Source organism: Ischnura elegans, chromosome 1, assembly GCF_921293095.1.
Source record: "Ischnura elegans chromosome 1, ioIscEleg1.1, whole genome shotgun sequence".
Classification (NCBI taxonomy): Eukaryota; Metazoa; Arthropoda; class Insecta; order Odonata; family Coenagrionidae; genus Ischnura; species Ischnura elegans.
In genome coordinates, this window is record NC_060246.1 from 25,162,710 (window position 1) to 25,306,888 (window position 144,179).

The following is a 144,179-nucleotide window of genomic DNA, read 5'->3' on the forward strand; positions in this document are numbered from 1 at the left end:
AGTCATTCATGCATAGGGGAGAAAACAAAATTTCATCTTAAAAAATTGAGTTTTGAGAAGAAATCTTTGCGGTGTACCATGTTGTTCAATGTAGAAGTTTGATTTATAGGCGCAGTTAGGAATTAAGGCTAGGGGGGGTTTTAGACACAACTGATATTGGTAGGTGCTGGGGTGTGGTATACCCGCCAGGGTAAGATGGGATGTGCAGGGGCCCTCCCCAAAAAAAAATTAAGATAACTGGTTCAAAATGGTGAGTTTTTCGGACATGTGAGGGGCGTTTTATTAATCTTCACACTGTTCTGTAAGTAATATTAATCCAATTAAGTAAAATGGATTTAACTCAAAAATTTCTCTAAGCTCTCCCAGTGAGAAATGGGTGGTGGAATCCACGTGGAGATGTAACGTGGATACCACGTGTTTTTGGTCATGGAATCAACGTGGAACCCACGTGGAAATTTGGTGGAAAAATTAAAACAGCAGTGGGTGCTGTCCTAAAACCATTAAAACCTCAACCACTCTATATCTAAACCTTTTATATATGTGTCTACGATTTTTCATGTGCTCTCATGGCTGCCTTTCCACGAATTATATAAAAATAGAATGTGCGATACATTTTCACATAACTAGCGTGGTTTCAGGATGATAAATGACGCAATGTCACCAGAGGGTTAAGTTCCACAAATTAGAAATTCTGTTTAACATTTTATGCTAATCACCATAAATCCACTTGAAATCAACGTGGATTCCTCGTGGGTCCAACCACTCAATATCCACCACCACCATATATCCACGAGTCAACGTGGATTCCGCGTGGGTTCCACGTGTATTCCACCACCCATTCCCCACTGGGCTGGGGGGGGGGGGGTTTATCCTCCAAAACCCCCCCTTGCTGTGCCACTGTTTAATAATACTCATAGGTGATGATCATTCAAGCATACTTTAGAAGTATGTCATGAAATTGTCCAGGTTGGTGCAATCTATGGCCACATTATTCTTTCGTGACACGTCTATGGTTACTTGAATGTTGGAGAAAAGAATTCGCTCATCCTTAAGTAAATCAGCCAACCATTTTTGTGGCAGATAAAGTAAGAGTATTTCTTCAATCATACATTTAGGTCAATTTTTAGTTATTCACGTTTCTTTTGTAGTTATTAACTTATTTTGTTACAAAATCTTATTGTATACTTTTCATGTAGTTAATATAGTATCCCAATTGTCCTCTTTGCTAAATACACTTTTTTAATTTCCTCATTTTTTTAGCAATTTACTTTCTAGTTTGGTATTTTTAAGGTCAGGTTTATTCCTCCTCTTTTCTAATTTTGCTTTTTTTGAGAATTGTGCTATGACAATATGCCCACATGAAGCATGTACGCTTATACTGTCATCATGCAACTCTATCCATATAACAATTGAGGTAGAAATAATTCGGGATAAGGACAAATGGTGCTCGATTTGCATTTGGACTCTGTTATTTGTCTTTATGGATAAGACTGAGTGTTCATACAGTTTTCAAGAACATGGATGCAGGTCATCAGCAAGCTAGCCACACCATCAACAGCAAATCGCTCCACTACTGACGAGCCACAGAATCAGCCATCTCTCCACTACACCAACAGCAGACCGTTCCACCATTGACAAGCCGCAGCTTCAGCTAGTAATCTGCGCCACCTTCCGCAGACCACTCGACCACTGACAACCAGCAGCATCAGCCAGCAATCCACTCTACCAATTGCAGACCGCTCCACCAACAACAAGCCACAATATGAATAACTCTCCCACTACCGTCACTGACACCTCATCCTCCACCTCCTTGGAGTAAATATTTTTGCTTGATACCATCCGTTTTATGTACAAAAGATATTTGGTTGAGAATCATCTTATTTTCATAACACACTCCAGAATATCCATTGCCATCAAAAAGTTACACTTGCTCGCCACCATTCCTCAGGCTTCTTATCCATGTTCTACTGGGTACAATCTAAAAGCTATCCAGGAGGGCATTATTCTGAAGAGGGTTCAGGGTCTACTTAGGACAGAACTCTCTGTTGAGATCTCAAAAGGTCTTTTAGGAAGACCTGCTTCTCGTTCTAGGCTATCGGCTGAGTTTGGGATCAAGGTCAGGGAAGGTGTGATTGATGCAGATTTTAGAGGAGAAATAAGGTTTTGCTCTCTAATCACAGTGATATGGATTTTTTAGTTTCTCAGGGTGATTGAATCTGTCAATTAATATTTGAAAATATCACCCTAGATATTACTTTTTTCTGTGGTTGGTGAGAGAAAGTCAGTTTTGTTTGTGCATAGAAAGCCTTCACAAAATACGGGGCAGGGGGACAGGGCGTTTCATTTTCAAAATAGCGAGCTGAATTTCCTTATCGCTCTCTCTCTCACAGCTGGCAGCGAAGACAGGGTGGGGCCGCCAACTTCATGGGTGGGGTGGGTGGTGATGGCTGTCCATTCTCGCAGTTGGCAGCAGAGATGGGGCAAGTGCAGTGGATGTGACCAAATTGCTTTCTTGACTTGGAAAATTATTTTCGTTAGTTGGCATGCGCCAGACTAGAATACTATGTAATAATGTAGCTTCCTTTCCAATATTCCTTCACTGGGGGAGGTTACATTTATTCGTGGCACCTGGGTGGGTGCAATTGAAGCACGGAGGATGAGGGTTGGGTGTAAGGGATGAATGCAGGATTTGCAATATCTGTGGAGGAATTTGTTGACGTGCTTGGACTGCCTATGGTAAGTAATAAATTACTCAAGTGACCATAATGTGTCATAATAGAATAACTCAGCCAAAAAATTGCACCATCCTGAACAATTTCATTGCTATTTACCTTTGCTAATATTTATTGGCAAATGTCATGCTACTGGGAGCCATAATCCAACGAAATGATCAATGGATTCTTCTCATAATAGAATAATCCTCCAGTTTCGATGGCATATTAACGGTTGTACCAGGTTTCGCTATTAGTGTGCCCCGTCATCCTTCATGGCAGCACGGGTTTTTCCCTTCCACCCCATCCTTTCCCAGGAGGCGTCGATGGGCTCCTATCGTGGTAGCGCCTCCTTCCTTTTTCCTCCCCACAAGACGGGGCAAATCAGTTCTTGGTACTGGGTCCTGCGCCCGTTAAGTTGCATCCTTGTCCCCCTAGGACTCTCATTTGTTGTCCAACATTCCTTCTACGGAAGAATTGAAAGATTTTCCTTCTCCATAGGAAAATCTGCCTCTTCCGTAGATACATGAAATTATGGTTTCCCTTTCAGTGGCCCACGTCACAATAATGACAGCATGGGATTTCCCTATCTGCTCCCTTACAAACTTATCTTCACCCCGGAGGCATCAGCAAGCTCCCTATCGTAACATCGCTTCCTTCCTCTCCACACCCCTCCTGAGGATGACTAGGCGAATAAGTCTCGGGCTTGGTTCCTGGCCCTTGTGCCTTAAATCCCCCTAAAGACCCACCCTGGGTCTTCATCCACTGTCCAACATTCCCTATATTTAAAGATAATCTGTGAATGGTCTATTGATAGGGTAATATGTGCATTTCTAGGAATTTTGACTTTAGGTACTAGAGAAAAATCTCTAGACTATCACTTTTATTAACCCACTATAACCCAATGTTGCTTCTGAGCATCATAAAAAAATGAATAAATTTTCAGCTTTATTCAGGAAATATTAAAACTACGTGTTCTTTTGTGCTGAAAAGATTACTGGCGAAATATGTAGCTGCCACAATAATTAACATCGAGCATAAAATTTTCGCATTTTTAAAATGAAAAGCCTCGAAATTTAACTTCTCCCAGAAGCAGCTCTGGGTTATAAAGGGCTAATTGATCTTCTTTTTTTCAAGGATCATCAAATCTGGTTTTATTATTGGTAGTAGCTCACATGGCCTTAATCCCAATGTGAGATTTTTCCATCCCTCTTCTGCAATCCAAACCCTGTAAGGATCGTCATTATTGAGACATTGCAAGTTATGTCCAGACAGGTTCCATTTGCACTTATACTAAGCCATACAACCAGAAAGCAAACACCATTACCTGTGGGAGGAGACCACATCAGCCATGGAAAGTGGTTACACTCGCCTTAATGGGAGGACCTGATCAGGATGTCACCATGTAAAACCAACCACCTAGTGGTGACCTACCAAATCACTGGATGGGTGGAAGCAAATGCCATTCCAGAGGGAAAAACAGGATCTCAATGTTACTACAGATTGAAGTTTTCAGAAGTTACTGTTATCCACATTGCTTGCACTCAGGAAATGACACTTAGCGAAAATCATGGTTATGGCAACCGATGCTGTCAAATGCAGATCCTTAAGATTCCATTACTGGAAAAAATGTAAAAATTGGGACCAACAGCTACCTGCCATTCTTTGCTTTGTATCCAAGGGTGTATTGCATCATGGGTAATTCATGGAATGTTGCCAATCTCTTCCTTGCCAGTCCTCTCAAAAGGCCTGATGACTAGTATGCCATTCCATCTGTAGGAGAAAGTCACGCTGCTCATCCAGGAGAATGGCGAGAGGAACAAAAGGATGTTGATGAGCTATGTAAAACTACAAGAAGACAGGCAATCGAACTGCCAGAAGCAATCGACATGTAGGAAGAGGCCATGGACAGAGTATTTTTGTACTTGGAGAGTAAGCGTTGATGCACAATCATAGTCTGAGTGAAAAGAGGGAGTTCCACACAGGTCTATAGCACAACAGTTGACTGGACTCTTTCAAGTGAAATAACCAAGTGGTTCATTTCCTAAGAACTATGTACATATTTAAGTGATCCTTTGCTAACCTTGCTTTCTATTGCTAACCAGTCTTTGGTCTGGACACACAACGCTTTCAGCAAGGATGAAGCAAGCCACCAGAATTTTTATTGCCATGTATTGACATGTAACAAATCTGAATAGGGTGAGGCAGACCACCAACGTGTGAACGGAGCAACTGAGGATCTGAGGGAAATTCCTCAGACATCAGCTTGTCCTATGTAGAGGAGATACCACTGCACTGTTACCACTGCAGACCAAGACTTGGAATGAGATAGGCTAGTTGTTATAAGGGAGAAAATTGATTATTAAGTGTTTTTTTTTCATATTATTCCTATTATTTGATTACTTTTTTTGGTCAGAATTTTCAAGTTAAATTAAGTTTTAGAAGGAATATTGGGATAATTCATGATACACAATGAAAATCGCCTGTTGATAGAATCGTAAGATAAATATTGTGATGAAATTTGGATAAAAAATGTGTTTATGGACTTTTGGAAATCATTTATAGAAAAAGATAATGAAGAAGTTCAAATTGATAGGGGGGGCGAGTTCAATCTCTACTGTTAATCACCCTGTTTTTTCATAAAAATATGTATTAAAGAATATGTAGGTGAAGGAAGTTGGACAACTGGGTTAAAATGTACAAAAATATTTATACATATATATTTAATACATACAGCTTGGCATAAATTAATAGGTGTCTGGAAGTTTATTCTTCCGGTTGGCGTTCAAATTTGATTACCTACAGCAATGTACACCAATAATTCACATCGCTCAAAGGCGATGTTTACAAAGAGGGCACTCCCCAAAGCGCTGAATACATGGACGCAGGCATCGGCCATGGAAAGTGTGTAGGCAGGGCGTGACTCTAGCCTTACCCACCATGTCATCCAGGCAAATTGCACACGTGGGGAGAGACTCTCCAGGTGCAACTTTTATGTTTTTGACAGGGAAATTCGAGAGTAGATTCATGTCTCGGGCCAAAGGTACCCAAGCCTCACGTTTTGCTCGTAATCCATCAGCCATGAGATTGATATAAGCAGCCAGTATAAGAACAGAGAGATTTCCTGTCAAAGTTGTATTCCTGCCAAGATTAAATACGATGCGTATCAAAGCTAGTCCTAACATAGCTGCTGACATTAAGTTAGGAGTGCAACGCAAGAGGAATGCAGCCCATCGCTCCTCCAGACCCTCCATATGCTCTTGAGGACATAGCCAACGGAGAACGATGGCGAGGAAGGTGATTGCGTAACCAGCTGGGCGAACACTTCCTTCCTCGTCTCCCCACGCTGGTTCAACAGAGGTGCAGCATTGCGTAACCAAGAAGTGGATCCCGGTGACAGCCACGTACGGAAAGGAAGGCTCAAGGTGCTTGAAATTCACTCGCAGCATCACGAGAACAAGACTGACGACCACTGCTTTACCAAGGCGAATTGCCACAAAAGCTGTGGTGAGGCGAAGGAAGTCACCGCGGGAAGACTGGGAACCTGGAATCCGAGTCCAGTTATGCAGCTAAATGATACAAAGAAAAAAAATTACAAATGTGAGACAAGTCACAAATTGGTCATAAACACCCCAAACTCAAGAAGAAGATAAGAATTACGCTCATATGTATATGAAGCCAAAACAAGAAAACTCCATCAAACCATGAAAAGTTTTAAACTAATGAATTCATTCCAAAATATCATATTTTGAATTGGAGCAAATGTCAAGAAATAAGTGGCCAATGTGTCAGAAATTAACAGGCCCATAAATAAGAGAAAATTCTAAATACCTTTAGTGATCTCTGCAAGTATGCCATTACAGTGTAGAAGAGCAGCATGTACAAGCAAACAAGTCTTTGGTCAGGACACATAACCTTTTCAGCGAGCATGAAGAAAGCCACCTGTGAATTAGAATTTTTATTGCCAGGACACATCGCAAAAATCATTAAAGTAATGAAATGTCACTTAAAGCCTCACATTTTGAAGATGTAATTGGTGGCATGGATTGGATTCCAGCTCCCCAAACGGAGATTAGCTCAAAATCAAACAGCTAGTTACCAACTAGCAACTAGCCAGTTTTTATACTGCACATTAAATTAAGTAGGTGATTACCATAAACAAAGATATTTATGTTTTGCAACAGAAATAATATTAGAATTATAATCAATTTCAAGAAATAAATTCCATATGATGTATTTGGTTTCAATGACATTTTTTTCATGCAGCACATTTTTAGAACCCGAGAGTTTGTTTGCTTTTCAAGCAAACAAACTCTCGGGTCAATACATAGCAAAGTGATAATTAAGAGTCCTTAGCAATTAAGGCTACATATTTTTAACTTGGGTCTGGGTATTTTGTAGGCAATTAAAATAATTAACCATGCAAAATCTTTAAAGATCGATAATATTGCATTATTCAAAAGAGGTCTGAAAAAGCCTTAGCCCTATTTCTCTCTCTGCAACCTACTTCAGCAGGAGCATATGAGGGAAAGTAAGTGACTACTAGACTCACCTCTTCAGATTTTTGTCATCCCTCCTTCAAATTTACTTTTCATTAATCAATTTTTTCCGTGATACGATGGGGTCTTTAAAATAAGGAAAAGTGAAAGTTGCTGCCCACATCTTATGAGTTCAGGTCATCAGAGTTTTGGTTCATTTACTCATTCGGGTAGAACTTTCATTGAGAGAAGGAATTGCTCACAAGAGTGTAAACAGCTATGAACCATGTGAGGTCAATGCAAAAGGGCTGTCTATTAACTAGAGAGAAGTAATCCATTTGGCATGAGCTCATAATGTCATCAACTTATCATTGAAAGGGTCAAGCCTTTACATTGTGAATATAAAATGAACTTTATTACGAAGTTCCACAGGTAAGCAATGGCATTTAGGTTGATATACACTCTGGTGCATCATAAGCATTGCCCTATGTTCAAGTTCTCCTAGTGCACAGTGCCAAAGACCGGCAATTGTGGTTCTTGCTTCAGGAGGGTAACAGTATCCACGCAGCATCATATAATAAGCTTCAATTCTTTGGAATCATGGTGACCCACTCATTACCGATTGTAAATAGGCCATGCAGTGAGTCCTTTCCTTGCGAAAATTTGATTAATGAACTTTTACAGACACGAATTTTCGAAAAATCAACAGGTGCCTGAATTTTCAAATTTGGAGTTGGCCAATGCCATGCGGTGTGGCGTAAAGGAGCTCGCACTTTCAGTACAGTCTGAACAAAGTATCACTTATCCCGTTGTGAGGTCAGGAACTGTTCAACGTTTCGCCTGTTCTTCCATCTCGCGGACAGCAAATTTATCTCTGCTCCAGCCACGTCGCCCGTGCACGTAAAACAATTTGTCACAATCATGAGTGAACGCATAGTAATGCAGTGTTGCATTCTGCAGGATACCACACTCTTTGATGCCTTGCATAGGTTTATCAACTTACGAACAATGTCTCAGAACACATCTTTGTGTATAGAGAATTTACTGCATTTGTTCATAATTTAATCGCTTATATCATACACATGATTCTTTAGCTATACCGTAGCATAAATATCAGTACGGGAGATTGAAGAGACAAGGAATTTTGACTGTTTGTTTTTTGCAGTGATTCCTAAAAGAAACGCTCTTACGACATTCGTTATTACGAACCTCCGGTTTTTCGGTTTGTAAACTTCGTAATAACGAAAGTTTACTGTATATACCCAACTGACGCAGTGTTTTTCATGATATTTTTCCACAGTACACCATAGACACTACACCTACATTTAATCCTATTAAGAAGCCATGAAATGCTTGTTAATGGGATGGTATTATAAATGCTATTTAAAGAGTACAAATGAACACTATAAAATTTCAGAAAAATTACATCATTTGCATACAACTTCTTTTGATTGGCTCAAAATAAGGATGTTTGATGTATAAGGCGGCTCTTACTGCTCATAATAACATATTATTCAGGGGACCTTGGGGGTTCTGTGTTGTGCTATGTCTCCCCTAAGCAGAGTGGTAAACCCAGGTCATGTCATTTCTTTTAACCCTCAGGCTGCGGGAGTTCACAATTGCAGCTGCCAGCCATTGCAGAAAAGACCCCCGGTACAGGAGGCACTCACTGCCATGAGGACTGTTGTAGTAGTGTTAAGCTCCTTAGTGATCCTTATGGTGAGGGAAAGTGTCCAAGTGCAGGATGTACAGGTAGCGATAAAAATTTTGGATTTATGCCGCTATCAGCGTCCAAAAGGTATAAAAACGTTCCTGCACTCTAAGAGTTAATTCACAGATATTTTACTAAAGGAAGATATGACCAAAGGATGATAATGAGGCAATTTAAAGACAGCAAAAAATCTGAACCATTTACAATGTACATTTGCTGTCTACATCCACTCATCATAGGTGTATGATTTAATGCCTGAGATCATACATTGAAAGCTTTGCTCTCACATATTTGACGCAATCAGGTCAGTAGATGAGTTCCTGGTCCACAGCCACCTTGCTCAGCAATAATTTTTTTGTTATCCACTAGTATCACCAGGAAACCTAGGACCCCTTGGTCACTAGCCACACACTCTATGCCTGTGGCCAGAACACTTCCTAATTACATAAAAGCTACCATCAGTTGCACTCCTCATCGGATTAGAACGGCAACTCATGCGTTTGATTGAACCTGCCATTTTTTGATCCTTTTCTCAGAATATTTATTACTATAAGGTGGTTTCCTATTTTTTTAAATTGCCTGAATCGAAAGAATATTACTCCTGGAGTACGTATTTCATGCTTTTAGATTTTTAAATGACGATATCTATTTTTTGCCATTAAATGAAAAGTGAAAATTTTCAGGCACGCGAAAATGCTACGGCTAAGTATGAATGCTGGGAAAAGCCAGTGTGACATCATTCTGGTTCCGGCTGCCACCGTGTGAGGCCACATTGGTGAGAGGCTATGAGCACCGCTACGATGCAGGCTGCTAGCAGGTAGTGCTTGGCTTAAATAAGGATTATTAATACCATATCAAACGAAGGAAACTTTCCAACCATAGGCAATTTTGATAGGTGATTATTGAGAGATGTTTCCCTGAGCTCTGTGCCTCATGCATGCATTGGTTATCTCAGACGATGCAAAAATCCTGACTACTGGTATAGCATCTATGGTCCCTGTGATGTCACGTGGAGTGGCTTTGCATGGGTGCCAATCTGGCCTTTTTCAAATGAGGTTAAAAGTGACCATTACAATTCTTCTAAACAGGGATTTCTAAAATCAAATAATTTTTATATTGTGAATACAGTAATGGTGGGTAACGAAACGCAATCAATGCCTTTCGTTTACTTTGTTGAAGGAAACAATGGTAGTCAAGGGTACATTAAGATGGCTAAAACTCCCCCCTTGGGTGTTTGATTAAGGTCTCATTGAGATTTGATGAAGGAAAACATCAAGATTCTTTATATAATCATTGTAAAATTACTCACTCTCTTTAAATTCATTTGTATGTATCGTATGATTTTTTGTAAAGAAATGCACCCAAGGAAGTGTAGGAATCATGATAAATCATGATTCAAAAACGTCTCAGAGTCATTTTTTGGTTACACTTGTGCATTATGCCTAGCCAAGAAAACTAATCATTTTGAAAACTTGAACTGAAAATTTTCTCTAGGTCTCAATCTCTCTCTAACTTTTTTTGGTATCATTCGTATGAGGATTTATTCCTCACGACTACAATAGTCAAGATGATTTCCATAATTGCCTTAAAATTCAGTTAAAGAAATGTTTCACCTAGTATTATCATATACATGATAACTTAGATGAAATATATCTGTTCGATTTGTAATAAATTCACTATAAAATACCTTTCCCAAAAGAATTACCACGAGACATGTCGCAAAGCATGGTAGAATCTGGTTCAGCAATTAGCCAACAATAAAAATCGGATGTTGGCTATGAATCATTGTATCATCCATTTCCAGCAGCATTTTTCTCCCTTTACTTGATTAGTTGTTGTGTGGATTACATCCAGCCTCATGTAGGATTGGTGGAACAGGCGTAACAGCATCCATATTCTGCTCAGAACTCCAACATCGCTAAGGGTAGCCACAGAACACCTGTTAAGAAGAGAGTTTCTGAGGTTAGAAAATGTTACTTCTTATAAAATAACTTAAAAAAAATAAATAAACAATTGATGCAAAATGAAAATTCTCTCAAATCTTGGGATGAAGAAAACGAGAAACAGATTTTTTAAAGCAATCGGTCTATGGAGGCTTATCTACACAACCTCTTCCTAAAAGACAATGCTGCCTCTTATAAAAGTTTCACAGGTTTCCAGCTGGGTTCTCTCAACGTTTATTATCACCACACACAGGAAAACTACTGATTTTTCAATAATGCTTCTATTTATATACCATACCAAGAGTAAAAACCATGTTATCTTCACCATACAAAAAGGCAGAATATAATATCAACTTCTCATCAAAAGTAACATCCAAAGTCAGCGAGGAATACAGAGGAGAAGTCAGTTGGGGGGACGAGAGGTTTGCTAGGGTGGTTTTCGGCGCAACTAATACTTTGGGGTGCGGAGGTACTGCATACCCACCAGGGTAAGCAGGAGTTGTGGGGGACCTCCTCCAGAATATTTTAAGATTAATGGTTCAAAATGACTAGTTTCACCGATATATGAGAGATATTTGATTTATCTTAACACTATTCTATAAGTAATACTAATCCATTACGTAAATGGATTAAACTTAAAAATTTCTTTGGGCTCTGGGGGGGGGGGGGGGGGGGGTTTATCCCCCAAAACCCCCCCTCGCTGCGCCACTGGTCTCCAAAGCCTAGACGTAGCCGAATGCCGCAATGTGCAAAATCGATCCACCCTCATGTTTATTGGTCTTTCCCTCTTCCTGTTGCATAAACAAGACCTCATTAGCAAGATAATTATTGGCACAGTACCAATTTGCGATTGGCATCCCAATTGCTGCTCCCACCAAGTGTGAGCTGCGATTTGTCATTAAGTTTTTGCATGCGAAGAAGGTTGCTCCGATTGAAATTCATCACCAATTGGAAGAAGTGTGTTATCCAAAGTGCATAGGCTAGAAAAATGTACGGAAGTGGTGTAGAAAATTTACTGCTTCGGAGGGGCAGGGTGGCACGTGCCCCCCCCAGACCATTGAAAATTTGCAAGATTTTTAATACGGTCCCATTGTCATTGCGTTCATTTTGTACTACAGGATATCCTTGTGCCCCCCCCAGAACAAAATCCGGGATACAGTCTTGTCTTGCTTGTGCCCCCCCCCCCCCCAGAAAGAAATCCTGGATCCGCCCCTGGCGAGGCACTATGAGACCCTAAGTAAACTTTGAAGGGCTATCCAGAACAAAAGATGCAGCATATTGAATGAAAATTAAACTATGTTTTTTCACAAAAAATATTTATTAGATCACTACCATGGTTTTGACGCTCTCCATCATCCTCAGGTATTGTCGCCTCATCGCCATCATCCAGTTTAATTTTCATTCAATATGAATAGATTCCATAAAGTACAACACATCAAACCATCAACTTCATCAGTAGCGCAGTGAGGGGGGAGTTTTGGGGGATAAAATCCCCCCCAGAGCTCAGAATTTTTAAAAAGTTTAATCCATTTTACTTAATTGGATTAATATTACTTACTGAATAGCGTAAATATTAATAAAATATCCCTCCGAAAGCCGTAAAACTCACCATTATGAACCATTTATCTTGAAATTTTTCTAAAGGAGTGCCCCCGCACCTCCCACTTATCCTGGCGGGTATTCTATACCCCCAGACACCCCAGGATTAGTTGTGCCTAAAACCCCCCCCTTGCCTTAATTCCTAGCTGCGCCCCTGAACTTCATAAAGATGCAGCAGGTTGACATAGGCGTTCGATTGCACCAGGACCAGCCGTGATGCCCACAAGGGACAAGGATGTGGCCCACAAAACAACGTGACTCATCGAGCAATTTAGATGGATGGTGACTGATCACCCACCTTACAGTCGCTCCCTGTGAATATCATCTCTTTCCGACCATAAAAAAAAGATTTGGGAGGGCGAAAATTTGCGAACGACAATGAAGTTAAAGAAGTGATCCTTTTAATTAAGACACACTAAAGCAGCAAAAAGGTTAAGACTATAAAATATTTAAAAAATGAGTAAGTGATATTCTAAAGCACCTTGCCTTAAAGAATAATTGTAGAACAAACTTGAAATACGATAGCATATCATGGGGCAGTCTCATGAGGCTGACTTCTGCCACATAGCCATTCATATAACAGAAGCTGATTTCACAATGTTAATCAATTTGGAATGATTATTATGATTTTCTCACCTCATCCATCGCACAATCGTCTGAGTTGACATCATTCCTGTGGCTAATGGGACAATAACTGCAACATACACTAGAGCAGCAGTGAGAAGTGGAGCCAGTGAGTACACCCTTGCAGCAAAAGGAACGACAAACAGCAAGCCCAGTAAGCATCCTATAGGAAAGAGCATGATTCGTCAGCAACTAATAAATCATGGCTTGAAGGTCACCCATGCTGTATAGTCACACATGTCAAGTGTTAGGCTAACTATATTAATTTTCAGAAACAGTAAGAGTAGAAATAACAAATTAAGGAGTTTAGTTATGTATCATTAAACTCATAATTAGATCAGCCACTTAAATGATGATCTCTGAAATGTTTAAACTGCCATATGATGACAGAAATTGATATACTCAGGTAAGAGATTAAATATATAAAGCTACTTAATTTCCCCAAAATTATTTTTCTACATATTTCTAAATATTTAATTTCATAATTGTTGGTAGTTTTTACATGAGTTAATAAGGCCTCAAAACATAACCATACCTAGGAAAAAAATTGAGCATATTTCCAACAACATTAAAAATTGTTTAACCTTTTTTAAATAAGACACTCAAGGTGCCAATATATTAAATTTCATCTTTCACCTTAAAATGCTCAAGGTGCCAATTTCATCTTTCACCTTAAAATGCTCAAGGTGCCAATTTCATCTTTCACCTTAAAATGCTCAAGGTGCCAATTTATCGGCACTTTGTTTAATGACATGTAAAAATATTTTTAAGTAGTAACATTTTGAATTTGTTTCACTTTTATACTGGAGATTACGTAAATGTCTATCCCTCCCGATGAAATGGTATATCTTCTACAGCATTTACTGTTCTATATATAAAAAAAAGAATTTTTTTACATAAAACACTAAATTCAACAATAGCTGACATGTTCTTGAATTGGGATTGAGCTTTCTGGGAGTGAAAACCAAAATTGCTGCAAGTGCAACAGGGTTAAAAACTGCAAACTTGTATGAATCCTGAAAATTCCCATTTGCACTCTCAAGGAACTTATGGGCTCTCCGTGAACTGAAAAGATAGGGAAATTCTTACCCTGTAATTTCTCAAGCGACATATTCTCATTTTTTCCCCTCCATTCATGCAAGGAATACCTGCTCTGCTGCCTGGGAGTAGGTTTGAGAAATAATGATGTAGCTCATATAGTTTTTAACCCTTTCCTGCTGGCACCTAAGAGAGGAAAACATTCTTCCATGCTACGAGTAGCATAAGAGTATTTTGAACGTCTCTTTGCGGAGCTCTTTTTTGAGATGGAGTTACCCTGGTACATATATTCTCGTTCCTCGGATTTCGGACCCAACTCAACCAGGCCGGCCCCTTACCCCAGTCACTGGACTAGACCCTTTTACCCTATCTAAGCACGAGTACACAACTTATTGCATTACCAGTATTTTTTTTAATCAAATATGTATTGCATTTATTTTTCAATAATTTTCTCTTCTATAAGAATTACTTACATTTATTCAAGCAATATGTGGAATTTAAAATGGATTTCTAGCGTTGATAGCAACAAAATTAGAGAACACAAGGTACTAAGACTATAAGTCCAGAAGTTAGTTTTTTGTAATGCTAAAATTTTGTTTAACAATTGCTTATACATACAAAACAAAACGAAGAATTCATTTTAGATTATTAAAAAAATGTAGTATGGAATACAATGTATCTTTGCAAAAACCATTGATAATATACCCACTTCACAATCGATTCCTGTGGCAAGGATGATATTAAATGAGTGGGAGGGTTGGGCTTAATTACCAAGGAGTAGTCCTGAAGTCTTGCTGAGTTGGGTCTCAGGCTGGGCCTGAATGCATCCGATAATTGCTACCTCAGCACTCAATTCCATTACCCCACGTCGGCTATAGATGGCATCTGGTCGTTTGCATTGAAAAATCCACGATGGCTATACCTGATGTTAGGTCTTCTTCATATGAAAATGCTCATCGGATATACCCAACATTTGGTGTGAAAGGGTTGAAAATCTTGAAAAGTGTAGTGATAATTATAACTTCCCAACTTAAGAAAAATTTCTCGGCAAACCCTGTTCTCTGGGCCTGGTCACTCAAGTCTGAATACCTGCGGTAAGTTATATTAACGTCAAAAGCGTCAATCATCTATCAGGGAACTTATAGGTCTCATAGCCAACTGTCAATTTATTTGATGGTTGGATTGTTACAACAATAGATTTGACGCCTTTGAAATTTAAATAATTTATCTGCTGGGAATTTGGTCTACTGTGCCCTCCCCTCTCAGCAGGCATGTAAATTAATCAATTGGTTAATCATGTAAATTATCAGTGAGTGAAAATGGAATCTTGCATGAAAATTTCAAATTATCGACATTGAATCTAACTTTCAATCCCGCTTATCTCCCTATGGTTAAATAATGCATGAAAGCAACAATTGATCTATCATGAAAACCAAAGTGCACTGTAGTGAAAACCAAATCACTGCATCATGGAGAGCAAACGTGGGAAAGGAAAAAGGACTTCCATTGAAAAGTTGTAACATAATTGAAAAGAGAAGGGATATATTTTCCTTCACTGTAACTATAAAAAAAATTCTGAGGATTTTACAATAGGGGTTTTAATTTCTTAGGGAAGGCTAGGGTTCATTTGAAAGGGATACACTAAGGGCTCATCTCCCTAAAATTTCGAAGGGGATTCAAGACCCTCCCCGTTCGCTACGGTCTATGAAAATTGGGAAGAGCTCCATGAACGGATTCTCTCTTACATATATTCACGTCTATCTCAATATCGCTAACATCATTGGTGATGTAAAAAATACAACTCAATGGCGTAATTTCCTCATGATTACGTAACGGCCGTAAAAATGATCAAAGCTTCGTGAACGGAGAATTCACAAGCCGCGGCTCAAATTGCGACAAGAAAATTCATATGTGATCCATTTTCCCTGATAACCATGACAGATGTCGGCGCACTAGCACCTATTAACGTTAGGGGATTAGATTTTGACATTAGGCGTATTAATAATACGCGTAGGCATAAAAAATATCCGAAATTTCAATTCCCGATTCCTGACCGCATAATCCACTCAGTAATCTAAAGATCAATTTTTCTCTACTACTTTGACCTTGATCGTCGAAATTTTCGTCTCGGGGAGATCAGTATACGAGTAGGGAAATTAGTACAGTGCTTAAATTTCACACTGACCTGCCGTTGCGTGGCGGTTTTCCATTTGATGAAGGACTGCCTGATAACGTTGCGGATTACCCGCCATTTCGCGATCAATATTGTTAATAATCCATGTACATTCGGCGTTGTCCGCCTAAGGACGCGCTAACGTTTCCGCTTATTCTGAATTAATTTATCCCAAAATACCCGTTCCCTTGGCATCAGTCCGACCACTCGTCGGTATAGGACTTTCCCTACCGGGCTGGAGGGCAGCCGTAATTAGAACAAACTCGTTGGCAACGTTACGCCCGCAGCATCACTGTAGCCGAGGACGCTCAGGCGATAAGTTTGGGATTAGCACTTCACTGCGCAGCGTTTTAACCACACGCGTAATGAATTTCGACGAAAATTGCATGCGAATCACTAGAACCCGCATATGCATGCATAAAAACTCCATTTCCCAACGAAAATCTCCGTTCTTCCCACGTATTATGATCATGACTTAATAAACGTGTCCGGCCATGCTCATTGCAGCCTACTTTCAGACACCCCTTTAGGGTAAAATATCGCAAGTTGCTTCACTTGTATGCACTGGTCCGATTTCTTGCGTCGCACTTCTGAATTTTTGTATGCATGCACCACAAGATATTATCATCTGAAAACACAAGAGGATCTCGTCATCGCAGCCGGTCTCCCCTTAATTAAAGGCCTAATGCAACCCATCATCCTTGAGACAACCCTAAAAACAACTACCACAGCGCTACCCAGCCAACTGAAGTATAATGGCTCAAGCTTCCCCCTCATTAACCTGATTAGTCATTACAATTACAACTAAAATATCATTAAATTTAGATTACCCTGCAAATAAATACTCCCTTTTTTCTACCACTAGCTCTTTTGGGATTTTAAAGCTATAATGTATGCAATTTTTCCACTCAACAAGTTATTTACTTTGATTTTTCATCAGTTTTTTCAACATTTGACAGATTATATGACATGCCATAAAATATACACACACAAAAAACCACATGCTCAAACAGACCATAGCACAAATAATTAATAAAACATACATGGTTCAATTTTTAAAGAGTTCATATTGATACAATGATTTCTTAACACCTGAAGGAGGGATTTTGCATATCTGTAATACCTACTTAAAAATAAAATCTGAAGATCCAAGCATGGTGAAATTTGATTGAAAATTTTCCAAATTGAAATAAACGCTTGCAATTTTCCACGATTATAAATTTTATTCCAACTTAGGTTTTGATGTCAATGCATCATCTCCAAGGTACAAATGTTGTGTAGTGCATTCAATTTAAACGTTCTGAAACTGGAGTGGGGGAAATAAAAGGGGGGGGAAGAAGATGGGAAAATCTGAAGAAGAAAGTGAACGGAATAGTGAGGAGGGTATAAGACGGGAAGGAGATGGAAAAACCTGCCCTCTTCCCTTACTTTCACCCATTCGTTAAAAATTATACATTGAATGCACTACACACCAATTCTACCTTAAAGATGATGATGTGGTAACATCGAAACATAAATCGGAATAAATTTTATGATCATGGAAAATTGTGTTTATTTCAATATGGAAAAATTCCACTCCATTACGCTTTGGATCTTAGGATTTTATTCGTATGTCTAGCATGGCAGTACAAGTGAAACTATATCTCTAAGTGAGTTTGAAGTGTCGAATTTGAAGTTCCGCTAACCTGAAATTCCCTGCGTTTCCCATGTCTCCTGCCTTACCAACCCCCACCACCTCTTTCTCCAGTTTTTCCAGGCATCATCTCTCCCTCTTTTACTCTCGTCTCTATTCCGTTCACTTCCTTCTTCAGGTTTTCCAATCTCCTCCCCCTCACTTCAGTTAAAAATTGTATAATTGAATACACTAAACATCATATGTGCCTTGAAGATGATACAGTAACATTGAAACCAAGGTCGAAATAAATGATATAATTATGGAAAATTGCACGTGTTTACTACAATACCTAATAAAAAAATCAGGGTGGAACACATCAATGGATCATGCAAGCAAGGAGACAAGAACAGGAATGCCTAAGTAAATACCATCATGCTACTTCAGCTGACAAATGCATTACATATTTTAGCGGAAAGGACCATCAACATAGGTGGATCTAAGGGGGGCACGTGCCCCCCCCCAGACCCTTAAAAACTATGTAAGATTTTTAATATGGTCCCGTTATCATTGCGTTCGTTTTGTATTACGGGGTATCCTTGTGCCCCCCCCAGAACAAAATCCTGGATACAGCCTTGCTTGTGCCCCCCCCCAGAAAGAAATCCTGGATCCTCCCCTGACCATCAATCTTTCAAGAGAGCAAACCACAGTAAATAGCTGCACACTCGCATAATATGAATCAAAAACTTAATGAATGGATTAAAAACTACTAAAAAGCCAAGCACTGGCCATAAAACTCAGTCGGTGAAGGAAATGAGGAAACACTTATTTGTCAAAGTTCAATGAACTTTCACTGAGGTTGATAATGGTAATGATCATACCATGAGGATCAGCTCCAACTCCCATTACGAAAAGAGAATCAATATCAAGTACAGTTGAAGATGAGACACAATAAATCTAAAATTGAAAATGATTTTTTGCTATGGATGGCCAAAATGAGAATGAAATAAAGGAAAAAATAACTCACAATCGTCTGTGACCAACTCTAGATATTTTAGTTAGTACGGAAAACAATATTTAAGTCATTATCACACAAACCAATGAAGCATGTAGGTTAATTTTGTGTGGTCTCAAAGTCAGCTGATATTAAGTCGTTGTAAATGCTTCATCACATTTTGACCAGACTCGAGGAAAATGCACCAAAAGGCTGCATTATTCAATACAGTCATACCACCTTCTAGTATACTTTTCTCAAGTATTTTTTTAAAAGGACATAGTTCTCAACTATAAATTCCATACAGTGGTTGACTAAACAATTCAAAACATATCTAACATAGACTTTTGATTTACCATAAATTCTCAAGCATAACACTTGGATTTAAATGTTTTACAAAATTTTATATTTCATTTGATGCACATTATACATAAGGAGCAAGTGTGAGATATGCATACGATTAATTACTTACAAGGTACCTACTTTAGGTAAATATCTTAGAGCATTCAAATTTAAAAAATCAATACATAATACGAAGATATGGCTTATGAATATCAATGGTTCCAAGAATATGAATGTCAAGAGGCCAGGAACTGATGGTGCCATGCACATTATTTATGAATGCAGGTTAAAAAGTTTTGGAGACATGATGATAATAGCCAAGGTCGACCTGGGCACTATGCATGAGTATGTGTTATACTTGAGAATTTAGGTTAACCTTGTAGGACATGCTACAGTATTTATGTACCAACATACAGAAAAACATAAGTGGATTTAAATGTATAATACAATCCAAGGCACAACTACACAGGCGCAACAGGATAAAAAATTTGAGAGAATGTAAATACCTTGATGAAATGAACAAAGACGACATTCTTCAGCACGTTGAAATCGATGGCCCACTCAAGCAGAATTTCATAGTACTGAACCCACAAAGAGAAATGATCCTTTTCACTTTAAGTAACAAAGTTTGAAAGATGGTTATTATTCAGAAATTCAGGGGTGACATAAAAATCAATTTGTACTTGGTTCAAATAAAATCTGATTAAGTTCATACACAAGTATTTTTATTAATTTGCACATAGAAAATTCATAATCCAAAAAATTTACATTAAACACATCATAAGCTGCTGCTGTACATTCACAAAAAACGTCCACTTATCCACAATAGTAAAATATGTAAACTTAAAAGAACTAATCTGGAATATCTCTGGTAACACAGTCTTCTCCTATGTTACTCGGTGAGGTTTCAAGCTCCCCGACTTCATTTGATTCACTGTAAAAATAAGAATAATCATTATTTGTGACAATTTCACCAGCAACAATAGCAGGAGATAAAATTTTTCAAATATTAAACACAGTCAACTTTGGGTCAATATTCCATTATTTCTAAAAACCTGGACTTCGACGGTTATTTTTATACCGCCTCCAAACTGGGCTAAGTTTTGAAGAGTAACTTTTTGTGAAAATACAATCACAATTCGACCAAATGTTTAAACCCTTTAAAGATCCTTCTTCAAATTGACAGGAGAGAATTGACATGAACACTGTCGTTGATCCTGTGGGTGATGTGCCCCCCCAATATTTGATATAGAGGATATGTTTACCAGAGAATTTAACGATGTTATTATGAATAAATGTAAATGGGGTAAAAAAAGATTTAAAATCATTATCATTTCCATGATATTTTATATTTCCCCGGAGGGCTCCCAGACTCCCCTTCCAAAGGGAGGTATTCAATACCCCCCACAAAGTTTCACAACAATGGATGCCAATGGACATGAAGTTCCCACAAAGTATTCTTGGGGATAAATCTGACCAACTCACAAAGTTGCAAGTGACTTCATATTTTAAATATAAACTTTGCAGTTTATTTATTCAATATTAATACATATATACAAGGATAATTTTTAGGGAAAGTCACGGAAATTTCCAAGTTCTGTAGGAAATACCCAATGAATAAATGCAAGTGAATACACTATGGAGACACTCTTGAGTGCTCACAAAGTCCGAAAATTCCCCAGGGGATAATTCGTTTACCCTGAATTTGATCAGTTTGGGGGATGGAGGTTCATATCCTTGGCAAGGCAAATTATTTTCCTCCTTCAGAATTTTTGAGGCTACTATTTTAAGAATGAAAAATTAATTATTTTCACAACAGATAAATGTGGAGCAAACATTGAATAGCATAAGAATCAATAAAATTAATATGATATAGGTCAAATTAGAACAATCGTCCTCAGACGGCAAAAATAACCATTATTACTGATCTTTTATGAGGGTGAAACCTAAATAACCCTCAACTATTACAGCTGAACTTCATAAGAAACCAACCCAAATAATGCGTATGCATCACACCGATATCAACCACAAAAAAGATGAAAAAATTCAGGAAGACATATTTACCTGTCAAGGGAAGGTTCATTACTAAACATCTCCGTTGGTACAGTAGGAGGTGCTTTTTCAGGTACCAATTCCAAATAACTCTGACACTGCCGAGACTCCAGGTGCCTCTCCACTTCCTCAGGTGTCATATGACCGTCAGCTAGCAAACATGATGCAGAAACAGAAGACCCAACTCCACCTGAATGTATTCTAGGCATGATGACCTGAGCAGGGAAAGAAATGCTCACATGTATCGACATTAACTGAAGTAGAAACACCATTCGCCCTCACCATTTGAACTCATCTGATCTATTTGGTTAACCAATCATCTGATGAGAATTTTTCAGCTAGTCCAGCAATTTCTATCAAGCGAGTTACAATCAGTAACAACTTAAAACCCCTGGCTGTCTCTGCCCAACTAAATAGCAATACTCACTATGATCATTTATTCACATAAGGTTGTTCACTGAGACCCAAAGCCACGTTTCATTATAACAATTCACTAAATGCAAGAGATAGACAATTTACAACAAAAAAATACTTCCTCATAAAGCCATCTCCCGCAAATTTAACATAAAAAAAGTTACAGTCATATTTCATGAATTGGTGATGTCATTTAAGTTCCTGTTCATTTACTTGTTCAGGGTGAACTTTTCATTGAGGGAAGAAATCACTCACTACAATGAAAGATATGAAGAAGTAGCTGAGAAGTAATGACCTCTTGGGCATGAGGTTGGGACATTATCAACTTATCTGTTAACCTTTTCCCTACTAAAGTTAAAAATATGCGTCTCGATGCTTCTTGACCCAGGAGACGAAAGCAGCATATTTTCATCGGAGATTTTCCCACACAGGTGAATGAATGCTAAATTATATGTTTCCTAGATCTCCCCCTTTTATGATGGTCGCGGGTGTGCAATATCTTCGTTTCGGGACCCAACACAGCGGGGCTTAGGCTTCACCCTTGAAATCCGGGAGCAGGTACCCCCCTCGCCTTATATTACCCCTCTTAGCGGAAGGGACCGCAGTCATACAACTGTTTATCCAGTCATTTAGTGAAATAAATATTTGTTCCTTTCTCAAAAAATATAAACTAAGAATTGAATTCTTTGTCTTTTGAGCAGCATTTACAATTTTTAAATGAAATTCTACAATAAATATTAACTTATATTTCGATTTCAGGATAAAAATCAACATGGAAATTATTGGTGCATTAAATGCGCTAATATTGACAGTAGAGCGTTATTATTATCAGCCATGAATTGCAAAAGCCTCAAAGAGAAAAATAAAATTGGTTAACAAAGCCATATTCCACATGCTGAATTTGTGCTTAACTCAAGTTCTTATTGATACGTAATATTCACTGCTGATACATATTTCATAGAAGCTTCACTTCATTGTGGTCTAACATATTTTACACTAAGGCCCTTCCTCTGCTGTGATTAAATTTATCCTACCAACCAACCAAACAAACAGCAGACATTTTTCAACACAACTGCCTATTCTTTGAACATGTCCTGCTTGTTCACTATCACATTCATTTTTACAATTTAATTTAGAACACCAGGAGCTCATCAATTTATACAAAACACTATGCATACAGTTGCCTTCATCTCAGGGATTGCCCTTCTCCCTATCATGCTTCAGCAGAAATATAGGGTAAAAAATATGATACATATATGGCTTACTTTCTTCCCAACACCTCAGAGATTCCAAGGTTCAACATAATATATGTAATGAAATATGAATAGAAGATTTATTCATTACATAATTTCTTTGGCAGCTTTGCCATTTGTTTGTGACAGGAGCAATTAAAAAATAGCAAGATTCAATAAATTGGTAAAAATTACTACATAGTGAAGAATGAAAAAAAAACAATTATGTAAATGATACATAAACTTTCCATAATTATCACTCACATGGAATTATTCAAAACAACTAATACTTTAATCAATAAAAATGCTTGAACATCCATACTTTTCATTTAATGTATTCTTGGAAAAGAAGGTAATATCAATGTCATAATGTAATTTGACAATTTTTTAGCCAAGTAATTCTCGGGCTTTCCAAATAAATTTCTGTTCAACAATTAATTGTGAAAAATGAAATTTAAAAATTACATGAAAAAGAAGATAATCAAAGTACAAATACAAATATTCTAAGAGTAGTTAACAGAAGCAAGCACAAAATTATTTTCATAATCATTTAAACAATAATAGAACAAAAGAGAATGATACTGAGGAAAGCCAACAGCTGCACAAAACAAAATGCATTGGTGAAAGGATATATCCACAAATAAAATTTAGAAACTCGTATTAACACACCACCACCAACTAATATTTACTGATAGGTACCTGATGCATATTGCCCACAGATGAATTAGAAGCTCCAGTGGGATTACTAATGGAATTAGAACTACTACTATGTTTTGGCACCCTTGAAGCAGGAGTAGGTCGCTTTCTTTTGGATGTGGAGGTGAGTGGTCTTGATGATGAACTGTGGGTGACATTATGTGATGATGTGTTCCCATGACTATTACTGCCATCAACTTTTTTCCTGCATTGGAACAAAAAATACAGTAATTTATAAACAAAAAATGTGAAGTATGTTTCATAAACACATTTTTGGTTCTACTTGGTGAACAAAAATGTACACAATGGCTTTGTATCTAATGAGCAATTTAATCAAGTTTTCCAAAACTTCATTATGCATTTCAATACATCAAGCAAAACATAATCCTAATTTATTTCCAGTAATTAAGCGACAGGAATCTTAAAAGCTGGTCACACACTTAAGGCCTTTTCAAATTAAAAACTGCAGTACAAGAGCATGTACACGATTGCCAGAGACGGAATCGATACATATTTTAAGGTCATGTCGCCCAAGTCCTCGAACTGAAATGATGACTACTTAACATACTTTCGTGAAGTGTTGCACAAATGCGTAAGTATTTTATTCTGCCAGAAAAATTAATTCGGGTAATAAAACATTAGTCTGAAAACGACTATTTAACACAAAAAATCCTAACTTATGAACGTCAGCTAACATACACTATAAAATGAATGCCACCTCCTAGCGCTCTAGCTCAAAATCAGTGAATCAAATGGTAATGAAATATTATAAATTCTTCTAATACAACCGGATGTATTGAAATGCAGAATGAAAGATTCATAAGATTACATAGAAACTATAAGAAAATGTGTACTAGGAAATATTAGAGACACAGCAAGCATGTACACAATGAGAGCTGAGTGGGCAGGATTGAGCTTAATATACCAGTCACTTAAATCATGAGGGAAAGTAAATCATTCAGGGATGTATAGAAACTTGCCTTTTCCCTGATGACTCAAAACGCACGGAATCAACACAGCTAACAGCTCCACTAGTGGTATTGCTGCCACCTCCATCGTCTGAAGACTCAGTTTCCTCACTATCGCTGGATGACAAATCTACTTTCTCATATTGTAGCAACCGATCCAATAAAAAACTACAGTCACGTCCAGCTTTTAGCAACCTTTGCTGGGCAGACCGCAATTCTTCCCTAAAACATTCATTTTCCTAAAGTAAATTGAGTAAAGGAAAGAAACAGAATGAATTGAGGAGATTGTGCCCAATAACTCATTGCAGACATCCCATCAAGCGATTTATCGCTAAAATAACGCTAGAAGTGAGATAAACTGTACTTACGTAGATAAGAAATTTAAGTTTTCGTTTCAAATTTCTATATTGAAGTTTATAATTAGAACATTCTCCAAGAACTTCATCTGTATTGGCAACCATATCGCCGGTGAACCAAAGTCAGGAACAATCCACACTGCTGTCCCTAAATTGACGTGATGGTATCCAACAAAACCCAATTTTTCCAAAAACTGAGATCTGATATTTATTTAATCCACAGCACATAAAAATATCACTGGAGTGTTGTTTCGAGGCGGCCTTCGACAAGTAAACATTCATAACATTCAACAACGCAAAAGCGGCTGGCGCAACCGCAACTACGCTTGTGGCGGTAAATTCAGTTTTAAGTCACGAGTTGAATCACTTCGTATGGTATCGATAGAAATGGAATATTAAAGTCCGTTATCCTGGTTTGATCAAAAATTACTTTTATAAAACTTTAATGGCAGAAGTCTACTTATAGTCTTTTTTTATAGAGATTTTTTTTCTGTTATATAGATAATCGAGGCTGCTGAATAGAGCTGGTTTGTTGGTTAGGTAGGAATTAGCTATGGATCGATTCATTTAAGCAAGTATACCTAACTCATTACTTTTTTATTTGAAAGGACTAGAATACAAACTGTCCCTACAAAATGCTTGGCTTAATTTATGTTCATACATCTGGGTAGGTGCATAGGATTTGCATAATCCTCCACTTTTCCTATGGTGCAGGCCTATATAGCCAGGAGGGGAAGTGAATGTCAGGGTATAAAAACCTCTGCGAACCAGTGGTAGCAGTCCGAAACCAGAGGTGGGGTCCGGACCCCTCCCCCCCAAAATATAATAAAAGCACAATTATTTTCCTTCATAAAAGATAACAAAATATTATAAAATCATGAATTTACAAAATGTTTCTTTAACAAATTAAGTTTTTTCAATTATGAAAAGTGTTAAAATTTGTTTAACCACAAATGAAATTCCTGGCTATGCCATTGAATCAGGGCCTTATAATGTCAACCGGTTCGGTTTGCCTGTGTCACCGTTACCCAGGGCAGACCGACAACCGACTGATAAGACCAAGTATCCCCTCGGGATCCGCTCGCCTGTGTCACTGCAACCCTGAGCAGACCGATGGCCGACCTGACTGACCCAGTCCTCAGGGCTAGCATTGCAATAGTGTGCCGGAATCTTGTGCAACATTTCCTGTACATACTTACACTTACTGTTTTATCAATTAATTAAAAGTAGCTCCAAAGGCTTCTTGTTCATTGAACCCTCCTATGCTCCGTGCAACACCCCACCCATCCAAAATGTTTTGCTATGTGGCAACTACCTCCAATACATCTGCTGACAAGCAGTGGCGCCGACTCCATGGGGCCTGAGCCCCCTCAAAAATTTGTTATGGGTGTGAGGAAAAAATGTGTCAGGCTTTTCAATTTTCCCCGGAGTGTCCAGATATCTAGATTCGAGTTATCAGGGTTGTATTGTTGATCATATGACTCTTCCATAATGCTTGAAAAAAACTTAAAACTCACTACTTATAAAATTTCCTGGGGCAAGATTCCTGGTTTGGGCCCCCCAATATTTTTTGTAAGTCGGCATCCCTGCTGACAAGAATACCTAGTCCAGGAGCATCCATTTACTTTGACACTCCATTCCTTATATATTTCTATTTCATATATCTTTCCTCTCTCACTCAATTTAGATACATTACATGTCCACCAATAACCAATCATGAATTTAAATTTCAGCACTAACCAAATAAAATATTTAGTTGATTTAATGAAATGCTTGGTTTCCCGATGCAATTGAATTTGGAATGAATGTCAGTATAGTCAACCTACATATCACCCAATCTTCCTCCAAAGCAATTTTCTGGCTACATGCTTGCTATGCTGTCACATTTGCCAGAGAGCTCAGGGTATAAGTACAGTAATAATTAAAACAAGTCTTTGATGTGTTGAAATTACAAGGAGGAATAATCATTTGCCTTGACCACGATTCAAACCAGGACCTCCTTACTTCTTGCCAGGTGTTCTACCACTCAAGCCACCAGGGCATCTTCTTCCTCTGTAGTTCCGACGATTTTCGCTCGATGGAATTTTCACAATTTCATTGCACTTGGGGTGTGACTCCATTAAAGGACTCTGCTGACTTGTTCATGGTCATTACCTCGATAAAGGTTTTGGTGAAAAAAAAAACAAAATGTGTGCCATTATTATTCCTTCAGAAAGGAACTTCTTAGAATTATTTTATTCTGCAATTGCAAAATCGAGCATTATATCAATAATTACTGTTCTGCTTTGTCATATCAAAAGAATTCAGAGTCAATAAAAACATGAATTGAGTACATGATGGCATTATTTACGTTATTGTATTAAAGATTCTACAAAACCTCTCTCAATTTACAGGATACACTTAAAAACAACCTTAAAATGTTTTGTATAAATATGAGACTGAAAATTATAAAAGCAGTTCAGAATTACCTTTAATGAAACAAATATTTTTTTTTATTAAAAAGCTTGCTATACTGAAATTTTCTCCAGAAATCAACCAAATTCTACCTTACGAAAACCAAGACCAAAACAGCGTTTACCACACAGGATGAGTGATTGGTGATCTATCGGTGCATGTACTGGGTGTAAATAATGGATTTACGATGACCAAATTGGAAAAAATTGTTATCAACATCATCAGTTCCATTTAACCTCATAGTGTTCACTATGAATCCTTCCACAAAGAACTGTAATGATATAATTGGTCGTTGGGACACAATAGCCAGTGCATGTGTTCAAAGTCATCCAACAGTCTTAAGTCTTAAATTACAAGATTTTTTTGTACTTGCCTAAGAATTTAGTATAATCTATAAAATGAAATTATCTAAGGCATAAAAAATTATACATAATTAGGTAGATTGAACCAACGTAAAATATTTTTTCACAAATTTATGTCAAAATTATTTTTATGTGAATTATAAAAAAAGTTCCACTCAGAATTCAATCTTTTGAAAGAAATTCTAATACTTGATATTAAAAATCAAATTTCAGGCCAGTTCTTGCCACTTTTAATCGAAGAGGTGTGTTGTTTACAGGTAGTCATGGTCATTCCGCTCTGAAATAAATACCCAGGTAAACATTTTTGGTCTGTCACTGAGCTGGAACAGGTGTGGAACCCCTCCACCTCTGACCCTTGTCCAGACCTCCACCTCCTTCTCCCTCCTTGTCTGGACAAGGAGGGAGGTGAAGGGTAAACTGGTCTGGAACCAAGAGTAGCTTTGTTCATAACTTTGTTTATAAGTCTGTACTGCTCGCCACCCTGCTCTGGAATTGGTCTGTACTCAGGGGGTCTATGTGGTCTGGAACTAATATGTTCTAGTGATTAGTTGGTTTTTACCACTTAGCCTGAGACTCAAGATAACTCAAATATCAGTCAATCTCATTGATCTGACTGGTTCAATTCAGCTAGTAAGGAAAAGGGAAAGCTGAAGCAAATCTGAGAAGCATACTGAAGGCTTTTCCCAGCCAGCCAAATATGACAGATAGGTAGAAAGGCAGGATGGATAGCAGTATTCTTCAATTGTTTACTCTTAGATAAAATATACTCTTCAAGACTATAGTCTTAGATAAATGAAATCTCATTGTTTTAAACACTGAAAAATTTTGCATCACCTCCTCATTGCATTTTCCTAAGCATTGATTCCTATCAACATTGGGTGAGTTTTAAGCCAGCGAGATCCTGAAGTATTGCTAAAAAATAGTGCAGATGGTAGTGAAAGCGTTTGTTACAAAGCTACAATGAACAAGTAACAAAGTTGTCAAATCATGAGAGATTGTTTTATCGACATGCAATGGAATAATTTGGCAGAGAATGTCTTTCCCATGAAAATGAAATCGTTAGAAACAAAATTGAAAGAGAAGTGATAGTTAAAATTTTCAAAGATTTTGAGTGACCAGCTCTATAGAAAACCATTTTTACATTTTTGGTATTATTAATCCACTACATATTTGTGCTTATATGTGGAGTAGGTGTGTACAGCATATACATCAAACAACAACAGAGCAACAGAGATTATTCATGATTAAGTTATCCTTCTGTTTTAGATATACATATTTCAGCAGTGGCTGAGAAACAAAACATGCTAGAAGATGACATCGCTCAAAGCATGAAAAAGTTTAAGCCACATTTATCTGATTAGATAACATATTAATAGAAAATCTGTCATTAATAATGTTATGAGAGATACTATTAATGATACAACATGATTTTTTTCAATATTTCACTGAAATTTAGTTTCTCATGTAAATATTTGCGAGTCTTAAAGTGTCACGTTTTAGAGGTATGCCATTGATCTCTTATCCAGCTTACAACTTGAATATCCATATCATACATTGAATGTGCTGCTGCACCCTATACATATTTCCAGTGAATTATTTGTGAGAGGGCAAAGTGCATTTATGTCTCTATTTTTCTGAACGTAATTTTTATTCTAGTCAACCCTTTCAATGCGGCAACGTGAGATGATAATTTTGCCGGTAGCGGAAAGTTTTTTTTTGTACAATACAGTTATTTCTGCATTTTTCAGGCTTAATATGATAATTTTATTCTTATTGTACACTTTTTTGCTGAAAAATAAGAATTTTTTATTTTGACATTTATGGATGTCACCCGCGTCGTAGGATGACTTCTGTGGTATGCAACCTGCATTGCCAAACCCGCTTTTCTATCTCTTGATGGAATTTTTTGTGTAAATTCAAGTCGTTCGACACATTCATCTGCATTATTTATTCGGAATCAAAAGATATTGGGTCCATTTATTTCAAGAGCTTTAAAGCCAAGTAACTTTGTTGGTTTTTATCCACAAATCAATTATTTGAGTGCTTTTATAAGGAATGCTCTACCTACTATGTACTTATGTTTATGAATATTTTTTTCGTATTTGATAAGCAATAATACAAAAGGAATTAAAAACGTAGTATTAGTCATCGTAATGGAAAAATTTGCTCACTTACTATAATATTTTGGCGCTTTGGGTATAAATAATGGTTTGGTTCAAGAAATTTTGAAATCTAAGAAATTCTGTGGCAAAAAGTATTTTATTTTTACAAAAATATCATTAGCAAAAATTTGGCATTTGAAATTTTGAAATCAATTGAAAAAAAATCATAATTATACGCACAGTGAAAATTAAAAACAATAAAAATCTCGAAATATATATTTCTAATTAGTAATCATTAAAAACGTTTATACCCTTTCATGAAATTCCTGGAAGCAAGGGTGCAAGCAAAGTCCAGGCTCACCTTCACAGTCAGGACAGATATAAACGACAGCTTTTCGCACTCCCTTTGCATAGCACACTCTACATCTTTTTTGAGGTTTTTTACCCTTCGTCCCGTCACCAGCTATCGCCGGAAAGTGGGAGAGACCCTTTTTTGGTTGAGGGGATGGGGGCAAGGCACTAATTATTGTGGACAATAGGGACTCTATTACCTCCATTCTATATTCATACAAACTCTTTTTGTTGCCACTGAATTTATTGTAGAGTATGTAGCTATTTACCAACATTATTTGAAATAAATGAATGGCAAGTTTTTTGTACCACTTGAGGGACTTGTGCTGGCAGGTGTAGTACGACAGTAACTGGTCGCAGTGATCGACACCACCCATAAACTTGTTATACTCCACCACTGCTTCGGGTTTACCTCTCCCTGACCTTTCAGTGGGTACGAGGTTACACCCGAACTCAGAGGATATCAGAGACACATCCCTCTTATCCCTCCAGCGGAAGATGCAAATCCCCTCCTCACTCCAACGAGCAACAATCTGGTTTTTTGCCAGTTTGTGCCCAAAAACCTCTCTCGGGTTCTCTTTTCTTGCCTCACGGAGGGTCCCTGTGCAGTAAGTTTTGAATCTAATCACATCCCTAGCTAGTGGAACATTATTATAATAATTATTCAAAAATACAATATGCCCCTTATTTTTAAATTGTTCTAAAAGTTTGTACACCACTTTGTCCCCATGTCCACGTCCACCCACTTCGCTATCCCCAGAGCCCGCATAAACGATCATACGATGTACTAACCCCGCTGGCTCACAGAGCATGTACATTTTTATGCCATGTTTGTGCCTTTTCCCCTGCATATAATGCCGGAAATTCAATCGCCCTCGCCAAAGCAGCATTGATTCGTCTATGCATAGTTCTCTTCCAGGGGAAACACAGGAAGCCATTGTTCTATGAAAGCAATTCATTAGTGGTCTTACTTTATATAGGCGATCAGATGGAACAGGCTCATTTTCATCTACATTTTTTGCAAAATGGAGGGCTTGCAATATCCCAAGAAATCGATCCCTTGCCATGGATTGGCGAAATAACTGAAAGCTGAAAAATATCGACTTTTTTCAATTGTCCGATATTCCATTTGTGCGGACCGTCCCCATGTGAAAGAGCAGGCGCAACCAAACCTCGAACTCCTCTCTGGTCAGTGGCCGCCAGTCTGTTATCCTTGCACAGATGGATTTCCCAGAAATATGCACTCTGCATTCCTTTCTGTTTCCCTTATGACTAGGTCATAAAACTCGTCGGTAAACACGAGGGAAAGTAGTCTTTGGCGGTCGAGCCTCTTGGAAGTTTCTTTAGACCAGGGGATCCAACAAATGAAAGGGTATTCCTATTCACTGGGGGATCAGCGGCCCAAACAGCCTCAGCTGTAACGATACCCCTAGCCATTTCGGTGCCCCTTGCCACCTCGGTCGTGCAAGATCCGAGTCACTTTCTCCTGTGTCAGAACCGTCTGAGTCGATAATAAATGAAGACCCGCTCGAAAAATTGTCATCCGACGAGTCCATGGCGAGAGCACGTATTTCATCCTCCCTTAGCGTTTTCCTTGGTTGTTTTTTCTTCGAGGCTATAAAATGCAAAGAAAAACATTTTAATCATTTTTTTATCCTGCGAATAATTTACTCTATATTAATTTGCAAGTATATATAAATGCAGCCACTTACCAGAAAGACCAGAGGGACCGGGTGTTTCATCGTCAACTGGGTTCATCGCAGGGTTATTTTCTCTTCTGCTCGTACCCTGCGAGACTCTTCTCTTCATCGTCAATGAGGAGGTAAATACACTGAAGAAAAATTTAATAAAAGCCTCAGTTAGTTCCCAATACAAGTAAGATGGAACGGGAAGAAATGAAAGCAAAAAACTAATAATATTAGAAAGTGTATAACTAAGTATTATGGATACTTGAATTTTTAATTTTAGAAGAAAATGACCTTTCGAGGTCAAACATTTTACAACCAATAGGAAAACTAAATTTGATACCTTGTAAAATCATTGCAACACAAAAATAAAATGTGTGGATATTTTTTTCTAACGATAGAAAAACGTGCTAATATAAGATACTCGCGCTTACCTCTTGAGATACAAAGGTGAATCCGTTGAGAAAAAAGTTGTCTTCGGAAGTTCAGGTGACAGCAATATAACCACTATGAAAATATCTGGAAATGTCACAGAAAAATTTTGGCGAGCACAAACACTATATAATAATATTTTTAAATATAATCCGATATTTCGGGGTCCAAATAGCACAAAAACAACTGTCTAACAACAACCCAAGGTGATTATCACTTGGAAAATCTTGAAAAAAAAACACTGATTTACCAAAACCCGCAGAAAAAAGTTTTCGACGAAAACGGAAACGGAGCGCACTACACGACGGCTAGAAACCAACTGCAGAGCGGAGAAAAGGAAGCAAGTCAAAAGAGAGGCGCGTAGTCCCGTTACGCCCATTCATCTGAGACCCAAGGCCATGACAGCCCTCGGCTGTCATCCGTGCCAGTGGCTGGGAGCGGATGATAGCCCTGGGCTGTCATCCGCACTGAATGGGTTAACTCATTAAACTGCAGAAAAATTAATGTTTTAATCAGTGCAAAACGTGATGCCTGTGTGAGAGTGGTTTTTACGTGATACTCATTTCAAGAATATCAAATTAATTTTAAAATTCAATTCTGTTGGAAATCAATTCTGGAAAACACTTTTAAGGAATTAAATAAGAAAAATTGTTTCAAATGATATTCAATTCATTGTGAAAACAGTCCTCAAGGAAGAAAGCTGAAAACCTGATGGAAGGGAAATGAAATTTAAATCACTTTCTTTCATTTTCCAGTCTGCTGGAAAATGATGGAAATCAATGTCAAGACTTAGTCAAATGAAATTTTAAGCATTCAGACAGATTCAAATAAGGTTCAAATCTGTTGGGAATCAGTTTTTTTTCAATGGTGTATTAAACTTGATTTTATTTAATATGTATGTGATTAAATCCAAACTTAGGTAAAGTGCTGTTTTTCCTCTGCTGGTCTCTGCCACTCAATCAAGATCATCAATTTGTGACCACTGGCACTCTAGTCTACGTATGTTGGTACTCTAATTAAAATTTTAAGTATCTACACATTAAATTTATCATTAGCTCAAACCATGTTGACTAAAATTACTATTCCTCATATATTTGATGAAGCATCAAAGTGAAATGTGCAATGTAATCATAAAAAAATTATTTTTTCAAGATTTCTTTTAATTAAAAAACTAATAAAATATCACAATATTTCAAAATGTATGAAAATATATCTTATTTACAGTTTTAATTATGGTAGGCCAAATGTATGGCTTAATTCGAATGCACTAAAAATTCTGCATCCTCTTAAAATAACACAGCCTCTAAATATAAAAAGGCGACATATCACTAGAAAATGCAGACTAGATCACACCATGTCAATTTAATTAGGACAATCCAATTCCAGAAATAGACAATATACCTTCTCTTTTTTATTTAAGGCATATTGATTGCACAGCAACATCCAGAACATTCTCATATTCACAGAAAGAAGTAAGGTATTTCCTAACCACTCCTTCAGCCACACCTCCAGCAGTAGAAGGTGAATTTTCTGCAAGATTCAAAGGAGAAACAACTATTAAATTATTTTTTCAAAACTGGTAACCCTTAAAGCATTTTTAAAGACCAAGAGTATAAAGATGCTTGGAGGAGATGGATTCAATATTAACTATTTTTATGGCTAGGATAGGTTTGATAAAAATACGAAGGGGATAGCTCAAGAACAGCACATTTACATAAATGCATAATAAGTCATTATTAGTCCTAAAAACTTCAACATACAGACAATCAGTAGAAAAGTATGTAATATGAAAATAAAATTACTTCACTAGTTACTGCAGTCTTATTGTGGCATTTACTTTCAGTGGGACACCCTTGAATTCCAAGATCAAGCTTTTCAGATGATTGAAGTACATACTGTAACCGTACGGGCGCCTTCCCTCCGGTACAATGAACTACAAAACTAATGTGCCAGGCTAGCGTCGTCCGCAGTGGGCCGTGAAATAGGTTCTCTATGAAACACGTGGCAGGTATAGGGGCGGACGTGCAGAGACTCTAGGTTTGTAACATAATCATTTATTGGTCAAATAGATACCACACGTAACAACAAAAAAGAAACAATGCCACAAAGAATCCCTTCATTGCACAAAACTAACCAAATCATGGGCTGAGCTCGGTTGCGGGTAGATTACGAGAGCTAAAGCATGGAAACATAAGCAAAAGTGCCGTTACGACCCAACAAAAATTAAAAGGACGGGAAACCCATGCTTCACCCTAGCCCACCCCAATTCTGTAATCAATTTTTAATGACCTCGTGCGAGAGAGTTTACCAGCGTAGGATGGCAGGCCCGATGGTATTGGCTGAAGTTTGGGAGGCACCGGGAAGTCGATTACAGGTCAGGTGGCATTGGCTGAAGTTTGGAGGCACCGGGAAGTCGATTGCAGGTGAGGTGACCCCGGCCGAAGTCTCTGGAGGCACCGGGAAGTTGGCTATCGGTACTGCACGGTCGTCTTGCAACAACTGTCTGGCCACCGGCATAGCATTCTGCCAACTTCCTCACGCCTCGGCAGTCAGCGATCGAGAGAGAGAACTCGCCTGTTTCCACCTCGCGGCCACCGCTCTCCCCTCACTTCCCCTCTTCTCCTGTGCCTTTCTCAGCTGACTTCCTCTCCGCCGCCTCACTCTCCTCTCCCTTCCCCTCTCTCCGCCGGTCGCTCACTCACGCCGGTCTTGGGCCTGGTAAACTCTATCGCGCATGGGTTCCGTCTTAAACAAACCCTTATTAACCGCTCATGCCCTCGCTCTCGCAACCACCCAGCGACCTTGTGTTGTTACAATACATATACTCTTTAAAACATTTTCGTTGCACAAGCAAGAAGTTTTCTGAGCATCAAAATCCACTCCTTTTTTCAGACAAAGCCAGATTAAAAATTTGTTAATATAGAAGGATTAGTTTTTGATGATACTGGAGAAATGCAGAAATAAAATTACTTTCATTTCCAGTTCATTCCAGTTCAACCGATTGATTAGTTAGCCAGATACAAACAACACTTCAAACTCAAGTATCTCAACATTTTGCAAGTACAGTGGTCGATGGGGGTCTCATGCCCTTGGATCTCCAACTATGCTATCCCTTTCAGGATCAATGCCTTTGTGTACCAATTCATCTTCAGGACGGCCATAACACATTTATTTTCACAGGTAGTGATTCCTTGTCTGAGATGGAGCTGACCTAATGAATGAGACTTTTTAACTAAATTCTTCCACTCTAGGTAATAAAAGGAATAGGCATGCAGGTACATGTCCACATTGGTTGCCTTCTTGTAAACTGTTGCCGAGGGATCTGACCTCTCTTCTTGCCACCACAAAAATGGAAGCACATAAACTTGAGCAAGAAGCGCAACTGTTTTCCCAAAAAAGTTGCAACCAAAAACGGTAGTGTGCCTATTACATGGATACCTAGTTCCTTAAGTTGATGGTTAAATGGGCACAGAAATGGCAGCCACAGCACCCAAATCAGCAGGCAAAATCCATGGAGAGCCCACTATATTCTAACAAAAATCCAATTTACCTCTGCAGGGCTTTTCGGCAAAAAGAGGCCATATTTATGGCCGGCCAAAAGTTTCTTATGGCCTGACCTAAAATTATGGCTTATTCCGACTCCACTCTCAAGGGGCCACATCATATGGCCCGGCCAAAAGTCTTAACGACCTTTCTGCAGGCTTGTATGAAAATTGTAATTGGTACTATAAGTTCGGTTTACTTTTTTTAAACACTGGTTATTTTTTGAGAAGATAGTTTGTTCCAAAGGGGGGGAAAAATTAATACTAAGGTTCTTAACCGAAATGGTCTCTTATTAAAGGATAAATTTGGATTTTATTTAAACACTGCTCTGGTGGCAGATGCCGGAGAGCTTCAAAAAAAGTGAAGAGCGAAAATCACGAATGAGAAGAAGCAGAACAAAATTTGTACATGATTTTTACCATACAGTAATTATAATATCCACGCCTTGTACATGTAATAAATAGAGTGAGAACGTGAGATTCCCTTTGTAGCTCTAACCTATGTGCTCCGGTGTAATATTCATATATTTATTGAAACAATTGCTATATAAATGATGACACTTCGTAAATTTCTTTTATAACACCATAAGCGTGCAATGTTATTTCGTACGGCCCATGTCAATACGGCCTCCTAAGCAGGCCATATTACTACAGTTGAGGACCGCAAATCCGGAATCCCGAAACCTAGAAAACCCGAAATCCAGAACATTTGAAAATTCCTCTGCGTAGTGTTTTGACTTGCCACCTCATGGCACCACTCTCCAAGCCTTGTTCTGGGATGAGTAGGAAGTTAGCACATGCTATGGACATACGCTAAGACACATAAGGATATCAAATATCAAGTACAAGAGCCTGAGCACATGTATAAATTAATTAATTCACTAAATATACTATGAAGACCAGAAATCCAGAAAAACCAGAAATCCAGAAGCCCTTCGGTCGCAAGCTTTCTGGATTTGAGGTCCTCAACTGTACTGCTTTTAGGCCTTAGCTATCACCCCACGTATGGCCTTCCAATCAGAGGAGAATCACTCGAAGCCATGGGTATGTCTTGAGGCCGTAGTTATGGTCAATTCCAACTTATGGCCTGGCCATACAATTAGTGGAATTAACCCTGCTGAAGTCTGTACCTTAGACAATTGCCAGTGTAAATATGAGACAGGAGAGGCGGGCTTAGATAAGAGCTGAAAATACATGCTTCTATTCCTAGCACCTCACGATAGCATTAAGAAACATGCAAAAAGTTTACATATCAAAACTGATGTTTATAAGAGGGAAGCACCTCTAAAACAAGTTTATGGAGTAACTCCATTAATGTATACACTTACTTAATAAGGCTTCGGTCAATACATCCAGTTCTGCACTTTTCTCGTGAATGCAGGATACCAAGAGTGGCAGCCACGATGGAGTTTCCTCCTGATCATTCACAGCCTCATCCTCGCATTTCAATGAATCCAGCAATGCAAGATGACCCTCCTGCCAAAATGATGAAATCAAAGAGCTTTGAACAAACGTCTACAATTCTCCCTCACAACTGTTACACATTTATTTAAACAACACCATGAGGTCTTCAATACTTTACTAAATGCATTCAACCTTTCTAGAGTAGGAAGGCTAACAAGCTATGTATGTTATAGTAATGTGTATATTCTGGGTAAGCTAATTCAGTTTACATGTGCCTATGTAAAATTCAAGAAAAATTCATCCAAACTTCATACATATAAGTATAAACTCAATTTTTTAATACTGAAAATATTCTGCTTTGAAATGATGTTCATGCAAAGGAGGGGTAAGATGAAAGTCATGGAGGATTATCCCTTCTGAAAATCCTTTTGCATCTTAAAACATATGTTACAACAAGAGTAACCAACAAATGGCTCTGGGGCAGCTCACCACTCACCAACAGAAGATATGGTCAAGGACAAAAGAATGGAAGGAAAGATACACACTCACATGATAGCTGGAAAGAGAAAGGAACATGCGTTTCGGGACACAATGAGGCCAAATTAAACAAGCCAATAAGCTGATGCAGTACATACTTCATTCATTCACACGACGCCATAAGTGCAAAACAAAACAAGGAGAAATGAACTATGCATATGTATCTTGAATAGAAGCACTTTCAACTCATTACTTTATACATACTACATACTTTATTTTCACTAATTTTAATGACTCACGAAAATGAATGCAAAAAATATCTTACCTGGACAAAATATACCTTCAGTGCATTGATGGCCTGCAGAACTCTTGAGTGTATCACTTTTAGAGAAGAGGCAAGACTTGTACTTTCTTCAACCAATTGTCTTTGAGATGCATCCAGCTGCCTAATTGTCTTCCTGAGAATTTCTTCCTTAGATGACTTTTTTCTGAAACACCATGATAAATATTTATGACAAAATTAAATTAGAGTAAAATGAGCACCAAAAATGCACTGCAAATAATCTTCCATCACTGAGTTTTTAGTGTCAGAGGAAATGTGTTTCCTGTCTTTCTTACCTTGAGGAAATGTTAAGCTAGAGTCTTCCATAAATCACTTTTCCTCTGACAAGAAAGACTATATTTTCTGTACCAATATATGTCATTAAATAAAAATGCCATCAGAAAACAATGTGCATTGGGTAAGCGTCTCAGTTGAGGAAGAAAGTAAGATGAAAATATGAAATTTGGATATAGAATACTGATGTTACAGAAATACTGCATATAACAACAATAATTCATGGATTATCAGATATTACTTCATGGTATCCATCAAAATATAAAATGTACATAATTATTAAAGAGATTCTTCAACTTATTTAAGTGAGGAACAGTATTCAGAATATGTTGATAGTAAAACATTAAAAAAGTACTGTCCTTAAAGTTCCTTAAAAAGAAATCCCATTGGTTTTAACACTTTCATGTCACTGGGATTGTCTGCAATTATCAGTGGTGAGACATGTTATGTATGTTCGTAAAACTAATTCAGAAGAAGGATTGAGGAGAAGTTTGGTTGGTGGACAGGACATCATTTACGTGAAATATGGAATGCACTGAATGCCAGGCTGATAGATGAATAAATTTGAAAGGGACGCAGGAACATATTATACAAAGCAAGGATAAGTTAAACGGAATATGGAAATGTTATGCTAGAGTCTTCCATAAGACTGTGACAAAAGAATGAGTGAGTGATCAATGTTTGTAAGGATAGTACTGAAAAATACCATTTACTGGATGAATATGTAAGCACAATTTTGTAATGAAAAGTCTATTTAACATACGTATTTCAAACCAAAAACAAAATAATGACATTAAAAGGTAGCAAACAATGTTAAATAAAATCAAGACTATTGAATGGGAGAGTTGTGAGCATTACAAATGATATGCTTTGGAAAAGAGAAAAGAAAATGAATTGATTAGGATAGAAAGATTAGGTACACGGGGGAGCATCAAAGACAACCAGCAAATAATAAAAAAATTAAATTAAGGATTGAAATATAGAATGCAGATTCGCAAAGCATAAACAATGGAGGCATAAGAGCAAATGACTTTGCATGAGGTTAGGACACAAAGTAGCTCATGAGCATGTGGGTAAATGATGGCCATTCCGCGGAGTGGCGGCAGGAATAATCGAATAACACAGATAATGTAGAAAAGAAATACATACTCAATTGGCTGTATACTTCTCCCACTGCTCGCCCACCTTGCAAGGAAAAAAAAGTCACTGCGTTGGTGTGCAGGAAGGGGGAGAAATTCACTGCAGGGACCAAACACCAGCCTCTCAACCAGAAAGCTCAAAACACACACATTCACTCACAACAAACATACACAACAAGATCCTTTGTGGGGGCTGTAGGGACCTCCACTAAGGATTCTCGCTCCACAAAAAAACCGGGAATCTTAACAGGATGGGCCTGTTAGGGATAGCCAGTGATTTGTGGAAACACACGCACTCAATAAGCAGTCACTCACACATTCACTCACCTATAGATGGCTTCAATTTTCCGGAAGAAAAAATATCGCTCCAAGAGAGCGTCGTCTGGGATCGGCAAAGGGATGAGGAAAACACACATATACGTATTTCGGCTACAAAGTAGCCCTCTTCAGCGTGCTGAAGGAAGAACCAAATGCACTTACAACACGAGGCTGACAGTGGAGGGGATGGGACGACAACCAAAATATAAACAGGAATGAGAATGGGGAGGGTTGAAGATGAAGGGGCCAATGGGGGAGGATTAAAACAGTATTGGGTGTTAAACATAAGAGGGGAACACATGACTATGAGGGTTAGAGGGGAACGGGGGAGGGAGGTGAAGTGATTGGCTGGTGGCGAACTGGGGTAAAGGAGGAGGTGGGGGGGGGGCGTTAAGGCAAGGGAGAGGGGGGGAGGGGGGGAATGTGGGAAGGGAGGGGGGAGTGAGGAGACTTGAGAGAATTTTTAACGGTCGTTGAGATTGGTAAACATTCAAATTTGAAATTTTAAATTTAACTGTTGAAAATGTCATGTTCGGAGATGGAAAAAAGGGAACTGTGAGGGATAGGTCTACGATCACTATTAACAATTTTATTCTTGTTTTTGTATATAAAGAGACTTTCATAGGCGTCTAGTAAGTGGTTAGGTGTTTGTTTGAGTAATTTGAGATGACTTTCTGAAGTTTCATGTCCAGTATCAATTACATGTTGAGCCATGCTAGATTTTTCTGGCCTGCTGTATCTGTAATGGGACATGTGTTCTTTGAACCTGGTCTTAATATTTCTACGTGTCTGACCAATGTAAAGGCTTTTACAAGATGAGCAAGCAATTTGATAAATTCCGGATTTGTTATATGTGTCAATTTTGTCTTTGGCATTCCCCAGTAGATGTTTGAATTTGTTGTTGTTGTTACTAAATGCGATTTTGGTGCTGACTGTTTTAAATATCTTCTCAAGGCCTTTTGTTAGTTGTGGGTGGAATGGAAGTTTTATGTAGCGCGGTGTTTGGCCACTTGTCAATGTAGTAGAATCCTTTAAGAGTTTCTTGAATTTCTGTTTTTTAACTAAATTATCTATCATGGATTCTTTAAATCCATTTAATTTAGCAATGCGTTTTATGTTATTTAGTTCCTTTGAATAATTATTTCTTCCAAGAGGAATATTTATGAGCCTGTAGACAAGGGCATGAAAAGATGAAAATTTAGTGCTGGTGTGAACTAATGAGTCCCGATGAATATAGTTGTCAGTGTGGGTAGGTTTATGGTAAATATCATATGTCAGTCTATTATCTTTTCTGGTGAGAAGTAAGTCAAGAAAAGGAAGTTGATTGTTGTTTTCAATCTCATAAGTAAATTTAATGGTTAGGAATAAGCTATTTAAATCGCAGAAAAATTGGTGTAAGTCAAACTTATTGGTGTCGAAGATGGCAAAAATGTCATCTACGTATCTTAAATAAATGTATGGGAAATAATTGAATTTACTTTTAAATGAGTTTTCAAAATGAGTCATGAAAACATAGGCAAGAAAGGGCGAAAGGGAGTTACCTATAGAAGTTCCGAATTCTTGTTTATAATATTATCCTTGAAATGCAAAATAATTTTGATTCATCACTAGATTGGTTAATTTAATTAATTTTTCAATTTTGCATATATATAAATTTGAGGAAATTAACCAACTTTTTAGAGCAAGTATTGCTTTGTCAATGGGCAGACTTGGAAATAGATTAGTGACGTCATGCCATCTCCCTATGTCTCCCCTTCCACTCCCTTCACTTACACCATTACCTCCCCATCTTTGTATTGTAATTTGATAATTCTGGTGTTTCTGCATCGATTTTATTTTTTATAAAAAACACGGAAAACATAGGAGGGTGAAACTCATGCACCAACAATCCGCAACACAGATAATCAGGAGTTTACTGTATCAAGCACAGATATCATAGCAATGACCCATAATTAGGTATAGCCCTCCTTTGCCACCCCCCTATAAGTTCAGTCTCCCAGCCCCTTTAACTTTCCTAATTTCAAAAGGACATTGTAGGAACCATATGATAACCTACACATATAATAATATTATTATAAGTTTACGTATTATAAGTTATTATAAGATCTTTCTCATATTTTCTTATCATTGATGTAAATGAGAGAGATCTTTCTCATTTACAGCAATGATCATTCGAATGATAAGCAAATTATTGAAAACTATAATTACTTTCTGCCCAGTGGGTCTTACACTATAAGTATAGTACAAAAGTATAGTAAGTACATATTAGGGTAGTTTTACGAGCAGTTAAAATTTAGATACACATACAGATCTGCCATTAAAATGAGATGTATAGTGTGTAATGCAACGAAAATCTAACCAGAAAACAAGTAGGTTCCGAAGAATTGCAATGTAAGGCTGCAAGTAGCCAGGAACCCAATCCAGGGCAGAAAGTGATAAATGATGAAAAATGAAAATATGCAGTACATAATTTTTCAAATTAAGAATGGGTAGCAGTTTTTCAATCAAATAAATCTTACTTTTCACGGTCGATTTCTATTCCCAGATGATTTTTGATGATATGAATATTTTCACGAACTACCACGAATTCTTCATTTTCTTTCCCTTTCATAGAGGACCTGTAGTAAATTTTTCTGAGCACATCTTTCAGAGATGAGATTTCTTGATGTGCTTTCTTCAGAGCAATCTTATCCATATTCGATGACCTTTGCCACTTAAGTCTTTCCTCCATTCCCTACAGAAAAAAATAAAATGTAAACATGGCTCTCTATTCACTGAAGTCATGAGTAACAGCTGTTTCCAAACCTATTTGGGGTAAATTTAAAGATGGAATTAGCATTACCTGTCTACAAAACTTACTTCTTCTACTTTGTGACTGGAAATGCATGAAAATAAAATTTCTCTTCCGAACTTTCAGATCTAAGTGTTGTTATGAGTAAGAACAAGATTTTCCTTGGAAAGACGAGGCATAATGCAAAAAAAGACAAAATAATAACATAAAGTTTACATAGGCATCATCAAATGAATAAATCAACAGTAGTATAAATGAAACTATCACTGCCATAACTTAACACTTTCAGCCCAAAGAAAAAAATTTTAACTTTGCCCAGATCCGAAAATAGGGTAGTTCATCAGGATAGGGTAGCAGTGGCGGATACAGATGGGGGGCGCAGGGGGCGCGCGCCCCCCCCTTGTGGGTCCGCCTGTATTGCCGAACATTGCAAAACCACAATTGTAACTTTTTATATCATAAGATGGCATTGTATTTTACATGTTTATAATCACTTTAAATAAAATTTTCATATACTTTGCCTGTGACTTGATCATCTTTTATTACGATAAAAGTAAAGACAACTCAAGATATGTTGCGCCCCCCCCTTGAGTTTTTTCTGTATCCGCCCCTGTAGGGTAGTCATCAAAGAAAACAAAAGGCATTGATTGCGATTTGTTACCCACCATTAGTGTATTCATAATATAGAAATTATTTGGTTTTAGAAATACCGGTTTAGACGAATGGCAAGGGTCAATTTTATCCTCATTTGAAAAAGGCCAGATTGGCACCCATGCGATGCCACTCCACGTGACGTCACAGGGACCTAGTTTCTATACGAGTAGATAGGAGTTATACATCGTCTGAGGTTACCATTGCATGCATGAGGCACAGAGCTCAGGGAGGCATGTCTTAATAATCACCTATTAAAACTGGCTAAGGTCGGAAAGTTTTCTTCGTTTGATAAGGTATTAATAATCCTTATTTAGGCCAAGCGCTAGCAGGTGGCAGAGTACTGATACAACGCAGGCTGCTAGCGGGTAGCTGAGTACCCTGCTGGCTGGTAGCGCTTGGCTTAAATAAGGATTATTAAAACCTTATCAAATGACTTTCTGACCTTAGCCAGTTTTAATAAGTGATTATTAAGACATGTTTCCCTGAGCTCTGTGCCTCATGCATGCATTGGTAATCTCAGACGATGTATAACTACTATCTTCTCGTATAGGAACTAGGTCCCTGTGACGTCACGTGGAGTGGCATCGCATGGGCGCCAGTCTGGCCCTTTTCAAATGAGGATAAAAATGGACCATTGCCATTCGTCTAAACCAGTATTTCTAAAACGAAATAATTTTTATATTATGAATACAGTAATGGTGGGTAACGAATCGCAATCAATGACTTTCGTTTTCTTTGATGAAGGGAACTACCCTATTGTTGCCCACCAGTTCTGGCTGTATATTGGTGGGAGGGAATGAGGTGAAGGGGCTCCTCTAATCCCCACCAAAATTTGTGAGGAGTAGAGCCTTAAATGAACCCAACGTAATTGATTATTGCCTGTTAAGTACCCCCCCCCCCCCCCCCCCCGACCTAATGTGAAATTATGTATCCCAAAACATTTATGGCTGTGAAGATAGGAGAATAAATGATTTAATGAATTTCAAAAATGCCAAATCATAACTTATTTTTAAAATGAATAAGAGTGAATTAACATCGACATTGGACCTGTATACCATTCAAAAATGTGGGAGGAATTTCACACTGCACACGTGGTTCAGTCATCATAAAGGAGGAAGGTAAACATGGAAAAGTCCAGGGGATGTGGGGAGATATCAAATAGACTGCATTATGGTAAGACAGAGGTTTAGGAATAGTGTTAAAAACTCGCGCAGCTTCCCAGCAGCAGATGCGGATTCGGACCACAACCTAGTACTTATGAAATGCAACGTCAGATTCAAAAGACTTATGAAAGTTAGGAAGGTGAAGAAATGGAACGTAGAAGCCCTGAAGGGGATTATGAGGAGAGAATATCAAGAACTAGTGGAATTAGTGTACGGGAGATTGAAAGTGCTGAGAATATAGAGGAAAGATGGGGTAATATTAATACCGGAATAGTCAAAGCGGCGGAGAAGTCAATTGGTTATGTTGACAGTAAAAGGATAAAGAAGCCATGGATAACAGAGAACATGATAAAGGAAATGGAGGAGAGGAGGAAGTGGAAGAACGTGGACACAGAACAGGGCAAAAGAATGGATAGACAAATTAATAATCGATTACGGCGTGAAACTATGAGAGCAAGGGAGGCTTGGTGGAAAAGACAGTGTAAGGAAATGGAAAAGTTCCAAAAGGATGGATGGCACATTGTACACCAAAGTTAAGTCGCTATCGGGCGGCAAAAGAGAGCAAACAATGCCTAAAATAAAGGCTAAAGATGGAAGGATGCTAACCGAGCGAGAAGAGGTACAGAGTACATGGAAGGAATACGTGGAGGATCTGTATGACGGAAAGAACATGCCGTAGAGATTGACTTTAGAGGATGAAATTGAAGTGGAGGAAGATAATCTTGGGCTGGGGATATTAGATTCGGAAATAGAGGAAGCACTTCGTGATATGAAGGTCAGGAAAGCCATAGGCATGGACAATATCCTGTGTGAGCTTCTGAAGAATCTAGGGAAGGAAGGTAAGAAAAGGTTTTTCGAACTAGTACGCAGGATCTATGTGGAGGGATGTTGGCCAGAGGATTTTGTGAAGACGGTTTTAATTCCGCTACCGAAAATGAAGAAAGCTGTAGAATGCGGAGATTACAGGACTATTAGCCTAATATCGCACGCGGCGAAAGTGGTACTAAGGATATTGAACAGACGAATGGAGGCGAGGGCAAACAAGTATCTGGGTGAAGATCAGTTTGGCTTCAGAAAAGGGACGTCAACTCGTGATGCAATAGCAGTAATGAGGTCCCTCGTCGAGAGGAACCTAGAATATGAGCAGGACGTGTATGCCTGCTTTGTGGATTTTGAAAAAGCTTTTGATAGAGTGAACTGGGTAAAGTTATTGGATATTCTCAAGAAAATAGGTGTAGATTGGAGGGATAGGTGACTGATTCATAACCTGTATATGGCCCAGACTTCATAAGTGAGGGTAGCGGACGGGGAATCTGGGTGGGCAAGAATGGGACGAGGAGTGAGGCAAGGCTGTCCTCTATCGCCCCTGCTCTTTAACGTGTATGCTGAAGAGATGGTAAGGGAAGCGTGGGATGAGTTAGAAGCTGGAATAAAAGTGGGAGGAATGATGTTCAAATCAGTGAGATTCGCGGATGATCAGGCGTTGATTAGCCAGTCAGCGAGGGGGCTTCAGGCTCTAGTGGATGCGTTATGCGAGCGTTGCTTGGAGTACGGGATGAGGATTAATCACAAGAAAACTAAGGTTATGCGGTTTTGTAAAGCATCACGAGCGAGGAATGTTAGACTTAAGATAAAAGTGGGTGGTGAAAAACTTGAGCAGGTTGAGCAGTTCAACTATTAAGGCAGTAGGTTAGAGGAAAACAGATACAGTAGTAAGGACATTAGGAAGAGAATTGCATTAGCAAAGGAGGCGTTCATCAACAGGAAGGAGCTTCTGAGAGGATCGTTATGTAAGAGTTTAAAGAAAAGGTCAGTGAAGAGTTTGATCTGGAGTGTAGCGCTCTACGGTGCGGAAACGTGGACACTGAGGAAAGAAGACGAGAGAAGATTGGAGGCATTCGAGATGTGGGTGTGGAGAAGAATGGAGAGGGTGAAATGGACGGAGAGGAAAAGGAACAACGAAGTGCTGGATATGGTTGGTGAGGAGAGGCAGCTTTTAGACGAGGTACGGAGGAGACAGAATGTATGGATGGATCGAGTACTTAGCGGGGAGGGGATGTTGAAAGAGGTGTTGGAGGGTAGAATGTTAGGGAAACGAGGGAGGGGAAGGAAAAGAATAGGAATTTAAGAAAGATTGAAAGGGAGTAGGCCTTACAGTGAATTGAAGAAGGTAGCGCTGGAAGGAAAGGGAGGCTCCCAGATCACTTCTTCAGTACTCAATGGAAACCTACCTTAATTGGTAGAATACTGTAATAATAATAATTTTTAATTATGCTTCATATATGCTTTCTCATTATAATATTGTTTCACTTGCTCAATTTTATACTAACCTTCTTTTTCAACTGATTACACTGCACAGTGCTGGTTTCAATTTTTGCTAAAAGGTTATCCTCTTTGTTCTTGAGACGAGCTATAAGAGCAGCTTGCTTGGCACCCTCATTCCGAAGTTTGTGGTTACAGTCCTAGAGTAATAACTTTTTCATTAGGCCATAAATTCTAACAGTATAATTTATTACTGACTAATGGCCCTTCCAAAGTTAAAGATAATTTGCTGATCATCTTTTGCATCTACAAGGATACAATACACTTGGATGTCATCAAGCATACATGTATACATATCAAAATTTGTCCCAGATAGGAAGCAATGTTATGATCAGAATAAAATTTATTTCATAAAAGACCAGTGGCAAACACTTTATCCATTTGGTTTCAGAGTGCAGAAATATGAAATTGTACACTACTGAAGAGTTAGACCAACTGGTGCAATATTATCAATTACCTTGTTAACTTTTAAAACTTAAGGTAAATCTATTTTAGGAAAGGGAAAAATAAATTACAGCGCTGATAAGAGATGGAAAAGCCTTTGAGCAAATATAAGGATATGTATTGTGGGAGCCAAGAGATGGAAACTGGGTATGGGCATATTATGAGACTTCATTCAAGGAATAACCAGCACTAGCCAGGGCATACCTTTACAAAGTCACCAACAAGTTCACAATATGCGTGAAAATTCCAACGAGGAAAAATCATTTGCCTTGAATTTTGCATCCATCTCAAGCAGTGGCGCCAACTCCATGGGGCCTGAGCCCCCTCAAAAATTCGTTATAGGTGTGATGAAAAAATGTGTCAGGCTTGTCGATTTTCCCTGGATTGGCCAGATATCGAGATTCGAGTTATCAGGGTTCTAATGTTGGTCATGTGGCTCTTCTAAAATGCTTAAAAAACTTAGAACTCACTACTTATAAAATTTCCCGGGGCAAGGTCCCCGGTTTGGGCCCCCCCAATATATTTTGTGAGTTGGCACCCCTGATCTCAAGTCAAAGTAAGCATCATATTATAGCAAAGTAAAACTAGATTATAACAAATATCAAAGACCATCGCTCTATTTTGTTATAAAAACGATTTTGTTATATCCTTAATAAAGGATTTGTTCCTATACAAAACAGGATTGCCAGCTATGTTCCGTATATGTCTGTATTTAAGCAACAGATATTACTGATATCCGTAACATTTAACCATCGTCCCAACATTACCATTTAATGGCTGTAAAGGGAAGAATTTTAAGATCAAGAGTATATCTACGCTGTGATGACCACAAAACTGACGATAAGGTAAAGAGTGGTAAAGTAGCAAAGATGGCAGTAGTTTCTTTGTAAAGAGGAAATAATTTCCCTTAAGGACCAAAGAATAGTTCGTAATAGTTGGGATTTCGTATCATCCAAACTCTTAGATATGTGGGAAAATTAACAACGAGTATCATTGAAAACTCCAAGGGACCAGGAGTTTATCTTCCGGAACTTCATTACATGTGTTATCATTATAAGCCAGTTATAATCATATAAGCAAGCATGTTCATTATACACTCATGAATGTCATTTACAATTTATCCTGGATCAGGGGCGCAGCTAGGAATTATGGCTGGGGGGGGTTTAGGTGCAACTAATACCGGTGTGTGTGGGGGTATGGCATACCCACCAGGATAAGCGGTATGTGCGAGATTAATAAATTGCGGAATTTTAAGATAAATGGTTCAAAATGGTGAGTTTTACGGTTCTCTGAGGGATATTTTATTAATCTTCACACTATTCTATTAGTAATGTCAATCCAATTAAGTAAAATGGATTAAACTTAAAAATTTCTCCAAGCTCTGGGGGGGTTTTCACCCCCAAAACCCTCCACTCGCTGCGCCACTGGCCTGGATCACAGGAGCTTAGAGGCATGAAAACTAGCTTGCTACAGAGTTTTATGTTAATGGGGGAAGCAGAAATCCTGCCGGGGGTTTAGGGTACACTCTCCCAGTGAAACGGAGGTACCATATATGTCTGAATATAGTCCCTCCTTTTTTTCCAAAAACGCCCGAGGTAAAAGTAAAGTGGGGACAATATTCAAACGCATTTTTTTAACTTTTCCGAAACTGAAACCTCAAAATTAGGGGGGGGGGACTATATTCGGAGATATACGTACGTATTCCATAGCTCATATGTATTTCTGGAAAATTTGTTTACATTAGCCTCTGAAAACAACATTTCAAGAACTATCTAAGAATAAAATTTATTTAAAAATTTGATGTTTATGTTTTCATTGTAGGTACTTGAATGTACACGTTTAGTACTCTTTTGGACAAACTGCCATTTAAGTTGGAGAGGATAAACTGCCCCTGGCCCCTCAAAACTCTACCCATGATGGGATGCAATGTCAAAAACTATAATCACTTACTCAGATAATTGACCTACCGGTTGGTTTGCAATGGCAAGGTTAAAGCTAACCACAAACTACCCTAGTAGAAAAAATTGTGTTCTTTTGGTGTTCTTTATATGTTCATTCAGTGTTCAAGTGTTCTTTTGATGTTCTTTTGGTGTTCTTTTATGTTCACCAATTTCTTGGTGTGTTCTTTTGATGTTCAATTTATGTTCTTTTTATGTTCATCTCAGTGAACACAATATGAACATTTTTTTATGCGTTCATTTTATGTTCACTTTGTGTTCATTTTATGTTCACCATGGTGAACACAAATTGAACATTTTTTTATATGTTCATTTTATGTTCACTATGTTGAACACAAAATGAACATTTTCTTTATGTTCATTTTGTGTTCCCTTTGAGTTCATTTTATGTTCACCATGGTGAACACAATATGAACATTTTTTTATGCGTTCATTTTATGTTCACTTTGTGTTCATTTTATGTTCACCATGGTGAACACAAATTGAACATTTTTCTATATGTTCATTTTATGTTCACTATGTTGAACACAAAATGAACATTTTTCTTTGTTGTTCTTTAAAATAAACCAGTATAAAAATTCTCATTCCTTGGAGGTGATTGTGGATAACTGCAGTTCATGTGTCATGACAAGTAGCTTTACATAAAACAAGTAATACAGATGATTTTGGAGACTCTGTCTACCAAAAATGAGTTTGAATTTCGCCATCTTGAAATCCACAAAACTGTATTTTTTAGCAGTTTTCCATAATATTTCTAGAAATTTAAAATTACAAATTTCCGGGAAAATTTTCCCAAAATGAAGGCATATCATCAAAAAATGGACATTGAACGATCCGAGAATGCAATCAAGGAACACCTGAAAACACTCTCAATATGTACTTTATTGCATACTAAACAGGGATAAGGCCTGAGCATTTGGCTTCTACGAATAAGTTCGTTTCTAATAAAAAAAGCTGGAAATAAAATGATTTGAAACTTATCCAAACACTGACGACATCTGATTCACAAAGATGTGAAAGTGTTCATGGTAATGATGGGACTTCCGTGAAAGCTTTTTCCTTGTTGTTCAACAAAATGTTCTTTTTATGTTCATTTTGTGTTCTTTTGATGTTCAAAAAAGTGTTCATTTTGTGTTCAAATTATGTTCTTTTTATGTTCACAGAAGAGTGTTCATTTTGTGTTCTTTTTATGTTCTTTCTGTCACAAAACACATAAAAAGAACATAAAGTGAACATTCGGTGAACATAGAAGGAACACAGTTTGAACATTAAATGAACATAAAAAGAACACTGAATGAACACACTTTTTTCTACTAGGGTAAGCCACAGGCGTGCAATTGAGCTCACAAATATCATGATTGGTAGTATACTTTTTACATTGAGAGACATGTTGACATAAGTTTTTATGATAGAGAAGTAATTCTGCACATTGTACAAAGATATTAATTGGGGAATGCAATGGGAAAAGGATAACATGAATCTTCCCGTTGAATTTTAAGCAAAATCAACAACTATAAATTTTACCTTGAATGGAGAGTGAAGATATAAATAAAGTTTATGATTGTCCAATTATGCATCACTTATCACCATGTTGTCACTTAGATGGAAATAATACAGTTATTGGTTTCCGCTAGACCATTAAAATGCTCTCAAGTATAGAATAGATAGCCGGTTTCATGATTGCAGTAATTTGTAATAATAGAACATAATATCATGAGGTACAAGCCTTTTACCAAGGCGCCAATTTTCAATGATTAAACAGTGATTAGAATATGCCATAAACAATATTCAACAGAGTAGGTACATTAATTCCAACTAGACAACCCGTATTTCATTAACCACTAGCCTAAAAAAGCATGGGGATGACACATATCTAGTATGTATTATTTTTCACACGAGCAGACAAGTTCTACCACAGAGACCCAAGAACAACTGGACAATAACGATTTAGCATTATCTTAAATTTACGTCGGATATTCACGAAGTAGCAATATCCCACCTTTAAATCTCTCATTTCGACAGCATGGCGACGTAACGACTCCTCTAAATCTTTCTTCTCCATGAAGGTGGAGTGATAAAGATCTAATAAACCTCGCACCGCGGAGAGAAACTGAGAGGCGAATTCGCATTTTCCAGCTGCCGAGGATTTTTCCCACAAGCCAAGCAATTGCAACTCCTTAAATAAAAATGATAGACACAAAAGGGGACAATGTAAACATAAATGCTCATTACATATCCTTTCACTGAAACTGACAAGGACTTTTTCACGAAATGGATGAAAAGTTTGGGTTAACACATACAGCTCCGAGACTTACTTCACTAATATTGGCCATCATGGGTTTTAGGGGATTTTTTATAGATTTGAATAACAAACAAAAATAATGTGAATGGAACAGCAGGTTAAGAAAGGCCGATACAATTAAAAATTGACAGAAATAACTGAAAATCAACTCTGATCCCCCACAACAATTATTTACGTTTCTTTCACTACTTCCCGCGGTTTTTCCAAAACATTCAGTGTTGCCACGTCTGATTTCTGGTTGCGTTATTGTGGTCATTTTATCCAGTCATGGTGTTTTAACCGAGAAAAATAGTAATAAAAGCATAAAATATACTTAATTTCCAGTGGAATGCCCGTACACTATTTAATATTCATATATTCACATATATTCGATACGTCAAAAATAATGCGAAAACTGGCATCTGCGCATGCATTCAAATTTCGTTTCCTTTTCGTTTCTGTGTTTACTGATCCGCAGCGCTGTCGTCGGTGTTTACACGATACGTGGGAGATTTTTAAATTATCATAGCTATCTGTGGTTATCTACAAAAATGCCGAAAATGACAGACCTTTCTAAAGGTATGATTTTTTTCTGTTTTTGTGGAATACTGTTATCCTATTATGCGTACATTGTTGAAACCAAGAAAGAAGAAGATGAGAATTATGAAGCCATGTGTGATATAAGTGAACATATGAGCTGCTCGAAAGCATTTTCGTCAAGGTATTTCTTGTTTTTTTAACCTGCATTTTTACACCCTGACAATCTGAAAACTAGCTGTAATAATATTTATTTTAATCAGGTTCGGCAAAGGATTTGGAGTCATCGGATCTGTGCTAGGCGAAAATTCAGTACTCAATCAGCCCAATAGCATCTACGGAATATTATTCTACTCCATCGTCGGGGTTCTTGGTAAGGCATTTTTGTAATTAGCCTTTTACTTAAAATCGGTCTCATACAAGGCAAAATGGACTCTTGGTTTTACGTCTAGCCTTGCAAATTTGTAACTCGGCCCTCGTTCCCTTTTCTTATTTTTTCCCAACACTGTTCAAAAGGATTATTCTGCCTCCAGATACCGAGGACTTCACATTGCTAAAGGGTCCCTGTGGCTTACCATAAATTATTTTCGGCGCCATGATAAGTGAAGGCATTTATGCCATTCCCCCTCAATGATGATGGCATATTCTCTCCTACCCCCTTGCACACTGTGTACATTAACTTACTCGAGGTTAATTATGTTGGCAGAGTTGAATCTTTGTATCAGGCTACTAAGGCACTAAAAAATGCCATTCTAAATTGTTTTTATCGTGATGGTGTGTCTCACACTATTCATGTTCTTAAATAGTCTTCCATACATAAAACAGTGCTGCCAGCTTGGTGAACCATGAAACTCACTCTCATACTGCCATTTCCTCCCATTGAGATTCGTATAATGATTTTGATACAAACATCATTATAATATAGGTATATTTAGCATCTTTGGCGTACTGCAATAATCTTTTACTATTCATATATTCACATCCTCCATTGACTATCTTTGAGGTATTTATCTGTAAGAACCTCTTTTAGCATTTGACTAAGTCTTGATTGTAAATAACAGTATGTTCTACTCAGTACTGACCATAGTTGGGTGTTTGACTACCTCACATTTATACTGGTGCTGCATTTTTGCCAAATTATCCTTCTTTGCCACCCTCCACTCTCAGCATTTGGCACACCCTGTACCTCCTCAATGAAATTGCTATCTGGACTTCTGCAGAAGGGCCAGGTCTTCGGATTCCTCTCTCTCTGATATCTTTGTGGTTGAAAAACCACTAGACCTCCCTCATGGGCAGGTCGATTTTCATAGATGATGATTTCCTCCCCTGGTCTTTGGAGTAACCCCTGGCTCTCTATCTCTTGCTTCATACTCCTCCATGTCATCATCTAGTGCTCCTGCCTGCTTTGTATTAGAACAGCATTTGACTGCCCTCTGTTTTTCTGGGTTCCTGAGGTGATATTCTTTTAATCCTTCATTGTAACCTGTCATGTTATCTCACGAAAATATGAAAACCAATTCTGAGAACAATATAGTGATTGACAGGTTGGTGTAATGGCGAGAGTGGTTTCCTCTGGGTACAGGTTCAATTCCTGGTAGTAAGATAGATTTTTCCCAGCTTGAGTTTTGCATGGAGGGTACTTTAAGACAAGCTCTCTGTCTGTCGAATTGGTTATTAAGCCGTGATCCTTTTGGTGCCTTTCATTAAGAGCAAGATAATGCTGATATTGAGTTTCTCTCACCCTTCCTTCCTCGTGATCTATAGGGTTATGTGGTCTGCTTATCACTTAGCATGAATATTTTTGCTTTCGCTGTCCGTCTCCTATCTTCCCCTTACCTTATTGTAGCACTCTTTGAGTGAAGGGGAGGGGAAATTATACTGGGAATAAACGTTTACTGTATGATGGGGTATTGTTCACTGAAGGCCATCATAGCCCACTCTCGCCTTACACTCAAAAGGAAGGGGTTGGGAGTGTTGGTTTCCCCCGTTAAATAGGGCCAAGTTTAAATCCACTCTGGGCTCACACAAAAACAACACAGAATGTATGTATGTGGGTCAGCCAACCTGACCACATACATTGCAGCAAACTCCAATATAGCAGCTCTTTGCAGGTGCGGGAAGCAATACTGAAGGAAACAATGCTTGTGCCGAATGCTGTGTGTATTTTCAAATTTTTACTCTACCCTCACTTGTAAAATGTTTAAGTCTGAAATAATTAAAATTTCATAGTTCTGCATTATATCTGATGCTGTATTTTCACTCCCTTGATATCAGTCAAAAATATTTTCCTTTTGGTCATTATTGAATTGATAATTTTCGTTGTCAATTGCATATCCTCAACATGAAAAACCTGTCAATGTTTACCTATGCTAAAATTATTATTTCTCATTTCCAGCTACCTTAGAGTCTGCTGCTGCATCCAGGATTCTCTTTTGGGTTTGCCTATTCTCCAACTTGGCCTCCATTTATCTGGCATATATTCTAGCATTCATTTTACATGACTTTTGTGTAGTCTGTATTTCTACATATATAGTCAATGCTGTGATCACTTTTCTTGCATACTTCAGATTTAAACGACATGTTTCCCAGCACGTTAAAGCAAATTAGTATGTATATAATCCATTAAAAATATGTATGCAACTTTATGTCATGATGGTAATATTATTCTATGTGCCAAAACTGTATCCTGATTAAATATGTGATATTACTTTTTATTTTAAGGGAGCAAATGATTTTGTAGGTATATATTTAATTTTATGCTTGATGAACAATTTCAATTGACAATTTCATATGTAAAATGATGCATTTAGAGAATTGTAAGCTCAGTGCTGAATTTTAAAATGAATGGATGAATACCAAATTACAAACTGGAAGTAACTTCTAAGACTGTATTTTCATCAAAAAATTTTTATTGAAGATTGATGAATGGAATCATATGCAATGTTCGCAAATATTACATTTTCAACTCTATATAGGCTCTTACTGGGATGATAACAATGTAACTTGGCCTTTTATATTTTTCAAGTATTTTTTAAATTTTGATGTCTCTATTAAATCATTTTTTGTCCCATACTTCTCTTCTTACTTCTTCATACTTCTACCTTTGCACTAAGTATAACCGTCATTAAGATATTTTTGTGTCTCTTGAAAATATAAGTTTAGGTTTCATATGTATTTTTTTCTCTATCTGTATTTTTTAAATAAATTATGATCAGTCCATAACAGATATATTGGTGACTACCTCAGGAAATACATGAAAAGAATTACATAGTTATTTTCTGGGTCGACACCTTTACCTCACATTTAACCTTCACACACCTGGGTCAAATTCTAGGATTCAGTATCTCAACTTATGATATAATTTGAACTTTAGGTGTTCATTTTTATTACACAAAATAGATCACTAATTCATCAGCAAAGATTTATCTTTTTATACTCCAACATCTAATAAATATTAAAATTCTTTATTTTTTGTATTATTAACTATTCAAAAGGTGGAATTTAAAGTATATTTTTATAAAAAATCAAAGTACTTTAGTGATAGGTGTGTATTGAAGAAATAACTCTGAAAAGTTTTATGAATTCCTCCGTGTTCTTTTAAGCTGCTCAAAAAACTGTTTATTTCAAGAATGATTTAATAATGATTTTGTATTAATAACTAAGGAAAATTTTTACTTGCTCTGTTATTTAAAGGAAAAATGGGTTATTTAATCAGAAAAGGCTCATAGGGAATTCTTCCTCAGATAATTTGGTATGAAAGTGATTATGTTGACTCACAGAATAACCGCATACATATGTACTAATTCAGCCATTTGTAAGAGCATATTTGGTCATTCTAAATGTGAGCCCATTCCAATGTGCTAGTCCATATTAATATGTTTTTCTTATATTATAGAGCAAAAAATACCTATTTTGTGTCTATTAATTCCTAAAAACATTGTAAACTGAAAGACTATGACAGAGTGGAGAATTACTAAGTGCACATTCTTCCTTCAATATTTTACTATTGTCTTTTGAGTTGATGTATATAAATTTTTGGTTTTAATTTTTCAAGCCTATGTTGCCTCCAAAGACTGACTGTTTGAAGGATAATGTGGTACATTTGGCAGTACAACATTTCTTGGTGCAAATATATTGGTATACCAGCTTGGACAAATTTTGATTTTACAATTCTGCCCTTGAATAAGTTGTTGAAAAACTGTTGAATAATATTGATGGTTTGAATCTTATTTTTCCATAGCCTGGATAGAACAAAGGTGAAATATGAATATATCATGCATTTTCTGTATTGTGAGGGTAAAGCATCAAGCATTTTATGTATTATGTGTTGTAGTAATGTATTTTTTGCTGTGGAGATGTGAAGCTTGAATGTGAACTTGTCCTGTGATATCCATAAGGCTGCTAGAAAAATAAAAAAAATGGAAACATTTATTAATCTCAAGACTTTAGTAGTGAATTTTCTTTTAACAAAGATTATACCTAGTTTATTATAGCAATCATGCTCTTTGAGGGAGGTCCCCCTTTTCTTTTATGTTATAAGCTTTATTGAAGGGAAAACTTGAGTACCCACATTAATCCTCACTTTACTAATGGTTTTGACCTTTGTTTCAATTCTGTGCTTTCTCTGCATTTTCTAAGTGGCACTTCTACCGAAAAAAAACTATTTTTGTTCCATTATTATTTGCAATTTTTTAATCAGTTACAATAGCTAAACATACAACACTATCACTGTGAAAGCATTAGGATTTCAAGTATTGAATATGCCTCTCCAATTCCGGAAATTTTAAGGGTTGAATTTCAAAATTCAAATCACCCTGTGCAATAAGGAGGGAGGGGTTATGCCAAATTCCAAGCGCTAGGATATAATAATTTATATCTATAGTGGCTCCATTGATATACTATAATAAGATAGATGCTGGGCAAGACAAAAAGTACATAAGTGTACAAATTCAAAGATTACAAATTTAATTGAATAATACAATAAAAATAGATAAACTAACAAGTAAAAGGTAATTTTATTTTTAGCCTCGAGGATGTAGTCAGATATTTCTTTAAATGACAAAATCACTCATATTAATATTGAATATCCTTTCCTCGTAAATACGTTGAAATTGATTTTTTGCTTTCAGGTAGCAGTTACGCAGCCAGAATTTCGTTTGGAGGGGGTCCTAAACCAGGGGGGAAAATTTTTGGAAAACAGGGTAGAAAGTAGGGGGTTTTACACTAATTTTAAAACTTTTCATAATCAATAAAACTTCATCTGTTAAAGAAATATTTAGTATATATATGATTTTTAGTATTTTGTTTTCTTTTACGAAGGATAATAATTGTTTTTTTATATCTCGTAGGAGGGGGGTTCAGATCCCACCCCTGGCTACGCCACTGTTAGGTAGCATATAAAAAATTTCAGGGCTGTTCTACATGGGCCTTCAATGTGCATATCAAAGCTATCATGTGAAATGTATATTCCACATTTGCTGCTCCTAATGATTTTTTGTGTACTTTTAGCAAATATGACTAAATTCTGATTTTTCAAACATAGAAGTATCCAAAAAGGCCCAATTTTTAAATAAGGTTATACTGTGATCCTTCCATTTTGCATTAAAAATAAACACGGCTCTTTCTTGTAAAATGAGAATATTTCTACTCATGCTACAGTGAGGTGAGTGAGCTCTTGCTGTTGAAGGAAGAATGAGAGCACAATTCAATCAAAGGTTTCATAGTGTACTCACAATTTTGACGCCTGTACCTTTCGGCCCACCCGTTTAGTACCCAGCCAACTGAAAATTCAACTGATGCCCATCAGAACAGACTCTACAAGGAATCCCCCGAAACAGTGAGACCCTAATCCAATTAACTCCCATTCCCGCCATACCCTGAAAAGGAAGAAGAAATCTCTTCATTTATTTTAATAAGAATTTTATCGGAAGGGTACTATCTTAGCTACACCTAACTTTATCCAGCTATTTTTGGGCCAAAACCCACCTTGGTTGCTCTACCATTGGACTTTTGGCGTATTGTACTCCATTGTAAAGCATGGTCACAACCTTTAGTTTGACGAATAAAAGAAGGGAGATTGAAGTAAAATAATAAAAATAAAGTTATAACGAAATACATATTCTAGGATAAAAATTAAGTTGATGAACCGCCGCGCCGAAAGTATCGCTTTGATTCTATCGTTCAGTTCATCGTATCGAACATATCGACCTTAGTATCGATATGTTGTTGACATGTGGTGGAGTGAGGTTTCTGAGGCCATGTGTGGAGAGAATTTTCAATGTAGTGTTCTCCAAATTAGCTGTATCGCGAATCTGATCCTATATATCTAGGTTGAAATACAGGGGACTATATTTTGGGAATCCAATTTCTGGATAAACCGTGTGCAGGAAATCTTGCTGTAATGGATGACTCGAATTCCCGCCGTGTTCTCAGCAGATTCAAATCTGAGGGTGGAGAAGTAGTGGAAAATCTGATCGACTTACCACTTGATATAACTGTTGACAAGTTACAGCTTATATGTAATGCCCTTTTACAACAGGTTTGTTTCAATTACACCTATGTAACCTCTGGTGGTTTGTAACTCCAATCCCGGTGATAATTTTCTGTACCCTATTTGTTTTAGGAAGAGGACACGCCTTTTGCCTTTTTCGTGAATGATAAAGAGATAACAAGTACTCTTGGGAACGCTGTTGATGTTAATAATTTGAACACTGAACATGTTTTGGATATCGTATATCAGCGACAAGCTGTTTTTCGGGTTAGACCGGTCACTAGATGTACGAGGTGAGTATCGGATTCGTTTTGAATGCTCTTTAATCGTTTTTATCTGCAGTATTGGACCTTTTCCGAGTAAATTTTCCTCTATATTTGTGAGGATTGAAGAGATTTAACGTTTCAAGTTTTACCAGCCATACGAGTTCATCTTTATATCTGCCTCAGTAGACCAATGGAATTGATTTCACGTTTGATTTGTGACATTAGAAAATTTTCACCAAATGAATGTTGCAGAGGGCTGATACTTTGTGGAAGTCCATAGTAGGATGTGAAGTAAATGTACCTTGCACTTTTCCATATCCCACATAGCACAAAATATCTTCTAGATGTCTACGAAATATCTATAATATCTTCAGCTAATGTCTAGAAAATATCTTGCAATATCTTCTAGATATTTTGTAGATATCTGATTGTCCGCTTTTCTGATATCTACAAGATATCTTTGAGAAGATATTTTCTAGAAATTCATATTCAAATTCGATCCATTGGTAAAAATCAGGATAAATGACTAAAATATAGTATTTTTCAGTATAACTAGAGTTTATTTTCAACTGAAAGCCGACTGCTCGAGCAGGTGGTGATGGTAGGGTGTCTCTTGGGGATTCTTCCTGAATATTGGAACCTCCCTGGCTTTCGCTTCTTTCTAACAGGGGCTTCCTCCTCCAATTCCAAATTTGAAGTTACCAAAGCAGCTTACAATATCCTTTTAGATTTCTCAAAGGAGTCAGCAACATTATCAATGAATTTTGATTCAGTGTCTTGCAATATAGGCCTTAAAGAATTTTTAATGCAAGTTTTTGCCTACGTATTTAACTCTTTTGAGATGGGGGAGTTTTCGTCTTAGCATGACTGCTGTACTGATTCCCAAGAGACTCTTCTTTCTCGTGGTACGGAGCATATTTGGAGGACATTCGTTAAGAAGGGTATCGTGGAACCTTTTTCGACCCTCCACGCTGGGATCTTTTAATTGGGGCTCTCATGTATCCATATTCCCTTCATTTTTTATTGCTATTTTACTTTGATTGTTTCCTTTGTATACCTCTTCCAGATATTCTTTCCATCTTTCCCCTTTTTCTTTGTTTTCATTAATCAGTTAGCTATTTTTTTCTAACTTAAGAGTATTAAGTATTATACTTCTTTCCTTGAAGTGGTTTCACACTAACCTATTGGTGGCTTCTACTTTTCCATGTACCAGATTGTTTTGTACGTCTTCACAAATATTCTTCGTCCACGTTTCTCTAGCCTTCCTTGCTTTACGGCAAATCTCATTTCTTATTCTCTTGTAATTATTGTGTGCCTCCTATGTTATCACATTCTTGTACATCTGTTTAATGTTGTACTTTTGAATGTTTTTCTGTGTACGTATGTTGTTTAATATGTGTAAATACCTGAGCGTCAATATAAGAAATGAATAAGAAGCTTTATCAATGAAATATATATTGAGCTCTCAATGTATGGATGATGATGCTGAATTAATCTTTTCAGCTCTATTCCTGGACATGCAGAAGCTGTCACTACAATCAATTTTAGTCCAAATGGCCAGTTCCTTGCTAGTGGATCAGGGGATACCAGTGTGAGATTCTGGGATATAAAGACTCAGACGCCACATTTTGTTTGCAAAGGTAATGATTACATTTATTAAAGTTACTTTGGAGTAAGTAAAACTAGAAATATTTACTGGGTAGGTGACCTTTTTTGTTGGCTCTGATTCTGGTCAGGCTCCTGGCACCATCTCTTGGTTCCAGCCCTTAATCAAGCATTTGTAAAAATTTGAAAATCTATGAAATAAAATTTATGCTGGAGTTCCTAAAAATCAGAGGAGACAGGTTACTGAATCTATTCAAAGGAACGACCGAAGAAATTATAGACTGACGTATCAAAGTATATCTTATCTTCATCATTCGTATCATGTACATATTCATTGTAACAGGGTTTGCCTCATCCATTTCAGCTCTCAAGCAACTCATTTCATATCTACTTACGGGGAAAATTATGGCCATTTTGATCTTTATCTTCTGTGAATCCTAAGTAGTTTTCAAGTGAAATTATGTTCATGTGATATGTATTATCTCATTAAACTTTTTGCAGGTCACAAACACTGGGTGCTTGTGCTTTCATGGTCACCAAACAGTTCTACCTTGGCATCTGGTTGCAAGAGTGGCCAGATACTTTTGTGGGATCCTTTATCAGGGAAGCAAAAAGGAAAGCAGCTGTCAGGGCATAAACAGTGGATTACCTCACTTTGTTGGGAGCCTTTTCACAGGTGATTTGAAGTATTTATTTGCAGTAACATGTTTTTAAAAACATGCCACTATTTTGAATGCAATATTGATGAAGTCGTTGTGAAGAAGTGAATAGGACTTTCGATACAATTACATACGTTTCTCTTCACATGGGATATTCATTTAGATGGTGGTGATCTTTTGCAAAGTCTAGGGTTTTATTCTTGTTTTTGTCTATCATTATCCATTTGAGAAATTCAAGTTTCCAGCCTTTGAAACAATAATATGTGAAAATTTTGGTTCCATTATCATACTACCAAGAGCTGTGTATCAAAACATTGTGGGTGGGCCGTGTCAAACCTGGTTGCATCCTGTGTGTTAGAATTTTTTTTGTAGACCTAAATAGACATCTTTTTAAATTATTAATTTGATAAATTTCTTTGTTTATTGATTTCAGTGTCAGTAAATTAACAAAATCTAGACTAAAATTTTTACTGAAACAGGTACAGGTTGAATAAATATTTTGAATAAGTTCAACAGATTCAGGCTTCAACTGGTGGAAGTTAGATGTATTTAAATAAATAAAAGATCGCAGCACTTTTCCACAAGAATTTTTAATGCATACAACACGTTTCGGCTCACTCAGCCATCATCTGGTTGTACCAGATGAACCATCATCTGTCTGGCTGTGAGCCGAAACGCGTTATACGCATTAAAAATTCTTCTTGAAAAGTGCTACGATCTTTTATTTATTTAAATAAATATTTTGAATTGTTCACACTTAAAGAAATTCACAGCATTACTTTATTTTCATTCCATTAATTAGGAGCCAGAGTTACAGTAAAAGCCCTGTATAGCAAACCTCTGTACTTATAGTGGAAAGCACCTGGATAGCAATTGATAAGAATAAGGAAAGCATAGCAAGGAAAGATGAGGAGAGTTTTTGATTGAGAAAGAGTGGGAATGGAGGAGGTAGGCAGAGTGGGAGTGCAGACAGAAGGCACGGAAGGAAGGTTGGGACGTGAAGTCAAGGTCCTGCCTATGGTCCTGCCCAAGGTCCTAGGGAATATCTTCTAATAGCAAGGACACTTATGCCAATAACCGTTGCCAGATCACAATAAGTTAAATAAGGAACTAGGAAATTTCATACAAAATTTAAGGAATCTGCCCCCATTCTTGTCAAATCATCCATAAATATTTAGATAATTTTATAAATATATTTATTCAATGCTGTAAATTGGGCCCTGATCATTTCTTTGAATGGATTAAATTCATTGCATGCATGAACCAGATGATCAGGGTTTGATTTTTTAAAATTGAAATATCTTTCCTATAATTTATGTGCATGTGCCATTATAAACAGATATTTTAAATGAAATATTAGATAAAGTTTATTGGTCAGAGAGTGGCACTCCTTGTATTAAAATCGAAGCACTGGTCTCAGGCCCTTCCGCTATTTAATGGAGGAAAACCTTCTGTCACAAATCTCACAATAATGGAAGTGCAAATGTGAGCTCTGTTAAGGAAAACAACCTCTCTATTGTGAAATTTTTAGTGAAGAATTTATTTTACCTTCTTATATGCAATTTCACTCCCAATGTCCTCATTATCATGAGAATTTCTCTTTATGGCTACTTGTAAATTTGGAGGAAGGTGTAAAATTTTAGCTCTCCATCTATTCTGCTAGTGGTCAGGAATTTGTTTCCATCAGTTAGTCATGCTAGGGGCTTAATAACTGTTCTGGGCACACCTTATTCGTTACCACAGTCAGAACTTCTTGTCCCTCAAAGGAAACATACCAATTGGAGTCTACTGCAGGTGCTACATTTGTGACTCATGCTTACCATCTTCATAAACGATATGAGCATCCTGCGACAACGCAAACCGCGAAACGCGTACGTATTCCGAACTCCCTACAAAAGAAGTTGCCATTTTCCAAGTCCCGTGGAATTTTTAATAATGAGGCTTTATGGGTAGGGTTGTGCAGCTGCATAAAAGGAAATGGGGAGGTTGATTAATTGAGAAAGTAATATCATTAAGAAAAGAGACAATGAGACAAATCAAACATGATACTTATCCATCATTGTAAACTGTGTGTAAAGTTGTATTTTTTTGAAACTTTGTGCCTTCATTGTTACTGTCTTCAAGTATTTGCTTTTCAGTATTGACACCTTTAATCACCTGAAAGTTTTGGTATCTGTACTAACCTTAAATTACAGTGGAAAATTTCACTTTAAGTTTTTGTATGTCTCCTAATATTTTTAAATAGATTTTTTATTATTTATATTCTTATAAGAAGTTAAGAAAATCCTGTCTACTTGATTTGACTGTCTAATACCGGCATTGTAAAATTTTCAGGAACCCTGATTGCCGCAAGCTGGCTAGCTCCTCAAAGGATGGAGATGTGAGGATATGGGATACAGTTATTGGCACTTGCTTGCTGGTGTTGTCTGGTCATGTCCAGGGAGCCACTTGCGTTAGATGGGGAGGAACAGGTCTTCTGTATTCAGCATCTCAAGATCGTACCATTAAAGTCTGGAGATCTAGTGACGTAAGGATGGTCATGATCAATATTTGTTAGATATTTTAAAATTGCGTTATGCAGTAGAAGCTCTGTTATACGATGACCTCACTTATATGTACACCGATTTTTTTTTTGGTCCGGTGAATAACCCCATATGAACCCATGTATTTCCAACCTCAGTTAAAAAACTTTTCCCTTGTACGAAGACCTCAGTTACGAAATGTATTTTTCCAGTCCAATGAGATAAAATACCTCACTTTTACTTGTCAAAGAACTGCTCTATGACAGCGGTACGCGCGCCAATTTTAGTCACAGGAGCGGGAGTAGAATGTGCTCATTACATAGATATGTCAATAAAGAAAAATAAGTTTTATTAATGAGCGATGCTGTTTATTAGATATTAATAATAACTATTGCAGATTATTGTCAATCCAGAATTATGAATTACGGAATATCTATCTCAAACAGAAGATTTTCTTGAAGTTTTCCAAGGTTATGTCCATCGCCCCAGCGAAATAATGCCCAAATGAGCCGTTAAAAAAAAAGGAAGTTTGAATATCATTTATTTTATCTAGGATGTCATTAAAAATTATGAATTAAACTTTTACCTTGGAGATAATATCACCTATTAGGGATCCTATTAATTGAACTGAACGGAAAAGTTGATCCTGACCAGGGCCTTGTTAATGCATAATTAATTGTGTTGTCTAGGGGGTGATATCATCCCTATTACATTCAGAAAACTCCTGATTTTACAAAGAATGATAATATGAAGTTTTGATAATGCTAAACAAAACTTTCAGTCCCAACCAGATCATATGATAAATGTACAGGGCATTTGAAAATAGGAAGTAGGGATGGTCGAATCGGATACTTCGGATCCAAAGTCGCAGAAGTCATTGGATCTGGATCTGAAATTTTAAATTATAGCTCCAGTTAATGCAACACCCTGCAATGCAATAAGGGTGGAAAGAGTTCCGATTCTCTCTTCGAATGCGCCGTCGCATGTGATTCTTGTCCTACTCATGAACCGTTTTGTTTGAAAGCTCTTGCAGAGGTTACGTAGCAGAATTTCAGCCGTGGAAATAAAAAAGGAAAAGTATGACTGGCACACAGTGTGACTCTTCCCAAGAGATTGAATAATGATCGGGGGAATCTCAGCATTGTAGGATAATAACCACGTCAAAAGTAACTACCATATACGTCTGAATATAGTCCCCCCTTTTTTTCCAAAAATGTCTGTGGTAAAATTAAAGGGGGGGGGACTATATTCAAACGCATTTTTTTAACTTTTCCCGAAACTGAAGCCTCAAAATTAGGGGAGGGGGACTATATACGGAGAAATACGGTATGTCACAGATTTCAGAAAACCACCCTCGGCCGTCCATCAGCCTGTGCCTCTGTTGTATTTGTTTTTAGTTTCCGAAATCACACAGACTGTAAATCATTGTCTTTTAAGGAAAATATCAACTTACACGAGAACAATTGAAGCGTGTCTCACCAACTGGCCTTTTTTGGCCTACCTGCTTCAATTCTACGTTTCTAGACGACAAATGTTAGGTTAGTGACTTTCTGGGCCCGAAGATGTCTCGATAGCTTCGACAATTAGTTGACATGCATGAGATTTAAAAAAGAATTACGTGACGCATACCTGATGATATTTCTGTTTATTTTTCAGCTCTAATTGATTGCCTCTAAGTTTTCTATTTACAGTTAGACTATACTATAATATGCAACATTGCCCAAACAGCACAATTTTCAAAGAAACAAGGGCAGCATTAACCCCTCAAACAAGTAGAGACTGATTGGAAATGCCAACTGCATTTATCACGTAGCGCGACCGGCTTTGCTTTGAAGGGAACGACGTCTCTGAAGAAATATCTGACTTGTTCGTCCTTGACTCCCTCACTTGTAGCCTTGTTGCTTAAAATACAGAGGGAGTGCACTCCTTCCCCTCCACCTCTCCTTTAGGCGCTTCTGCTGCCCACCCCTTCCTAATGCTGAGCGGTCGAACAACTTGTCGCACGTGACGTTAATGCTATTTTAAATACTGTTAATTGTGTTGCTGATTGCGCAGTCACATTTTAATTTATTGATAAAAATGTCTTTCATTGTGTAGAAACATTTTGAGATAAGGAGAACCAATATATGCCATGTGCATGCACTGTGGCGTGAAATTATCGCAAGGAAGTGCTAAATCCACCTCACCATACTGAAGTATTTTCGGGTGAAACACAAGTCGGTATGCGATGAGAAAGTGACAAAATTGGAGGGAAATGTGCGTGAGGAAAATTTAAATTCAGTCTATGGCAGTGGGGTAGCCAGGAATTTTGTTAGGGGGAGTCCAAAACCAGGGGTTAAATTTTAAACAACAAGGTACAAAGTAGAGGGTTTCAAACTAATTTTTACACCCTTAATAATCGAAAAAAAACTTCATTTTTCATAGAAATCTCTTGTAAATTCATGATTTTTCAATATTTTGTTTCCTTTCATGAAGGAAAGTAATTGTGTTTTTATATTTTGGGTCCGGACCCCCCGGACCTCCCCCTCTCGCTAAGTCACTGGTCAGTGATTTATCTGAAGATTTTGCCTATTTTCATTTCCAAACCCAAGGTAACAGTTTAGGTCCTGAGCATTTAAAGATGTTTTAAAAAAACAACTTGAAAGCCTGTAAAAATGATTTGTAATTTATAAAAATATCAAAATGTGAATGAAAATCTAATTTACTCCGTCCCAGCAATGTCTTATTCCAGTTTTTAGGTGCAAGCAATCAATTCACGGAAAGTTCATCGATTCATTGGAATTTATGTTTTCATTCCAGGGGGTGCTTTGCCGCACTCTCGAGGGTCACGCTCACTGGGTCAACTCCCTCACCCTTAACACAGATTATGTACTGAGAACTGGACCATTTGAGCCAGCACTGGCTAGCCGAGGAGTGGGTTCTGCTTCTGAGCGCAGTATGTATGAGAGCATGGCTTATGAAAAAAATTATTTTAAGGGAGTCATTCTCATCTTCAACTTGACTGACTTGAGTCTGTCTGTCTGGATTGTCTTGAGCCTGTCTGTCTGGATTGTCTTGAGTATGTCTGGATTGAGTGGTCAGAATGCCTGAAGGTATTCATGCTCTTCATGTAGCTGACCTTTACTGTTTTTTTTCAATCGTTTAGTTTGAATAGCATTTTCACAAAAATAAATTTTTAAATTTGTAAAGGTGAGACCTTGATAATGACACTCAGTTGCTGAAGCCTTGGTTGGTTTTACTGTGGGGAAAGTTTTTTTTTCACACATTTCTCAAATGATTACTTTATTATTTAAAATCTTGCCCTAAAAAGTATTCATTCTAGTTCACCAAGTATTACTTGAGAGTGTTTAAATATAGTACAGTAATCCATGCAATGTTAAAAATTTTCTGTGATTACTTTCTAAAAGAGTTTATTGTTACCTCTATTCTTAATAATTATATGATACATTTAATTGCATGAATCATGAATGGAGCACACATCTGCATTTTAATTGTGGCTATCAGTTTTCTCCAGAATAAAATTTGCAATTTTGTGTACTATTTAGGGCCAGTTTCACCAACGAGGATAATTGAATTAACTCGGATAATATTCTCAAAAACCGAGATATTACAACAATCGTGTTTCACCAGATGCATTAACTCGGTTTTGGGCTGTTATCTCGGTTTATACTTTTACTGACGATATTCCGCAGTTCAAAGCTTATTATCCGAGTTAATCTGAGGGCAGATGGCATGGCGCGCATGCAGCTTCATCAGCTCTCGGAAAATACGAATGACAGCGATGAAGAATATCGACATTCTATTCGGAGACCACGTTCATTATGGATAAATGAGCGTGCAGATTATTTTAATATATATGGTGAAGTACATTTATTAACTCATCCCAAAATGGCATATGAAACTGCAAAGGCAGTTCTCGCTCTCATTGAAGAAGACGAATTTTACTAACAAGGGGAAGTGGAGGTTTCCAATGCCGTATATTTTATAGCATTCGGAATGGCGAACACATCTATAAACTGGTGGTGATTCTAATGAATGGGCCTTTGTCTGGCTGTAATTAATTAATTTTCATGCGGTACTTTTAACAAGCCTTATTCAATAATGATTTATAATGCTAAAATAGCGCAATATCTCATATCTCGGGTAGTTGGTGTAGTGGTACCGTCGTCGACTCTCACCCAGGGGACCAGGGTTCGATCCTTCACCATGGCAACTTTTGCGTAGATTTTTTTTTCGTCTTCGTTTTGATCATACGGCGACAAGTATATGGATAATTTTAATTGTAGCAAGCATAGACATGAGGAAAATTTTTTATCATCATAATGGGGTACGTGATCTCCCCTTGTCAAAGAAATTTCACGTTTCTTTCTCTTAAACTTGAGCTTTCCCATGCCTATGCTCCCCTTGAGCCAATATTTCCGACAACTCTTGCCAAAATATGTTCGTATTCATAAATGTCATAAGCCTTTCTTTGAATTTTCTTACATATATGTACAAAAACCTTTTATCTCTGTCCTCTTCCTGAATTAATACCTATGTAACAGCATCGTTATCTTCGAAATCGCAATTTTACCAATGTGAGACGTAATTAATTATTGTAGCATAAAATAACCAAGAACTGTGTTTGTTTGAATGTGGGAGTCTCGGTAAATTAAAAATTTTCATTTTTAAATAACGATGCATTAAACAAAGGTGTTTACAAGTTTTTTTACCGCAATATTCTCGCATTCCTTGCTCTTGCTAAACGCGGTTCCCCTATTTGTTTTTTATTTATTTTTTACTACCCGTGCGTGGTATTTCGTAAGGCAAATTAATAAATCCTTACACGAAAACTTAATATTTGAGCTTTTCGAACTCTCATTGTCTATATTAATACTGTTGCTGTTCATTTTATCACTCTGTACTTGATTGTACACTTACCGGCTTATTAAAGCTGATTCCATATATGTCATACGGTTGCTTACCGTCATTTGTTTTTCCCACGTCAGAGTTATGAAAAACGTACAAGCCAAATCATTTATTCTGATTATCTCGGTTTTTGAAAACTAGGATAAAACATCGTTGGTGAAACACGGCCCTCACATTTCTGAGATAATGATTTTAACCGAGTTTTTGAAAACTGAGATAATAGAGAATATTATCCGTGTTGGTGAAACTGGGCCTTAGGTATGAATGACTCCTCGAGTCTTTGTAAATGGAGTTTCCATGGTAAGAGAATAAGACTCAGTTTTCATTAATGATTCTGACTAAGGTCCTGAGCTCTGAAGTTTTTTTTTTGCTTTTAAAGGTCTAATTTTTCCCCAAATCAGGAAATATCTCGTCTGAATGTTTGCTTAAAATGGTAAATTGAGATTATATATGACTGCTTTCAAAGTAGTTGATGTTAATTTCCCAAAAAATAACACCAATATGATAAAAAATTATTTAAAATTTTGTCTATCTCAGGCAGTACATTTTGAAGAGGGTCTTAGTTTTTCTTGATCTTGTCCAAGTAAATTGGTAATAACTTGGGCAGATTTTCTCCTCAGAGGCCACATTTTAGAGCCATTGCAGGTCCCACCTTAGTGTATCTGAAGATCATAGCTGCTCTACCTATCAAATTATTGTTGCTAAGGTGATGCAGTGCAGCAAAGCGACGCATAAAACACTATTTGCCACAGATTATCGAGTAAAACCTACCGATCATATGATACAATATTTGCGTGACTCAATGAGAGTATTGTGTGGAGTAAGCAGTTCATATCTAGCTGAATCATGGTTTTATTTTTCTTAAGGGGAAGACATGTTGAAGAAAGCTACTGATCGCTATCTTGCGGTGTGTCCCAATGAAGGTGATGAAAGAATCGTGTCCGGCTCAGATGACTTCACGCTTTTCATGTGGCAGCCTGAAAAAGAGAAGAAACCTCTTGGTGAGTGCTTGCCATAGTTGTAGATTATGACTTATCCTTAGGAAAATGAATGGAAAAGTTAAAGAATAAAAGAAATCTCCTTGGATCTTTTCATGTTTTTGTTTGACCTTAAGTGGTGTGTCATACTGCCTTCAGTTCTTCCTTGAGCCCTCGCTCTTCTCAGTTTAAATTCCATGGATTGATCAATTATTTGGTGGATTTGGAGCTTGAATAATTATGCAAGGTAATATATAGACTGCAGGATGTGGTAGTAATAATAATAATAATAATAATAATAATAATTTATTTTGTCTAGAGACCTTACAGCAAAAGATATAAGACACGTCATAAAAGGAAAAAAATGCATATATATATATATAATAGATTATAAATAATTGTATGTTCACAGGATATTAATGCTTAATAGGAGGAATGAAATAGGTATTCGTTAACAGAATAATAATTCTTCTCGTGAAGAAAAGATTTTAACTTCCTTTTGAATGACTCCATCGACTGAATTGATTTCAAATGCGCAGGAAGTTTATTATAAATTCTGAGGCCCAGCTCACGTGGGCCCAGCTTTGATCTGTTAGTCCTAATGGAATGATAATGAAGGTTATTACAATTCCTAGTTTCATATTTGTGAACATCACAATTGAGCATAAACAAATCAAGATTATAACGTACAAAAATTAAAATTGATAATAAATATACACACGGGAGTGGAAGAATGTTAAGTGCTTTAAAAATAGGCTTGGAGGGAGCATCAAAAGGTTTTTTTTGCAATGATTCTAATTGCACGTTTTTGTAATGTGAACACCTTGGAGGCATGAGGGGACGAGCCCCAAAAAATTATATTGTATGACATTCGAGAATAAAAGATACCGTAATACAATGTAAGAAGAATATTTAAATCAACAGAGTTCCTAAGGTGTCTTAATAGATAGCAGATTGAACTTAGTTTGTTGGCTAAGAAGTCAATGTTCATCTCATAGGACATATTACTACATAAGTATGCACCAAGGAATTTTGTGTGGGACACATTCTCAATAGACTTTTTATCCAATCTAATTAGGATGCTCTCGAGAACATTGCTATTACCACAAAATTGAACAGTGTGTGTCTTTTGTGTGTTTAAAATCAATTTGTTAGCTGTACACCAGCTTAAAATACTATCATTTGCATTTTTAGAGCTCATAATAATGTCATTTTGAGTTGGAGAAGAAAGTAAAATATTCGTATCATCAGCATATAATATGACTTTAGAAGCTGGAATATTACTGAGGGAATGAGCTAAATCATCTATGTAGATTAAAAATAAGATTGGGCCTAAGATTGAACCCTGAGGAACTCCTACGGTGGTAGAAGTACTTTTGGAGGAGTATATACTGCCATTTACAGACAGTGAGACAGCCTGTGTCCGATTGCTGAGGTATGACTGAAGCCATTTATTGGCAATGCCTCTCACTCCAAAATAATTAAGTTTACAAAGTAGCCGAGAGTGATCCACAAAATCGAATGCCTTGGAGAAATCATAAAAGATTCCTACAGTTTTTTGATTGTTGTCAAGTGATGACAAAATAAAGTCGGTGGCATGGAATAGAGCAGATGTAGTAGAGCGATTTTTACGGAAGCCGTGTTGATTTGAGGAGATTAAGGCATATTTATCCAGAAAAGACATTAATTGGTTGTAGAATACTTTTTCAAATACTTTAGATAAGACATTTTGTTTAGCAATTGGCCTATAGTTATCCAAATTATTGGGGCAGCCTTTATTTTTATATAAAGGGTTAATAATGGAATGCTTGAGAGAAGATGGGAAAATCCCTTGAGTAAGGGATTCATTAATCAGAAATAGAAGAGGTTCCTTTATGCATCTATAAGAGAGATATAATATTCTCCCTGGGATGTGATCAGGGCCCGAAAAGTTTTTGTTAGCTAGGGTTGAAATTATAGCTTGTAAATCCGATTCCGTACAAGGATGAATAAAAATTGAAAAAGCACTAGACTCTGGACTATGGAGCAAGTTTGCAGAAGAGGTAAGAGAGGTGGGTAACGGTGGTGTAATTGTAAAAAGGTTACTGAATTCATTTGCTAAATTTGTGATATCAATGTGTGCATTATCACTGGATTGAGCTATTCTAGGGAGAATGTGCTGATGCAACTTTCCCGTTGACTCTCGAATAAGTGAGTGAGACTCTCTAGTGAGTGGCATTACAGTAGAACCTCCCATTAACTGCTTATCAAAGTTACAACATTTAATGAACTAGTCTCCCAATCCCGATTGTTCATATAGGGTAAGCTGTGTAAAATAACCTCATAGCCAATTTCCAAAACTACCTTTTTATTGTTTTATGAAGTGCCTATTCAAAAGCCTTGGAGTTTAAACACTACTTTTTACGAAATATTTGTTCGTCTATTGTCAACGTCAATGAAGGGAGCTGCCTCATTAGTTTTTTCTGCCTAATTAAGGGTGGTGGTGTCTGATTAAATTTAATATTTTGTTGAAGTAAAAACTAGTGAATGAAATTAAAAAATGACGATAAATTATTATTTTCAGCTAGGTTAACTGGGCATCAACAGCTCGTGAATGATGTAAGGTTTTCACCTGACACTCGACTTCTAGCATCAGCATCATTTGATAAGTCAATTAAGCTTTGGGATGGAAAGAGTGGCAAGTAAGTTCAGTCCTTTTGTATTATTCTATTCAACCCAAGAACCATTGAGAGATTCTTGGGAGGTCTGGAGCATTTTTTTAAGCTCTTTCCCCCCCCCCCCCCACCACTCTACACTTTTAAGAATATGTATTATGTTATGCTGTCCTTATAATCTAAAATTAGGGACCTGGAATTGACTGTGGCAAGTGGCTGTATGTTTGGTGCAAACATAACTAGGGATGTGTTGTTAACCAAGATTTTAACTTAACCCCAGTCAATTCTTAATCCCAGTTAATTCAGTTTATTTAATCGTATTGTGATGGTGGAGTTCTCTCCTTAGCATGACTGCTGGACTGAGCTCCAAGAGACTCTTCAGTCCCCTTTGTACGGAGCATTTTTGCAGAACATATGTTAAGATGGGTCTCGCAAATAATCAAACACACTTAGCTCCAGCTACAGGAACTCTCCACCTCACGTAGTTGGTTTTATATAACTAACTTCCTGGAAATTCTAAAATTATAGGGCATGGGGCAAATGGATAAGTTTCGTGATGTACAGGTAAGCGGACATTTTAGATCCCGTGATGTGCACATCAACCTTCATAACAATGTTTTTTCTGTACTGTTCAAACCATTACTTAGATTTGTAATTTCTAAACATCAAAAATTTTGTAGTATTGTTTCTGTTACCACAATATTAAAACCCCTTAGATCGAGACCATGACTTCACATAATAATGGAAAATTCACAATAAAATGGTTCATAAACAAGGGTACTGCATATATTTCTTTCAACTACCCATTTTCGCTTTAAATAATAATCGATAATGAAGCTTTATTGCATAAAAAATCGAAAAGGAAGAATTTTCATACTTCATGGTTTAGAGACAGATATTTTCAGCATTTGTTTTGCCTGCATAGTAAAATCTCCAACAGGAATTTTTGGATTTCGTCTCCTGGGTCAAGAAAAGTCTTGCTGAATATTTCCGATGGTAGTAGAAAATGGTTAATCAAGGTCAATATTTAAGTGATGGAATGTGATTATATTTTATTTCAAAATTCCTGCCTTCTGTGTACTCAGAGCTTCCTGTCGTTACACATCAGTTGCTTAGTGGCCATAGGTCTGAAGACAATTAACTAAGTTGCTTGGCAATAATATGTAGTGAAAGCAGTCGACAAAGTCAATGGCAATGTGCTCAAAATTGCATTTTTATTCTTGTTCTCGTTTTATTTTTCAATTTTAAAAAATTGCTTTATGTGTTTATCCAATGTTTTGATATCAAGTCTCCCTTAGTGCTACCACTCGTCAAATGTTTTTCATCAATGCAGTTAAAAAAAGGAACCCTGATTTTTTTTTCATTTTGCTTAAAGAGCATATTTCTTGTTCATTTTTAACTGGTTTTGTATTAATTATTGAATTAAGATTATTTTTATTATTAATAATTATAATTTCTCACAGTGAAAATATCAATATAGTGTGTGCATTACCATATGTAGAGGAAACAAATTAAGTAACCGCAATTTAACTCAAACTGCTGTTTTTTAAAACTTAACCATAGCTGTAGCTGAAACGAAAAATACCTAACTGCACACTTTTAAAAATCTTATCTGATTCTGTTATTTACCGCAATCCTTTTCAAATTCTATGAGGAGCCAACCTTGTGGGTAAGAAAGGTACATGTAATGCAGCTATGCTTTTTGTATTTTATTTTTCTTAGAACTTTTGCCCTTCTTCTTCACGAGGAGCCTTTATGGGAAAACTGGTCTCTCTCAAATCAATGAATTCTTTGAAGTCTTTATTTATACGCACAGAATGGTTTCAGGGGTAATCATCTGAATTTTTTTCCATGATGAAAATTAATGAAACTTGTTGATTTAACTTTTTGAATTTTAATTGGTGCTCCTGATGAGTTTTATTTAAAATTCTTAAGGTGGAATGGCACCAGGTGTTTTCATTAAATTTATAAAATAAAGTGAGCAATTTTTTTATTTCCATATTTATTCTTAGTAATTTTTCTACCATGCTTATGCCATTGAGCACTATATGGCTATCAAATCTGACTTAATTGCTGTGAGAATGACCAAGTCTTATAATTGCAGTGAGCTTTACTTTTCTCAATTACCTATATTAATTGTAGGCCTTATTGAATTTTTTCTTGGGAATTTCCTGGAGTATTTAGTGGTAGTGCCAATATTTTTGCATGTTTTGGAGGAATTTAGATTTTTTTGGTGTGGCAGAGGTAGCAAATTATTACTTTGAATTTCATTTTCCTGTCATATATGTATGCTGTGGATCAGTGTGTAGGATTTTCATGAGCTTTAGTTTTATGTTTTCACATCTACTTCCATTTTTTATCTTCTAGATTCATCTGCACTTTACGTGGCCATGTTCAAGCGGTGTATATGATTTCTTGGGCTGCTGATTCTCGACTTCTTGTCAGCGGAAGTGCTGATTCTACCTTGAAAGGTATGTTTTCACTGAGTAGCTCATTCTACTATTCTATTTTATTTTTATAATTAAGTAAAACCACCATGTATTGAATCCACATACTTTGCATCCCATGCACCATTCAAGCAGAAAGAAACTCTTGAGACAGATAAAAATTCAGTATTTTCAAGGTTCAGGGTTTGGGGATGTGTGATGTATTCAAGAAACTGTATTAAGTTCGAGTGGTAGTTACTGGCTTAAAACCATTTGCTTATTGTAAATAATGTCAGCCATTGAATTGAAAAATTTTCTATTTGATATTGAATCAGAAAATCCCAACACTGATGTCACAGGCCCTGTTTGCATGGATTATGTTATTTTTGGTATATAGATATAGATAGATATTTACTCAAGCTATGATGAAAAGATAATCATTCATATCACTGCCCTCGCGATGAATTGAAGTAGCCAGTTTCTTTTTATCATTAGACTTTCTTCTTGTTAACCCCTAATGCATGAATGAAAACCAAAACAATCATTGAATTGAAGCACTCAGTGAAACTCAATTAGCCAACTACAAGTAATAGAGTAAGATGTGTAAGATCTACATTATTAATGCTTAGCCTGAGCATTGCCCTAGTATCGAAAGCTTGCGTATGCCATGCTGCAGACTCCAAACCTGGTCCTCGATGTGACTGTCACCTCATTGTAGTATTTGAATCTAGGCTGTGATGCTCACAAAATCATTTCATCATTTGGATATTAATTTTCTTTCCTACTTCTATTTTCTCAAAGAAAAATTCTTTGTCCTCAATCACTATCGAGACTAACTGATTTTGTTACCAGAATGCCTTCTCAAGCGCAAGAAAAAGGTCAAAATGTACAGGTGATTCAGTCACCAAATATTTATAGTCCTCTCTAGCGTTAACTAAGTGTTAACTGCCGAGTTTGCTAGGGGTAGACCAGTCACTGACGATCAGAAAACAGTCTAGTCAACATCAGTCTCTACCTTCTCTGTTCAACCAATCTACGCGGTGATTTGTTTTAGTTTCTGTCTTATGTCCATTCTGCTCCCAGATTTCAGGAGGTGTTTCTGTGCTACATTTTCATGGTTATTATCAAACTTGAATAACAAAAAAAATAGTTGAGCAACATTTGACTGATAACTATGACTGACTCTGAGCAAGGGCAACGTTGCTTAAAAAAATATTCGGCTTTAAGTGCCTGTATCCCAGAATAGTGTATCTGTGGCTGCATGACGAGCGACGTCATGACTGCGCACAACTTTTCTTTGTGAAAGATTATGTTTATTGTTTCAGAGTGTCGCAGATGGCACGGAACCGCTTCCCACTACAACTACCTTTCATTCAACTTCGTACCATTTGACAGTTTGAAATATGGTTTCTGCCATCACACAACAATTTGATGCATTTTACCAATCTCAGATGATCCGTGACCACATCGCTTCAAATCCTGCGGGAGACAGCTACCGATGCATGGCATTTGGAAATGAGCACCAAGTAGTATTTTGTCGAATTTCATTTGCAAAATTATACAAAATATGAATTTTTAAGGCAATCTTATTGTATTAGGATAGCACCAATACAAAATGAAAGCAGTAATTTAAGGTGAATTTGGGAATTGAGGATCTTCATCCTTTATCTTTGGATATAACAAGGACTTTATATAGGGAGTGATTTTCCAGGTACTATGAGCATTTGTTATACCATGCTGACATTGTGTCTAGCATCTGTACTAGAGTTATGATAGACACGGGTCACAGCATTTATTACAGCATCCACTGTTTTAAAATGGGACAGGTTTTGCTGAAATGTATAAGTATGGTATGGATGAGTTAATGGCTTCCTTAATTTTCTTCCTATGGTTTTGTTAGAGTGCTTACCTATATGAGGAGAATTGTGTACCTATTCTTAATTGCATTCTTTTTTCACAATGCTAGGCTAGTGTGCCTCATATAATGTTAGAATTTCTGATTGGAATTGGTTCAAAATTATGATCAAATGTGAAATATGGTATTTGTTCTTTCATGTTTCTGTTCGTGCTCAGTTTGGAATGTAAAGAAGCAGAAACTGGAGTTAGATCTACCTGGCCATGCTGATGAAGTGTATGCTGTTGACTGGTCACCTGATGGGCTAGTTGTTGCCAGTGGTGGAAAAGATAAACTGCTCAGACTGTAAGTGTTTTTTAAATAATTTTACAAACAAAATTTGTTCTGTCAATATTATGCAATAATGTAAGAATGGAACGTTGAATGAATCTGTGATGGGGATTCATTCCTTTGGATGTTTTAAAGGACCATTTTATGTTCTTGAATTACCCGTCACAGCTTATACCTAAGCCATGAAGTATTCCTTTTCGATTTTTTATGCTATAAAGCTTCATTATCCATTATTGTTTAAAGCGCAAATGGATAGTTGAAGAAAAGATATACAGTACTCTTGTTTATGAACCATTTTATTGTGAATTTTTCATTATTAAGTCAAGGCAAGGTCTCAACCGAAGGGGTATAATATTGTGGTAACAGAAACAGTACTATAAAATTTTTGATGTTTAGAAATTACAAACCTAAGTAATGGTTTGATCAGTACAGTGAGTCCTCGTTTAACGTCACTTACCGTTCCTGAAAAATGTGACGATAAACGAAATGACCTTAATCGAAACATAATATCCCATAAGAAACAATGTAAAAAGTGAATATCGGCTCCTGGACCTCACAATTCCTACGCGAAAAAATTTTAGCGTATCATATCTGGGGCATTTTTTACGATGGGAATGCCAAGCTATGGCATTAATACGAGTTCCTGTCTTCATCGACGACAATAGCAGCACTGACGTAAATCCTTCTCCATTTATGTATCTTCCCGCATTTGCTTTTCCGCATCGCTACGGTGGTCGCCCGGGCGAGCGTCGCCTGGGCATCATCATCGCTGAAACATCGTCGCAGTTACAGGAACCAAAATTATTGTGAACATGGCGAAAAAAGTGACTACAAAAACTCCAAGTTCTACACAGAAAAATTCCTTGAAATCACTTTTTAGGTTCCAGAAAACCATTATGTCAAGTAAAACCTTGTGCACCTACCTTAGAATTCATTTAGCAGAAAATTTGCTAAAACTGTAATCGCAATTAACAATAAACACACCGTTTTACACTTCGTTTAGACTGACTGTATTACCGCCCACAAAACGAACAACCCGCAACGCCCGCCGCGTCACGTTTTTTTCTCGCGCGAAATTTAAAAGCCTTGACGTTATCGCGAAGCGAAGGTGCGATAAACGAATTACGGTCTCAAAACTTTCGTGACGTTATTGCGAAATGACGTTAAACGGGGTGACGTAGAACGAGGACTCACTGTACTGAAAAAACATTGCTGTGAAGGTTGATGTGCACATTATGGGATCTAAAATTTCCTCTTAACTGTAAATCACGAAACTTATCCATATGTCCCATGACCTAGAACTTTAGAATTTCCAGGAAGGTAATTGGTTTTTATAACTATAACTCTCCACCTCGTGTAATTGGTTTTTATAAAACCAATTACAATCCTTACAAAAACCAATTACTTGCCTCATATAATGTGGAGAGTTCCCGATGGATTTGCAATTGTTAAAGGACACTAAATGTATCTGAGGTATGAGAATGGCGAATTAGTCATAGGAAATAAAGATTGGAGTGATCTAACACTTCATCCCATAAATTGACAGCTGGTGTGCGCTAATGAAGTTTACTTTTGGGCAATATGGGGGAGTGACAGGGAACGCTTGCCATCCCCCATTTGCTGGAAGTTTATTTGACCACCTCCGTCGAGGTAACAGTAGACCCTTCCAAAATAATATGTATCTGTGAAAATGTCATCCTCATCACTCGCATTTACTTTTCTGGAGCAGCTAAATGGCATATTCACCCTGTGAATGTGGTTATGAAGAGAATCTGACGCTTACTATGGTTAAATTGGGAATTCAACAAGAAAAATTGCATGCGTTTCAGGGATCTTATCAAGGGGCTAATGGATTTGTATTGGGCCAAAGGCTATTTACCAATGACCTACAATATCTGGCTAGATATGCTTTGAATTATCACAGCTGGTGAGATGAAAGAGTTTCTATTTGAAGCTGTGCTGGAGGTGGGGGTATTCAGGGCATTATTCCTTATGAAAGAAAACCATAGAGGGTGGGGAATGTCTTCAGGCTAGATAAGACCCGTAAACTTGAATTAATTCCTTTATTTGCAATGAAAGCAAATGGCACGATGTTTATGTAAGGGTAAGGATTTATCTCTATATTGCATCCTGCTCTCAGATTGCTATCACCATATTTTTTTCGTCCCTATCTGCATATTATTTTTCCTGGTAAATGGGTCTTTTTTTCATTCAGAGTGAGGTGATCTTCTTCTTAATGGTTTTACTGATTCTATGTCACTTAAACCTTTGCTGTCATTCCCTTAAAAGTGCCTAGGAAAATTTCCTTTCTGCAAACAATTTTCACATGACAGTTTGGTGATTCTGCAAAAGAAGTAGTATCTCTGTCAAAATTCATCTTTTGTTACTCCATAGGGGAAGAAAAGAAATAGTTTCTCTGTCAAAATTTATCTTATGTTACTCCATAGGGGAAGAATATGCTCTTTTACAGTGGGAAGAAATTTTATTGACAAGGGAAACACTGCCCCACTCTTCCTGGGTTACCTGTAGGTTAACCTTGGACTGGATGAGAGAGTTCACCTGCGGGGTAACTGCATCATAAGTAATGCCTTGTCTTTGGTGTAATAAAACTAAGTAAACATTGGGCAGACATTGGGAACCTCTTCTGAGAAGGGGTTTAACAGAGGTAACATGAACAGCCTTCAATGCATTCAAGTCTGAGAGCACTATGATCAACTACCTTCTTAAGATGCCACAGTATGTAATGGTATCAACGAGATAAAATATCCGCTTGAGGGAGAGGAACACATCTTTCTCTGCTAACATTTGAATGAATGAGGCTTGAGAGGAATGAAAATGGGGAGAGTGCTTTAATCCAAAAAGTGTATAGTTTTGACTTTTGGCACCTCAAGAGGGAAAGCGAGGCATGTGGCAAATGCTAAAAGGAGGCATTATTCCATGTAAAGGCCGGTTTACACAGGGCACGTAGTTGCACAATCTGACGTGTGTACTAAGGTGCAGTCGAAATTGTGTCGTATAAAGCGGTGAATTGCTATAACACATGCGAGGGTGCGTGGACGTGAGATGGCAAAATAGCCCCTGTTCTAATTTCGTTCATGCATTCGTGCAATTCCACGCCAAATTAGTGCAGTTCTAACGTGAGCAATTCCGTACCCCATGTAAAGCGGGCTTAATAGTCTATTTTTGGTTGCCTATTCCACTTCCTCGGTGGAATCGAAACTGGCTTAAACTGATCTTAGGGTTTGCAATTCGTGATATGAATCTGATCAATGGTTCAGTCGTTTTTCGAGCTTTAATATATTGCGAAATAGTTTGTTGTTAGCCATGTATGTCGGCCTCCGTGGCGGTGGGGATAAGTACTGGCCTACCACACCGAAGGTCACGGGTTCGAGTCCCATCTGGATAGGTTGCCCCTTCCAGGACATGGGTGTGTGATCGTCTGTGGTTGATTGTTAAAACTCCTGATGTAAAGGCCTCATTGTGCTGTTTTCAGGGGTAATTGAGATTTTTAAAAAATAAATATCAAATTGTCGAAACAATAGGGTGGTTTCCTAATATTTTTTTATTGCCTAAATCGAAAGATTATTACTCCTGGAGTACGTATTTCACACTTTTAGATTTTTAAATGACGATATCTATTTTTAGCGATTAAATTAAAAGTGAAAAATTTCAAGCGCGCGAAAACGCGACGGCTAAGTAGGAATGATGGGAAAAAGTCCGTGTGACGCATTTCTGGCTCCCCCTCCCACTTTGTGAGGTGACCTTGGGGCGAGGCTTGAGCGCTGATGCAATGCAGGCTGCTAGCAGGTAGCTGAGTACCCTGCTAGATGGTAGCGCTTGGCTTAAATAAGGATTATTAATACCTTATCAAACAAGGAAAACTTTCCGACCTTAGCCAGTTTTAATAGGTGATTATTAAGACATGTTTCCCTGAGCTCTGTGCCTCATGCATACATTGGTAACCTCAGACGATGTAAACTCCTATCTACTCGTATGGAAACTAGGTCCCTGTGACGTCACGTGGAGTGGCATCGCATGGGCACCAATCTGGCCTTTTTCAAATGAGGATAAAAATTGACCCTTGCCATTCGTCTAAATCGGTATTTCTAAAACCAAATAATTTGTATATTATGAATACACTAATGATGGGTAACGAATCGCAATCAATGCCTTTCGTTTTCTTTGATGAAGGAAACTACCCTATTGCCTAAATTAGTCATTGCACCAGTATCCAGAGTGCCTACTTATTCTCTTGTGTGAGTGCACTTATCATCTTTGTTAAGGTGTGGACTTCTCAATCGGCGGAATATTTTTAATGTAGTACTGCTAAACTAAGCGATCATTATTATTGCCTTGGCAATGGAGCTGTTATCCTTCAGAATGAAATTGTCCAGTAATGAAAATTTTGACTAAGAATGCTGGATGGATGACATTTGGTCGTGCATTTTTGCAGCAATAGTAATGGAGAGTGTTGGAAAACAAGGGTACAAGTTTTTTCTAAACAGAATTACACACAGAAATTAGTTAAAGATAACAAACAAGGAGACCTAAATATGTATTTAGTAGTGTCAAAAAACGGAAGAAAAAATCTTCTTTACGTCTTCGTTACAAATAACTATTTTATTCGTCTTCTATATCCCAAGGCCGTAACAACAATCACTTTTTATATTGGCAACGTAAATAAATAACAAAACAAACATTCATCATCACCTTGAACGTAAAAATGCAAAACCCTACAAATATTAATTTTCACATTACAACACCTCCCCTCGTTCGAGGATGATGGAAAGGAACACAAAAAACATCATGCATAAACAATACGTTGGCAACGCCTATTCGAATTCCACCCAGGCGCTGCTTATTTTGTTAATAACGTATTCTAACACCTCCCCTCGGGATTGACAAAATAATAATTTGAAATATAAATCTCTAAGCACTCCTTAAGATTTAACATCTTACAAAATTCTTTTGTCTTAGTTCCTGACAGTGGCTTTGTCAACATGTCAGCGACATTATTTTTTGATCTGACTAACTGGAATGAAACCTCCCCTGTTTTTACCATCTCCCTGATACAATGATACTTCTTGATGTATGACATATAATCATATTTAATAATACTTCTTGATATATGATATAATGACACTTCTCCGCATCTGGTCCACTCAGTGCCTCCTCTGCATCCTCCGGAATGTTGCTATCTGGACCTTCTGCAGCAGGGACAGGTCTTGGGATTCCTCTGTCTCTGAGACCTATGTGGTAGACCACCTTCCGCTACTCCTTCATAGGCAGGCTCATTTTCACAGGCGATGATTACCTCCCCTGGCCCCTGGATGGGTGTCACCTCCTCTGGCTCTCCACCTCTCGCCTCGAGCTCCTCCCAAGTCATCGTCTTCTCCTGCTTTCGTTTTTCCATCTCCAGTTGTTTCAAGGCGTAGTCTTTCTGTGATTGCTCTTCCTTCAGGCGTTTATTCAATACAGCCATCAATTCCATTAATCTGAGCTTTTCAGCCTCAGCAGCCTGCATCATGGCTCTTAAAGCATACTCCGAGGACTTGAAATTTCCGGATCTCATTGCGGCAATTACCAGTGAGTTATCATTTGAGCCTTGAGAAACATTCATGCTATGGAGGGCTTCTTGTAACTTTTCTACCATTATATTTTTCTTCTCCAGTGTATCTTCCAAATTATTGACTTTTGCCTGTTCTTTCATCAGCTGCATCGTTAAATTTTTCTTTTCTTTCCTATGTTCTTCTGCCATTGCCTTCATTTCTAATTCTTTCTCCTTAATAGTACTATCTTTGCTCTTCAAACACTCATTTAGGAATAGTATTAGCTGGTCACCATGCTCTTCCTTGGCCATTACTGTGGACAAACGACTTTTGAAGGCATCCATTTCTGCCTGGTCAGCCGCTGATATTGCCTTACTAACTTCTGCTTTCCTTTTCCAATCGCTGGCCTCTTTCTCTGCCTCCTGAAGCGATGTCTCCAGCTTTTCTACTTCAGCCAACCTCTTCTCCCGGTCCATTGGTTCAAGGTGTGTGTGCCTCTTTTCAAAAGAAACTCTGGAAGCCTTCTTCTGCTCGACTACGATTCTTTCCCCTTCATGGTGCAGGTGTCCCAAACGGTTGTGCCATGTTGTTGCTGCAATTTTACATGCTTTCATACCTTCTTGTTCTTCAGCTTTTTTTCTTATTTGTGAAATAGAAGCACTCCCTTCAGTAGTGAGGTAATACAGGAAACCAACGCGATACCCCTGGAACAGAGTAGCTTCTTCGTCGCTAACAGTAGTCTTTCCGTCTCTCCTCACAATGGTCAAGCCCTTCTCTTCTAATTTCCCTTCCGAAATCAAATTGTCTTGGAGGCAAGGAATATATAACACATTAGTTAACTTTATTTTCCATCCACCACATTCATTCGACATCTGGATGGTCACTGATCCTTGACCTTCTATTTTTAGTGATGTACCATCACCCACAGTTACTTCTCCAGAGATGGGTTTGAAATCAACAAACAAATCTTTCCTAGGGCTCATGTGATCCGATGCTGCTGAATCCAGTATCCATATGCCGTTGTTTGCATGGTTTGGATTTCTTTGCATGCAGAGTACTTTATAGCCTCTTGATACTACTGATGCTGATGACTTCTTCTCTTCTTCATCTTGCTTCTGTATGGCAGGACAAAATCTTGCAGTATGCCCCTCCTTTCCACATGTGAAACAAATGTATCTCCTCCCAATAGGTTTCTTTGGAGCATTTTGTGATTTATTTTCACTGCTTACTTTAGGTCTGTTTGGCTTCTTCTTTACCTTGAGAACCTTGTGTTCTTCTGTCTTCGCGTAATCCTCATTTTTCATTCTCTTCTCTTCTAGCAGGAGTTGGGACTTAACATATTTGGATGTTATGTCTCCTTCATTTGTTCTGTAAATACTTCGTATAAACCCAGCATATTTTTCTCGAGGCAGACCCATGAGGTAGAACGCAGCCAGTGCTCTATCCGGGAGATTAATGCCACACTTAGTAATTTTACGGTTGTAATTCTGGATCTTGCTCATGTACTCCATCATGGAAAGGTCTTCCGTTTTTTCGGTATTTACCATTTCCTTTAGGAACATTATCTCCTGGAACACGTCGTAAGTGGTGCACATGTCTCTTAATGCCTCCCACATATCCTTCGCTAGGTCCAGTCCCACGATATCATCCAAAAATGAATCATCTACGTATTGTATGATAATGGCTCTGGCCTGTTGATTTTGTCGCTGACGGCGCCTAACCTCTTGTGGTGGGAGTTGGCTTTCGTCTTCCATTTCTATCTCGTTTCCATCACTGCCGAATGTTATGTATGGATGGAAACCTTTTACCGCTTCCCAACAATCTTTCTTCATTAAAAAAGCTTCAATTCTTACAGCCCATACATCGTAATTATCGCTGTCGAGTATTGGGATACACGTCTTCTTTTCTTCCGCCATTTTTTGATGATTCCGAACTTACAAAGAACAATTATGGGGTTCACTTCTTCTAACCTCAAACGTATTCGCCGTTCACACCATCAAAAGAAAAACTTCGCTTCGCATCAACACTTAGTGCAACTAAGTCTCATAATCTGTCAAAAAACGGAAGAAAAAATCTTCTTTACGTCTTCGTTACAAATAACTATTTTATTCGTCTTCTATATCCCAAGGCCGTAACAACAATCACTTTTTATATTGGCAACGTAAATAAATAACAAAACAAACATTCATCATCACCTTGAACGTAAAAATGCAAAACCCTACAAATATTAATTTTCACATTACAACAAGTAGGGCATTTGATTTTACACTCAATGTCAGAACAGAGACTCATTCGTATCTTACCTGTAGGTTATCCCTTGTGCACTAAGTTTTTACATACATATTTATTCTATCAATTTCTGTACTTAGCTCTGTTTAGCGAAAGAATCACTTGTACCCCTTGGCTTCTAACCTCCTCAATTGTTTTGAGGTTGGTTAGTGGTAATTCCTTATCATAGTTCTTTACTAGTTTTTCGAGGTTTCAATTAATTTATACCAATCATATTTTTATGCGTTACAGGTGGCAGAGGTGAAGGATGAGCAGATATTTTCTCTTCATATTTTGGGATTGGCATTGATTCCATTGGATATCGATGGATCTTTCCTCATGAGCTGGCCTCATCTGACTGCCTCACTGGCTCGCCTAAGTTTCATCATGCTGTTTTGCATGCAGAGGACCTTAAGCTGTGGTGGGAAATTAATCAAATAGCAATTATTTAAAAATGTGAATTATTTTTACTCAATATTTATGCATTGTTTTGTATAACCTGACACACACCATGCGGCAGTGAATATTGAATTTGTTTTTCAAAATATCAGTAGTTTTATTTTTTTGTTTGAATTACTCCTTAAATTCTCTGCTCTACAAGTACCAAGAGCAGTGAAGAACTAATATGTTTGGTAGAAATTCATCTCCATCATTTCTTTCAGTGGGGCAGGTGTGGCTTTTGAAGGGGATGAAATTTTGGGCTCTCTTTATGGTACAGCGTTTACCATACCCTACCCTTCCTCACTGATACTGATCAATCAAATAACAGACATGCAGTTATGTCTTTTGTAATTTTAGGCTATGTATACCGTAACTGCCGATCATCAGTGCTAATGATGGGGAGAGTCTGTGTGAATAATCGGACAACACGCATAATCTAAACTTCCACTTGTATTTCTTATGAAGTTCATTATTTACATTTATGTTTGAAGTTCTTATAAACAGGCCATGTTGTATATTAATCTAAAGCCCTACATATTACCTTTCCTAAAACATAAGTTTCATTTTTCTACCTGAATAGAACTAGAAATATAGTCATTTACCTTTAGAGAGGTCTGCAAATGCTGAAATTTTGACAAATTTCCAGCATTTGTGGACCTGTAACTTTTGTCAAAATCATGATTCACCTCTGGGAATTGGCATTTTTCCATATTTTACCAGGATCATTGAATACACCAAATTTGAAAGAAATCTGACCGGGCCGGGTTGAGTGGTGTGTTGAATTCACTTGGAATGACCCATTAGTGAAACAATAAACTATTATTTATGCTCATAGTCTGTTATTTTAGATTGCTTCAAGAGCTCATGGAGGGCTTTCGACCAACCACGGATCTTTTTAGCAGTGATAATATCATTCCACTTGTATTCTCACTGCTCCATATGCACCAGCAAACTGTCTATTCAAGTGAGAGCCTTGCTATAACTCATACAATCTCTACTTCTTTCATCTCAGCCTCCACTTCCGTTGCTGCCTCCACTTCTCTTCCACTGCTCCCTCCCTCTCCAATTTGACCATGACTGGTAGCAGGGAAAACTTGTCCGAGTATGACGAAATATCTTGTTCCTTTGGGCTGCTTTAACTGCATGCGAGGATGCATCAATGATTGTGTATTTGCCATAGGAAAAAAACATGTGTAAAGATTTTAGGTTATATTTTCTTAATTCACCATTGGTTACCCATTGAAGAAATACGTATTCTAAAATTATTCTAGTTTTTTTTCTGCTGCTCATCGTCTTCTACAATACTAGACCATACGTTCAAGTAAACTTGAAACATTCCTCGGCAGCTACTAAAACAAATAATGTGTTATGTGTTGTATCAAGAGAGTTCCAATGAAAAGAATAAGTCTTGTGTATCCTTGAATTAAAGGAAATAGTAATGATGTCTTTGCGTCAAATTTTATTTTTTATGAACTATGTGAAAAAAATCGAATGAGAGTGAAACTCAGTGCACGGAACATCAGGAGTTTACTGTACGACATTTAGGTGGTGTTATTTAAGGTGATGAATACAATTCCTGGTAACCGATGCTTAATGCAGCTTATGTAATCCCTAAAAATTTCCTCTGAACCCTCCTTGAAGCATTTTTTGTTCTGAAATATAATTTCATTGAGGTAATAAGGAAAGCATAGACTTTCATTTGATAGTATTCATGAACCACATCCATCATCCCATATAGCCGGGAAAGAACCAAATCTAAAGGCCTTTTACACGGGGCACGGAATTGTGCAGGTTAGAGCTGCATTAATTTATAAAATGGTGTGGAATTGCACGAATGCATGAACAAAATTAGAACAGGGGCTATTTTGCGGTCTCGCATCCACGAATTCTTGCATGTGTTCTAGCAATTTACGGCTTTACAAGATGCAATTTTGATTGTACCTTCGCACGTACGTCAGATTGCGCAATTCCGTGTACCGTGTAAAACGGCCTTAAAAATATGTGCTTGCTGCTAACAATATTGATGGGCATCATCAAAGTCGATTGTAGAGTAGGGTTACCACTTTCCCTTGTCACTCTTTTTTATTTTCAACATTCCCTTTAGTAAAGTCAGTTTTCAATAAAATGACAAAGTTAGATAATGGGGGTTTGTGGAAAAGTACGCAATAATTCCTTAGTGGTGGGTGGAATAATGCAGATGGGCTGCCAAAGCTCAGAGTATGCTGGTGGTAGTGCAAAATTATGCTGAAGTTTTGGAAAAGCTTTGCAGAAAGTGACTTTGTAAGCTGTCACACGCACGGGTTAGCCAGGATGAAGTCAAATATTTTTTCATGGCAAACTTCATCCTTTGGTGTATTTCATCTACATCTACATAATACCCTGCAAGCCACCTAAAAGGCATTTGGCAGGGGGTGTTAGGACACCAGCCATTTACGCATAAAAATGAAGTGCTCTTACAAAGTGGGGACTAGCATTTATTAAAGTCCTTTATGGTTCGGGGGAAAAACGAATTCCCATATCTATCTGTTTGGCAAAAAATCTCTTAATTTATTGCTTCTATCAGACCTAGAAATATATTGTGGCTCTAATATTATGTTCTCGGTGTCGCTCTTAAAGATATCCATTCTCAAATGTTCAAGCAATCTAACCTAGCATGCAGCCTCTCCAGTCTCCAGTGGCTCCCAGCCTAATTCGCTTAACATCTGAGTAATGCTGTCTGTACGTCCGTAGCAGTTTTTGACAAAATGCACAGCCTTCCTTCGTATTTTATTAACTTCACGGATTAAGTCTTTCTGTACTGAATCCCATACGCTCGCTGCATATTCAAGGTGTGGTCGGACGAGTGCAAAATAGCACGTTTCTTTTACTTTCACATCCGAAAATCTTCCCACAATATGCTTGACGAATCCTAATTTCTTCAGGGTTATGCCACAAATATTCCTTATATGTGTTCCCCATGAGAGGGATTTGAAATTGGAAATGTTCCAGATGGCAAAAAAGGAGAAAACATGCTACAAAAAAATTGCCTAATAATGGAAGGATTCTAAGTGCGATGGAATAGGTTCAGAATGGGTAGAAGAATGTCTCATCTTATTTATTGGATACTTGAAGAGGGATATTGGTCTTAGGATTTAGTGAAGACATCCTGCTACCAAAATGGTGGGCATTGAAATCAAAGACTGAGGCAGTTGGCCTAATATCCTATGGCCCAAATTAGTGCAGCAAGATATTTATAAGTGATTCGACTGCTCCCTATCTCTGGCTCACCCAACTGTGTCTTAAACCCTGGAGATAAGGAGGAGGATTGATGACACAAATGTCATCTCTAGGTGCCAAGCAATACGTAGGAAGTGTGAAAAACTCAAACATCCCTCTAACCTCCCATGGAAGTCTTCAGTGCCACCCTTTGCTGTGATATTACGAAGCCTTTAGCATGGCTAATTAGGAGAAACTCTTCCTAGTTGACAACTAATTTGTTTCTTATGAAGAGTGGATATAGCGATAAAGAGAGAATCAACTGTAGTACTCGGGTCCATGGCCATAAGCAGAAAATTTAGTTTATTTGGAGAAGAGGTATATTTTTGGGGTTTCATGTGGAGGAGGTGCACTTATCATCATATTTCCTAAGGGAGTTTGAACCTCCAGACCGCTCTGCTCACTAGGCCGGCCCTTATTTTTCAGAATTGCGAAAAGTTATGTTTTCCTGTTCTCAAAATGATCCAAATGAGGTCTATATTCACGTGTTAAAATTTGGTTACTTTAAAATAACGGCAACCCGTGCCCCAAGGGCCCTAAGTACTAAGGACCCTCAATTGAGATTTTTGGGGTCGAAAAAGTGCAATTCCTATGTAAAACGTAAAAGTAAAGCCCTTGAGGGCCAATTTTCTGTTTGTTTTGACCTATCTCTAAGCGTTTAGGAGATATCGTCCGTCGTAATGCAATCCCCCCCAGGGCGCCACCTCGCACCGCGGCACCGCTGAGGTACGACCCGCACCACTTACTACAATAACATATTACACTACAGGAACAACATATTCAATACTGCACCACTAGCATGTAAATATTGTCATCAGGAGCAAAGTCTTTGCTGAGGGAGGGGAGGGGGTTGAGGGGAAGTCTGTCTGAAGAGTCCGATGTACCCTTGAGTCAGATATCCCCCCCACTTGCCAAATTCAGGATAGAAAAAAATGATATTTGCAGCAATAGATGTTGGATTGAGGATTCCAGGGGAGGTGGGAGGTGAGCCTAGTATCAGTTAAAATGCCAAAGCTACCGCGCGGAGGAGAATGGTATTGAATGCCCTGCAAATGTTGTTGGTATTATAGTTTTTTGAATCTATCTCACTCGCCCCAACCCCCACTCCAGCCCCCTAGTTTTTTTTAGGATGAAACAGATTAGAGATCTTTATCAATGGAATGCGTTCCTTCGGATTTAAATCTTGTTTTTTTTTCCGCCAACTCATCCTAATGATGAATATATTTGAAATGAAATATTGTTTTTGCTTTCCTCTGGAAAATAATCAATTTTCGTCGATACAACCTGTCCACCCAATCAAGCAATGCAATCCGTGCAGTGATGCATTGTGGCTTTATTTTTTTTTTGACAGAAGTTTCCACCATCCGCCCGCAGATCGCGCTGGGGTCTCGCAGAAGATTTTGGAGCAGAGATGCTTTGTGCGTAGACCGGAGAGAGAAAATCGAGGAAATATGTGGAAAATAGATAAATAAGGAGCCGAATTCTCTTGGTGCGGCAATTGATAGTTAATGTGATACAGTATAGAGTGTGTCCTAAGGGGCTAAAAGGGTTTACATCATGAGTGATATAGATGTTTTGAGGGAGAGCGATGCGATCGATGAAAGGTAAGATGACCCGTCTGCTTCTGGAGTTCACGTCCGAGTGAATTTTCTATCGGTTTTTACCATTTAAAGTAATATTTTATGTTTCTATACGTAATTATATGAATTTTGGCTTTAAATTACTTTGTGCCGTTCTATCGGAACATTTGATTCGGAACATATGTTTTTTGTTGACATTTTGCTCGTCCTGTCAATCGGGGTGAATAAATTCACTTTGTGGCGTATTTTTTTGTTGTTGATAGTATGTCGGTACTAATTAAAAATCGGTGATCGATTTGACAGGGTCATCGAGGAAATCGAAGCTTTGCAGGCGATTCTTATGGATGAAATCGTCATAAAGACGAATGAAAGGTGAGTAAAATTATTTGTGGTATGTGTGGAAAATTATCGGAAGAATGACTTTCCTTTTCATTCCAATTTTTTCAGATCAAATTCGTGCGTCCCATTTGGCACGCGTAAGGTTGAACTACGTACACGCATTTGTATTTCGGGTTCAGTTTTATGCACTTTTTATGCTGCTTTTTAATTTACTTTTTAATTTCATATCAAAAATAGGGGAACTGGAATCAATACGAAGAAATTTATGCTCGCCTTTGTTTCGTCCAACGTACCCAGTAATCAGTGCAACCTGATTTCCTAGGAAACTCCCACTATCGTTTTTTCTGGCAATGCATGCATTGATGACCTAAAAATTTCGAAAAATATAGACCCCTATGATTATAGTCAGCAGTTTGTTTTTGTTTGCAAGTCCAGTGTTGTTGCATATTTTATCGGGGTTCGATTTCTGTTTAACCGTTTATGAATTTGTGATTCAGCCATTGTGCCCAATTAATGAAATGGGACTGGACTAAATCCCTATTTCCATGTAACATGTTTTCCCTATTTTGAGTCACTGTTGGTTCTCATCAACTCTTGCTGAAGTGTGTCATATGTTCCACCCATTGTCGCACTGTAATTAAAATCATAAAAAGTATGTTTAGACCAGCCATTGTGATTGATTTATTTATTGATGATGTTAGTTGAATTTTCCACCTCCCGATAACTGGTTGATTTTTAATTAATGGATCTTGCCCTATTTGATCCTACCTGGGTGGGACTGACCATCTCCCTCTTATCCGAAAGTAACTCTCTGAATCGAATGAACTTCAGTACATCATCCATTGGTCCTTAGTCCTCAAAGGTGGGTGTGGTTCAAGGCAGCAAGGGTGGCAAGGCTCTTAGATGTCTACCGAATGCAAATTCGTTGTCTCTTTTTATGAGTGGCATCCAAGGGATAAAGATAGATGGTAATGAAGCAGAATGGTGCATTGAGTGTATAAACATAGAAATCTTGGACAATGGTGAGGACAGGTGCGCTGGGGAATGAGAAAAGGATGAATACATTGGGGCTAGGTGTGGTGGAAGTAGAGTCGGACTATTGGAGCAATGGATGCTGGTATTTGTCCATGGGGACATATATCAGCAAGGAGTAGCTTAGGCATTAAATAGGAAACAGGGGAATAGGGTAGGAGGCATAGATCAGGTTAATGGTAGGTTTCTGATGGTAGAGAAGAAAATCCCTCTAATATTGTGGTGTCCCAGATGTACATGCAGACTAATAATCATAGGGAATAGGAAGTAGGTGTTTTAATTGAATGATTAACAGAAATATGTAAGAAAATCCCTGCTAGGAATAATCTAGTGGTGACAAGGATTGGAACACGGTAGTAGCAGAAAAAATATGGAAATTGAGGAATATGTATCACTAATGCATAATGACTGAGGAAGAAAGTGAAAGAAGTTTGTAGGAGAAATAAGCTCTTTCTGAACTCATGGTTTACACACTCATGGGGACAGATAAACATGGAAGAGTCCAGGATATAACGGGCAGGTGTTGTATACAGTACTATGCCATCGTAAGACGTATGTTTTGGAACACTGTAAGAAACTCCTGCAGCTTCTCAGTGCAGATTTTGACAGCACCTAGCGTAAATGAGATGTAACAAAGGTTGAGGAAAAGCAAAAGGGCAAGAAAGTGGAACTTGTTAGCTGTGATAGGGACTAAAAGAAGGAAATACTAGTGAATAGAGAAGAATAGCTTACAGGAGGTGAGGAGCATTTAGGTTTTAGAGAAAGTATGGTTGAGAGTTTTTGCAGTAAAAGCAGCAGAGAAGTTGATTATATACATAGAAATCATAATGATTAAGGAAAAATATTGATGGCAGATGAAATTTTCGGGAAAATTTAGGGGTGAAAGAAGTGGAAAATTATATAGTTGCAGAGCCTGGCAAGAAGATTAGGGATAAAAACAGTGGTTTCTGACAGGAAACAAATAAGAGTATTCAGAGGCTTGGTGGGAAAGGGAGTATAATTAAATGAAAAAGTAATGGAAAGAGGGGTTGGTATGAGCACAGTGTATCAAGGTAGAGATATTATGAAGCAGAAGAAGAGGACTAGCTTGACCAGTAGAAGAGGTTCGGAATTGGTGTAAGGAGTTGTATGATGGATAAATTGAACAGAAAAATGAAACTCAGAGTAGAAAGTGGGGAGGATGAGGACAATCTTGCACTATGTTCTGATAATAACTCAGGAAAGAGCATAAGACAATGGCTTTATCTTTAGAGCTGGAAGTTTTTGTGAACTCTGGCTCTGCTCAACAACCAAGTGTGTTAATTTTGCTTGAGAAATGAGGTTAGTTGATCCACAACGGGTCTTGTATCTCTAAGTGGGGAGTGAAAGGATGACCCAGCATTCTTCCTTTATATGCTTCTGCTGCAGTCACTTTCATAAATTATGATTGCTGGAGCTGATTGTTGTTCTTTTGTGTTGCGAAATGCCTGGGATCAGTTGCTGGTGCTGGTTGTTTTACCTATGAAAACCCCTGCCATGATGGTACTTAATGGGATGATGTTAAATGTAACTTAACCCTGCATAACTCACACATGTTATTGGAACATGAGAACTCATGCTGTGCCTGCCAGGCTCATTTCTTAATTTGGGATCTTAGCTTGGCAAAATGATCTCATTTCTCTGTCATGAATGGACATGAACAATCTTATCCTCTCATTCCTTTGAATTTAATTTACCAAGGGGTCATTTTGGTGGTGAAATTAGAACTGTGAAGCTTTTCAATCCCTTAAAAATACGAACAATAAATTTTTTCATCGAATGACGATATTTTTCTGATGGTGAAATCATTGATGCTGATAAAGAGTAGTGGTCTAACATGTCCTGGATCTGATTTTCGTAGTAGTAGTAGCCCAATAAATTTATGAGCTTTAATATATTTCCTAAATATATATAAATTTTAAGCTTTACATAACCTATTTTCATCTGATCAAATAATATAAATAAAGAAGATTATACCTGTGAATGATCAATTAGTGCAGCAAACATTATTTTTATTACGACACTTAACCTTTAATTATATATCATTTGTATGTATTGAAAAATATTTTGTATTTTTATCTACAGAGTGAATCAATACATTTTGCATTTTATGAAAACTCGGCAAATATGGAGTCATTATGTATTTGTAATGCAGCAATGGGTACGAATTTCACATTGCCCTTGCTTACAGAAATTCAGGTGACTGCGGTAGCACTCGGGAAATAAAAACAGGCAAGAAGTCTGTAAAATTCTGTCTGTAAAAAAGTCAATTGTTGTTGAAAATCAGTGCAGTGAATGTCTTTTGTTTACAACTTTATATATTGAAAATCACCTAATATAGAGGAATGAAATAGGTCTTCATGCTAAACGAAGAATCAAGCCATACATTCAGACAGCAGCTTCAAGGGGCAGGGAGATATTCTTTATTATTTTTGGAATATCATAATATACAGCTTTTGTGTTTCTGTTGTTACTGTTTTATAAGAAATGATGTAAATTCATGGTAATAACACCAGCTAGATAAAGAAGGCCAAAATTGCTGTAGTTTCAATAATGGTTCGGTCCTTAGCAGTGGCGGCTGGTGGTAATTTATCTAGGGTGTGCATTAGAGCAGATATAGGATGATTTAATTATATTATGTTTATACTAATCCATGAGCATCATGTTTCGTCATAATATAATACTTATCACTGTTATATTCTACCCTTAAAATTGCACGAACAGAAATAATATTAGCATGCATGAAAATAATTATTCTAAACACACCTTTACAGGTGACGGTAGGTGAAATTCATTCTCCTTTCCTTGCACCCTATGAGGAAGTAGTGTAGAAAACGGCCATACAGATGACTCTGTAGACGGACTAGGATCCTGGGTGCAGGTAGTGTAGGTGGCGGCTACACCACTACACTACCTGCGAGTCACTCACCAAAAATATGCGTGTACGCACTCGCATCGTTTTGAGCCTGCTCCCATCACCCATTTGAACCGTACATACCCCCCCGCTTACCTCGTCCCGCCAGAGCGCCCACAAGCGATCGCATAGACCGAAAATGCACCCGGCGCGATGCCACGGGACCGCACACTTGTAGAGCGGTGAATTCGAAAATGAGATAGCTGTAGCGTTCGGAGCTTCATGTTTCTTTAATATACAGACAGGATTTTTATCCTTCTCGTTGCAAAGGAATAGTTTTCTTTTATAATTCATTCATCTTTGGGTGTGCACTTGCTAACATGCGTATACGCACGCGCCACCACTGGTCCTTAATATCTCGTTCTCAACTATGATGCTCTTGAATGGAATGAATTTGAAAATATATTTTCTCTTAAACGTTTATCGGTATTTGTGGCTTGACCCCTCACTTCTGGAATATGTGAAAGATGTTTTGAGCCAATGCTTGCAAGTGTTTAGGTGGTAAATCTGTTCACCCACTTTGTTACTTTTCTGTTTTTAGTTATTGAGCAGAATTACCGTTCTCAGTGTGTGTCATTGTAGTTTTTACCACTGGATTCAATTATCTGTTCAGTGTCAGTGCTCCCTTGCCCTCCTCATTTTCTAACTATGCGTTAGATGACCTCAGTTCAGATTTGTGTGGATGTCAAGTAAGCAACTGCATGATCTTTACTATGTCAGATGGCCAATTTGTATCACCTAGCATGCTCTTTGCCATTCGTGAATGGTAAAAAAACTGAAAAGTATTCACAGTTGCACATTGAAATTTGTTATTTGAAAATTTTTATTGGAACAAGTATTCTATGTATAGTAATAGCAAATATTCTAATTACAAGGATTATGTATTAATAAATTGATTAGTAAAAGATAGATTTTTTTGTGGCCGAAACTATAGCGTGGTTGAAATTTGGGAAGAGTACCTGTGATATATCCAACACACTCAACTAAAAGACTGTGTTCTTCAAGATATAAGGCTGAGTGGTGTGAGGAGGATACCATTTATGAGGATATGCTTCTCTGAACTTTCCCATATTTTTTGATAATGTGTCAAACCATAATAGCTTGCATTGTGTTAACTGGAGCGCATTAGAGATTATAGCATGGAGAGCAGCTGTGAATTCTCCAATGTACTCCTGTCTGAGTGAATTTTGAATTTTTCCTTTTTTGAACTTTTCCTAGGAGAATAATCTTTTTAAGAGGATTAATGCTTGAAAACACCCATAAAAGCTTACGTTTTATCAAACAACCGAATGACGGAAAGAGAAAATGCACAAAATGTGAATCAAAAAAGTCATGCAAGCACTTTTATCGATCTAAGGTAATAAAAGAGTAAGGAAAAGTTATGGAGAATCTATGGATGTCTGATTTTGTTCCTTATCTCTTCTGCTGATGCTGATCAGTGGTATGCCAATGATGAGTTTATCTCGCTCAGTTTAAACAATCCATAGCATAGAAGCATGAAACAGAAAATAAAAACATTCAGCAGGATCTTTGTATTGTTTTTATTTAGCTGGCTAACACATCCAACTTGATGTATTCAACACCTGTTTCCTGGATGCAGGTGAATGTGCGTGATAGCCTATGGCTAAGTGGTACCAGCCATCATTTCGCCATAGAGCATGGGTGTATTCTGATTTGAGTGTCTGTAATTCAATATTTTAGGTTTGATTTTTGTTCCATTCTGAACATTCAACATTATTCATGGTTTCAAAATGTAGGATATAGCAACAGATTTATTCATGTGTCCTAGGGTCAAAGGAAAATGTTCTTCTTGTGCTTGAGAATGGATTCCATATCTTGACGTGATGTACACACTAAGGGAATGCATGCTTTGTTTTTGATTGCAGTCCTAGTCCTGGAGATCAAGTGTTCCCTGTGGTGGTGGAGTCGGTAGTCCTTCCGTCAACTGCTGCTGATGCTGATCAGCAATATGTCCGGGTCACTGTTGCACTTGGTCTTCCTGCAGCATATCCAGATGAAAGCCCTTATGTTGTACTTCGCAATCCTCGTGGGTTGGCAGATGAAGTCTTGTCAAGGATTGAAGAAGATGTGAAATTGAAATGTGCTGACTTCAGTGGACAGCCTGTTATCTATGAAATTATAGAGGTGAAATTTTTAATAACATCATTTACGTGTAAAATCTGTTTTGTCATTTAGGCTTGTATGTTGTGTCGAAGCTTATTTATTACACTTAAATAGTTGACCCGGACTTAATAATATATATGCATTGATGTGAAAGAAGACAACTGTGTACTTCATCAAATTCTCTTGAGACTTTCGTCGATTCTTATAATTTCAATGTGGATGCCTAACTTTGGTCCTCATCTCTCTGTATGTCTTACGGTGCTGCAATGTTCTAAGGTTTTGATAACAAGGGGTTATTTATGTTTTCTCTCCTCACCTGTGTTTCAGTTGGTAAAGGAGCACTTGACTAGCAGCAACTGTCCCAGTTGTGTGTGCGCTGTGTGCTTGTTTGGATTCCAGCAAGGAGATGCGTTTTCGAAGACAGAGTGCTTCCATTACTTCCACTCACACTGCCTGGCGTGCTATGTGCGCACCACGCAGTGCACGTTGAGGGAGGAGCGAGAGAAGCTGCCGCTATGGCAGCAGCAGCAGCTGCAACAAAAGGACCAGAGTGTCAGGAAGACACGCTCTGATGACGAATCTGAAGCTTTCCAGGCAAGTCCTCTCCTTAAATGGATTTATTCTTCCTTTGAAGACTCACTAGTGACTGAAACTAGCATTAGCTAATTAAATCATGCGTTGTTTTCAATTGGACATGAGTACTGTTTTTATGCATGTTTATACACTGTCCTTTGGTGAAATTGTTATTATACCATTGGCTAAAATTTTACAAAGGGCAGTGGTATCCTTAAAGCCTTAATAAAATGGTTCTTGATTTATACTGGTCCAAGAATTCTTGTGAGTACAGATGTTCCCATGTTTTGTAATTTAGAACTGGCATGATGGAAATCCTTTGTTATCTCTAAAGTAAAAGTTGGTATTTTGTTTCATAGGTGTGGTTTTAGTTCTACACTTGCTCCCGATAGAACCTAGTAATGGTTGACCAATCAAGTTTTCACTTTGTTATGCCTGCATTGTGGTGAAATATTTTTGTATCAATACTGTGCAATCTCTCTTGCAGAAAAGTAATTTTCCTCTGGCGACATATTGAAAAACCATGTGAAAGTTAAGATATTTTGCAATAGCTCCTGAGACTGTCTTGAGTATTCTATGTTTGGTCACGGCAATTTTGTTCTTGCTGAATTCCTTGAATCAATCCAAGGTGAAATATTGTGTGGTTCAGGTATAAGACTAAAGCTGTTTTCAAAATATAGCTAAGATGTTCAGATGTAAGCTGATGAACACCTTTGTGTTCAAGTTTGTGTTTCAAGCAAAAAAGGGAAACCATAAGCATGTGAAAATGTCATAAAGGACGGTGAAGTTATGTTTGTGATTTTGGTCTTTGTTTGCACCATGCATCTGAGGGTCTTGATGAATTTAAATTCCTCGGCAGAGCTTGCTCATTGCAATTCAGTAACGCGAGTCATAATGGGAAAGCCAATGGGCACAAACTGGAGGTGGTTGTGCAGTTCAGTTTTTTGGGCAGCTTATTAGATGGAAACGGACTCAGAATTAAGGATATCAGGCTCGGGTGATTTTTAGAATGCTCCATATAAAACACTTTAACCTGCTGAATTACCGCAATGTTTTGATAATAATTAAGAGCTTGCAAATCACTCAGGGAATGGAATGGGCATCTTGATTTGTCCTTTTTTGTGACCAAATACTATTGGGAATGATTTTCCTCCACTGAATATTCATCCTTCATTTTTTTTACAGCTGTGATTCTTGAAAAATCATGCATTATGTTTGCAGTCTTTACTATTCAAGATTATGTATTGAGGTTGATCTGAAATCTGTTTAATGAGTTATAACACTGAATGTTTTCCATTCTTCCTCTCAATGTAGGTTCCTTGCCCAGTGTGTCGGGAACCAATCAGTGCAGATTTGGAATCTTTATCAGCTGCTGCTCCGCCCAAAGCGCTTGAGGCTGCACCTCCATTTGAAGTCACAAAAGAGCTGCGTGCTCTCCAGCACCAAATGGCTGACCTCTATTTGTATCAGAAGAGTAGGGGAGGAATCATTGATGTCAATGCAGAACAGAATAAGCTCCTCCTTCTAACTTCTGGGGTAATATTACATTTTAAATGTGGAATGATTTTGTTTAATTTGAGAATTATTTCCTCTAAGAAGTTGTTTAGGTATTAAAATTCTCTATCTATATTTTACATTATCTAATCCAGCGTATAAAAAAATAGTGTGTCTTATGCTTATGCTAATTGAAAATTGTCGCTTCATTTGAAGCATAGAGCTGCTCAAACTCATATACATACATGGTCCACCATCATCTACTGCATTGTTCAACCTATTTTCATTGATGACAAAACATCTTTAAAAAATTTTCCAAGCCCCTCACTATTTGTTAATCCTGCGACATGCAAAATATTGTGGATCGAAGCCTTCGTATTTAGACCTTGGGAATGAATTTTCATCAACAGTTGTTGTTTGACAGAAAGAAAGGAGTATGATTGTTGAATATGGTTACTATCCATTACACCCTGAATATTTTTAAATATGAGGTGAATGCTAGTTGACCTTACATAAAGGATTGTCTGGTTGAATTGTGGTTTAGTAATGGTGACTGTTTGGTGTTTGTTTAAAAAAATGAAGTTTCCACAGTTTCATTCTTAATGATGGATGATCGATTTTAGGGAATCTATTTCAGTCCATAATAAGACTCGTGAGTAATTATCTTTTTTCATTGGTTAATTATTTTATTTGATATTTATCTTTGTGGATATGCCACTGGTAAATTTAAGAAGGAATGGCTAAGCATCTGCAATACTTAACATCTCTGAGGTGAAGTTTTCATAGGAAAAATTCACAGAGAAAAAATCATCAGCCTTGACTGGGATTCGAACCTGGATCTCCCAATTTCCGGTTGAGTGCTTTGGCCATTTGAGCTACCGAGGCATCATTCCGAAGAATGACACTTGGAAATCAGGAGATCCGGGCTCGAATCTTGGTCAAGGTTTTTTTTCTCTGTGGATTTTTCACACAATTTGTGCATTGTGGGTGATTCCCATATAGTCATTACCATATAGCTATTCCCGGTGTAATTAAAATAAAAAAGTTTGCATTGGTTTCCGGTGAATAATTGCATTATGGTTTATGTCTTAAGGTTTGATACTTTCATCAGGGTCACTTTTCATCAGGCATACAACATGTGAAGTTTGAATATTATCATATATATATTTATTTTATCAATCAAGCCTTGAATGTCATGCCATTTTTGCTATTTTAATCTATTTTGTATATCAATTCAATGAGGTATTTAAACACTAATACACCTATTCTCACCTTAATCCTGGGTTTCAGGATTTTAAAATTTGGCATAAGATTTGATAGACTTGAATGAGTAAGTGGTCTATTTGGACCTCATAATTACTGCAGCTATGATCCAGCTACTCCGCCGTGAGGTATTTTAGAAATGATTTATTTTGTAGAACAACTGAATTCCTGTCATTTTGTTGGAGTTAACAGCTTCTATCTTCTCAACATTAGTCAATATAGTACTGGAGAAAATTATTCCTTTGGTAGGTAGTTATATTGTTTGCTTGAAAAAGATTAGTGAGTTACAGTCGAACCATGTAAAAATGAGCATGGGCTATTGCGAGAGATAGCTGGAGCACCCATTATGAGAGATAGCTGGAGCATCGTCAATTCACCCTATGATTAGCATATTGAAAAAATCTCTTTATACGAGGCCCTTTTGGTGTTGGCACTCACCGTAGGGAGAGTTTCCATCGCCAGAAAGCCTTGACCAAGAGTCTCTACTCTCTCTAATTGGTGGCGATCTGTTAGAAATGAAGTTAACATGGAGTGCTCAGTCTCAAATTCATGTGGTAAACTGTCATTCAAAAGGAAGTTGTTCATTTTAGTGAAAATATTGCGGCATTAACATTTGCGAATACTTGATGTTCTTTTGTTCCTCGGGCAGCAGAAAGCAGTTGGCAGCATACCTGCATGTCCATGAGTTGCGTGAATAGAGAGCATTTGAAGGTAGACACCATGGCCGAAAAATGCCAAATATATCTAAACGAGGAAATGAAAATAATGGAGGAATACGAAAGGGCGTGATAAATTTATCTTCCTATTTCCTCTTCACAACTTAAAAAAAACAAAAGCACCCTAGGAACACGGAACATGAAGAGTTAGAAGCTTAGCTTAGCTTTGTAAGGTGCTTTTGCCCACTTCAGTCTGCAGAAGCTACTGAGAAAGGGGCTATGCTTAAGGCTTAAGAGGAGTATTTCAGTGATAGATTGCAAATCAAGCACTTCAAGTGTTTGGAAGGTTGGTTATTTGTACTAATTAAAAGCACGAGGAAGAAAGGACTCTGATCCTAGTAGAATATCTCAGGATGTATTCCCCGCGTGGTATAATGCAGACGAAAGGGAACTCTTTCACATCCTACTCCCCGGCAAAACCCTTGCAGTATGGTGTTTCTTGCAATGATGCTTCTAGATGCAGGTAATGCACTGTTAGTGATGATAAATGTGAAAAGCTGATTCTGCACTTTAAGTTTATGTAATTTTTAAAATTCTGCATTCTTTTTCATGTTTCGCAGTCATTATTTAAATACATGTTAAATCAATAAATTCATACTTGTAAGTTTTGTTGGCCTTAGGGTCCATCAGATGCGTTTGATTTTTTATTTCGTTGTTGCATATCTTACCCATTCGTATTATATTAGTCGCAGTTCCTTGCAGCTCGCTCTTTTTTCACTTAAGCGACATCAGCGTAATATTTGCGTTGTATTTTTCGTGAAATAATATCAAGTTAATATCTTTTCTTATATTAATAATTTTAATTCAAATAATTTTTATTGCAGTGCCGCGGATACACTCAATGTATTCTTTCAGTGACGTGGTGGGCGTAACACTCAAAATGGAACTTTTTTGAAACATAGGCAATTTTAATCACATCATTAAGAATGTTTAGCTGACTTTTCAGTGTAGATAATGAAGATATTACATTGGATTACAGAACAGGTCTTCCGAGGCAGGATCGTTCTACCACCTTCCACCTTTTTCACCTGCAGAAACAAATGCGATGTGTTATTTCACATAACTTCCACAAAATACGTATACGGGAAAAATAAAGAACTCCCATGGAAGCATTTGTGGCATTAAATAAACGCGATACGGTTTTTCAGCAATAGTTTTAATTTTCAGCAGAAAATATCAAAGTAATAGATTGATCATGTGAATGCACAACGCACATAAAAAAATAGCTTCGTCGGTTGTGTATTGGGATAATGGTGACAAAGAAATGCTTTTCATGATTTTTATTTAATACAGTGCTTATAAATTGAATGGCTAGTTTGTTATTAAGGTAAGGAAATGTAGTGATGCAACAAAAACATTGCCTTTCGTCTGGATTTATGCTGAAGTCTATCGGGTAGAAATGAAATGTCTCTGTAGCCACACCAATCCTCTTCCCATATAAGTGTTGACAATGGGTTTAAAAATAATAATAATAATAATAATTCTTTATTCCATTAGGTCATGCAGACATGGGAATGTCGTCAATTACATACATTAAAAAAAAATAATGATAGTAATTATACAATAAAAACATAATTATATACAGTTACAGCACACAATTAACCATTAAATATTCAGAGATGCTATAAAACGCATTCTCAACGAGAAAGTTCTTTAACTCAGATTTGAATTTCCCATCTGTGGAAATACCTTTCAATATTGGAGGGAGATGGTTATAGATACGGGCACACATGAAATGTGGGCCATTTTTGGTAAGGCTGGAGTTGAATCTTTGGAGGTGCACATCGCCATTAGCCCGAGTGTCATGGGCATGGAAAGAGTTGTTAGGGGGGAAGATAGTGGGGTTTTCTTTAACAAAGGAGGAGCATTGAAGGATGTAGATGCTGGGTAGAGTTAGGATTTTCATTGTTTTAAAAAAGGGTTTGCCATGTTCTCTGATAGAAACACCAGCAATAAATGGTTTATTGGCTCTTATTTGCTCCACCTCCGGTGAAGCGACAATTCGCTATAGCGAGAGTTTGTTTGAGCACTGTAGGGTCTCGTTTTATCGAAGTTGCACTGTATTTAATGAGAATTGTGATTGCTTGATACTATTTCTGTTTTCCATTCACAATATTTGGAGTTTTCAAATGTAACAATTTCAAGTGCTACATATATTATTTATGAGTATTTGACGCTTTAACTTTTGTTTGTCAGGATATCTTTTGAAAGTAGTGTTTATTCAGTGATTTGAAAATACGATTAAAGCAATGTACTGCAAACTCCAGATTATCTGGGCTAATGATGGGGAAAAGTGGCACAAATACAGTAGAATTTATTTATGTTGTACATTTCTGAAGGGACCACAAGAAAAGAATGTGCATACTATCATAGAGTAAGTATATATATACTTACTCTATGATAGTATGCAGGAAAACGTGCTAACCAGGCAAGTAGATAATCGCAATTGGGGTAATTGCACTCTGAGGAAAAGTCGTTATAATTACAATTACTTTCGGAAGTTCTCGTAGGATCGTCTTCCTGAACTCTTTGCACATTGAAAATCAAGAAAATTAGCACTGCATTGCAAAAATAGTACCATGTGAATAAAAATCGATGTTTCATGGATTTCCCTGAAACAATTGCATAAAAACGGCGTCATTCCCCCATGATTTGTCATGTATATGTTTTAAGAGGACAAGTTAAAATGAGTAATTTCTTATTTCTCACAGCTTTCTCGGAGAATATGACAATAACTCTGAGTATATCATTTGGTTGTCACCATAAAAAAATGGCAAATCTTTATTTACCATTGTTCACGGCAACTGTCTAATGCTTTCATTCTTGAAACGAAACCCTATCGATTGTTATATCAATTGATGTATCGATATTCTAATGACGATTAGCAACACACTTAAAGATTATTATAAGCACATTTTTATATTTGACAATTTAAATTCACTTAAAAAATTTATCCAATGTAGTCTATTATCTATTTCTTGCGCTGAGATAATTTTTTTTTGTGTTATGCTTCGTGTGTCCAAAACATCTGCTCCCACAACACTGGTCAAGCAATGATGCACGTACACCTCGCTTTGAGAAATGCATTAAGATGCATCTCGTTTGTGGAAAGAGAAGTGCGGGACGAAAGTAAGAAGGTTTATGGCTAATAATAATAAAATAAAGTATGAATTCAAGAGTTTAAACACCTTAAAAATATGAGGAAACGACTTGCGGGTACATTATGGCAAGTAATTGCATGTACTACCCAGGAAAGCTTTGAAAACAAGAACACAGCTAAAACGTACTAACCAAATAGTTATACTTGTATTTTGCTCACATGATACTGGGACCAAGAGAAATCGCCGTGTTAAGGAGGAAAACATGCGAAATAGGAAAGTACTAATCAAGTTCTACTGTAATCACAAAACGCAATCCAAACTTTCATTTAAATATCTTGTAATTTTTATAATTTATGGAAATCAAACAATGTATGTATTGCTAGGTTATTACTCTGTTATTACATATTTCTTTCTGGACTCATTTAGAGCTTTCTTTTCCCGGCGTCGTCCTTTTTAGCAGCAGTAACATGATTGTACTGGAACTCCTACTGCTCCATGCAATTAATACCTCGTTTCTGAAAATCACGCATGCGTGGCTGTGAGATCACAGATTCAGAGAAGTGGTTTGTACAAATGCTTCAAAACCACTGTGCGACGTTCGGAAACTACACTGTCAGGCACCGCGCAACAGAGTCATGTCTCACTCTAGTGGCCCAGTATGCAAGTGATGCAGGATGCAGATCTGAGATCACTGAGCATGACCGCACGCTGCAATATTTTGAAAACAAGAACTCAGAGCTCATGTGAAGGCTACTGGCATGCGATCATGCCATTGTGCTGTAGTAGTTTTAGGATACGAGGACTTATCGGAAATGGTCTAGGCAGGCTATGACTTATGCTATCTCTACCTCCACTTTTCACTTCCTCACCAGTTTGACCTTGACTAGTCACAGCGTAAACATACCGTATTTCTCCGAATATAGTCCCTCCCTGAATATAGTCCCCCTCCCCTAATTTTGAGGATTCAGTTTCGAGAAAAGTTAAAAAATGCGTTTGAATATAGTCCCCCCCTCTACTTTTACCACAGGCATTTTTGGAAAAAAAGGGGGGACTATATTCAGACATATACGGTACCTGAGTGCGACAAAATCTGCGGTTCCTTTGAGCCATATTCAACTGCATGTAAGGGCACAGCAATTATTTTGCATTTTGGTATAAGAAGTATGTATTTAATGATCGTAGATAAAATTTTTCTTAATTTATGATTGGTTAACCATTAAGAGTCTTAAAAAATTAACCAAGAGTTTTTCCCCTCTGTCATCTGCAATGCTGGAGCTTGTAGTATCAGAAAACAACTCGTTAAATTTCATTTTCAACAGTTTTTAATTCAAAAATAGCACATGTTGTGTCAATCACAAATCGAGTTACACGCCATTGTACTCGTAACGAACGGGGGGAGAATTCTTGAACAAAACAAAAGAATGTTGAAAAGAGAATCAACTTTACAGATTCAAATTGATATGACACAAAATAATAATGTCAAAATATTAACTCCAATATGTAGTGCTCCAAGTAAACTTGAAACACTCCTTGTCAGCAAGTAAACGAAATAATTCCGTTCAATGAAGGGAATTCTAATGAAAATAACAAGCCTGGTGTGGCTGTGCATTAAAATGCAATTATCCTGGTGCTTTTGAATTTGATTTTTTTCTATAAAAGATTGCGAAAACATTGAAGTAGTGTGAACTCATGCAATGATAATCTGCAACACATGGATATACTGCAGCTGGATAATCAGGAGTCTGCTTTATATGGTTTATGGTGGGTCAGGAACCTTAAAATTCATTCAAATGCACTCTTACAAATAATTATGTACGTAGGTTAGTAATGGAAGTACCTACTAAATGGAGGTGAAATATCTATCCTTTGAAATTCTGTGTACAGTAAAACTTTGATTTTACGCAGTTGGAGGGACCGAAATATGGGCACTGTGTAAAATCAAAGTGTGTAAAATCAAGAGTTGGTATTGAGGAGGAGTATAGTTTTCAGGATAACACTAGCTCATTATTGCTCGGAAAATGAAGCCTAATAATCTTATTTACTCAAAAGCAACACCACAGATGACGTGTTACCCTAAGAGAAATATCTTTGCATTCCTGAACAGTGTTTCCCATGGTTGAACAAAATGGTTGAAATGCCAGCATTTCTGGCACTAAGATTACTTCTGTTACCCAGGAGAAATTTCGGAATGGTGATACTAAATGGTCACAGAGAAGCTAATTTTCGAAAATATTCTCATTAAAAGCAGTTTTCAGGATATCCGTTTAACCACCAGCAGACAAACAAAGATTGGAGATTGAAGAAATGAGATACCTGAGGATAGTCATCCAAATTAACCCCATTAACAGGGAGCAAAATTTTGCTAATACATCACAAAGGCTTTACACCCTGTGGGCCTGGGTTCAAGTCCTGGCAGTAGCAAAGACTTATCAGAGATGGCCTTATCCCTACTTGAGTCTAATGTGGAGGGCACTTCCAGTGCACCACTATGTCCATCAGATGGGAAGTTAAGTCCTGGTCCCTTTTGAGCTTATCATTACAACCTGGCTAATGCCAACATAGGGTTCCTATCCCCCCAGCCCTTACTTCACGGCGCTAATGACCCCAGTAGTTGGTTACCTCCAAATAGCATACCATAGATAATACGGAGCACACAGGACCCGGGATATTCGGAAATTCAGATTTTTCCGGTGCTAAGATCACTTTTTTTGAAGTGAGCTATTTAAATGACCGCGCAACTGCCGTCATGCCGCCCGTGATGAATAAAAAAATGACTAATAGTCCTGAAAATTTTTCCTTCTCTATAATTAATACGCATTAAAAAAGCATTTCCCCATGAAATTTTAGCATTAGTAGATTGACTCTTCCGGGAATAGCTTCTCTGTCGGCATTCTTCCGCAAATTCAGCGCCGGGACCTTCGACTCACAAGCCGTGTGACTCAGCTTCACGTAATATTTTGCTTCCCCATATCTGATAACAACACTGGACACTTTTTGTATTTCGATTGAATGGTACTAAGCCATTCCTGAGTTTAAAGGGACTGCCTTATCACTCACGTCTTGAATTTGACTTCAATGATTACATGACGATTGACGACGCGAGTTATTCTCCGAGGGCATTAACTCCCGTTCCGTTAAAACGCTTGCCACCTAGCGGAGTTAAGCTAATAGCTATTCAAGTTCCAACCATGTGAAACTTAAACCGTCTGACAATGAGACACAAGTTGAGTCGGTTCTGATAAGCGTGCAGCGCAAGCAATTTTCCCTCGCCTCCATTTGTCCCGCAGATGTGGGGTTAGCCCGGGAATGAGACAATGCATGCTGCTTTTACCATCGTGTTGAATCACCATCGACTTACGTCAATACTAGAAGTACGACTATCTTTTTTAGATCACCTTGGAAGCCAAAATTTTGGCACGGGAGTATTTTTAACGACTCATTTCGCCGTTATATTTCGCTGGGGCGACGGAAAACATAGCGTTGGCAAAATTCTAGAAAGCCTTGCGTTGGGGATACATATTCCGTAGCTCATAATTGTGGATATAAACAGCGTCGATCAATAAGTCGAATAATAAACGAAAGGTGATAATGTTAATATCTCCAGCGATCATGTCTTAATCAAAAGTAGTTACGCATACACGGCGATTGCCGTGTGTTTTAGGTTTCGATATCCTTCTACGGCGAATTTGAACTAAGAGCGACATTCGCGTTCGTAATGGAGCCTGAAATATTACTGAGAGGGCTCACGGGGAAGCAATAATTAGATTCGCGATGTATTTAGTTTCACGTTCAACAGCGCGATGTCATTTCAACCGTTCCTGTATTCATTTTTGCAACTCATTGAGACGAAATAATAACCTAACTGCATATTGCTCTAGTCGGATTTTCAAAACAAGCCGAAAGACAACTGCGTAAAATCAAGATTAGCGACCTCTTAGGGGCTGGGGTTATGCTGCGCAAAATCGAAAAACTGCGTAAAATCAAGAAAAGATGTAAAATCGAAGTTTCACCATTGCAATTCCCTATGCTTTCCGGCCGGACTTGAGTGCCGCTGCGTAAAAACGAGACTTGATGTAAAATCGAAGTGCGTAAAATCGAAGTTTTACTGTATAAAATTATGTATAAATTTCGCTTGCAAGGCACTCAATAATATTTGGGCTTTATGACTTGTATATCTACTTTCACATGAGGCTACTGTTAAGATTTGCCTTGTTATTAACCTGATCTTTTCAACTAAAAATTTTAATTTCCTATGTTTAACTTTGGTTGTGAAGTGATTTGACGTTATGCTAGTTTTATGAACATCATCTATATCCTATCCCAAACGGGTGGACTGACTCCTTGATGGATTGTAGTTGCTGGGAATGGAAAATTTTAATAGCATCGTCTCTTGCATTTTGTGAATGAGGCTTCATGGAAAATCCCCATTTCCTGAAATGGTGCTAAAATTTCACTCTTAATATGTATGTTCTATTAATTGAGATCAAGGCTCAAAAGTGACTCATTTGCAGCAGTCACAAGACGTTTTGGTTTTGAGTCCCAGTTGGTTAGGTTTCCCCTTTCCAAGGCATGGTTATGTGTACAGTTACAATTGTTAAATTTGTTGAACAACCTGATGTAAAATGGCCAGTATGTGCTTCATTGGGTGGTATGGGAATTAATTAAACAAATAAAAATGTATGTATGTCATATCGAGCAACTTGAATCATGGCACTAAGAGCCATGCCCTCATAACATATAATATAATTTCTGAATGCATAGTTGATGAAGAATCGTGAATTTTGCAAGTTAGCAGAAAAAGTGACATATTTTGGTTGTAATGCTTGACTACCTATCTATGCATTTCGTTTTAGCCCGCTGAGGATACCACCAATGCTTCTGTTTCAATGGGTATGTCTTCAGCAGTGAGGGCGGCACCTAAACCAATAGCGTCCAACCAGAGTAGGGGTAATCGATCATGCCGTGGCTCTGGCTGGTCCAATTCCAGCAACCAGCAAGACCAAAGGCGCACATGGAATGCTCGCGGTGGTGGGGGCAGCCGACGCCCTGGTGGCGGTGCTGCAGGTGCTGGGAGCCAGGAGTCGTCATCCAGTCCCGTCGATGGCCAGTCTGTTGACCGCTGCCATGAAGAAGATGACGATTCAAACGATGAGCTGCCGCCAGAGGGTGGAGGCAAGGGGGGAGGTGGGCGGAGGGGAAGAGGGGGCCATGGGCGCTGGTCATACCACAGGTCCCGTGGCAGGAGAGCCTCCAGGGGGAGGTTGCGCGTCGCGTGCGGTGCCGTGCCATCCAGCTGACGATGGGCTGACTTTAAGCAATGGCAAAGGTGGAGGTGGAAAGATGCACAATTGCAAATTTATCTACATGTATGCTAATGTGTGTGTGTATGTAAATGTATACAATATGTATTGCTTATGTGAATAAATTATTGACATGCCACTGGCAAAGTTCTCTCTGTTACTCTCTTCTTTTTTCCTCCTCCTGCTCCTCCTTAATTTTTATCTGGTTGCACTGCTTAATTTTGGTTGCAGCATCAGTAATTTGGCATCACATCATCAAAATACTCTAAAATTAATTGAGTAAGTTGCAAGGAATGGTGATCTATGAGATGTTGTCAACGAACCTCCATGTCCCCTGTTAGATATTGCTGCAACGTTGTTTGACTAGTCCTTTGGTTATTTGACAGATATCTATACAACGTTAACGGGATAAACATGGATATTGCATGGATGTTATATGTTAATGCCAAAAATGATGTCTGGATGTTGTTGGGATATTGATTGCTGTTTGGGTTACTTTGCTTTGTTGTGGTATATTTTGCTTTATTATGGTAAATAATCCGCTACTGATCTGCCGGCATAAAAGTGAAAAGCAGAAAGGCTGCATAGAGCGTGTCAAAGCAAACAGCTACTGTGAGTGCCAAGGTTCAATGCCACGTATTGGTGCTGAGAAATGAAAATACACTTGTGTTGTGCCTGTCAGATCCATTGTGCCCAAAGGAAGGTTGGGATGTGTGAAATATGTTTTATATTTTCTTGTTTCATGCAAAAGCTAAATTATTACCTGTTAAATTTTCATTGGGGAGGATAGGATATATTTTGGAGGTGTCGTTTTTGGGGCTGTATTCTACACCTGACTTTTTAAAAAATTCAAATATTTGTGAATGTTATTAGGTCCAGCAAGGCTGCAGTTAGATAATTGTAAATGTTGGAATGGTAGGGAGGTGGTTCACAGAAGGCAATATGTATCTAATAAAAACGTTAATTATAATAAAATATGAATAATGTCCCCTTTTCCCCGAGGGACTTCATCCGTTCCACTTTCAACCTCCTCTCGCTTGGTGGGTGCTTCCCACCAGGGGCGGAGCCAGGAATTAAGGCTAGGGGGGGTTTTAGGCACAACTAATACTTACGGGTGTGGGGGTATTGCATACCAACCAGGGTAAGCAGGAGTTGCGGGGGCCCTCCAGAAATTTTTTAGGAAAAATGGTTCAAAATGGCGAGTTTTACGGCTCTCTGAGGGATATTTGATTAATCATAAGACTTTTATATAAGTAATACTGATCCAAAAAGTAAAATGGATTAAACTTAAAAATTTCTCTGAGCTCTGGGGGGGGGGGGGGGGTTTATCCCCCAAAACCCCCCCCTCGCTGTGCCACTGCAGTTCCCACGGCACTGTTTGGGGCGCCCAGGGGTTATGCAACACGCACAACAGAAATCGATGGGTCAAGAGGATCTTCCACGAAAAATTTCTAAGCATGAAATCAAGGCATTAGCCAGAAGTAAAATTTGGGTGGGGGTAATTTCATCAGGAGAAGGGGTAAATGGAAGTCGTCTACTTCCAAAAAATATTGGGGTTAAATCTGCGTGACCCCACCCCCCCCCCCCCCCCCGCTTGCCGTACCTTATATCAAACGCATGTTTGAAAAGCTTAATTATTACCTATTGGAATTATTACTGACATGGGAATGCCTCCTACATAAATACCAATTTTCTATTTTCCCTTGATTAATGCGCAACCCCACTCTCTACTCTTACCTTCTACCTTCCGTCTACCTTCTCTACCTTGAGATCACATCCGTCAATGTACCTACCACCTCGGTGGGACAGCCAGGTAGGTTGGGTCGGAAGTGAATATCGCTGATCTCTTTAATCAAGACCTGAAACACAGGTGCCTATATCACCTCGTAAAGCATGGCTGCTGCATTATTATCCGAAATTAGGTACCTAAGTACTAGATAAGTATAACCTCTATCTAAAATAATTCCAACATTCATCTTGTAATGGTCGCAATATCCTTACCTCTAGTAGGGCTGAAGTCCTGGCCTGAAATATTTATGCTTATTTTCTACTCTATTACTAAATATTTAAATGCTTTTTCGCACGCGATCAACACTGTAATGGCGCTATTACTGCACCCTGTTTTAGCATCTGGAGAGATGAAAAAACAATTTTGACGATTTAAAGGAAAATAAACTCTCAGCACGTGTTTCAGCGAAAAAATCCTTAAGAAAAGGTACTACTACATTCTACACCATATTTGGTGGGTGATTCCTGGAATTTTAAAATCTGATCAGCCGATAACTTCAATCCATTCCCTATACTAATTAAAAAAGTACAATAAAATAATAAAAAGTAATATATTCCACCGATGCCAGGTAGTTGAAATACTTCGAAGGTTAATATTCACTTATTGTTAGATTGGTTACATTTTCCAAGTGTATCTTCTTCGGTTACGATATTTAAATGAAGTTTTAGCAGCCACCATATCGCGTATTCCGAGCAGAATTCCAGCGATCTTCCTCCGTATTAATTCCGCCCATATTATCCTTACTCTTCATATATTCTTCTGTCTTAACCTTCTTCTACGACAGCGTTCCAATCTCCTAAAATAATAATGAATCTCTTACCCTCACTCTCATTTGATTACTTCCGCAAGAGGTATACTCGTATACGTCCTCTACTCCTTCACCTTCACAGTCCGTCGTTGGCACGTGAACCTTTACTACTGAGGTATCTACCGGTTTAGTCTAGATCTTAATCATTGTTATCCTTTCATTATTATGCAGGAGGTTTTTCACCAGTATTCCGGCGTTCTTCCTCAGCATTATCCCAACTCCAGCATTACCGTTTAGAAATTCTGTGATTATGATCTATAACATCCACTTCGAAAGTCTCCCTCTTCTGGCGTCTTCATTTCGCTTATTACTCGTCGAGGTTCTATCTCCGCATCTCCACCTTCACTTATCTGGCCTTTCGCAGGTCTTATACTATTTCATGTTCCGTGCTCCTATCCTAAGGACCCCAAATTTCTCCTGGAGGCACTGCGATATCTCCACTGCAAAAACGTTCAACAATCGCCTACCGAATCAAATCCTCTCATCTAGTACTACTAGGGCTACCAGCTGAGCGGATTTGATTCGATGGGCGATTGCTGAGCGTTTTTGCAGTGGAGGTATCGACTGTGTTAAGTGGACAGTCATTCAACTCTCCAGGACCGGAGTGAACCATGTTATCCAATTCCCTACCAAGCCAACATGAGCGCGGGAGTTGAACGGAGGGGGTGGGGATGCTGTGCATAGTTGCGAACGTTGCGACTCTCACGCTACCCTGAGATCACATCCGGCTGCCGCCTGATAACTTGATTTCCAATTGAACGGTTGTTCTAATCGGTACTTTCAATCGTCCCCAGACGAAGCAGGAGGTAAGAAAACTTTTCATTTCCACTTCACAAAAAAATAAAACTTCATTGGAGTCTACATGTTTCATCGCACTGCAGCATCATCAGAATTCGATGCATGATTAAACGTCGGGTCTCTTATAGTCATACCGGTAATGAGCGAGGAAGGGAGTTGGAGGCGGGATCGGGGGAGGACTGGGAATTTTGACTGACAAGGAGACATCGCGAGAGTAATTTTCGGGATCTGAATGCCGATTATATTTTCTGAAACCTTACAGAAAACGTAGAAAAAGTGTCATGGCTTTCTTCCTCATAGGCCCGGGTTCGAGAGATAAATGCAAGTAAAGATTTGGCGCGGTATCATTCCCCTCAAGCACGCACCAATTACAGCCGGCCTAGCCGAATGCGCTGAGGGCGCTCTGGGGTCGAGTCTCGGTGAAGTCCATTTTTTTTTCTTCCTTTTAATTTTAGGAATCCCTGTTGCAACCCAATCCCATACATTAAAGTAGTTATATTAGATTTTTTTTCTATTTTCATCTTATTTTATGGATTTTTAATCTGCCTCCGAATGAGGACTTGCGACGCCAGGTATTGGATTTTATTTTCCCATTACTAGCTCACATGCCCTCGACGCATAAGGACGCATTTTTAAGATCCATGAATACTTCAATGAATATAAAGGGCTTCAATTGTTCAGTGGACTAGCTCAATACCGTAAATAATGAACCGAATGTTTTTTACACTGCGACGGTTGCCCTCGTAAACCACACTGGAAATTTCACTTTTATTACTTAATTTTTCCTTAAAAGGTGAGCATGATATCGGCAGTAAATTGATGGGCATTTGAGACATATTTACAATGATTTTCTGGAGGAACAACATATTTTATTGAAGTGAATCCTCTCTTGTGATCGAAGGGAAGATTTTAGATTCCTGCATAAAATATTTGATGCAGAGATAACACTATTTTCTCTCTCTTCTTGCTTTCTATCGGTTCAATGATTTAAATTTTCATTCACTACGTACGCAGTTGTGTTTATTTGGTGACAAGAAAGGGTTGAATCAAAAATATATATGAAGGGGTTGCGGGAGCAATATCCACGCAATTAAAATTAAGGCTTCCCATTCAATGCAGTAGCCAGTGGCATACGTACATGAAGTCACCTGAAAGTGAAAAAATGTGCAAAATGTGTACAGACGGCAAACACGCCAGAAAAACTTTTGTCGGGTTCGACTGTCATAGAGGGTCTAACTTCGTAATTTTTCAGAAAATGGGGGGAGAGGGAGCAACCTCCCCTTCAAACCACCTATCGAAATCGCCATCCTCCCATGCTGTCTGGTATGATTCCAGCTTGATTCCCACCGTTCTTCCCCAGATTTGACTTCTCCCGACGCCGCACCTCTCCCATTCGATTGCCCTATTTGACTACGCCATCACCTTGCCCCCCTGACAACTCCCTGCACCGAAATGTACCCTTCCCCTCTTCAACCCACCCCTACAAGTGTGCATTCCACCCTCCTCCTGGTCGCGTGCTAAGTAGGAAGCGAATCACCCTCCTTGAGTTCTGTTATTCTTCACTTCAGGTTCGCGATCGATGTGCGAACGTGGCTGGTCGCATAGGTTGGCGTTTAAGGATGAGAAAAATCAACAGAATTTTTTTGAGTCATCGCGATAGAATTTGCGTGAGTGTCTAGATTACGTAGAGTGCGTGCTGTTCAAACCGATTACAATTAAAGTAATGTAGTTTGACCGCGCCTGAGATTTATTTTGTAATAAAGTTTTGCACTCAAATAACGCCAAGATTTCTAATTGATAAATTTTCGTGTAAGATTTAACATAATGATTCCTTCCTCATTCTCTTTACATTTTTGATGGGGTGTTCAAATCATTATCTATTTTCAGGTGCGGAAATTTTCTGACTTGTCCATGATCTTACTCTGCGCCATTCGTATGACCAGCGTACTTCTTTGTTCGTCTCGCAAATCGAACGTTTACCGTGCTTTCTTCACGGTAAAAATGCCGAATAATTCATGAAGAAACTTAAACCCTATCAACTGCTTGTCTCTATTGTCGAAACAGTCGGATTGTCTCTCGTAGTGTTAAATTCTGGTCATACGCGTTCTCAAGTTGAATAACCTCTTCAACAAGTCTTCAAGAAACTTGATCTTAGTTGATTTCTATTTTTCTTCAGAGTTTCACTAATTACTATTTCCATAAAATTTCCATATTAATTCACTAATAAATTCATATGGAAAATTTCGTTTTATCTCTTTTGCTCATTTCTCACTATCGCAGTGATTTCACTTCTTCGAAGTGTCTATCCTATATGAATATTTCCTTGCACAAGGACTGAATATTATATGGTGACTGCAGTAGTTCCGACGTGTGTTATCTAGGCCCCTTTTCTTGCTCTTAATATTTCCTTTGCGAGTAGAATGGATTTTATATGGGATATTGGATATTCAGTTAGTTGTGCTACCTATTTCTCAATCCTGCTGTTACTACTTCCGGTAACTAACAGTTAGACGTCAACTAGCACCGACAAGGTAGGAACCAAACTGAATGGAGGAATTGGAATCTCATCATCGCAGAAACATTCGTTATCACAATCTTGTTACCTATTCAGTCAAATAAACCCCCTCGTCTGTAATTTATTTGAAATATCTTATATATTATTTCGGAGGAATAGTTTCTCTTTTATCAGTGTTCCTGCAGCCAGTATTAATTTTTAACGAGCTTGCTTTCTGTTCGTGGTTCCTTAGTGTATTTTCATTTATTTTCATCTTCACTTCCGTCAGTGCCTCTCTGTCTTAATCGTAACTGAGTAATGTTTTACCCGACTAAACGACTTGTTAAACATTATTCTCTCGTTGCCCTGAAACGTAGGTCAACTATTATCCTGTCCATAAATAGTAATATAAACTCTATGATCCTGTCGTTGCTACTCTAACTGTTGCCGATGACAATCCCCCCTTGCCCGGGTTGGTTCTTCGGACATGCAACATCTGCAACTTGGTTTTCGGAATTCGCTAACACCCATCTCGGAAGCGATGCGCCCCCTACTGCAGCAGCCCCCTACAGCGTCGGCTGCAAGGCCTGCAAGTCTGGAAGGTTGTTTTAAGTGCTCATGGTCAGTTATGTGTGAGTGAAAAGTGTTTGACGAGGGATCGTCGATGGAAATGAGCAGAGTTCCTCCGCCGTTGGACATCGCAGTTGATGTGAAGAAAGGTAGGGGAACGACTCCTCAAAGGGGACTGCATAGAGGAGTCCCAATTACATCCCCTAGAAGGCTGTTTCTGTTGCCACTTCGTTCGAATTTTAATCGGTTTTCAAAAATGTCCGCGGCGCGGTGATGAGTGCAATGAGATACACTTTTTTCCAACATTTTTCATTATAATATGCGTTATTGCGAGGAATACCATTGAAAAGTTATGAATTTGATAGATCACATCATTGTGTGTATAAATTTTGGCTTAAACCCCTAATTATACCTTATTTCCCCGTGAAAATCGGATCACTTTGTCCGTCAGCGACGCGAGTGGCGACTTTTGTAAACCTATTTAAATGCGCGGAGGGCGAGAATACATTTAGATGCATATTTCAGGATCCTCTTCTGTAATAATTGTGGACTCCTTTTTCAGAGCAGACCGTATTGTGAAGGAATACACATTTAGAAACTTGAGATATGGCGTTCGGGACCCATGGAGCTTAAGCTTGGAGCTTGCGTCACTTGAGGGACGATAGCACTTAGAGAAAAGAGGTGAAAATTAAGGTGACCTTAGCTAATCGAATTAGGTAGGGCACGTAAAGGAAGTAGACCATTAATGACCTTCCCCAAGGAGAAATTGACCTAATTTAGGTTATATGACCCACATCCTTTCCTCACTTCGCTTACGTGTTGAGTTGAATACCGTACACTATTACGCAATTGAAAATTCCTCACCGGTGAACAATACATCATGCGCTAATGACTTGATGTATAATATTTTATAGTATTATACGGAACCATGCGATTGAGAGGTTTAGCAAAATAGGGAAAAAATCAATATATTTTATGTAATTAAATAATGTTAGGATTCTACCATAGAGTAAGTATATATACTTACTCTATAATTCTACTCAGTCTTTTTCATCGATCACCTCTTCTCGCGTTCTTTCACGATGTGTATTTTTGAATGTTTTCATGAAAGGCAGCGGTCGCCTGCTTAAAAGGCGTCTCTGTAGCATGACAGCAGTAGGGCGTCGCCTCTCAAATTCGTTTGGATGCATGGGAGCGGCGTGATGGACCGCCCATCGGCCATCGTCTCAATTCTATCACGAATGGCGAAAGATGGTTTTCAACGATGATACCTCTCAGGATGCCTTCAGGAAACTCTCATGCACTCTATTTTCTCTTCGTTCAATTCACATTTCTCTAAAATGTCCAATATTTATATTGGAATTTAACTGGAACTAACAAATATATGTTTTCGACGAACTTATTTTGGGTAAAAGACGATTTATAATTCTTACATCACTTCAACGACTTAAAAAGAGGCTATATCAATATTTAATTTTTCGTTGAAACTTGCGCGGGTGGTCGTCATGGTGGTAAAAAACTTTTGGGTCATTCTGCCGCATCGTTATCGCCATTGAAGCGGCAAAATAGCAACAAAAATTAATCACCACAGAATTTTATTTTTTTCATCAAGAGCAATTAACTTCTTGAATAGGGTGGTTTCCGATTATTTTTTTATTGCCTAAATCGAAAGATAATTACTGCTGGAGTACGCATTTCATGCTCTTAGAATTTTGAATGACGATATCTATTTTTCGCGATTAAACGAAAACTGAAAAATTTCAAGCGCGCGAAAACGCGACGGCTAAGTAGGAATGCTGGGAAAAGTCCGTGTGATGTATTTCTGGTTCCAGCTGTCGCCGTGTGAGGTGACCTTGGGGCGAGGCTTTGAGCGCTAATATGATGCAGGCTGCTAGCAGGTAGCGCTTGGCTTAAATAAGGATTATTATCACCCTATCAAACGAAGGAAACTTTCCGAACTTAGGTAATTTTAATGGGTGATCATTAAGCGATGTTTCCCTGAGCTCTGTGACTCATGCATGCGTTGGTAATGTCAGAAAATGTAAAACTCCTATCTACACGTATGGAAACTAGGTCCCTGTGACGTCACGTGGAGTGGAATCGCATGGGCGCCAAATCTGGCCTTTTTCAAATAATGATAAAATTGACCATTGCCATTCGTCTAAACTGGGATTTCTAAAACCAAATAATTTGTATATTATGAATAAACTAATGGTGGGTAAGGAATCGCAATCAATGCATTTCGTTTTCTTTGATAAAGGAGACTATCCTATTCGCTTGAAATGGCTCATTAGTACCTAACCCACTCATTGTGTTCGCACCCCAAGTATGTGAGAACCGAGGGAATTTCTACGCAGTATCTAGTTCATCTTCACTGTAGTTTACATTACAAGGATCAGTGTAATTATCGAGGCTTCGATCTCCAGTTTTGTGGCATCAATGACGCGAGGGCTTAAATTTTACGATCTTGGCGGAAATCGAGTCGGGCAGAAGTTAAATTTCTGTCAAAACGGCGCGGCACTCTCTTGCATTGGGAAAGTGATTCGGCCGCGGTCGGAGGGAGGGCAGCAGTGTTGATTCGGGTTGAGGGTGGGGTTGTGAGTGGATGATCGGGGTATGGTTTATGGCGAGGAAAGGAGACTGGGTGAATGTCACTCATAAGGTGACGGGGAACAGGGGCGCAGCTAGGAATTAAGGCTAGGGGGGGTTTCAGGTGCAACTAATACTGGGAGGCTTGGGAGTATTGCATACCCGCCAGGGTAAGCGGGAGGTGCGGAGGCCTTCCGCCGGGAAAAATTTAGATAAATGGCTCAAAATGGTGATTTTAACGGTCTTCTGAGGAATAATTTATTCATCCTCACACTATTCTATAAGCAATATTAATCCAATTAAGTAAAATAGATTTAACTTAAAAATTTCTGTAAGCTCTGGGGGGGTTTATCCCTCAAAACCCCCCTCGCTGCGCCACTGACGGGGAAATTCGTTTTTCGCCTCCTAACGAAGCTTAAAATACGGCTCAATACTGAAATTATAACAGCTGACGAGCAGATGGCATAAATCCAGCCTGGAGACGTTGATAATTTTTTCTGTATAATGTACAATGGATTTAAAGTATATGTCACACATTTACTCTCTACAGCAATTTTGGTTACGTCCATGCTCTCTTAACCCTTCTGATTTGGTTACATCTACATTTACACACTACCCCGTAAGCCGCCTCAATGGGCGTGTGGCGGGGGATGTTAGGACACCAGCCCTTGAGTAAAATTAAAATGCTCTTAACGAATGTGCGCTTAGAATTTGCGTGATTTATGAGCTTTAAATTTTGTTTCGTGGCTCCAATTTGGAAGAGATCGAGTGAAAATATATAACTAATGGGAATCGATTAAGAAAACTGACTTTATCACAAATTGTCTCGTTTGTAAATTTTTAGGATCTTTCCACTAGCGCTGCGAACTGGAGGGGGTTATCCAGTGATTGAATCGTTTACTGCAATCACAGTGCTTTCCCGTATGCCTCCTGTACTACCAATGGAGGTCGGGTGTTAATCGGAGATGAAGTATGAGAACGTTTTCGGTGCGGTGAGTCGAACATGACTGTATGCGCCGAGTCTTCTGAGAACTGTAAATGAACATAAAATACTTTTATGCGCATTTCTTCGTATTTATTCAGAAATATTTATATACTTACCTGTAAAAATATGTTTAAAAAAAAGACACATTTCCAAATTTCACCATTCATACATTAAAAATTTACAGAAAAAATTGATTCCCACGGATATTAATGATTTATAAATCATAAAATACTACTTATAACATATTTTTCATAATTACAACAAATAAAATACAAAAGCAACAATCAACTCTGACATATTTATTTCATCATATCGATTGAAATGTACATTAATCTGTTACGAGAGCACTCGTTCATTAGGTGATTCGTTTCATACAATTGAATAGCGCACTATTAATTTAAATCACAATCGCAGAGGATAGCTATTCATAGGCAATTCCATAAGTTTTAGCCTGTGTGTTACTGCCCACAAGTTAATGATGCTTCTAATGAGTTATATGGTTTATTAGTGACTTGGTAGGAAAAAAGAACGCTTCGGAAACCCCGCGTCAATCGTGAGTAATCGGTAGCTCCGACTGAAAGCGCTGCAAACGCTCGCACCGAAAACCTCCACTCCGTGCCGACAGCTACTTACTACTCCTCTCTCATGATTAAGGTATTTTTTGGGCTGAGATGCTTTTTTTAATGTATAGCATGAGTACAACTCCTACCTTGAGTATAATATCAAGCTAATTCGTCTTCCAGGTTTTTACAGGAATGAAAAATTCTTCAAAATTCTTTCCCGAATCTGTAATACGTTATAAGAATCGCTCACATACATGGTTGCTGTTATACCGTGAAAAGTATCGGAATAAAAGGGCATTTATTGGGAAAATCTAAAGCTGAAGAATCTATCAACGCTTTTCCGTTGATTATTCCATCGGGGATAAAAACGGTCATGCAGGTTGTCTCTACGATTTGCGGGCAATGAATTGATTTATTTTCAAGAGTGATACAACCGATAAAGCCGAAACATGAATCAGTCCAATAAGTGACATGTGGCATGGGGCTCGTGTTGTCAATATTTTAACATCAATTTGATTATATTCCTCGCGTAATCTCAAAAAGCAGATTCTTGAAACGAACATAGGTAACGTCTATAAAAAAATGGTGAGAATAATGATACAATATAAAAATAAATTTTTATTAACATTTTTTCTCTCGAAGTAAAAAGAAAAAAAGCATGACCCGACAAATTCTTTTAATACATTGACTTCTATGCAACGAAAAAGGTTGGGAGTATGTTCCACTATAATTACATTTTTATTGATGTTAAGTATAAATAGTGTTAAGTACATGCACCCTACAATTTGATTGTAGATGAATTAATTTATTTAGAGAATTAATTTAACAGGCTCATAAAAATTATTTTATTCTTTTAAATTCGCAAGAAAATCATCTTCTTATAAAAATATTTAATATTATTTTTCATATTTTTAGATTTAGGTAAAAAATTTAATGAAATAATTTCTTTTACACAGAACCACTATGTAAAATGCAATAATATGAAATCTTTTGATACATAATTAAAGCAGAAATTTCAATGCGACAGATGAAGTCCTTATTTTAACGATCGCAGTGCCACCATCGGTTTTGGAGACAATTTTTTTGATCGAATCTCCACGTTTAATTTTAAATAATGAATAAAAATAGAAATACAGTTCGAATTATAATAAAAATGTTTAAATATTGCATTGTCATCTGGTTCTGAGTTATTCTGAAGATATAATCTCGATAGCTAATAGGATAGTGGGTTAAAACTGAGTTGCAATATTTGACCCGTATATGACGACAAACAAACGTAGAAGCGAGTTAAGATAAAATTTTTAAAAATATGTCTTTATTGAAGCGGCTATCATGTAATAATGGTGGTGGGGGTTGGGGAAGGTGTAGATACAGAAAGGGGTAGACGACTGTTGGCGCAAGGGGAGGAGGGTAAGAGGGGGCCATGGCAGAGGCAGCGGTATTAGGCAAGGGCATGAGTGGCAGGGGGAGATAGAAGGCGATTATGGCTGATTTACGGTTATCCCATCATCCCTCGGCTAATTCCATAACTGGGGCAGTCGGGGAGAGAACACGATATCTTCGAGTAAATCATTGGAATCGCTCTCCTGCCACTAACCTTGTGTTGATGGCGATAATGACATTGGGGCAACGGCGAGCCTTGCACATTAAGCCTCTCGAGATGCACATCGCTTGCATATAGAGTCCCTGCTGATTCGAAAGCGTTCCTACTCGGGCCCAAGTGGAGATAGACAAGGTAAAGTCGTCATTCTAGCAGAGATTTTCGATGGTTACGCACTTTAATTTCAATTATTTGGCAGTTGGTAGAATTTTGTATAGCATAAAGGTCATATGTCTTCCGGGTAAATGAAACGAAGGCCACCACAGCTGCTGAAATCACTCGATAGTGAGCTCATTTCACTTCTTATTTTAACCTCTATTTTAGTCTTGAGAGGGAGAGTGGTAGCGTAGTGGGTGGAATGCTTAGCTGCTGAACGAGGGGTTCTGGGTTCATATATTGGGTGAAGCCTTCGTACGCTCTCAAATGCATACTATTTCTTTGCGCTAGGAGGCCTATGGAATGGAACTGGCACTTTTACCCTGAATATGTGATATTCACACGTCTGTGGTTTAGTCTAGGGTGAGCTCTACCCTCATCTATCCAAACCAACCTTCGGGTTAAATCACTGAGTGAGTGAATTATCTTGTATGTTCATAATTTGCTTTAAAAGATATATTTTAATTGAATACACTATCGACAATATGAATGTATTTATATTTACATGTTATTTTCCGTGTTTTTTAATATAAGCGCCTGGTCAAGGCATACCAAATGTATGTACCTAGCAAGAGTATATAATAAAGGAATCCATTTCATCATGTTATTTTATTTTTTCGTGGAATACAAAATTATTTTTTTCACAGTTTGACGGCGATGTTAGTGGTACAGATTGCTAATACGAATCGATGACATTATAAACCAAATATACAAACTATTAGGGCCTGATAAAGTCAAGTTGTAGTTTCCGGAGAGGAAAAACGAGCATTCGTTGTTTCGACCCAATCTTTTTTGAGTTCGGCCCCCTTTTTTGACCGTTGATGCAATAGGTGTGCAGGAAAAATGAAAAATAATGGAGGTTTCACTTCAATCAGTGGATGATACTTGCACAATAATTGATCAAAATGAGTTCAAGAATAATGAAAGACGCGACTGTAAGAACCAGATAACACCCAACGGTGAAGTTTCGAGAAAAGTGAAGAAAAAATTATGGTTCTTGCACTTGAAGAATAGAATGTAAGTATTCAACAATGTCTGCTGAATTTGATTGGAACCATTTTCGAAAAAAATGTTTGATTGTAAAAAGGAAGAGGGTCTTTTGTGTTTGTGGAATCTCATTTTTGCAAAAATTGTTCATTATCTTGTTCTTTCAGTCAGGTATTTTTTTAATACATCCAGATAACATATGCTTAAGATAAACTAAAAAAAATAATTGAAAACCATTTGTTGTTCAATTCACACATTGAAGGTAACTGTAATTAGTGAATGTGATAATGAAGAGGAAGCGGATGTTACGAGATTCACATGACTCCGAGGCTACTCATTTCAAGCTTTTTAACGTCGTCGCAGGTAATAACGTTCTTCGCTATATGAGTAATAATTGCCAAAATTGGAAGGCTTGGAACACTGCAATAGGTCTCTCCGTAATACAAAGTAGTCGCTAAACGTTTAAATTTTGTAAAAAAATTTGGTTTGTGCATTTTGTGCCGTTTGCAATAATATTAAATTTATTATATGAGTGTGCGAACGGATCAATTGGTGAGTATGATGATGGATAGCGGACTTTGATTCGCTAAAACATTTTTTTTGGGATGTATGATTATCTCGCGAAACAAAGTACCTAGTCGATATGTATTATACGATGCGGTGTATAACAAAGTGATGAATGCAATAAAAACTTTAAAGAGTTACAACAATTTATAATGCAACGAAATGAGAGCATTATCATTGCTAATACAGTAAGGCATATCAAACTTTTGATTAAACAGCCATTCATGCGAAATATATCGGATGTAATCTATAAACTCTCATTTGAACTGAAAAATATTTTCAATCGCTTTTTTTTAAATTGGTCGAGTATCAACCATTGCAGTTAAAAATAAATTACCAAAGAATTTAATCTCCCAGCATGAAATCAACGTTATTCCACCAGTTGAGCCAACAGCAGTTGAGCTGATACATTTTCTAAAAAAAAAAATGAAAGTAGGGTATTACCGAAGAATGACGACGGTAAATTGGATCGACCGAGTAAGTAATTAAGAAGTGCTAAGAAGATTGGGAGAAAAGAGACGTCTTATAAAAACCCTAAGGAAGAGACAACTTGGCTGGCTACACCAAGAGGCATGATGGCTTGATGAAAATAATCGTAGGAGGAGAGGTGGATGAGAAGAAAGGCAAGGGACGGCCCCGAAAGATTTGCATAGGATAGGTTATTTAAGTTGTAAAAGAAAAGAAATACATCTTAATGAATATGTCGCTAAGTTTTAAGCGATGAATCTGACACCAAATAAGACCTCTCGAGCTGGAGCCATGAATCCTCTTTCAGTCTCAGCAGCACCAACTTATCTATCCCAGAAATATATCTGAAGGACACAATTTTCAAATGTCCCTTCAATGAGAATCAATTCCATAATTTCTCCAAAATATGTTGCCTTCGGGTATGTTAGTCGCTGATTAGGAATCTCTTTTGCTGGTAACGGCATAAGATAGCGTGAGATAGGAAGTGTACGGTTGGATGCATAACACGCGGGAATTTCGCGCCTCGAGGGTAGACAGCCCAACGTACATCAATAGATCCCTTCTTTGAAATAGCTCCTCCATTAGGAGAGAAGAGGTGGACAAATTGGCCATGTTGATTCAAAAAAAAAATAATAAAACACGCATTGAGTTACAAGAAAATCTTTCTTCTCTGCTGACTCGCGATTTCTTGAGCGATCGCGGAGGATTGCGTAGTGTAGCCTAGAGAAATTTTCCAATATATTTGATTAACGTTTGGCGAAAGTATATTTTTGCATGCGGTGAATATATTATTTTATTCCCATTTTGGAAGAAGAAAATCCTTCGTCGTATATCAATTCATTTTTTTCAAGGTCTGATGAAGTAAACCAGCCTGAGCTGCTAGTTTTGTCAATTCTATTTCCGAATCCTTTGACCTATCAAATTAATCTTTTGCTAGCTTCAAGCTTAACATTGGGGCCAGGAGCCAACGCACAGAGATAACAAGAATATTTGACCTTGATCACTTTTATCATTCAATCAACGCTGCTCGTTTTAATAAGTACTGTACACTTGAGGGAAATTCACCTACTCTGCTGTTTGGAGCTGACCATGCAGCCTCCAGTCGTAAATATGATAGCTCAGCTGTTCTTCATATTCAATAATAGCTCCGAACCGGTGTACCCTCGCGTCTGAACTCCTGAGTACTTCATCTAGTAAGGCATGATAAAATCTCGGTCAATGCAACGTTTCGCATCTTAATGGATAGTAGATGCATCTGGCTTCTGAGCAGTGCAAACCGATACGTTTATGCCCGCGGATCAATCAGAATAGAGGCATTTTTTTTAGCTCTCGAAAAAATAATCTGCACTTCAAAAGTCTCCTCATCGATGTGTTTTATTCCAGCAAGCTTCCGAGCTCAATTTAAGAGATAAATTCCACTTTATAATTGGGTAACCTCCTTTCCTGCTGTGGGTGTATCTCTAGGTAATTCTCCGTGATCAGTGGTTGAAATCACCACCTTTGCGTGAAAAATCATGGCCACGCATTTAATCTGATCAATGAATATTTATACGCAAATATCTATTATCTGGAGAACTGAATCATGGAGAAACTCTTATTTTGATTTTATATTTTTGCGATTACTGCGCGACCAATATTGACATTGACAGCAGTTTTGCCAGAGATCCTCCTGGCAAAACTTTTGTCAACGACAATACTGGACGCATTGTAACCGGGAAAATTGACAATCATTATTCATTTCTCCTGAGTATGAGAAGCAGCAAACTCGTATTTTGTTGAATGGTCTCCAAATTAAAGAGACGTATAAAGTATAGTTGGGAAACAATTCATCAGATGATATAATATGTGAAGTATGTTTCTCTATGGGAGCGAGGCTTGGGCGTTGAAAATTGCAGAGAAATCAAAGGGTGGTATAAAAAATCCCTGTTTCTCCGTTAATGATGGTTGCAGGTGTGTGGGAATTCACTAGTCGGGACAGGCCAGTGCGGAAGTGAGCGCACTCGGGACTGCCGGAGTATTCCAACTGCGCAGTTATGTCTAAGGCCTCCACATCATAGGGCAATATATTCACTACTAATACTCTCACTTGAGTTCTGTAAACTGGAAACAGAAGAAACAAGTTAATAACTTGTAAATTTAATTTAAAAGAACGAGTTATTTTCGTATGCCAATGAAATTTTAATGATAAAATTAGGTGTAATACCGAAGGTGAAATGCAATCACCTGGGGGAAAGTTCCGTAAGATTTTACTAGCGTATTTTTTGTAAAAACTAGTTTAGACAATTATCCAAAGCTTAAGCTATAAAAAAGCACGTTCAACATCATGCGGAAGTTTGCAGATGCGAAAGTTAATCTTGAAAAATGAAGGCAACCACTTACCCTGTACCTGCTTAAGCCATAATTTGCGTACAGCCATCGCAAGTAACTTGCTACAAGGGACTTTGTAGTATATTACAGATACTTCCATTTCAGGAAGTAAAATAAATACCATGCTTGACATTCATCCAGCGTCATGTGTTGACGTAGCAAGGTTATAGATATTGAAAAATATTCTGAACTGGGTGGACTTTCCTGGCGACACGGTTTCAGGATTCCCCAAACGCAAGTTCATATTTTTAGTTCACAAAAAAACTTGATTTTTATATCGTTCTGAGGTCAAATCCGTAATCAGCGACCTCAAAAACCCATAAGTACTCTACTCTAGTTTCGATAGGTTACCGTGCCGCACTTTTCAGTATTCTGGACCATCGTGCACTGCAGGCCCACGGAGAGGGGACTCTGTATCCTGAGGATCAAATCCCGATGGGCTCCACTGATTGTTGGGAAGTGTTGGATATACAGGTGAACACAATCAGTGGATCTTCAAAGCAATTCCACCGACGATAGGCTGTGATTTTCTCCATACCATCACTTGGCATTAAATGTCAACCCTTAAAATTGGTGATGCATTAAGAATGTATACCATAAAGAATCGGCTACGTATTTCCTTTCCAAGAGTTTCTAAGAGGATCAATGCCATTTCATTATATATCTCGACTGCAGACAAAATAATCCCCAGGGCTCAAAAAATTTGAGATTTTAAAGTGATATCCGGAAAGGTAGGGATTTTATTTCAACAAAGAAAATTTTCTGTGAACCGCAACATTTTTTTTCATTCGACCCCGTATTTGGCCAATTAATTTTTTATGTTATAACCAGAAGCAGAATTTAATACATTATTTGGAAATAAAAACAATAATTTCGCTATTTATAAGGTTAATAAAAATTCTATGGCCTGAAGGTGATATGCACATTTAAAGAAACATTTACGAATGATTGAACTTATTATTGAATGACCAGAGCTAAGAAAAGAAGCTGCGTCAACTAGGACAACCAGAAGCTGCACATCAGTGTGATATTGGTCACATTGTCTTATATCGTTACTGTCTACGGAAAAAGAGGGCAAGCATTGAACTATTACACATAAAACACTCGCTTATGGCTGGAAATCTTTGGACCGACCGCATTTAGAAGCGGGTGGATTTGAGTGGGTATTGCACACCAGTAAGACCGTCATGCCAAAGTCTTTTTTTATCGCTTTGAGGAAAAGAAAAGAAATAAGGACGATTCGTTCAGCGAAGTCACGTACACAAAGAATGCACTCTGGTATCGTCTGCTGGGATGACCCTCGAGGAAAGATGGGCAACCCTTTTTTTAAACGTAAACTCTTATCCTGTTCGTTTTGTTCCAAGGCGCAGTCGGATTCGCTGACGGATGAGGTCAGGCGGGGGTGAACTTTGGGAAGCGCAGATGTCCGGACGAGGACAGTGAGTGATCCTTACGGATAAGAGCTGTACTTGATTCGCAGAGTGACTGTGTGTGATCCCTACGCATGGATTAAGCGGATAAATAACAAGTGAAACTCTGAATCCGACGAAAGTGAGTTTTTTTGGGAATTTAATTAAGGCATCGGTCATCAAACCTAGTTTAATCAATTTGCTGATCATTGACGTGAAAGAAGGCACAGTCAAAGAGAAAGCTTACGTCATTGCACGGTAGAATATTTTGGAAAGTTTGATGAAAACTGGTTGAAGCGCGTGGAAAGGTAGTGGCGCCGGGCTTATTTTAAGAGAACACACATCACTCCCGAGGTTAATGACCAGATGTTATCTGATAATCAACAAAAAGAAAACTAAGATATTAATTTGTAGCAAAAAATGAGAAGACTGGGACTAAGTAAATGTTGACGAGAGTTACTGTATATTCTGAGGCGGAATGGAGGTCTGAGTCAAATCATTCTCACAAATCTTGACTTATGAAGATCTGACTGAAGGAGATGCTTTTGATCGAGTGTTCTTCGGAATGATATCTACCTAGCAATACAAATTCTAATAATTTTTGCGTTACACAGCCATAACAACGATTGTGCGCGAATAATACCTTCCTCTATCCTACGATTTTACTTGAAAGCCAATAGGGTGATTTCCTATTATTTTTTTTGCCTAAATCGAAAGATTATTACTCCTGGAGTACGTATTTCACGCACTTAGATTTTTAAATAACGATATCTATTTTTCGCGATTAAATGAATAGTGAAAAATTTCAAGCGCGCGAAAACGCGACGGGTAAGTATGAATGCCGGGAAATCTCTCCGTGTGACGTATTTCTCGTTCCCGCTGCCGCCCTTTGAGGTGACCTTGAGGGAGGCTTGAGCGCTGATACGACGCAGGCTGCTAGCTGGTAGCGCTTGGCTTAAATAAGGATTATTAATACCTTATCAAACGAAGAAAACTTTCCGACCTTAGTCAGTTGTAATAAGTGGTTATTAAGACATGTTTCCTTGAGCTCTGCGCCTCATGCATGCATTGGTAATCTCAGGCGATGAATAACTCCTATCTACTCGTATAGAAACTAGGTCCCTGTGACGTCACGTGGAGTGGCATAGCTTGGGCGTTAATCTGGCCGTTTTCAAATGAGGATAAAAATGGACCATTGCCATTCGTCTAAACCGGTATTTCTAAAACGAAATAATTAGTATATTATGAATACACTAATGGTGGGTAACGAATCGCAATCAATGCCTTTCGTTTTCTTTGATGAAGGAAACTACCCTATTGCGGTTCATTGTGTTAGCTGGTATCAACTGAGCTAGCGTTTGTTCCTCTACCAGTAGTGTCGATTTCGCTGTATCGAACATTGCTTCTTAAGCATGACCTTTGTCTTATCATGCTATTATGTTAATTCATCATTCTTTTGCTCTTACAAAGGCATTGCATGGCCTTATATGGCTTACAATGATCGAAATTAAACATACCATACCTCTTAAAAAAGCCATCAATTCTTTTTTTCGTAGATAACATTCAAAAGGTATCTTTCGGTGTCCAAACAATATTTATACATTCCATTATATCATCGAGGCCATGATTGGCACTTTGGTGCTTACTATTAATCCTTCTCAGCAAAATTAATTGAAAAATCGTGTAAGGTGAAGTCGGTAATCACGCTGTATTTACAGTATAATTTAAGCTAGAGTGTGAATTTCCTGATTTCTGAATGGATATTTGTATACAGCAAGTATTTTTGCATTCGTCTACATCAAATGTCACATTAAAAAGTACCCAAAGCGCAGGGGCGGGCAGGGGTAACCCATGTGCTCTATGGAGCTAAAAAGTGTATGAAGTTGCGAAGAACGCGGTGCTACAGTTAAAATATGAAAACCATTGAGTTACAATTTGATAACTAAACCTAAAATGGAGCGAGATCGGGCCCCCATCCCTGGTGCATTTTGATAATTACAATGTTGAGAGCGTTGACGAGTGCGAGAAGAAAGTTTGACAGGCCGTAACCACTGCAAGGGTCTTTCGCTTCACGTACTTGCAGCGTCCAAGGAAAATGGAATGAGCTGAAAGAGACCCGCAATTCTCAAGCCCTCGGCCGTGATATCCCCCAGATTTACCTTACGATTTGTGGGAGGTATTTACACACGTAGGTTAAATGTCATGAAAAAAGGGGACCCTTGAAACGGGCCACCCGCCACGCATGAGATGCCTAACAATAAGATTTAACTTCACGCTTCGCCATTGCTCTTGACGTCCTTCCGCAGCGCCAAATAGTTCTGCATTTCCATGTAATCCTACGCCGTCAGCGCGAACTGAAACAGTTGAAATCTCGCCGCTAACACTATCATAGGGCTATACTTGTTACGTTCACTATTTGTAGTAATTTAAGCTCAATTTTTGTTAAGTTATGGAGGGGCCAATTGGCCACGAGACCCAGAAATTAATCGAAAAGAAAAGGATCGACAGAATACTTGTCCACAAAGTTTTCTAAGGAATTTTCAAAGTGAAGTACTAGTAGTGGCCTTTTCCACCGCATAATTGCCTAAAATTAGAATAGAATAGAATAGATATTTATTATGCTCTGGGAAAAAACCCTTGGAGAAAAAACACAATTTACAATAAAATGGCTCATCAAAGCAAAAAGTTCATGAAAAATGTCAAGTAAAGTTGTTTGATACACACATATAAAAAATAAATAACTCGTAACAAGGATTGAAATTTGACATCATAGGCAGACAGAATATTGGGCAATAGTACATAATACATAATATATAATAATAATACATAATAGGCTGTATTTTTCGTGGGAGTTTATTTTCGCTCTCCACTGAGTAAATCCATGTATAATTTAATTTTAAAAGCATGGATGGAGCCCTTCTGTCTAAGATCCTAAGGGAGAGAATTCCAAAATTTTGATCCCGTTACCAGAAATGATTTCTGGTAGATATTAGTTTAGAAAATTCAGAGGTAGCAAGGACGTGGCGAACGGGGTGGGTCAAGAATTTCATAACCAGACGCAATTCTTGGGAGATACATTCTACCGTCCACCCCATTCAAATCAGGGGCGACGTGGCTACCCTAGTGAGCCGTCCTTCACTCTGAAGGTGTTGGTAGAGCAGCTTGACGAGTGGAGTAATCGCCCGCCACAGTACCGGGCAAGGCACCGGTCAATCCGGGCTTGTGATATCTGAAGGCAAATGGGTTCGAGATATGAAAAGCGGTGTTACGCGAGCACTGCGCAGTTTTACTTTGTGGAGGCTCTCGTCGAGTGGTTGACGCTAAAAGATCTGCTCCCGGAAACGGACCCACGGCACCTTCTTGAAGACCACCGCTATCTCCGCAGTCAAGGTAAGAACGAACCCAAACTCCCTAATTTCCCCTATGTCCGAATCTGGCTGTTTCTGTTTTCCATTAGCCGGTCACAATTCGTGGGGTGGAGGTTTATTAACGACCGTTCTTTTTTTGTTAATGAATTATATTTTTATTTTTCCAACGTTTTTTCTACCTTTTAAACGCCACCGCACTCCTCGGGCTTCTACGCTCGTTTCACTGGGGCTCCGGCGGCTACGTGGCCACAAAAAAGCATATTACTCCCTTTTAAAATCGAAAGAAAACATTTACGTTAGCTGAATTCTTCTCGGGTTTCTCATTGTGTCAGGTCTTATGATGCCGACACTTCAATCACTCACTCCTCCATCGTCCTCAGAACGTTGATGCGTTGGACCAGGATATTACGCCAGTTTCCACTACTATCCGCACTGGAGTGGACTCACGTATTAGGAGCCATTTCTCCTGGAAGTAACAGTTCGGAGTCACACAGAAAGGCGAGAGAATCTATTTTACAGCACTTCATACCATCTGAGCAAAGGGCACCAGGATAGCACGATCAAGACTTCACTTGACTGCAACAAGAGTTCTTCTGAAGCATCATCATCGAATATAAGGCGGTCTATGTGGTCTTTTGCCGGTTTCTCTCACGTCTCGGACGAATGTCGGACCAATAGCCAATCTCGGAGGAAAAAGAGTTCCACAAAAATGTATTACAATTGCTGTTACTTGCTCACAAACATATGTAAACTTGCAATATCACTTTGACAAGCCCTGAAGATGAAAATTTCCTAAACAGGGTTCATGCTGCAGATATGCACTCAGAGGACCCACCTAGGAGAATTGAGTGGAGGGCTGCGTCTTACCAGTCTTAGGAGTTATGACTCTTGACTAGGGATGAGTCATTTCCACTTCTTTCGATTCCACTTCCGATTCTCGACTTCAATTCCATCGATTCATACTCATACTAACAGGTGGGATATCGATTTGTCAGTAGCATTTCTGTCATTCAAATTTAATAATTTAATGGAATAAAATAGCAAAGATAATTAAGTGGCTCAAAAAGTGTATTTATTTAAAATAATGAATTAGTATTATATTATTATATTCTTAGATTTAATGTAATAATAAATACTTTTTATGTTACAGGCATAAATTGTTAACATAATAATGTGCAGTGTATGTGGCGGCCTTTATTCCCCAAGCTTATAGTCTAATTTCAAAATAATTATCTTCCTGGAATGGACTTCAGGCGATCGATTCTCGATTCCAATTCCGTGTCTGAGAATCGTTGGACTCGAGAATCGATATTTGGAATCGACTCATGCCTACTCTTGATGGTAATAGTGGTTTCGGAACACGACCGTTGCATCCATTGTGTGCCTCTCAAACTCGAAAACGATTCCGAAGGTGCCACACCCGAAGACATTCGTCCCGCGACGCGTGCCACCGCAGGAGGTGGTTTTTCCTCGTTCCAATAGTCTCAAGGGGAATCAGAGTCTCAATCAAATGGCAGACGGTAGAAATAATGTGTAGCCTATGTCATATCGCAGTTGCAAGCCACCTTAAAATGATTAAGACATGCCAGTAAGGGTGCAGTTTCATTCAATCATTCAGCTTTATACACGAAATCCTTTTATGCAACCAGCCGTGCGACTCCTAACTTATGCAACCACAATCTCATTACTGATGTAAATAAGGTGGATTTGTTGTTCAGCAAGGGCCCCTCCGTTCCAACCATCGCAATTTAATTTAACGTGTGACCCAAAATGAGGCGGCGAGGGGAGCGCTTGGCTGCTGATCGAAGTGTCCCGGGTTCAAAAACCCTGGGTGAAGCCTTTGGACATCCGAATGCAAAACCTCGAAGTGCAAGGTGCCCTAGCGAAAGGAACTGGTCTCCTCTACCCTGAATGTGTGATATTCACACGCCTGTGGGTAAGTTCGGGTCGAGCTCTACCCTCGACTATCCATACCAACCTTCAGGGTGCGTGAGCGAATGAGTGATTTCCCAAAATCTAATTTTCTTTTTAATTTCAAACACAATCGTAATGTAACGTTAAGTATCGTAATGACAACGCATTAATTTTCGGTAAAACATAGAATTCATCGTTTTAAATAAATTGATTCAAAATTTTTTGTACGCAGCGCTTCTTCAATAATTAAGATCCCTAAAATCAACGGATTCATTTGCAAAGTTCAACCGAAAGTTTTATCGCAAGCAAAAGGTAGGAAAAAGGACCTAGCTCTACTGGAAAAAATGAAGGCGCGAACTGCGTACCGCTTGATTGACTGAGAAAGGAGCGTGATACGGAATTCCTGAACCTGCAGAAAAAAAGCTATTTAGTAAATAAGGGAGGAAAATTGATGCTATCGTCGGGGATAAGGGTGGGCCCGACGCCAAATAGCAGCAGAAAAATAAACGCATACTAAACTACACACATTATAAGGTTATTGTAAACTTGTAGATCAGAATCAAGGAAGTGGTCCAGAGATCTTAACAGCATTGTTTTTTGTATGTACTAACCTCTGCGATATCCGTTACTGAGCTATTTTAATGGAATGTCAGCAGCTATACATGCCAGGGCTGATGGTGTTAATATGTTAGATTTCGTCTTCTACTCGCTGATTAGTCAGTACGGCTTGTTCATCCTTGAAGAGAATTTATACACTCTATCAATCGCCTTCCTGTTCTTCGTCTATTTTTAGATTCTCCCTTCTAAATGCGACTTAGTTTACACGTTCCAGTATTTCTATTTTCATAGTTTGTAAGCCTTTTTGGCTCAACTCTCACCTTGAAATTTGGATCGAGCTTGTGTATAGCAGCCAACAGTCCTTCCGTGAAAAGGTTTACGATCGTTTTATTGCTGATAGGCCTTGAAATGGTTTCAAATGATGAAAATACACTATTTTATTCTCCGAGAACGCTATTAATGGATGCTAAATTATGTGAGAATAAAAGATACTGTTTTGATATTCGCAATCGTTTCTCCAATTGAGGATATGGTCTAATAAATCATGTATCATTCTTAAAAACGCTCCTAATGGGAACTACTTATTCAAAGTATTACAACCTGTCAAAAAATGTGGCCTAGAATTATATTGCATTAAAATACATATTCAAAGATTTTAAAAAATTTCGTAAAAATCTATTGGAATTTTGTTTATTCGGGGAATAATTATAGTGAAATATGCTAAAGTAGTGCCTTTCAAAATGCATTCAAAGGAGCAGAAAAAGCAAATTGCCCTGATCATAACCATAGTTCACACTCTTTTATACTGCCTATAGGCCTCCAAATACCTCCCTTCAAAGCACTTAAGACTTCTAACTATTTTAGAGTATTTACGAGTGAAATTATGGCGGCTGCGGTATTTTTAGAACCATCTTAATATTTATAACTTCACGGGTGCTCTGTGCATGCATTTTTTCTGCTACGAAATAATTATTTTTCCCAACTGTTAGTTTTTCAATCGATAATAATTGCAATGATAGGCAAATGGATTGGAAGTTGCCGGAAGCCTTGCCACTTCTATAATTATTTCTGTGGAATATATACACCAAGATGGTGTTATGAAAGCTTTATCACGTATAGAAGTATACGGGAAGTATTACGTTATGGATATGAAGGAGGGATGGGTTACTTGCTGGGGGACAGATTTCAATTATAGACATTGACACCGCCATCTCCTCCTTGCCTCGCTACTTGCTCTCACCTCTCTATTTTCAATGACATGTGTGCCTCTCTTTCGCCCATTCTAATCCTCTCCTCCCTTGGCCTTCCTGTTTCCCTGATTTTTTCCCCTATGTCATTCTTCTTATACAGCTTCCACCAGTCCTCCTCCCACCCGTGGTTATTCCGTATCTCCGTGGCCGTCCGTTTTCTCAATGTCTCCCCACCATCCTTCTGCTTCCCACCCCTTCTTCAAACTCATCAAATCCTCTCGTACCTCTTCCTCAAATGTATAAATATGATGTTCTCATGTACGTGATGTCTTGTACTAGGTAATGGCTCTGTGACCAGAAACGCATCGTATGCATTTAAATAATTGTGGAAAGGTGCAGTAACATTTTATTTTAATATTTTAAGATTGAGCCCTACGTCATGAAAATGAAACAGGTACAGCGTTTCAGAATTCCATTTGATACATGGGTGTACCTAAGGAGGGGAAGGTGTCCTTCTAGAAGCAAAAATAGCAAACGTTTTTAAGGAAAATAATATTTTTTCAAGCAAATAATTTTAAAAACTAATAAAGAGCTGTTACAGTTACCTTAAAATGTTGATTTCATTCACCCTTTCCATGCTTAAATCTTACCTACAACTTGAACAACCATGGCTTGCCCCCTCCCCTAGTTTTGATCCTGGGTACGGCCTTGAGTTGATGCGTAAGCGGTCTCCACAGAGTCATATTTGAGCGAGGGCGACGAATTCAACACGACGCGGGGTCTCTTTTTTTCGCATCCACAACAATGGTCACTTTCATTTCACTCTCAGAGCGAATGTGAACCAGAGGGATGATCGGATACTGCACATGCTACCAAGATTGAAATGAAATCAAAGAAAATGCTTTCGATGTCAACATCCACGGAGAAATAATTAGTATACCGACGACAGAGCAGTCAAAGCAGAGAATGAGAATGATTTGAAGAAGACTTTGATAAATATGGAAAGGACAACGGCCAAATATTAGCTGAAAATCAACAAAAAGAATAAGAATAAGATGCTAGTTTGCAGCAAAAGATAGAGAGCTAGGAGGAAAGTTAAAGTAGGAAAACAGAAGCTTGAAGAGGTGGAAGAGTTTTTAACTTAGAAAGCCGAATAGGGTAGGTGACAATCTGGTGTTATTAGTTTGCGGATTGAGCGCTCAACCCGTTGTGATGGCGACGATGGTTCCCAGGGTGTCCGCAATCACAGCCATTATTACAATCTCTTTATGGGTCTGAATGGCTAACTACTACGATTATATACATGTGTTTTTTTTCGATTTGGAATTAAATTTAAAATTCGCGAAGGAGAGGCATCAGGATTTAAAAAAAATCAATTGCAAAGCGTTTTACTTGCTTACTTCACCATTTCCAACAATAATAATAATGATGTTGTTTTGGTGTTGGCCTGGGGTTATTGTCACTACACAATCGATTTGAGCGCTCTTGAATGTATTTATTCTATGGTCTCATTGTCAGTGACTGCCCGTGCTTCAGCACTGGAAAGTGCAGTCTTGCCCATGAAAAAAGGTTGTCGAGTGAGAAATGCTGACCTTTCTGGGCGAGGGTACGCTGCTAGATATGAGCATAAGCGACTGACATGCGCGATCGAGATTTTTTCTTGATGATCGGGATTAGTGATGTGAAAAAGTTGATTTAAATTAAAGTAGAAAATCGAGTTTTAAGTGTCCAAGATCGAGGAAATCGTGATCGTGCCTTGATCATCGAGGTTCGTTCCAAACTCAATTTTCAGTTTCGATCTTGACCATTTCATGTGATCTAAGCAGCGTCTCTAACAGCCTATGATAACGTCATCCGTTTCAGTGTAAAAGACTTATCTCTAAAGCCAGTAAAATGGAAAGCACGTCCTCCATCATCAAGGAAACATTGCAATCAGACTTAGAACTTTCTTAACATTATAGTGAAGCCGAATGGTTGCAAGCGGTGTCCCCGAAACTTAAATGTGCCTGAATTGGTAAATTTTAATGCTAATAAATAACGCATGTATCCTTAGTATATTTTTGTTTTTTTTTCTACATCTCAAAAGTGTATTTTGAGTGTTTTCCGAAATTATAATAAACTTGTTTTTGTTGAAACTGTATTTTTTAAAAAAAGAACCGTAGATTTTCTCGATTAATCAATCTTTCGGTTGAAATTTAGATTTTTAGTTGCAAGGTCGAGCTTTTAATTTCGATTAAAATCATTTACTGAAAAAATCGATTTTGACCGACATTTTTAATCACAAAACGGGACTACTACGATAAAATCTTTTTGATCGTTCGCGACCGACGTTGTTCGTCGATCATGCGCGACCGAAGACAGTTGTTGATCATTCGCGATGAAGTCAGTGTCGGTCGTGGGTGATGGAGAAAAGGTTTCCAGGTCGCTGAAGAAAGAAATTATTCTTGGGTATTGCGATGCCTCAGCTATCAAATCGTGGCTTTTAGAATAATGGCATTCAGTGATTAATTATGAAGGGATCATAGGAGCCATTTTACATTAATCATAATCTACTTCACTATCATATATCTTATTGGAATTTCTATAATTGGCATTTTTTTCATGATTTGGTACCAAAAATTTGAAAGATATGGCAGTGACGGACGTCGCGACGCGTCGGTCGTGTATTACATAGGTATTGTAATAGAAGTAAAGAATTATTTGTGGAAACTCTGAAAAACTAAATAATGAGAGTAAAATTTTCTGTAATTTTTTTTTATGCATGGAGAATGTTGGAAATATGTCTTTTCGTGTCAATATTATTCACATTTGCCGTTTTTGAGATATTTGACGGTAAAATTAGGATAATCTAACATGGGCTCTTATGGGGAAAAACGCTATTTTCGAGCCAGCAAAGCTGCTTGTAATAAGACGTTGTTGAGACGGAATCCATTAGAAGCAAAATTTTGTGAAAAATCCAAATACGTAAGGGGAAGATGATGTAAAAGTCATTCATGTTGAAAAAATAAAGATATTTGTGAAAAACTGCCTGAAACTGGCAAGATGGCCGCCGGGATCTCTGGTACCAACATCGCAAAACGAAAACCACTACACTGACTTCGCCTAAATTCCGCAAATGTATTTAGTTTCCCGGATTTTACCGACGTATTACATATCTTTTTTTTATAAATAAATATATTTATTTAGGATTCACCACCAAGATTGTGAATATTTAGTCTAGTTGTGTCGACAACGGTTCAGTGTGCTAAGGTTGGAAACAGTGTTGAAACTAGTCAAGTTGACTAATGTAAATACCTTGTAAAAAAATCATATTTGACGTTTGAATTGTGCTGAGGTACAAAATTTCACTCATATTTCATTCCTAATTATGTTTTTTTGTTTAATATTTTTGGCGACACTTTTTGTAAATAATAGTTAGCTCAAGTACTTCACTTGACTTCAGCCGATGCCGCTTTACTTACCTTAAGGGAATTGTGATCATGACCACTGAAACGACCGCCTCGGCCCATCCCTAAGTGCAGTACCTCGAGGGGTGGTCTTATTACTCAGTCAGCGGCTTCATCCGCACCCAGCGGGCTACAGAGCGAGGGCTTCTCAAGGTCCACTTCTCCTCCCCATACCCCCACCCCCCCAATCACGCACATGCACCCGTCCTGTGATTGCGGTCGCCCTGGGAAACTTCCCTCCCTCCCCCGTCGCAATCGCAACGGCGCTCAACTCGTCAACTCTTCGACACCCGCTGGTAGTGCTGCGAACCGGAGGCAGTTCTCCGATGATTGAGTCGTCGAATGCCTTCGCAGGCACTGGCAGTTATGTTTGACTCTCCGCTCCGAGAACCTGCATATCCTCCGATAACGACCGTTCCCATGCCCTCCTACATCCGATTGACGCCTGACCTCCGATTGCAGTACCGGAGGCCTCTGGAGAAAGTGCTGTGATGTCAGTCAACGATTCAATCGCTGTAGAACTCCCTCTGGTCAGCAGCAATACAGTGCAATCTCTGTAGTTCGCCTTAAGCCCGTATGACACTTCCTAATTTAATATAATAATATATAATATAATATATAATTTATTCCATTTACAATCAAATATTACATTTTAGAACATACTTAAATATTTTGGAATATATAGGTACCCCTTTTAGTAGTTTTGGGGCTACCATCATAAACTTTTTACATAGGTCTGGTGCTAGCACACATGAGAAGTAAAATTTCTTTGTATTCAGTTATTTGTTCTATTGCCGATTGCATTCATTATTACAAAACGTATTTCAAATATTTGGACAAGGATAACTATTTTTCTTATTTTTCTTATATAAACGCATAATTACATACATAGATTATACAATATACCTTTTATTGTAAACTTTTTAACCCACCTTTCTTAGTAGAAACTCTACTTCCTCACACATCATAAGCCATTTTTTAACTGCGGATTTAAATCCCCATCTTTTTTCCGAGTTTGCTACATAACTCGGCAACATGCTAAACAATTTAGGCCCTAAGTAATTGTATGACTGTCGATAAATTTCGGTCGTCGGCCTAGGTATATGGAAGTTTCTCCAAGCTCTAATGTCATAGTTTTGTGGTCGGGCCTTTTCACCACTACGGTTATAGAATATTCTAAGGACTTTATAAATGAATAAATGCCTTAGTGGGAGGACATCTAATTTTTTGAATAGAGGAAATGAGTGGCTTTTCCTATACGATCGTGTTATAACCCTGATAACCCTTTTTTGCGCCACTATCAATGGTTTAATATTGATAAAATATGCTCCACCCCAGCAGGCTATTCCGTATTGCAATCTTGAATTAACGAGAGCATAATATACCATTTTTAACACTGATTCAGGGCATATGTATCTGAGGAAGTAGAATTTTCTTACAATAGTAATCATTTCTGATTTTAATTTATTTATGTGAGACTTCCATTTACAATTTTGGTCAAAATATATACCTAAATATTTTATGTGACTAACCTGTTCGATCAAAATACATTTATCACAGGAAGTAACATTATCTTTTATACAATTTGCACATTGATAGTATAGTTTACTTTTGTTTGAGGTAGATTTACTCATGCTAAACATAATATATTTCGTTTTTTCACTTAACAACATATAATGAGGAACTTGCATGGGTCGTAGATTGCTCTAAAAACTATTTTGAATAAGTCAAATGGATACATTAGCTCGCAAAAATACCTTCAGTTTCTCCATTCAACATCAAAAGAAATAAAAAAATTGCATTTAAAATCGAGAAAAATTTCTCTGAGCCGACCACTGCGCGAAGACACCCGAGCGTTGCCGAGGCCAGGCGTGACGTCATAGGTGCCTAAACAACCGTGGGGAGTAGGGAAATACGCTGAGCGCTTGGAGTAAAATTTGTTTGGAGGGAGTATTTAGCCGCTAATCGTCACTTTATTTTGTTCTGTTATTCTTGGGCAAGTTTTCCTATTGCTATTGTGCCTAGATTATTACTTGGGATATTAATAATGCGGCATCGGGATGATGAAGTACAAGCGTTTCACTTCGTGTGTTTTAGTTATCAGAAAAATGGATGATAACGTTGCCACTCGTTCGAATAGTGCACCTGAAATTCATCTACGTCTACATAATACCCCGCAAGCCGCCTATAGGGCGTGTGGCACGGGATGTTAGGACACCAGCCTTTTTTTAGGACACCAAAAATTGATGCCATGACCCTCATGGAATTTGTTAAGACAAATTATTGCTATACGTTGGCGGCAAATCGAGTTGTAAAAGAAACTTGTAATACTACAGGATAACGATCGTAAGCTGTGCTATTGACATTAGAGTAAGCTGTGCTGTTGAATTTGGCAACGCCGGATTAGCGGAGAAGGTAGTCCTATCCGTCCTACGGTACGAATTCACAGCAAAACAATCTGCACACAATCCACATGTGAGATCGCGATCGGTTCCGCTGTCAACACACACAAGCTACAACCTATTTCAATAATATAGGTAAATCCATAAACAATATACTACCATAAACAATAAAAATATAGCGGGAAATTGGCAAATACTCTTATGAAAAACTGGATGTCACTGTCACATTCTTATATTCATCACGTACAACTTACAATAACAGAACTCGTTATGATGAATACAACTATTTATTCACTGATTTAAACCCTTAAATTAGCCCACACAGGTGACGTTTCTCACTACTATTCGTTGAAATAATGGAATAACAAACTTCACTCACAGTTTTCATTTCAATAGCGTGATCGTGAAATGTCATATCTACGGTGAACAACGGAGATTAGCACGCCACTGACAATTTTTACACTACTGTTAGACATTTATCGATAGCGTAATAGCACTTTTTACAATTCAATCACGATGGAACACTGATAACCCACCACCGCTGCCAGGTATGTGAAAGGTCGTTACCATAGTCTTGTTAGTGTAACTGACCTCTTAGATAAACTCGGATGGGAATCTCTGTCGGACCGTAGATTGAAAAATAGACTAAACCTTTTAGATAAATTCAAGAGCAGAGTCTTTTCTGACGAAGTTAACCATATCTTGCGGACGCCAACGTACTACGGAAAATCAGATCATATAAATAAAATAAGAGAGATAGATTGTAGAACAGACAGATTCCGAATGTCATTTTTTCCACGATCAATAAGAGATTATAACGGCAGCAATAGAACTCGTAAATAGATTGCATGACTTGTAGTGTAGCCTACTAACCTATGTAAAACTTAATGCATGTTTCTGAATTTCTATTCTATATTCTATTTCTAACAGCATATAGTGGAATAGTTTGTTATTATACGGGACGTTTTTGGACGGTGTGGTGTGCATGTGGGAGTCCAAATGCATGCTGCATGCTGGTGATTGATCACCCCCTGCCAAACACCCTAGAGGTGGCTCGCAGGGTATTATGTAGATGTAGATAACTCTTGGCCGATATTTTTCAACCTTGTCAAACTTTGTGCATTACAACCACTGGCACTGTGATTATTAGCAGTAGCTTAACGGGAGATGTCACGTTGAAAATAACACTATTTTGGCACAAAAATGTTTCTAGATGTCTCCAATCAGCGAGCAAAAGTTGCATTGACTGGAATTCACCCCATAATACAAGCACAGACAGTCCTAAACGACGAATTCTCCGGTACCTACGAATAAACGGATGAAGTTATTGTATATAAAAGCTAAGCGGACATCAGTAAACATCAAAATCCTTCTAATTGCATACTTAAATGAATTATATGCCGTCGATAACATCAACTTACAATTAACGTATCTCCCTTCCAATGGCCGTGGCTCAGACTCCTACAACGATGTTATTTAGGTATTATAGAATTTTTGGTTTAACTGCTCCAGTTTTATATTTTATGCCCGTACTCAGATATTTATATTATAAATAATGCAAAATATGAGGGCTTCCAAGCCTCTATCGTCGGATATTTATCTTTAAATATAAAATAATCAACACGTCTAACAAACGAAGCTCTCACAACTGCTGGCAACTATTATAAACAATCACAACAATAGCTTCGCGTGATGTTTAGGCACCTTTGACGTCATCGAGGCTTCGTCGGCAGTGGCTGGGGGGTGAGGGAGTTTTTCCCGCGCTTTAAAATTCGTTATATTTATCATTAAATATCTCGCGAAGGAAAACTCAGATAAACATGCGGTTTTCTTTGTTGTATTCAGAAAATAATTTTCTATCCGCCTGTGAAATAAAAAAAATTCATGCAAGTTCCCCATTAGCCGAAAACCACATATTGAGTGTTAATAGATCACTTTGTATGTGTTCATTTAATCATCAACACTATTAACAGAGTAACTTAGTGCAGTGTCATCTGCGAATGACGTTAATTGACCTTTAAACCTGCCAGCACATAAATTGTTTACATATATTAAAAACAGTATGGGTCCCAACACAGAACCCTGTGGGACACCACAGGTGAGTCGAATCTTTTCACTGTAGCAATTTTTGAGACGCACACATTGATCTCGATCACAAAGATAACTTTGAAACCAATCATATGCGGTTCCACGTATACCCGCTTCCCATAATCGATTCATTAGTATGTTATGATTAATGGAGTCGAAGGCTTTGGTAATGTCTACAAATAAGCCAGCAACTCTACAGTTCTTATTCAGTCCGTCGTTCAGCTCTGAACAGAATTTTAATAATGCATCCTCTGTACTCTTACCACTCATAAATCCAAATTGGTTTTTATTGAAAAAACTATGCTGATTTAGAAATTTAAGAAGTCTGACTTTAACAACTTTTTCTATTATTTTAGCAAATACAGATAATAGGGATATTGGTCTGTAATTATTTACGTTCATTTTATCACCTTTTTTAAAAATTGGTATCACTATTGCAGTTTTTAATTGTTTAGGAAATATTCCAGTATACATACTTAGATTAGCAATATGGGCAAGGACCTCCGAAATATTTGCATTTACTTCTTTTATAACTTGTGTGGAAATATTATCAACACCTTTAGATTTTTTAGACTTTAATTCCTTAATAATGCTGCTAATTTCTTTCGCATCAGTAGCAACAAAAAACAGTGAGTCAATTGAATTGGAGGTTGGGAATATTTCTTTGTATTTATTCGTATTACTTTCAAAATAATTGTTCTGGGTCAATTCTTGAATTACTTTACCATAATGTGAACTAAATTCGTTTACAATGTCCTGGCACTTAGTGACAACGATACCATTACTAGTTCTAATTTTTACACAATTCTCATTTCCTTGCTTTCCTCCCGTGAGTGAATCTAAAATGCGCCATTGAGCAGCGGTATTATTGACATTACTATCAAATAGGTCCCTGTAATACTTTTCTTTGCGCTTTTTAATATCATATTCTAATCTTTGCGTGTACGATACGTAGTACCTATTTAGCTTTTCATTTTCAGGGTGTTTCCTCATTTTTTTATACAGAAAATTTCGCCTAGAAATTCTCCCGCACAAAGCGTAAGTCATCCATGGCCTCTTCATTCCTCCCGATCTGTTACTGTCTGACACGTATTCAGCTTTTTCAATGCAGCATTTCAATTTATTTATAAATATTTCATAGGCTTCATTGACATTTTGTTGTGAATAAACATCATTCCAGTCACATCTTAGCAAACTATTATTTAGATGGTTAAAGTTTATCCGGCAATGGCTTCGATAAACTCGTTCGTATATATTAATGGGTACATTAACATTTAAAGAACATGATACAGCATGATGGTCTGTTAAACCCCAATCGTCCGCTCTTCCCTCATACTTATAGTTATCTCTACTTCTGCAAAAAATGTGATCTATACATGTACTACCCGTTTTGCTAATTCTAGTTGGTACTCGAATAAGCTGGTCCAGTCCATGACTAGCCATAAGGGTTTGATATTCAAAGGAAATATCGTTGGGTTGTAATATACATAAATTAATATCACCAATTACAATTAAATTCCTCTCACTAGAGATGGTTAATACATTCTCCAATTCACTCAAAAAATGTTCAACAGGATTAAAATTAAGTCTATATACACCAATAATGCTTATCCAAGAAGAATCATTTATCCCTACTGATATTTTAACCATATCAGCAGTTTTTAATTCACCCAGATCAATAGAAGAACACTCATAAGTATCTGCTACATATGCAATAACTCCTCCAGCCCTATAGTTATTGTTACACACATCAAAACTCCGATAGCCAGTTATTTGATACATAGATACTTCAGTGTCATTGACCCAAATTTCTGTCAAAACAATTACAGCGGGTTTTATATCGAGATTAATTAGTTGAAATACAAATTTATCAAAATTAGCTCTTAGACTTCTTATATTTTGATGCAAGACAAGGAACCTGCCACCATTAAATCCACTATCATTAACAGTACTCTGCATTTTGTTAGTAAAGATAGGTTGAAGACATACATAACTCACTCACAGAATGCTTACAGTTTCTCCAGGTCATCAGAGGATTTCAGAGTGATTACTTGATCATTCTCCTTCTTCCTCATGAGTATTGTCCCATGCCTTAGCCATAAATATTTGTATCCCTTTTCTTTCTTCGCAAGACGCGCAGCAGCGAAGAGTCTCCTCCGACCTGGACTCAGGCTCTCGTTTATGTACACCGGAGTATCGGTCGCCAAGCCCAGGTGCCGTGTGGAGAAGGTCCTTTTCACTCGCCTCTTTTGAAGAATTTCTTCTTTTGTATACCTACGGACGAATTTGACTATGATACCTCTCGTTCCGCCTTCGTGTCCCTTCTTTCCCAATCGGTGGCATGTGTTCACCATATCGTCGGTTATTTTAACACCAAGGGCGTCCCCCACACTTTTCACGATTTCTAAGGTATTTTCATTTGGTTGCTGGGG

General features: G+C 38.0%; 7 protein-coding genes across 9 annotated transcripts; 3 read left to right on the forward strand and 4 right to left on the reverse strand.

Annotated features, from left to right (window-relative positions):
* Positions 1 to 5,401: 5,401 nt before the first annotated feature.
* Positions 5,402 to 16,980, reverse strand: LOC124157533. Of its 2 annotated transcripts, XM_046532348.1 has the most exons (6): positions 16,290 to 16,355; positions 14,876 to 15,193; positions 13,079 to 13,229; positions 10,725 to 10,839; positions 6,543 to 6,653; positions 5,402 to 6,280 (listed from the first exon to the last, which is right to left on the reverse strand). In XM_046532348.1, exons 2-6 carry the CDS (start codon positions 14,961 to 14,963, stop codon positions 5,543 to 5,545), a joined length of 1,203 nt encoding a protein of 400 aa, XP_046388304.1. In that variant the 5' UTR covers positions 14,964 to 15,193; positions 16,290 to 16,355; the 3' UTR covers positions 5,402 to 5,542. The 2 variants fall into 2 exon arrangements, with proteins under 2 accessions (XP_046388304.1, XP_046388312.1); XM_046532356.1 differs by lacking the exon at positions 14,876 to 15,193 and having other exon boundaries at positions 16,290 to 16,980.
* A 2,948-nt stretch (positions 16,981 to 19,928) lies between these two features.
* On the reverse strand, positions 19,929 to 25,245 carry LOC124157544. The gene is made up of 5 exons (XM_046532369.1): positions 24,956 to 25,245; positions 24,600 to 24,826; positions 23,623 to 23,824; positions 21,290 to 21,492; positions 19,929 to 20,159 (listed from the first exon to the last, which is right to left on the reverse strand). Exons 1-5 carry the CDS (start codon positions 25,046 to 25,048, stop codon positions 20,078 to 20,080), a joined length of 807 nt encoding a protein of 268 aa, XP_046388325.1. The 5' UTR covers positions 25,049 to 25,245; the 3' UTR covers positions 19,929 to 20,077.
* Positions 25,246 to 31,524: 6,279 nt separating this feature from the next.
* LOC124157564 lies at positions 31,525 to 32,129 on the reverse strand. Its single transcript, XM_046532399.1, has 2 exons — positions 31,925 to 32,129; positions 31,525 to 31,827 (listed from the first exon to the last, which is right to left on the reverse strand). Exons 1-2 carry the CDS (start codon positions 32,019 to 32,021, stop codon positions 31,595 to 31,597), a joined length of 330 nt encoding a protein of 109 aa, XP_046388355.1. The 5' UTR covers positions 32,022 to 32,129; the 3' UTR covers positions 31,525 to 31,594.
* Positions 32,130 to 33,498: 1,369 nt separating this feature from the next.
* On the reverse strand, positions 33,499 to 51,670 carry LOC124157551. 2 transcript variants are annotated; one of them, XM_046532379.1, is made up of 7 exons: positions 51,458 to 51,670; positions 51,157 to 51,333; positions 46,764 to 46,895; positions 42,345 to 42,559; positions 38,078 to 38,240; positions 37,200 to 37,347; positions 33,499 to 33,859 (listed from the first exon to the last, which is right to left on the reverse strand). In XM_046532379.1, exons 1-7 carry the CDS (start codon positions 51,491 to 51,493, stop codon positions 33,741 to 33,743), a joined length of 990 nt encoding a protein of 329 aa, XP_046388335.1. In that variant the 5' UTR covers positions 51,494 to 51,670; the 3' UTR covers positions 33,499 to 33,740. The 2 variants fall into 2 exon arrangements, with proteins under 2 accessions (XP_046388335.1, XP_046388343.1); XM_046532387.1 differs by having other exon boundaries at positions 51,473 to 51,669.
* Positions 51,671 to 51,905: 235 nt separating this feature from the next.
* On the forward strand, positions 51,906 to 56,416 carry LOC124157570 (vitamin K epoxide reductase complex subunit 1-like protein 1). The gene is made up of 3 exons (XM_046532412.1): positions 51,906 to 52,159; positions 52,239 to 52,348; positions 54,371 to 56,416. Exons 1-3 carry the CDS (start codon positions 51,990 to 51,992, stop codon positions 54,580 to 54,582), a joined length of 492 nt encoding a protein of 163 aa, XP_046388368.1. The 5' UTR covers positions 51,906 to 51,989; the 3' UTR covers positions 54,583 to 56,416.
* Positions 56,417 to 58,188: 1,772 nt separating this feature from the next.
* Positions 58,189 to 85,029, forward strand: LOC124157578 (notchless protein homolog 1). Its single transcript, XM_046532424.1, has 11 exons — positions 58,189 to 58,513; positions 58,598 to 58,758; positions 60,235 to 60,371; positions 60,838 to 61,012; positions 63,330 to 63,522; positions 66,317 to 66,452; positions 69,292 to 69,426; positions 71,966 to 72,083; positions 74,424 to 74,527; positions 76,556 to 76,682; positions 84,737 to 85,029. The coding sequence occupies exons 1-11, from the start codon at positions 58,376 to 58,378 to the stop codon at positions 84,747 to 84,749; spliced, it is 1,437 nt and encodes a 478-aa protein (XP_046388380.1). The 5' UTR covers positions 58,189 to 58,375; the 3' UTR covers positions 84,750 to 85,029.
* Positions 85,030 to 89,539: 4,510 nt separating this feature from the next.
* Positions 89,540 to 108,794, forward strand: LOC124157586 (E3 ubiquitin-protein ligase RNF25). Its single transcript, XM_046532437.1, has 6 exons — positions 89,540 to 89,784; positions 90,064 to 90,132; positions 95,950 to 96,208; positions 96,515 to 96,781; positions 98,075 to 98,296; positions 108,188 to 108,794. Exons 1-6 carry the CDS (start codon positions 89,738 to 89,740, stop codon positions 108,629 to 108,631), a joined length of 1,308 nt encoding a protein of 435 aa, XP_046388393.1. The 5' UTR covers positions 89,540 to 89,737; the 3' UTR covers positions 108,632 to 108,794.
* Positions 108,795 to 144,179: the final 35,385 nt, after the last annotated feature.

Bases quoted from the DNA above. Each gene is read 5' to 3' on its own strand.
- LOC124157564 (XM_046532399.1), bottom strand. From the start codon at position 32,021: ATGAAGAGAAGAGTCTCGCAGGGTACGAGCAGAAGAGAAAATAACCCT. The intron at 31,828-31,924 runs GTAAGTGGCTGC...TGCATTTTATAG, and splicing joins CGGTCCCTCTGGTCTTTCTG to CCTCGAAGAAAAAACAACCA.
- LOC124157570 (XM_046532412.1), top strand. From the start codon at position 51,990: ATGCCGAAAATGACAGACCTTTCTAAAGGTATGATTTTTTTCTGTTTT. The intron at 52,160-52,238 runs GTATTTCTTGTT...TATTTTAATCAG, and splicing joins TCGAAAGCATTTTCGTCAAG to GTTCGGCAAAGGATTTGGAG. The intron at 52,349-54,370 runs GTAAGGCATTTT...TCTCATTTCCAG, and splicing joins CTCCATCGTCGGGGTTCTTG to CTACCTTAGAGTCTGCTGCT.
- LOC124157533 (XM_046532348.1), bottom strand. From the start codon at position 14,963: ATGGAATTGAGTGCTGAGGTAGCAATTATCGGATGCATTCAGGCCCAG. The intron at 10,840-13,078 runs GTGAGAAAATCA...TCTTCTTAACAG, and splicing joins ACGATTGTGCGATGGATGAG to GTGTTCTGTGGCTACCCTTA. The intron at 6,281-6,542 runs GTATTTAGAATT...TGTATCATTTAG, and splicing joins ACTTGCAGAGATCACTAAAG to CTGCATAACTGGACTCGGAT.
- LOC124157544 (XM_046532369.1), bottom strand. From the start codon at position 25,048: ATGGTTGCCAATACAGATGAAGTTCTTGGAGAATGTTCTAATTATAAA. The intron at 24,827-24,955 runs GTAAGTACAGTT...AATTTACTTTAG, and splicing joins AACTTAAATTTCTTATCTAC to GAAAATGAATGTTTTAGGGA. The intron at 21,493-23,622 runs GTACCTATCAGT...TTCCCTGCTCAG, and splicing joins CTGTGGGCAATATGCATCAG to GTCATCATGCCTAGAATACA.
- LOC124157551 (XM_046532379.1), bottom strand. From the start codon at position 51,493: ATGATGGCCAATATTAGTGAAGTAAGTCTCGGAGCT. The intron at 46,896-51,156 runs GTGGGATATTGC...TTATTACTCTAG, and splicing joins TCGAAATGAGAGATTTAAAG to GACTGTAACCACAAACTTCG. The intron at 38,241-42,344 runs GTAAGATTTATT...ATGGTGTTTCAG, and splicing joins ATAGAAATCGACCGTGAAAA to AAAAAAGTCATCTAAGGAAG.
- LOC124157578 (XM_046532424.1), top strand. From the start codon at position 58,376: ATGGATGACTCGAATTCCCGCCGTGTTCTCAGCAGATTCAAATCTGAG. The intron at 58,759-60,234 runs GTGAGTATCGGA...TAATCTTTTCAG, and splicing joins CCGGTCACTAGATGTACGAG to CTCTATTCCTGGACATGCAG. The intron at 74,528-76,555 runs GTATGTTTTCAC...GTTCGTGCTCAG, and splicing joins TGCTGATTCTACCTTGAAAG to TTTGGAATGTAAAGAAGCAG.
- LOC124157586 (XM_046532437.1), top strand. From the start codon at position 89,738: ATGAGTGATATAGATGTTTTGAGGGAGAGCGATGCGATCGATGAAAG. The intron at 90,133-95,949 runs GTGAGTAAAATT...TTTTGATTGCAG, and splicing joins GTCATAAAGACGAATGAAAG to TCCTAGTCCTGGAGATCAAG. The intron at 96,209-96,514 runs GTGAAATTTTTA...CCTGTGTTTCAG, and splicing joins TTATCTATGAAATTATAGAG to TTGGTAAAGGAGCACTTGAC.